The sequence below is a fragment of the Scyliorhinus torazame genome, chromosome 3 (assembly GCF_047496885.1).
Source record: "Scyliorhinus torazame isolate Kashiwa2021f chromosome 3, sScyTor2.1, whole genome shotgun sequence".
Taxonomy (NCBI): Eukaryota; Metazoa; Chordata; class Chondrichthyes; order Carcharhiniformes; family Scyliorhinidae; genus Scyliorhinus; species Scyliorhinus torazame.
In genome coordinates, this window is record NC_092709.1 from 104942599 (window position 1) to 105086777 (window position 144179).

Below are 144179 nucleotides of genomic sequence, written 5' to 3' on the forward strand. Positions count from 1 at the left end.
AAAGTGTAACTACATTATTTAAGGAAAAAGAGAGAAGCCTGGAAATTATAGCCTGCTAAGTCTAACATCTGTTGTGGGGAAGTTATTGGAATCTGTAATGAAGGGCAGAACAACTGAGCACTTAGAGGAATCTGAACTGATTAGAGAGAGCCAACGTGCATTGGTTTAGGGTAGGCCATGTCTAACAAACGTGAATGATTTTTTTTGAGAAATAATTAAAATAGTGGATAGGGGCATATCGATGGTGTAGTTTATGTGGACTTCTAGAAGATATTCGCTAAAGTTTAAGAGACTGTTAACTACAAGTAAAGTTGATGAAATTGAAGGCAAACTAATTGACCAGGTTGGGGAATTAATTAAGTGGTAGAAAACAGAGAGTCGTGATAATGAGCATTTACTCCGATTGAAAGAACGTGACTGGTCGTCTCACAAAGATTTGTGTTCGGGCCACAACTTTTCACTGCATTTATTAAGGACTTGAGTAACGCAGTAAGCTGTCATATATCCAAGTATATTTTAAAACTTTATTCACAGGATGTGGGCATCATTGGCTCAGCCAACTTTTATTGCCCATCCCTAACTGCTCTTGAGAAGGTGCTGGTGAGCCGCCTTCTTGAACCGCTGCAGCCCGTGTGGTGTAGGTTCCACCCATTGTGCCATTAGGAAGGGAGTTCCAAGATTTTGACCCAGCAACAGTGAAGGAATGGATGATATAGTTCCAAGTCAGGATGTTGAGTGACTTGCAGGTGGTTGTTTCCCCATGCGCCTGCTCCCCTTGCCCTTCCAGGTGGTAGAGGTTGCAAGGTGCTGTCAAAGGAACCTTGGTGAGTTGCTGCAGTGCATCTTGTAGATGGTACACTATGCTTTGGTGGTGGAGGGAGTGAATGCTTAAGGTGGTGGATGGCTCGCTAATCAAGCAGGATGCTTTGTTCTGAGTGATGTTGCACCTGAGTATTGTTGGAACTGCACTAATCCAGACAAGTGGAGAGTATTCCATCACACTCCTGACTTGTGCCATGTAGATGTTTGACAGACTTTGGGAGTCAGGAGGTGAGTTACTGTCCACAGAATTCCCATCCTCTGACCTGCTCTTGTAGTCACAGTGGGCGCGATTCTCTGCCCCGACGGCAGAGTGTCAGCGCCGGTGTCAAAATGGGAGTGTTTCACTCCGCGGTCGGGGCCCGTTCTGGGACCCCATTCTGCGCCGTACAAGGGGGCTAGCAGGGGCGCGGCAGGAAGCGCGGGGGCATGACCTCAGAGCAGCGTCGGAGACGCGGTGACACGCAATTGCGTGGCGCCGCGTCGCCTTATGTGCACAGGCCGCCGATGGAGCAACATGGCACCACGCCGAACAGCGCCCCGGTTCACCGACCACGACCTGGAGACGCTCCTGGACACCCTCGAGGAGAGGAGGGGGCGTCTGTACCCTGGACCCGGCCAGAGGGTCCCACCCAACGTGTCCCGGCGTCTGTGGAGGGAGGTGGGCGCGGCCGTCAGTGCCAGCGCATTGACACCCAGGACTGGCGAGCAGTGTCGCAGAAAGCTCAACGACCTACTGAGGGCAGCCAGCGTGAGTACCCAGCAATGTGCCCATGGTACCAACCCCCCTACCCCCCACATGTGTGACACCCACCTCCTCCCTCAGGGGGATGGTACAACCACAGCCGTGACCCGCATGGCTGCAGCCACCCGTGCAAGCCGCATTGCCCATGTGCCCTGAGCACCCATGCCAACATAGATCCAACCGCATGTATCGGACCGCCTAACAATGCTGTCATTCACCCCCCCCGCCCCCCCCAGGAGAAGAGCGCCCATAACCAACGAGAGCGTGCCCGAACCGGAGGGGGCGAACCTGACTTGCAGCCCCTCACCGTGCACGAGCAGAGGGCAGTGGACATAGCTGGTGCACCCGAGGTCCTGAGATTGCCCTTGTCGAGATCGGGTGCGTGCCACCAAGTGAAAAACACCCTGCCTGGCCCCCTTCCCCTTAGCCCTCCCCCTCAGCCCTTTCCCCTCAGCACACTCTCCTGAGCCCTTTCCCCTCAGCACTCTCCCCTCAGCCCTTTCCCCTCAGCACTCTCCCCTCAGCACTCTCCCCTCAGCCCTTTCCCCTCAGCACTCTCCCCTCAGCCCTTTCCCCTCAGCACTCTCCCCTCAGCCCTTTCCCCTCAGCACTCTCCCCTCAGCACTCTCCCCTCAGCCCTTTCCCCTCAGCACTCTCCCCTCAGCACTCTCCCCACAGCCCTCTCCCCTCAGCCTTTTCCCCTCAGCACTCTCCCCTCAGCCCTTTCCCCTCAGCACTCTCCCCTCAGCCCTTTCCCCTCAGCACTCTCCCCTCAGCCCTTTCCCCTCAGCACTCTCCCCTCAGCCCTTTCCCCTCAGCACTCTCCCCTCAGCACTCTCCCCTCAGCCTTTTCCCCTCACCATTCTCCCCTGAGCCCTTTCCTCTCAACACTCTCCCCTCAGCCCTTTCCCCTCAGCACTCTCCCCTCAGCACTCTCCCCTCAGCCTTTTCCTCTCAACACTCTCCCCTGAGCCCTTTCCTCTCAACACTCTCCCCTCAGCCCTTTCCCCTCAGCACTCTCCCCACAACACTCCCCCCTTACCCCATACCGTGACCCATACCCCCCTCCACCTGCCTAACCATGATGGTGTATTGAGTGTCGCAGGGCTACACGGTGACTGACCTGGAGCACCTGGCAGACACCGCCCACATCCAGCACCTGGACGGCCAGCCGACGCAGATCAACCGGGCGCATCAGGCTTACACCGCCCCCGGCCAGCACCTGGGCGGCCAGCCACAGGGACTCTAGCAGCGATGGGGAGGGCAGCTCCAACAACAGCCTTCCGGCCCAGTCCAGTGACGATATGACGACCCAGGACACCAGCACACAGGGGACAGACAGGCACGACACAGGACACAAGTACACGGGACAGACAGGCACGACACAACAACACAGGACACAAGCACACAGGGGACAGACAGGCATGACACAACAACACAGGACACAAGCACACAGGGGACAGACAGGCACGACACAGGACACAAGCACACAGGGGACAGAGAGGCACGACACAGGACACAAGCACACAGGGGACAGACAGGCACGACACAATGACACAGGACACAAGCACACAGGGGACAGACGGGCACGACACAACGACACAGGACACAAGCACACAGGGGACAGACAGGCACGACACAACGACACAGGACACAAGCACACAGGGGACAGACAGGCATGACACAACAACACAGGACACAAGCACACAGGGGACAGACAGGCACGACACAACGAGACAGGCCACAAGCACACAGGGGACAGACAGGCACGACACAATGACACAGGCCACAAGCACACAGGGGACAGACAGGCACGACACAGGACACAAGCACAGAGGGCACAGACAGACATGAACGAACAAAACACGACACCACTACGGAGGGGATGGACATACAGTACATGGCATCCCAAGGGACCCCCGACCGCAGGTCCGATGAAGACACTGAGGTTGCGTCACAGCTGTCCCCTGGACCCTCCGCCACCGCAGATACTCTCACCTCGGTTGGCCATTTTAGTGGTGAGGCTTCTGGGACACTAACTGGTGCGCACCACACAGCCGCTCCGGTACAGCAGGTGGAGGTAGGAGCAGCCCAGGGGCTGGACGGTCGGAGGGAAGCCCCGCCCCGGCAAACACCTGCCACCCAGACAGGTCCCGGGTTCTTGGAGTTCCCTCATCCACCCATAGGCCTGATGCAGTCAGGGACCCAGTGGCGTGAGAATGTGACCGCCGGTTTCCAGCCCCTGCAGACGCAAGTGCAGGAGTGCATCCGCGTCCAGGAGCAGTAAATGGTGCTGGTCATGAGTGCCACACAGGCCAACACCGCACGGGTGGCGTCCACGGTGGAGACAATGGTGGCGATGGTGTCGGGCATGGGACTGAGTTTGCAAGGCCTGGGGCTATCTGTGCAGGCGGCCTCCGTGGCCCAGGACGGGGCTGCCATCTACCAGGCAGCCATGAGCCAGGGCCAGCTGAATATCGCAGAGGCGCTCAACAACCTGGCGCGGTCTCAGCATGCCATGGCCCAGTCCCAGCAGGCCATCCCTGAGAGCATCAGCGCCATTGCCCGGGTGATGGACGGTGTTGTAGCCAGACAGGGATGGCGAACTCCCTGAGCTCCATGGCTGCGAACGTCCAGACCCTGGTTAATACCAGTGCGGGCCTCCAGGACTGGTAGCACCAAGTGATGGTGGTGCCCTGGGTGCTGGATCCGCTCGCACCCCCATCGCATGGAGAGCCCCTGGGGCCACCGGGGACCCTGAGGGAGGAGTAGGTGCTGGGGCCCTTTCCGGCTCCCCTGCTGGGCGGGTGCCGGAACCCCGCACCACCACGCCCCCCCCCCCCCCCTCCCTCGCTACCATCCCTGGTGCATCTGGCGGGCAGCAGGCAGAACAGGGTGGCACCCCAATTGCCCGAGGTGCAGCCTGTCCCATCCAGGCCGGGACACCCCAGGAAACAGCCGCCAAAGGGGACCCTAATCACAGGGCAGGAATCACAGGAGTCCACCTCCAGTCCTGCTGTACCATCTGAGGGATCACCGAGACGTAATCGTAGGGCCCATAAGGCCAGGAAGGTAGACACTGATGAGTAAGTTGGCACGGGTGCAGGCCACAGAATAGTTAAATGGGCTAGTACAGGATGTCTGTTATTAAACACATTCCACACCGATGTGAGCTGCCTCTGTACTCTGTCCGATGCATGCGGGGGTGGGGCGGGGACTGTGTGCCAGTGTGTGTGAGGGGTGCTGCGATAGAAGTTGAGCTTCGGTGCGTGTGACGTGCGGCCCCGTGCCCCCACCCCCTCCCCACGGTTCTCCCATGCCAACCCGCCCCCAGCCATATGCGGCCGACCCTCTCCGACGGGTACTGGAGGGCCCCCCCAGAGCGGTCCAGGCACCTGAAGCGCATCTTCAGCAGCCCACAGCACCTCTCGATCACACCCCTGGTCGCTGCATGGGCAACATTGTAGCGTTGCTCCGCGTCGGTCTGTGGCCTCCGTACAGGCGTCATCAGCCTCGACCGCAACGGATAACCCCTGTCGCCCAGCAACCAGCCCGCAGGCGGGGGGGGGGGGGGCGGGGGGGGGGGGTGTCCCTCGAACATGGCGGGGATAGAAGATTGGGGGAGTATAAAGGAGTCATGCACATTGCCAGGGTACCTGGCGCAGACGTGCAGGGTCGTCATCGGTCACAGACCACCTGCACGTTTATTGAGTACGTACCCTTCCTGTTCATGCACATGGCCCTTTCATCCGATGTGGGCTGCATGGCGATGTGCACTCCATCAATCGCCCCCTGCACCACAGGTATCCATGCAACAGCGGCGAAACCTGCTGCGCGGGCTCCCTGGTGGGCGTGGTCCACAGGAACTGTATGTACTGGTCCGCGATGTCGTACAGGGCATCGGTGACGGCCCGGAAGCACCTGTGCACCGATGGCTGGGAGATGCCGGACAGTCGGCGACTGGAACGACCCCATCGCGAAGACGTTGAGGGCGACCGTCACCTTGACGGGAACCGGGAGGGCATGTCCCCCCCCCCCCCCCGGTCCCACGTGGTGCCAGGTGTGCCATCAGGTGGCAGATGTGGGCGTCGGTCTCCCGGCTCATCCGGAATCTCCTCCTGCACACGCTGTCCAGAAGGTCCTCGAAGGACATGTGGGGCCGGTACACACATTGTCGCATTGGGCGCCTCCGTGGCCGTGGCACCCCCTCCTCCTCCTCCTCGTTATCCTCGTGCTTTGGCTCCCGCACGGCATGGTGCTCCTCCTGTGTTTCTCAGGCGTGTGGCCCTGTGGCCTGGGCAGCTTGCGCGTGCCCCACTGCAGCCCGCTGCTGTACAACAGGCTCCGCCACCTCCCTGTCACGCCCGTGCTTCAGCCCCCACTGGGCCTCATGCAGGGCAGCAGCCCCCGCCACGGTGGCCAACAACGCTGGAAGATGGCTAAACATTGTACGATCTGTAGGGGGTGGGAGTAGACAGGGTTTCAGCATTGGCATGCACCCCTCCACAACCATGTGCCATGGGCTACATGGCCAGCCCGGATGCCAGCACGCGCCCCACCCCTGCCCCCTCGGTGCCCTGAGACCTGTCGGCTGTCTCCCCTGCCAGGGCTACCGTCTGGTGGCACTGCCCTCACCGGGGAGCTGCCGTGTGTGCCGCCCTGGACCTACCCGCTGGTGGGTGCCGCCAGTTTGCTGGGAGGGTGGGGGGGTCTGGCACACACCAGGACGGTCGGGCCGCCTGCGCCGCGATAGCGAACAGGTTGGGTGGACAGCCGCTTGCCGCCATCATGGGGTCTGGCCATTGGATCCACCCTGCCATGGCGGGCCGCGCCCGCCCGCAGCCTTTGTCGCCCCCACCGCTCCTTCCCCACCCCCGGATGTGTGGGCATCCCCCACCTCCGGCAGCGGATGTGTGGGACCCCCCCCCCCCCACCCCCGCCCCCACCTCCGGCAGCGGATGTGTGGGACCACCCTGCCCCCACCTCCGGCAGCCTCCCCCACACCGCCCGCAGACACGGCCGTGCCTCTCCCCCACCCAGGCTCTCCACCACCAACGCCGTCAACCACTCCCCAGCCCCCCCCCCCCCCCCCCCCCCCCCCCGGGGGCCGCTCCACGCCGTCACCCACCTCCTCCTGCAGTGTCAGCCAGATCGCAGGACTTCGGCCCGGAGAATCCCTGCTCCATTGGAGAATTGCCGCTATGGCCGTTTTCGACGATTCTCCGTGCGGCCGGGCGCCTTGCGCGGGCGCCTGTTTTGGCACGCATCGGAGAATGGCGCCCCAGCGTCGGAGCAACGATTCTCCGACCCGGCGGGAGGTCGGAGAATCCTGCCCACATTTATATGGCTGGTTCAGTTCAGTTTCTGGTCAATGGTAACCCCCAGCATGTTTTTAAAATTAATTTCTGTGAATGTGGGCGTCGCTGGTTAGGCCAGCATTTATTGCCCATCCCTAGATGCCCTTCAGAAGGTGATGGTGAGTTGCTTTTGTGACCCGCTGCAGTCCCTAAAGTATAGGTACACCCACAATGCTGTTAGGGAGGGAGTTCCAGGATTTTGACCCAGCGACAGAGAAGGAACGGCGATATATTTCTAAGTCGGGGTGGTGAGTGACTTGGAGGGGAACCTCCAGGTGGTGGTGTTCCCAGGTATCTGCTGCTCTTTTCCATCTAGATGCTCGTGAGTTTGGAAGATACTGCCCAAGGAACCTTGGCTAGTACTGCATCTTGTAGATGGTACACACGGCTACCACTGTCCGTTGGTGGTGGAGGATTTGAATGTTTGTGGAAGGAGTAGCAATCAAGCGGGCTGCTTTGTCCTGGATGGTGTCGAGTTGTTTTAGTGTTGTTGGAGCTGCACTCATCCAGGCAAGTGGAGGGTATTCCTGACTTGTACCTTGTAGATGGTGGACAGGCTTCGGGGGATCAGGAGGTGAGTTACTTGTCGTAGGATTCCTAGCCTTTGACCGGCTCTGGTAGCCACAGTATTAATATGGCTGGTCCAGTTCTGTTTCTGAACAATGGTAACTCCCAGGACTTTGGGAGGGATTCAGCAATGGTAATGCCATTGAATGTCATGGGGCGATAGTTAGATCCTCTCCTGTACGAGATGGTCATTGCCTGGCACTTGTGTGGTGCAAATGTGACTTGCCACTTGTCAGCCCAAGCCTAGATATTGTCCAGATCTTGCTGCATTTGGACATGGACTGCTTCATTATCTGAGGAGTCACGAATGGCTCTGCACATTGTGCAGTCATCTGTGAACATCCCCACTTCTGACCTTATGATGGAAGGGAGGCCATTGATTAAGCGCTGAAGATAGTTGGGCCCAGGACGCTACCCTGAGGAACTCCTGCAGTCTTGTCCTGGAGCTGAGATGACAGCCACCACAGCCATCTTCCTTTGTGCCAGGTATGACTACAACCAGCGGAGAGTTTCCCCCTGATTCCCACTGACTCCAGTTTTGCTAGGGCTCCTTGATGCCATACTGGGCCAAATGCTGCCTTGATGTCAGGGGCAGTCACTCTTGCCTCGCATCTGGCATTCAGCTCTTTTGTCTATGTTTGAACCACGGCTGTAATGAGATCAGGGGCTGAGTGACCCTGGCAGAACCCAAACTGAGCATCCGTGACCAGCTTATTGCTGAATAAGTGCCGCTTGATAGCACTGTTGATCATTTTGTCCATCACTTTGCTAATGATGGAGAGTAGACTGATAGGGCGATAATTGGCTGCATTGGATTTGTCCTGTTTCTTGTGTACAGAACATCCTGGGCAATTTTCCACATTGCTGGGTAGATGCCAGACTTGTAGCTGTACTGGAGCAGCACATCTCTGGGTGCGGCAAGTTCTGGACCACAAGTCGTCAGTACTATTGCCGGAATAGTGTCAGGGTCCATAGCCTTTGCAGTATCCAGTGCCTTCAGCCGTTTCTTGATATCATGTGGAGTGAATCGTATTGACTAAAGACTGGCATCTATGATGCTGGGAACCTCCAGAGGAGACCGAGATAGATCATCCACTCGGCACTTCTGGAAGAAGATTGTTGCGAATGCTTCAGCCTTGTCTTTTGCACAGATGTGCTGGGCTCCTCCATCATTGAGGTAGGGGATATTTGTGGAGCCTCCTCCTCCAGTGAGTTTTTAAATTATCCACCACCATTCATCCCTGGATGCGGTAGGACTGCAGATAGGGTTTTCAGCAATTGTAATCCCTTGAATGTCAAGGGGTAATGTCAAGATTGTCTCTTGTTCGAGATGGTCATTGCCTGATACTTGTGTGACACAAATGTTACTTGCCACTTATCAGGCCTAAGCCTGGATATTGTCTGGGTCTTGCTGCATGTGGACATGGACTGTTTCAGTACCTGAGGGATCGCAAATGGTGCTGAACATTCTATCGTCATCAGCAAATATCCCTACTTCTGACCTTGTGATGGAGTGATGGTAATTACTGAAACAGCAGATGATAAAAAAATGGTGATATAGCAAATAATGCAGATGAATACATAAAACCACAAAGTGACAATGAATAAATGAGTGTGCAAAATTGTGACAGATTTATTTCAATGCAGTTAAGTATAAAATTGTCTATTTTAAATCCAAAAATGGATCTGACCGATTTTTAAATAGTGCAAGACGAGGAATATTGATTCTAAAGGGATTTTGGATGAAAAATTGGGCTTGGTAGTGGTAGCATCATTTTTTGGGATGTGACAAGTGCTGTTAGAGGTCCAAAATAGTGTTCAAGACACGTGCACCTCTCACATGAAGCACACTGGCCACCAGTGTTGGTAAAGGTGTCAGCAAACATATACTTAACGTCTTTGTGATTAATGTAGGAATTTTAAAATATATATATATTATATTATGTGTCTATTACAGAAATGTTGTTGAAAGAACTTGGGTAAACGTATCAGATTATATGTCACCTAAAGTTGTGATTCTGGGGTTAACAGCTGGGCAAGCTGTGTTGTCACTCATTTGAGGGGGTGAAGGTCTGTTTTTAGTTTCGCTTTCAGCCCTGCCCTGTGTCTGTTGTTTTTAGTTTCATTTTTAGAGTTCTGCTCTGCGTTCTGAGGAGAGGAGGTGTGTTTCTCAGATTGACTTCTGAAAGCTTCTCTCCCAAGGACTTTGTGAATAAATCTGTAAGACACTGAGTGTTAACTTTATTAATAAGTGGCATTTGACCTGTGTGCGGATTTTGCTTAATGAATTTTAGAAGTAGATGGGGAGATAAGCTCAGAGACTTTTCCTTATTTTTTTAAAGGACTGTTTAACTGTTAATTGAAAAGCTGTTTTTCCTTGGATCTCAGTGGGGTAAATTCTGTGTTCATATTAAAGTTTGTTTTATGTATCAAAGATACCTAGTTTGTCAGTGGAATCACTCCTGAAGCGAAGTAAACGTTCCTCACAGCTTAAAAATTGAAAAATTGTTGCGGTCTCGTCCAGTTTCCGAATAGAAATTGAGGTCTGTTCCGGGTACCGTAACAACTTGCAGAAAACTTCAGAGTAAGCAAAACATGACACCAGTCACCGTACAAGACTGGATTGATGTCAGTTCTGTCATTTTGGAATTGCATGCTCTCTGTTCTCTTAATCTCGTCAGCTGAACACCTATTAACCAGCAGGAAGGATCTCCTCCCCCCACCCCATTCCATCAGCCTTATTTAACGGGTTAGTTGCTGGTTGCTACAATTTCAAATAATGTTGATGCTTTTCATAGTTGTTTCGTTCGTATACAAAGATTGGTGAGGCAAGTGCTGGAAATATTTTTTGCTGACTTCAAGAAATGATTTTGCACAAACCACTGGCCCCCATACATGTGTGTCCCAATGGGCTTTCTTGTTGGAAATGAACAGGACTCCTCCGCATGTGAGCAGAAACCATGCAGAGCAGGACACGTTTCTTGAAGAGTGAGAAGGGTGGTGGAGGGAGGTCTCTCTTTGGAAAGCCAGGATGTGCAGGGAGAACATTTCTGATTTGAACCTCAGTGAGGAACTAGGGGCGAAATTCTCCCCCAACGGCGCGATGTCCGCCGACTGGCGCCAAAAACGGCGCCAATCAGACGGGCATCGCGCCGGCCCAAAGGTGCGGAATGCTCCGCATTTTTGGGGGCCGAGCCCCAACATTGAGGGGCTAGGCCGGCGCCGGAGGGATTTCCGCCCCGCCAGCTGGCGGAAATGGCGTTTGTTGCCCCGCCAGCTGGCGGAAATGGCGTTTCTTGCCCCGCCAGCTGGCGCAGAAATGCGGCGCATGCGTCACCATGGGTCAGCGGCCGCCGACAGTTTCCCACGCATGCGCAGTGGGGAGAGTCTCTTCCGCCTCCGCCATGGCGGAGGCCGTGGCGGAGGTGGAAGGGAAAGAGTGCCCCCACGGCACAGGCCCGCCCGCGGATCGGTGGGCCCCGATCGCGGGCCAGGCCACCGTGGGGGCACCCCCCGGGGTCAGATCGCCCCGCGACCCCCCCAGGACCCCGGAGCCCGCCCACGCCGCCTGGTCCCGCCGGTAAATACCAGCTTTGATTTACGCCGGCAGGACAGGCAACTTCTGGGCGGGACTTCGGCCCATCCAGGCCGGAGAATTGAGCGGGGGGTCCCGCCAACCGGCGCGGCCCGATTCCTGCCCCCGCCCAATCTCCGGTACCGGAGACTTCGGCGGGGGCGGGATTCACGGCGGCCAACGGCCATTCTCCGACCCGGCGGGGGGTCGGAGAATGACGCCCTAGGTTTGAGACATTCTCACTTCCAAAGGATCCTCATTGAAATCTGCCAAAAGCTGTAGCCACACCTCCAACCTCGGAGCAATATATGTAGTATCAAGGAGCCCTAGAAAAATGGAAGTTATTATAAATCAAGGAGAAATCTTTCCACTGATTAGAGTCAGATCTAGTACAAAGTCAATAAAGCAATTTCAACCGTACTCTCCAGTTGTCAAAACAAAACCCTCTACTGAGAAACTTAATTTATGAGATTAGGCTTTCATCTAAGCATGCAGAATAAGGCCATCCACTCATACGGAAAGAGTTCTTACACTTAGCCTCATTATTGCTTGACTGACATCTTTATGTGTTTATAATAAACTATGCTTTCTGTAATCTATTTTGTCAATGTGTCAATATTTGTTTGGGCAAGATTAAGAGGTGTGAAGTATTTGAAGCCTCTGTTATTGTTATATTAGTAGCTTTTCTGATTTAACTGTATGAACAACACTATTTTTTTAAAAAGGAAGATTTGTGAATGGTTTTTTTTCTGAGCAATTCCACACATGCCATCGTTACTATATGATTAATTGGTCCTGTATATAATATATACTGGGTTAATGGGTGTAGAAGGCCTTGGGTTGGCATGAAGGATACAAGGGGCCATGGGATGGTAAGCGGAGGAGGCATGAGTTGGCATGGGGACTTTTAGGTGCAATCAGGGTGGGTGCGAGGGGGCATGTGTTGGAATAGGATGGCAATGGGGGACATGGAAGGGACATGAAGTAAGACCTTTTGAATTTACTTTTCCACACGTCCATGAAACCAGTCTACAGTTCATAGATCATCTTGAGGGGCTGAGAATCACATACCATGGTAGAGTTGGCCTGACTCATGAATATTGCAGAGGGTTAGAAGATGCCTATCTAAGCATTGGAGCCAGTTAGGTCAGAAGTGCAGAGTTTGGGCTTGTGACCCGCACCCTTATATTGGCCAACAAGAACTAGGGTGCCAGGAATAGAGTGGGCTTCCCAAATGGCTGGAGTCGTTCTGACTCCCATGAAAATGACCTTTTCTTACTAGCATCAGGTGAATCAGGAGAAGCCTCAGATGATGACAATATTGAGTGGCTGCCCATGAATATGGGTGGGAGACTATTTATGGAGGGAGAAGATGTAAGGAAAGCACTGATAGGACCAAGCTTAGGTTTTGTCATTCAGAAGACATTTCTTCATTTGATTCTGTTCTGTTCCTGTGGGCCAAATTATAAAGGAAATCTTATTGTGCATTGATGTGAAAGCCCCTTTGATTGCTGTCACATGCTCTCTAAGTAGATTGAAAATGAAATCCAGTTGATTTGGATATTCTTGGATTGCATCTTGGAACTTTCCCTATGTTGCCTTGCTGTGATTAATAAGATTATGCATTTGACTGCACTCAGTTAAGAGCTGTCAGTAGCCTGAAAATTGCTTGTCCATAATACTCATTGGGGATCTTACCTTACAGTGATCCATGGTAGAAACTGAAGTGATCCAATACCATAATGGTTGAGGGAGGGGGTGGCCACCTTCATAGTCACCGAAAGAGGAAACATTTTATGCCGATCATTATCTTCCTGCAGAAATAATGTTTAAACGCTTCAGATTTTGCAGCTCACAGACCCCTCACTTCAGGTGATTCTGTCAGTTGCTCACTTTATCTCAGTCTAATTTACCAGGAGTTCATTACAATGCAAATCCCAGAAACTTGTAGCTTCTACATCACTGGATGTTGCTCTGACATAACATAAATAAAAAAGGCAGTGCAGTTGATATTGTGTATATGGATTTTCAAAAGGCTTTCAATACAGTATTAGGCGTATTAAATGCTCGTGGGATAAAAGGATGGCTACAAGACTGGCTCAGTGTTATAAAACAGAAAGTTGTGGTGCTTCTCAGACTGAAGGGGGGATATACAGTGGAGTTCGCAACGGTTCAGTACTACAACCATTGCTGTTTTTCTTAACCTCATGTCCATGGTTATTAATGTTTATCGGGCACAATTTTGAAATTTGCAGATGACACAAAAGGCGAAGTGCAGAAAACAGTGAGAAAGATGTTCTTAAAATTTATTCTTCCACGGGATGTAGGCGTTGCCAGCTACTCCAGCATTTATTGCCCATCGTAATGCCCATTAAGATGATAATGAGCCACCTTCTTGAACCACTGCAGGACCCATAGCGCTGTTAGGAAGGCGGATCCAGGATTTTGATCCAGCGACAGTGAAAGAACGGTGATCTGGGGCGAAATTCTCCCCCAACGGCGGGAAGTCCGTCGACTGGTGCCAAAGACGGCGCCAATCAGACGGGCATCGCGCCGGCCCAAAGGTGCGGAATGCTCCGCATCTTTGGCGGCCTAGCCCCAACATTGAGGGGCTAGGCCGACGCCGGAGGGATTTCCGCCCCGCCAGCTGACGGAAATGGCGTTTGTTGCCCCGCCAGCTGGCGCGGAAATGCGGCGCATGCGCGGGAGCGTCAGCGGCCGCTGTCAGTTTCCCAGCGCATGCGCGGGAGCGTCAGCGGCCGCTGTCAGTTTCCCGCGCATGCGCAGTGGGGAGAGTCTCGTCCGCCTCCGCCATGGTGGAGGCTGTGGCGGAGGCGGAAGGGAAAGAGTGCCCCCACGACACAGGCCCGCCCGCGGATCGGTGGGCCCCGATCGCGGGCCAGGCCACCGTGGGGGCACATCCCGGGGCCAAATCGCCCCGCGCCCCCCCCAGGATCCCAGAGCCCGCCCACGCCGCCTGGTCCCGCCGGTAAATACCAGGTTTGATTTACGTCGGCGGGACAGGCAATTCCTGGGCGGGACTTCGGCCCATCCGGGCTGGAGAATCCAGCGGGGGGTCCCGCCAACCGGCGCGGCCCGATTCCCGCCCCCCGCCCAATCTCCGGTACCGGAGACTTCGGCGGGGGCGGGATTCACGGCGGCCAACGGCCATTCTCTGACCCGGCGGGGGGTCAGAGAATGACGCCCATAGTTCCAAGTCAGGATGGTGTGTGAGGGGAACTTGCAGGTGGTGCTGTTCTAATAATAGATTCCAAAAGGACAGAGGCTAGAGGAAAAAGCACATACATGACAAGTGATATTCGACAAAGAAAAGTATGAGGAAACACATTTTGGAGCAAGATTGAGAGAAGACAGTACAGGCCAAATTGCACAATGTGTTAATGCAGGTTCATGAGCAGACAGACTTGGGGGATTTATGGAAAAACCTTTGAATGCAGGGCAAAGCTTAACAAAGCAGTTGAGAAAGCTAGACATTATAAATAGAGACATGGAGTTCAATATTCAGGAAGTTATGTTAAAACATATATAAAAATAGTTTGGGCACAGCAGGAGGATTATATTCAATTCTAAGCAGCACACTTTAGGAATGAATTGAAGGCTTTGGAGAATGTACAGGAGAGATGTTTTAAATGGTTCCAGGATTGCATTGTTACATTTACATGAATAGACCTGAGAAGCTGGGGTTTCTTCACCTTAGAATAGAGAAGGCGAAGAGGAAATTTGGAAAGGGTTATTTAAAATCATGACGAGCTCAGGTAGAATATACAAGACCGAGGGTCGCTAATCAGAGACTGCTGATTTAAGTCAAAAGAACCAGAGGTGGCATAAGGAAAATCATTTTTAACCAATGAGTGGTTAGGATTTGGAATGTATTACTTGCTGGGGTGGTGGATGCAAGTACATTAGTAGCTTTTAATTAATTAGATTGCCAGCACAGACTTAACGGGATGAATGGCCTCCTGTTATGATTCTATGAAACCAGTGAAACCAGACTTGGGGGGTGGATAGTGTGGAGTCTGGAAAAGCATGAGGGATCTCAGAGGAAGCATTATAAAGGCATACGGGGTATAAAAATATCTTACACCCTGTGGTAATACCAGGTATTGCAGTACCTGAGAGGTGGATACCCATTGGCCAGACCTAGGAGTCTACCATTGGCCAACGTATGTAGCTCCGCTCTGAGAGGCGGGGTATAAGAACCCATGCCGTCCCAGCAGCCTTCACTTTCTGTATCGGAGCTGCTGGGTAGAGTTCTAGCTGATTAAAGCCGATTAGTATGACTCTCCTTGTCTCATGAGTAATTGATTGTGCATCACACCCAAAATTCCTGGCTCAGAAATCGGCTCAGAAATCTGCTGGATTTATACACCACTAATTTACTGAAAGCAAAGAGGAAATTCACCCCCAATTCTTTGGCATTCTGACCTGTAACCGAAGGCGGGTCTTTCTCTCCCTCCACTCTCATATTGTTTGCTTGACTGCGTGCATTGCATCCTGTTTTCAAAAGCCAGACTACCTTTTTGTTGTCTGTCTTTCTCTACTTCGTTTGAGCACCTCCACAGACCCTTTCTCCTTCACAGGCCTCGCTGCCCTTCAACCCCTTTAGGGTGTGCTGCTTCCTCTTCTACTCTACTCTCCATCTGCAGAAGAGTCTCCACCTGACCGAATAATCCCCAATACATGCTTAATTGGATTGCTAAAGTACAGACTGACTGATGTTTTGGCTTCTTTGAGCCTCTTTAAAGCCAGAAGCCTCCTTACCAAAATGGCCCTGACAGCAATAAGACAAAACCCAAGCACTGAGTACACACTCCTACCTCCACACTCTTTGCTCCTTCTTCAGCTCTATATCTCACCCTGGAGAGAGAAACTGCTCACTGTGAGGTCCCCACCTGCCCATGCCGTCCATGCGCTGCCTGAAAATAGCACAAGCTGCTTAAAATAGCAGCGCATTGCCTCTTTAATTAGTTCAATTTCCCTTTCAATTGAAGTCGAGCGGGCTGCCAAGTTTTGGGCCTGCCTGCCTTTCGAAATCTCATAATGTGGCCTCATGATGTTGGCACCTCCCCCCAATGTCATCACAATCTATTTTACGACACACCGAGAGTGTTATACATCCACCCCATGTCGCAAAAATCAGCCCTTGTATTCCATATGGAATACAAGTTGTGGTTGAACGCAAGGGCCAGAATGTTGCACTTCTCCAATGAACAGGCACCCGACCCGGAAGCTCCTAAAATTGTATGAGAAGACATTGGGCACACATCCCAACGTCATCGTACACTCATGCGATATTTAGGTCAACGGGTGTCAACTGCATGCCTACTGATAATTGCGTAGCCAGTTAAGAACATAAAAAGTCCAAGTGACTGGAATTTTATGTTGCCCGTGCATAGGCAACACCAGCTGGCGGCCATCCTGTTTTTCACTTTTCTCATCCAAGGATGGGATAAAAGGGGGCCGGAGCGGGCAGCAAGGCGGCGCAGTGGTTAGCACTGCGGCCTCATGGCGCCGAGGACCCAGGTTTGATCCCGGCCCCGGGTCACTGTCCGTGTAGAGTTTGCACATCCTCCCGTGTCTGCATGGGTCTCACCCCCACAGCCCAAAGATGTGCAGGTTAGTTGGATTGGCCACACTAAATTGTCCCTTAATTGGAAACATTTTTTATAAAGGGGGCAGGAGCTCCGGCTGTGTGAGATGTTGGGAGCCCAGGTGAGAGTTTGCTGTAGCATTACTGTTGAGATTCCAGACCTTTTTCCTGGTCTTGTATGAAGTATTTGCATTGTTAACCTCATTCTGAGGACTTCTTTTGTTGGAGCATTTCTGCCCGTTGCAACCTTCTGAGCACGGGGCACTGCCATCTGCATTCCAGCAGACAGGGATTATATACTCTGCTGGTTATTCATGTAGGCCCACCTTCTCAATCTTGCCCCTCGCCTGAGGTGTGGTGATCCTCAGGTTAAATTATCACCAGTCAGCTCTCCCTGTCAAAGGGAAAAGCAGCCTATGGTCATCTGGGACTATGACAACTTTACTTTTACCTTTTACTCTGCTGGGGGGGCTCTCTTAGCAGGAAAAGAGGGGCGGAAGGGAGAGGAGGCCTAGTGTCCTCGGGCAGCATTGCAGCGAGAGACCTTTAGGGAAAGAGGTGCAGGAATGGGGCGTGCACGGCCAGCAAGGGGGGGCGGGCTCACAGAAAATGCCACTATCCTGTTGCCAGAGGATACAGAGAGCAATCTAGCTACCTCAACATGTCCGAGGTGTTATGGGCCAGGGTTTAGAGAATCCCAAAGTGTAACATGGAGTTCACCTGACCCACAACTTTTAATAGATTGTGGTCTGGGGAGCACACTGCTCACTCTACAGGTATGGTACAACAGACATGGACCAGTGGTCCAATGCAACAGGAATCTCCACCTCTCCAAGGAAACCGGGACATCATTATGCAGCATGATTGGGCTGGAGGTTGCCTTGAATTGTGTGGTGAAGGTTACAGTTGCCCTCAATTTCTATGCATCTGAAACTTTCTAAGAGCCAGTGGGGATTTGAGCAGTGTCCCAATTAGCTGCCCACACCTGTGTCAGACTTGTAATACGCTCTGTTCAGACATTCATCCATTACCGGACAGACCAGGTCAGCCAGGCTGAGCGTGCCACAGGCTTCTCAGCTATTGCCGGGTTCCCCTGTATCCAAGGTGTCAGACATTGGACCCAGTGGCCATCAAGGTGCCAGTGGGTCAGCTGAGTGTTTTTGAGGAAAAAGGGTCACCACTCCATGAATGTGCAGATAGTATGCGACCACAGGACTCAGATTCAGCAAGTCTGTGCGAGGCACTCTGTCAGCTTCAATGGTGTATACGTTCTGTGACACTCCCAAGGCTGACTGTGGTCCAGCTTGGCTGGATGTTTGGCTGCTAGGTGATAAAGGGTATCCACTGTAAAGGTAGCTCATGATGCCACTCTGGCACTCTAATACAGAGGGGGAAGAGTGATACAATCTGACTCATGCCTCCACAAGAGCGGTAGTTGAGAGGACAATAGAGCTACTGAAGATGAGGCTCCACTGCCTGGACTGTTCCAGCGGGTCCATGCAATATCCTCCAGGCACATGACGCTTATCATTGTGGCATGCTGCACTTTGCACAATCTGGCACTGGCAAGGGACCTGCTCAAGGATGGGGACACAGGCAACTCCACAACACTCAGAGGAAGACTCCACAGATGGATCTGATGAGACCCCCAGGCAGGTAGAGCATGAGAACGAGGAGGCAGCCCTGATGAACCTTCAGAAAGGCAGGGACACCAGACATTGTTTCAGTGCTCTTTGAGCTAGGCTGCCAAGGCTTGGCTTACATCTCAGTCCAAGAGCTATGCCTCCTTCACACACATTTCTGAAAAAGCAATTTCATGACCCCCAATGCCAACTCACAACCTCTGTAATAAAGTTTGCTTACCCAACCATCTATCAGAGAAAACTGATTAGGCCTGTGCCTATGAAAAACATGAAGGACGCTCAGGGAATTAAAACACAATACTTATCTTTAGCAGATTTGCAAGCAAGGAACAGAACATAAAATGGCTGGCACAGGTACTCAGAAACAAACCATTATTTTGATGAAATGAACAAAAGGATGAAAAAACATCCTGTGCTCACGGTGCCTTAAATGTAAGCTTGCAAGTTCTATGTCTTGGTGCCAACTCTCCCCTCTCTTGGCATCAGTATTGGAGGCAGATTTTCTATTCTGTTGTCCTGTCGACCCTGATGACTTTGTGGTTCTCCTCTGATCAATGGGGCCTGAGTAGGTACTATCTGGGAGGACCGCCCTGCTCACCTGGACAGGCACCGAGCAGAGAGACTAGGCATCTCATCCATCTTGCACACTGGCAATTGCCTCCTGAGGTTACAGCCTAGATGTGGGCTGGTAGTCCTGAGCATAACCTATGGAACCCCTAATTCCACTCCTGAAGCTGCCTCTCAGAGTCATCGTTCTCTCAAAGGAGGAGGCTGTATGCTGGATGATCAGGGTCAATGCAGTGCTCAAGCTTCACATGGACTCCTCCATGACAGAGGGCATGGCATGCAGACTCTCTGGGATATTCACCAGATATTCCTGTCCATCCCACTAGACAGCCAGCATCTGACGGCTGAGGGACGACTCCAGAGGTTTATCATCTGTCTCGAACACCGCATGCTCCTGGTCTCCAGCACTCCTCCAACAGCTGGCTCCCTGGGAACCGTCTGCCTCCACCAGCTCCTCATGCGAGATGTGCCATGCCCTCCCCACAGTGCACAGCCATCTGAGCTGACGAACTGAAGACCACCACTTGCTTGTATTGTTCTGGTGAATGATAACAATAGATGGCATGACATGGGTCAATCTGTGTGTGGCTCCTCCTTTGGCGTCAATGGAGGGTCCTCGGGGTCCTGGGTGCCTCTGGAGGATGGTACATTTGAGGGAGGAAGCCATTAAGTCAGTGGAATCAATCATTACAGTCAATGTGCATGCTAGGTGGGCTGGTGGAACTGGGCAGCAGCATCATGGTAGCACTGTCGTTATTGGATCACTGGGGACTCTTGTTGAGAACCTCAATTAAGATGAGAAGACCATACATTGTTTGCACTCTCCACCAGTCTCGTATCTGTCCACCTTCCTCCGAGATGCCTTCCTCTCTGTGACCCGATGACCTTGGTGCACACTCGCACTCAAGCTCGAGGGTGTCAGTCTCAAAGTTTCTAAGGATGAGCAGGTTGGGCACCCCGCCACCTGTTCATGTGTGCTCAACAAACTATGTCTGCTGTTCTGTACGGACAAAAGTGCATTCATCAGTCCATAGTCTACTTGCAGCACAATACCAACCTCGCACTCCACCCACACACACACTGCCACCACACCCTGAGAAACTGGTTGAGCTGCCTCTCAGATTTATGCACCTTACTCTGACATGCATGCAAGGAGAGTGGTCTGATCTCCCAGCCTTGACAGGGACTGGTATATGTACCTTCAGTTACTCTGAGTCTTACATCCCTGAGTGTCATGAAGGATGCTCATCCTTCAAGACTTCCACACATTGCCATGCTACCTCAGTACTCGCCCTTGCTGAGCACAGAAAATCATTTATCCTTTTGCAGCCCTGAATCTAGAGCAGCGCACCATCATGCCCACTGACCTAAGCTCCTACCTCTGTGCAGGCCGCCTTCATCTGGTGAGGTGACTTCCATCCCAAGACAGTAAGATGTCCCGCCTGGCGCACATTGCTCCCACAAGAGAGTGCAGGCACTCATCCGAGAAGCGGGGGCACCATCTTTTCCCTCCTGCCTGGCATGTTGAGCAAGTGCTGAGGCCATAACTTCACTCAATATTTATATTGTCTCATGGAAGCTCCCAGAAGCTCCTTAGGAACTCCTTCAGCGAGCTTCCTTGCATGGTCCACCTTGGGCCCACCGCCCAACCCTGCCAGCAACACTTCTCCAATGTCGCGGTGCATATTGCACTGCCAGGCTCTTACTGGCCAGTCAGTGTGAAATTGGGTTTGTTTTACATTGGTGGCTGGAAATGGAAATCGCGACGGCTTCCAGCTTGCCGATCACGCGGGCTTAACATGCGCAAAGTTCAGGCCAAAATGTTTTGTTTGTTAATGGAAGCATCACTAATAGGGACTAAACATTAGTTTCATTATCTTACACCTTTTGGTTAAAATGGACATGTCACCCATGTGTCTGCTCGAATGAAACATTTAACTTCAAAAAGCCTGACTTTGTTAATAGGACCCAAAGGCATATTACAATTCCAGAAATGAAACTGAAGTAAACTAGCCATGAGCCAAAAGCTTTTGAGTATTATCAACCACAAACGCTCAGTGAAAACAAGTGCCTTTAGCTGACCGCAGACCTACTCTCCTGAGCTTTTCTATTAAGCATCAATCAGTTCCCACTGGCCATGTAATTCCATTGCTTCAGATGCCTGTGTGCTCACGAGACACAGGACACTTTGCTTTAGTAGTCAGAGTTATGTTGAGTCTACAAGAGTGCTCTCCATATTCATCTGTTTTTTTTCAGTCGTCCCAAGATGTCTATTGCATATTTGATTTACATAATTCACAATTCCAGTAATTAATCAGGTTGAATGCAAGATCATGTACTGCAGTCTCCTGCTATGGGAGAGAAAACCTCTTGCGATTTTTCTTTTCATTACCTGATCTCCATTATGAATGATATTTTAGAATATCATGTTCGATGCTGATTCCTGAGGTGTATACACCTATTACACAATTTGTTTACTAATCTTTTGCAAAGTTTATGTTTTACTAATTTTACATAATCTCTCATTTGGGGGAAGAATTGCCATAAAATGTACTCTTTACAACTGCATGTAGCTGCATCATATATGATGTATTAATGTGAGCAGCTGCATGGAGCTGCATCATAAGTTAGACCAGCAGGAACATTCTATTTATATCCTGAATGTCTTCATATAGCGTTGTATGCCTTTATTTCCTCACAATGAATGCGTTGTTAAAGCACAGTCTGAATGGGAACTTTGCTCCAATAGTTGGAAACCTAGCTCCCTTTGAACATACAATGCCTGTGGATTTCCATCTTTTGATTGGAAAATTAAAATCACTGGTCACCTGAACTTCTCATTAATTTCACACTGGAATTTTCTCGAGATTAGCAGCACATTTGATTCTCTTCTGAGAAAGGCAAGATTATTTCAAGGTTAATAATACCAGCTTTTCTTGCTGTATTATGGAATGTAAAGACTGTTATGATTTGTTAGTGTGAGGTCAAGATTTTCAATTTCCATCACAAGACACGCATAAAGCCAGGAGAACGGCCATGCCATGCTGCTTCTTTGTGTGACCAACTCTGATTCACTGCATTCGTGGTGCTTTCATCATATGACCTCCTATCTCCAACTGCCCCACCTCCATACTCCTGCTATTCAGTGCCAAACAGGGTGATCTTTGTGGCACCTTGTCACCATCCCCCTAATAATAATAATCTTTATTAATGTCACAATAAGCTTGCATTAACACTGCAATAAAGTTACTGTGAAAATCCCCTAGTCACCACACTCCAGCATCTGTTCGGGTACACGGAGAGAGAATTCAGAATGTCCAATTCATCGAACAAGCACGTCTTTCGGGACTTGTGGGAGGAAACCGGAGCACCCAAAGGAAACCCACACAACACAGGGAGAACGCGCATACTACGCACAGACAGTGACCCAAACCGGGAATCGAACCTGGGTCCCTGGAGCTGTGAAGCAACAGTGCTACCCACTGTGCTACTGGTGGTTGCCCAACAGGCTGCCTACTCTCACCAATTGGAAAAAAACCCTCTTCCTTACCCAGTTGGAGGATTCAGCACTGTTAATAAAACAATCCTTATTTGCAATACCTCATCTGCGATAATTTTAAAACAAATAATCAGAAGTATTCAAAGAAAATGAATAAAATGCGAAACATTTAAATGCCCCTGTTGTTTTTCTCCAGGGTTGCTGGCAGCAGTGTCCAAGAGATTAATCTTCAATTCATGGGAACTCTAAGCCATCCCTGTAGCACTGGCAACCATAGGCGGGATTCTGCGCAAATCGTCGGGGCGGGAATAAAACGGCGCAAACCTTGGCGGGAACCACTCCGGTGTCGAGTCGGGGGCTAGGTGGGCACCGGAGTGAATTGCGCCGGCCGGCGGGAAGGAGCTTGGCGCCACGCCAACCGGCGGCAAACGGCCTTCGCCAGCCGGCGCGAGTTGGCGCATGAGCGGGAGCGCCAATGTCTGCTGGCGTCATCCCCGCGAATGCGCAGCGGGGGGTTCATCTCCGCGTTGGCCATCGCGGATCGGTACAAGGCTGACGTGGAGGAATAGAGTTCCCCCACGGCACAGGCCCGCCCACGGATCGGTGGGCCTCGATCGCGGGCCAGGCCACCGTGGGGGCAGCCCCCGGGGCCAGATCGCCCCGTGCCCCCTCCCCCGAGGACCCCAGAGGCTGCCCACGGAGCTGGGTCCCGCCGGTAGGGACCAACCTTGATTTACGCCGACGGGACCCTCGTTAAACGGGCGGGACCTCGGCCCATCGCAGCCCGGAGAATCCGGGTGGCCCCGGGGCCCATTGCGTCGCGCCGGTCCCCACCATTCTCTAAGGCGGGCGGCGCGATTCACACCGGGGCGATCTTTGGGGGGCCAGAGAATTCGGAAAACGGCGGAGACGGGATTCACGCCGACCCCCGGCGCTTCTCCAACCCGGCGGGGGGTCGGAAAATCCCAACCCATATGTATGTCTGAGGTAGAGTTGGAGGTCTGAATAATCCTGCATTCAGGTCTCATTTGGATGTTGTTGATGAACTGCAACTCGCTTATTGTGGTGGAGCTGGAAATCTGCTTCTCCACTGAACTAGTTGCCTGCTCACTTCTTTATAAGGTCTCAGCAGGAAAAGGCAATTCAACCCCATGAGCCTGCCCCGCCATTCAATACAATCATGACTGATCTCGGGCGAAATTCTCCCGAAACGGCGCGATGTCCGCCGACTGGCGCCCAAAACGGCGCCAATCAGACGGGCATCGCGCCGCCCCAAAGGTGCGGAATGCGCCGCATCTTTGGGGGCCGAGCCCCAACATTGAGGAGCTAGGCCGACGCCGGAGGGATTTCCGCCCCGCCAGCTGGCGGAAACGGCCTTTGTTGCCCCGCCAGCTGGCGCGGAAATGACATCCCCGGGCGACGCATGCGCGGGAGCGTCAGCGGCCGCTGACGGCATTCCCGCGCATGCGCAGTGGAGGGAGTCTCTTCCGCCTCCGCCATGGTGGAGACCGTAGCGGAGGCGGAAGGGAAAGAGTGCCCCCACGGCACAGGCCCGCCCGCGGATCGGTGGGCCCCGATCGCGGGCCAGGCCACCGTGGGGGCACCCCCCGGGGCCAGATCGCCCCGTGCGCCCCCCCAGGACCCCGGAGCCCGCCCACGCCGCCTTGTCCCGCCGTTCAAAAGGTGGTTTAATCCACGCCGGCGGGACAGGCAATTTATCGGCGGGACTTCGGCCCATCTGGGCCGGAGAATCGAGCGGGGGGGCCCGCCAACCGGCGCGGCCCGATTCCCGCCCCCGCCGAATATCCGGTACCGGAGACTTCGGCAACCGGCGGGAGCGGGATTCACGGCAGCCCCCGGCGATTCTCCAACCCGGCGGGGGGTCGGAGAATGACGCCCCTCATCTCTGCCTCATCTCCTTCCTGTACACTCCCTATAATCCTTCGTCTCGCTACTAATTAATAACCTATCTACCTCCTCCTTAAATTTGTTTAGTGGTTTGGTGTCTACTGCACTCTTGGGTAGAGAATTCCACAGATTCACAACCCTTTAAGAGCAGTAATTCCTCCTCATTCTGTTTTAAATCGTCTACCCCTTAGTCTAAAGCTATGGGGCAGGATTGTCCGAGCCTGCGCCGGGTCGGAGAATCCCCGGAAGGCCGCGCGAATCCCGCCACACCGCTCTGGTGCCGGGACGCGATTCTCCGAAGAGCGGAGAATCGGCGCCATTGGCGCCATTGGCGCCGGCGTGGTGCCGTGAGCGCGACCCCCCCGGGGGACTCTCGGCCCGGGGCCGTTCAAAAAAAAAAAAGTCCTGCCGGCGCCGTTCTAACCTAGTCTTGCCCGGCGGGACCTCGGCGTGAATTGTTCCGGGGGCGGCCTGTTGGGATGGAAGGGCGTCCGACCCTGGGGGGGCCTCCGCTGTGGCCTGGTCTGCGATCGGGGCCTACCGATCGGCGTGCCGGCCTCTTGGGCTGGGGGCCTCCTTTTGTTCCGCGCGGCCCCTGTAGTCCTGTAGCCATATTGCGTCAGGGCCGGCGCGGAGAAGGGAACCCCGCACAAGCGCGGCAATCGCGCCGGTCCCACTGCGCATGCGCGGACCTGCGGTGTCCTTCTGACGCCGGGATCGGCAGCTGGATCGGCGTGAGTCGCTCCAGTGCCGTGCTGGCCCCCTGAAGGGGTCAGAATTGCTGCTCCTGAGTCCATGTTGACGCTGCCGGGAAACGCGACAGTATTTATGACGGCGTCAACACTTAGCCTCAGGATTAGAGAATCCCGCCCATGGCCTCTTGTTCTAGATTGTCCAACAAGGGTAAGCATGCTTTCAATGTCTACCCTGTCAGTCACGTTTAGCATCTTATGTACCTCAATTAGGTCTCCTCTCATTCTTCCAAACTTGTCTTCTAAATTTGTCATTGGCAAATAGGGTTAAGGAAAATCCCAAGGCTTTTTACACGTACATAAAAAGCAAGAGGGTAGCCAAGGAAAGGGTTGGCCCACTGAAGGATAGGCAAGGGAATCTATGTGTGGAGCCAGAGGAAATGGGCGAGGTACTAAATGAATACTTTGCATCAGTATTCACCAAAAAGAAGGAACTGGTGGATGTTGAGTCTGGAGAAGGGTGTGTAGATAGCCTGTGTCACATTGAGATCCATAAAGGGGCTGTTTAGCACAGGGCTAAATCGCTGGCTTTGAAAGCAGACCAAGGCAGGCCAGCAGCATGGTTCAATTCCCGTAACAGCCTCCCTGAACAGGTGCCGTAATGTGGCGACTAGGGGCTTGTCACAGTAACTTCATTGAAGCCTACTTGTGACAATAAGCGATTTTCATTTCATTTTCATTTCATTTCATAAAGACAAGGTATTGGGCGCCTTGAAAAATATTAAGGTAGATAAGCCCCCAGAGCCTGATGGGATCTACCCCAGAATACTGAAGGAGGCTAGAGAGGAAATTGTTGAGGCCTTGACAGAAATCTTTGGATCCTCACTGTCTTCAGGTGATGTCCCGGAGGACTGGAGAATAGCCAATGTTGTTCCTTTGTTTAAGAAGGGTAACAAGAATAATCCAGGGAACTACAGGCCGGTGAGCCTTACGTCAGTGGTAGGGAAATTACTGGAGAGAATTCTTCAAGACAGGATCTACTCCCATTTGGAAGCAAATGGACGTATTAGTGAGAGGCAGCATGGTTTTGTGAACGGGAGGTCGTGTCTCACTAACTTGATAGAGTTTTTCGAAGAGGTCACAAAGATGATTGATGCAGGTAGGGCAGTGGATGTTGTCTATATGGACTTCAGTAAGGCCTTTGACAAGGTTCCTCATGGTAGACTGGCACAAAAGGTGAAGTCACACGGGATCAGGGGTGAGCTGGCAAGGTGGATACAGAACTGGCTAGGCCATAGAAGGCAGAGAGTAGCAATGGAAGGCTGCTTTTCTGTTTGGAGGGCTGTGACTAGTGGTGTTCCGCAGGGATCAGTGATGGGACCTTTGCTGTTCGTAGGATATATAAATGATTTGGAGGAAAATGTAACTGGTCTGATTAGTAAGTTTGCAGACGACACAAAGATTGGTGGAATTGCGGCTAGCGACGAGGACTGTCAGAGGATACAGCAGGATTTAGATCGTTTGGAGACTTGAGCGGAGAGATGGCAGATAGAGTTTAATCCGGACAAATGTGAGGTAATGCATTTTGGAAGGTCTAATGCAGGTAGGGAATATACAGTGAATGGTAGAACCCTCAAGAGTATTGAAAGTCAGAGAGATCGAGGTGTACAGGTCCACAGGTTACTGAAAGGGGCAACACAGGTGGAGAAGGTAGTCAAGAAGGCATACGGCATGCTTGCCTTCATTGGCCGGGGCATTGAGTATAAGAATTGACAAGTCATGTTGCAGCTGTATAGGACCTTAGTTAGGCCACACTTGGAGTATAGTGTTCAATTCTGGTCGCCACACTACCAGAAGGCTGTGGAGGCTTTAGAGAGGGTGCAGAAGAGATTTACCAGGATGTTGTCTTGTATGGAGGGCATTAGCTATGAGGAGCGGTTGAATAAACTCGGTTTGTTCTCACTGGAATGACGGAGGTTGATAGAGGTCTACAAAATTGTGAGGGGCATAGACAGAGTGGATGGTCAGAGGCTTTTTCCCAGGGTAGAGGGGTTAATTACTAGGGGGCATAGGTTTAAGTTGCGAGGGGCAAGGTTTAGAGGAGATGTATGAGGCAAGTTTTGTACACAGAGGTTACTGGGTGTCTGGAACTCGCTGCCGGAGGAGGTGGTGGAAGCAGGGACGATAGTGACATTTAAGGGGCATCTTGACAAATATGTGAATAGGATGGGAATAGAGGGATACGGACCCAGGAAGTGAAGAATATTGTCGTTTAGTCGGGCAACATGGTCGGCACGGGCTTGGAGGGCCGAAGGGCCTGTCCCTGTGCTGTACTTTTCTTTGTTTTTTGTTCTTTGTTCGAAACTACAGCGAGTATAGCCTTAAACTGCTCAATCTTTCTTTATAAGACAAGTCCTTCATATCTGGAATCAAACGAGTAAATCTTCCCTGAACCACTCTAATGCATTTACGTCCTTCCTTGAGTAAACAACGCAAAATTGTGCGCAGTGCTCCAGATGCAATCTCACCAGTGCCCTATACAGTTGCAACAGCACTTCCCTACTTTGTACTCTATTCCATTAGCAATTAATGCCAAAATTTAATTTGCCTTTCTTATTACCTTCTGCACCTGAATACTAACTTTTTGTGATTCATGCGCAAGAACATCCAGATCCCTCTGCACGGAAGCATTTTGAAGTTTCTATCCATTTAGATAATTTGCCTTTTTATACCTCTGACCAGAATTGATAACTTCACACTTATCCATATTAAATTCCATCTGCCAAATTTTGGCTCACTCACCTATCCTATCCATGTCTACTTGTAAATGTTTTATTTCCTCATTGTAACCTACTATTCCAGCTATTTTAGTGTCATCTGCTATTTTTGGCTACAGTACATTCTATCGCTGCATCTAAGTCGCAGATATAGGTTGTAAATAGTTGGGGCCCGAAGACTGAACCCTGTGGCACACCACAACTTTCCCCACACACTGCTTTCTATTGGTTAACCAGTCCCCTATCCAAACTGGATAAAAGCAAATTACTGCGGATGCTGGAATCTGAAACGAAAGAGAAAAAGCTGGGACCTGCTGAGATTTTCCATAATTTTCTCTATTCAAACTAATATATTACTCTCAACCCTGTGAGATCTTACCTTGTGTAATAACCTTTTGTGTGGCATCTCATCAAATGCTTTCTGGACGTCCAGATACACTACATCTACAGGACTCCCATTATCCACTCTGCTTGTTGTATCTTCAAAGAATTTTAGCAATTTAGTCAAACACAATTTAAAACCATGCTGATTCTGATGGATTGCTTTTTGATGTTCCAAATGTTTCGTTACTACTTCCTTAAAAATGTATTCCATCAATTTCCCAACGACAGATGTTAAACTAGCTGGTCTATAGTTTCCTCCTTTCTCCCTTTTGAACATTAGCATTTTTCCAATCCACTGGAACCTTTCCAGAATCTGGGGGATTTTGGAGTGGAGTGACCACGAGCTGCTGGCCCGGACACCGGCCATGCTGGCTGTGGCGGGGGGCCCCTGCCAGGGCCGGGGAAGGAGAGGGAGGGGACAGGCCGAGCAGCCGAGGTGACCCCCCCCCCCACAGGACTGGGGCGGTGCCTAGGCACCGACCTCCATCATGGCGGCCATCTTGCTGCACACCCACTGACGACCCACCACCGGCCCCTGGTACTACATCGTGACACCGGCCGTATGGGTGCGCCCACCCCTTGCCCACCAGTGGACCAACCAGGGCAACACCCACGGCAGCTCCCAGTGACGGCGGAGCCAGCCAATGGTACCCCTGGCAGCAGGGACGGGCACCAGGACCGAGGGCGCTTCAGGTGCCTGGACCGCTCTGGAGGTGCCCTCCAGTACGAGGCTGAGAGGGGCGCCTGCATCGTGGTGGCCTGCTGCATCCTCCAAAACATGGCACAGCAGAGGGCGATGTGCTGGAGGATGAGGAAGAAAGGAAGGGCAGGCCTCGCCCGACGAGGAGGATGCGGAGGAGGGGGATAATGAGCAAGACATGGCAGGGGAGGCTGCATGACGTCATTGCCAAGGCCAACACGCACGGGACACTCTGATCGCCTCCAGGTTCACCGACTAGGAGGGAGAGGGTGGGGAGGGAGAGGGAGGGCTTGGACAGGGGCACAGACACCACATCCAAGACCCACACCCCCTCACTTCCCACACTGTCAAACCGCCCGCTTGCACACCCCCTCCATTATACACACCTGCGGTGCTAAGAGCTGGGGGCCCTGGGTTGGCAGTAACGGGTCGGGTCCATGGGATGGGGGATGATGACAGCTCGCTCTGCGATGAGCTCCATGCTCCACATCGTTCGACAATGTGTGACTCATGCCCACAGTGGCACCTTGCACCTGGGTGATCCCTGCATGCGAGCTGGCCAGTCCATTGCACAGTCGCACCGAATCCTGGGTTGGGGACAGACAGGGTACTGGGAGGGAGGATGGGGAGCACGGTCATCCCACAGGGCCTGCATTGGTTGCCCCTCCACTCCACCCCGGTCCAGCCCACCCCCACATCCATCAGATAGAGCACTGAGGCAGGTTTTAACGGTTATTACAGGTGTTTATTGTGCAGGAATATATACACAGTCTGTGTCCTAGCCCCTATAACTGCACCCGTGCCAACTTAACGGGTATCTAACTTTCTGGTCTTACTTGCCCTATCACTACACCTAGGTGATTCCCCAAACGGTACAGCAGGAGTGGAGGCGGCCTGCTGTGACTCCTGCCCTGCGACAAGGATCCCCGTTGGCACTCGTCTCCTGGGACGACCCCGCCTGGATGGCCCGGCCGCTGCTCGGACATCCCGGGTGGCGTGGTGCTGCCCTGCTCTGCCCACTGCCCATCAAATGCACCAGGGACAGGAAGGGGGGAGTCCGAGGTGTTGCGGTGTTCCAGCACCTCCCCTGCAGGAATCACTGGAACGGGCCCCAGCACCTCCTCCTCCCTCAGGGTGCCCGATGGTCCCTGGGCTACTCCATTAGGCGGGGGTGCAAGCGGAGTCATCCCCTGAGGCCCCCCCCCACTCCCGCCACCTGGCGTTGCCAGTCCTGGAGGCCCGCTCTAGTCTCGACCAGGGTCTGTACACTCGCGGCCATGGAGCACAGGGAGTGGACCATCTCCGTCTGGGACTGCACCACATCACACTGCAATTATGTCACCACCCTGTGGGTCTGTGCCACATCAGCCAGTGACTGGGCCCCCTCCACCTGGGTCTGGGCCACGTCCTTCTGGGTCTGGGCCATCTCCCTCTGGGTCTGGGCCACCCGCCCAGTATCGGCGCCAAGCCGGCCAGCGCCTGGGCATTGCCACCAACATTCTCAGCCATGGCCTGCTCTGACTGGGCCATGCTGAGGAGCGCTGCTGCAACATTGAGGTGGCTCTGGCACACGGTTGCCTGTGAGAGGGCAGCCCTGTCCTGGGCCTCGGCCACTGACTGCACACAATGCCCCAGGCCTTGGACTTGCTGATCCATAGCCGAAACCGTCGCTCCCAATGCCTCCACCGCGGACACCACTCGTGCGGTGCCGGCCTGGGTGGCACGCAGGACCGGCACCACCCCCTGCTCCTGCACGCAGTTGGACTCCTCCACCTCCACCTGCAGGTGCTGGATGCCTGCCGTCATCCCCTCTTTTTTTTAAAATAATCATTATTGTCACAAGTAGGCTTACATTAACACTGCAATGAAGTTACTGTGAAAAGCCCCTAGTACACTGAGGGAGAATTCAGAATGTCCAAATGACCTAATAGCACGTCTTTCGGGACTTGTGGGAGGAAACCGGAGCACCCGGAGGAAAGCCTCGCAGACACGGAGAGAATGGCAGACAGACAGTGACCCAAGCCGGGAATCGAACCTGAGACCCTGGCGCTGTGAAGCTAGAGTGCTAACCACGATGCTACGGTGCTGCCCACCTTGTGGTCCCTGAGTCTCTGGCTGCATCTGCACTGTGGCTGGGACTGAATGTTCCAGGAACCCGGGACAGTCTGGGCGGCAGCAGGTTTCTGGGGCTGGCCTGCCCTCCGACCGTCCGGCCCCTCGGCTGCTCCCACCGCCACCTGCTGTACCGGATGTGATGTGTGGTGCACACCAGATAGTGTCCCAGGAGCCTCTTTACTAATGTGCCCAACCGAGGGGAGTGTCTCTGGGATGGTGGAGGGTGTAGGAGACAGCTGTGACGGAAAGTCTGTGTCCTCCTCCAACCCGAGCTCCGAGGTGCCCTGAGTCTCAGGCGGAGGGCTGGTGTTCGGGCTGCTCTGCCCATCAGTGCTCGACCGCCTGGGGGGCACCGGCTCTGGTGAGTGAGTGAGGGGTGGGGGCGTGAGGGTGGTAGGGGTGAGGAGGATGTGGGTTGAAGGGGGTGGGGGGATGTGGGGGGTGCCACATATGAGTCATAGGAATCCGCAACTAAGCATGGTCTCAGTTCCTCACCCGCCGCCGAACTCCGCCTCGGTGACTTCCCTCTCCTCTGGGCCGCAGATCACATCTAGTGCCCTGTACTCGGGCATGGTGAGGAGCCGCAGTTCTGGTGGTCCCCCTCCGGTCTTCTCCCACTCCCAGCGGTTGTGTGTGGCCTGCTCTTGCGGGGGGGAAACACAACAGCACTACCGATGTATGCAGCCCAAGGGTTGGTGGCCTCAGTGCCCAGGCCACCCGGCCATGGCGGCTGGCATGGGTGCTGGTATGTGGGGCAGGGTGGGGGTTCGACCATCCCCCAGGGAGGGGCTGGGTTGCGAGAGAGTGTGGGGGGGGCGGTTAGTGCCAGAGGCACGGAGCGACCAAATCACCCTGGCCACCCTGAGGAGGTCGTGGAGTTTCTTCCTGCACTGGCTGCCAGTCCGGGTGACGTTGTCCATGGCACTGCCCACCTCTGCCACTTGCATCCAGGCACGGCAAACGGCGGCACCTGGCGGCCTTCCTCCCGGGCCAGGATATCGGGTCATCCTTCTCTCCTCCACGGTGCCCAAGAGGGTGTCCAGCTCAGCGTCCCTGAACAGTGGTGCTGCTGTCCTTCCAGCCATCTTGTTGGCTGGGACGGTGTGGGGGGGGAATGGATCGTTTTAAGTGCGGCTGCAGCGTGTGAGTCTCATGTGCGCCAATCACGGACCCGGCGAATCCGGCACCATTTTGCAAGGAATTGGTTGTGTTCCACGTGGCCATGGTGCCAGCCCATTTGAAGTAGCAGAATCTGTGCAGCTGTTGCGTCGTTTTGTCTGTCGTAAAACGCCACTGCTTCCACGCCGGCGACGGCACTTCGAAGAATCCAGCCCAATATGTTTTGGACGCGGGTCGACCAAATATTGAGGTCCTCGCCTGTCAAGGAGCTTCAAAAGTAGGATGAGACAAAACAAGAGATGCTTATGATAGATACTGAGGCCTGGGGCGAGATTCTCCGACCCCTCGCCGGGTCGGAGAATCGCCGGGGGCTGGCGTGAATCCCGTCCCCGCCGGTTGCCAAATTCTGCGGCACCGGAGATTCGGCGGGGGCGGGAATCGCACCGCGCCGGTTGGCGGGCCCCCCCCCCCGTGATTCTCCGGCCCGGATGGGCCGAAGTCCCGCTGCTAGAATGCCTGTCCCGCCGGCGTGGATTAAACCACCTCTCTTACCGGTGGGACAAGGCGGCACGGGCGGGCTCCGGGGTCCTGGGGGGGGCGCGGGGCTATCTGGCCCCGGGGGTTGCCACCACAGTGGCCTGGCCCGCGATCGGGGCCCACCGATCCGCGGGCGGGCCTGTGCCGTGGGGGCACTCTTTTCCTTCCGCCTTCGCCACTGTCTCCACCATGGCGGAGGCGGAAGAGACTCCCTCCACAGCGCATGCGCGGGGATGCCGTGAGCGGCCGCTGACGCTCCCGTGCATGCACCGCCCGGCAATGTCATTTCCGCGCCAGCTGGCGGGGCACCAAAGGCCTTTTCCGCCAGCTGGCGGGGCGGAAATCAGTCCGGCACGGGCCTAGCCCCTCAAGGTTGGGGCTCGGCCCCCAAGATGCGGAGGATCCTGCACCTTTGGGGCGGCGCGATGTCGGACTGATTTACGCCGTTTTTGGCGCCGGTCGGCGGACATCGCGCCAAAACCGGAGAATCTCGCCCCTGATGTGTTCTGCCTCCTTCTATCTTTCCCAGTGGGGATTAGGGCAGAATCTTCCAGTCCTGACAGCAGCAGGAAATTTGGCAGGTGGGGGAATTTAATTTGAGCCCAAAAATCAGTTACCCAGCATTGGGATGAACTATAGGAATTTTGTGTTTGGAACTTTAAATGTAGGTTAAAGGCAGGTTGAGCTTCCGCTAAACAATGTTGGGAACTCCATTTGCATCTCATGCATGCTCATTGAAAGACCACCTCACCAAAATTAAGTTTGCCTGACAAGTAGGTCCCCCCCCCCCGCCATCTCCCCCCAGCGATAATTTTGAACGTTCAACTATATAAGTGGCATGTGCCTCTTCCACCACCTTGAGGTCAGCAGATGCTGCTTTTGCCTTCTTGGGAACCGCTCATAACTTCACTGATAACTGGTGTTGATTGCAACAGCTACGCCAGGGTGGGACACAGGAGGCAAGCTAAGTGGGAAAGGTGGTTGGTGTAGAGTGTCCAGGAAGGGGGAAGAGACTGTCTTAGAAGGCAGAGGGCGGGATTCTCCATCGGCGGGATGCTCCGTTTTGCCAGAGCCCAGGGGTTCCCGACGGCATGTGGCTGCCCCATGATGGGAAACCCCATTGACCGGCCGGCGTAACGGAGAATCCCGCCGGTGGGTTGAGGCAAAAATGTGGTGCAGCGGGGCAGAGAATCCAGCCCAGGGTCTGTGATGTTGATGGTGGGATCCTAGCAGGTGAAATCAGAGTCCTCCTCATAGGAGGGAACAGTCAAAAACGATCAAGAATGATTATTCTTAATTAATATCTGTTTAGCCTAAATATCCCTCCAACTCTTCTCCACCTGTGGGGATATTACTGTGGAATGTTTCTACAAAACATACCAGGGGCGTCATTCTCTGACCCCCCGCCGGGTTGGAGAATCGCCGGGGGCTGCCGTGAAGCCCGCCCCCGCCGGTTGCCGAAGTCTCCGGCACCGGATATTCGGCGGGGGCGGGAATCGGGCTGCGCCGGTTGGCGGGCCCCCCCGCTCGATTCTCTGGCCCGGATGGGCCGAAGTCCCGCCGATAAATTGCCTGTCCCGCCGGTGTGGATTAAACCACCTTTTAAACGGCGGGACAAGGCGGCGTGGCATGCTCCGGGGTCCTGGGGGGGGCGCGGGGAGATCTGGCCCCGGGGGGTGCCCCCACGGTGGCCTGGCCCGTGATCGGGGCCCACCGATCCGCGGGCGGGCCTGTGCCGTGGGGGGCACTCTTTCCCTTCCGCCTCCGCCACGGTCTCCACCATGGCGGAGGCAGAAGAGACTCTCTCCACTGCGCATGCGTGGGAAATTGTCAGCGGCCGCTGACGCTCCCGCGCATGCGCCGCCCCAAGATGTCATTTCCGCGCCAGCTGGCGGGGCAACAAAGGCCGTTTCCGCCAGCTGGCGGGGCGGAAATTCCTCCGGCGTCGGCCTAGCCCCTCAATGTTTCGGCTCGTCCCCCAAAGATGCGGAGCATTCCGCACCTTTGGGGCGGCGCGATGCCCGTCTGATTGGTGCCGTTTTGGGCGCCATTCGACGGACATTGTGCCGTTTCGGGAGAATTTCGCCCCAGGTGCTGACTCGTCTCATTTGTTGAATCTTTCCTTGAAAACCGTTTTTGAAATCAATTCTCCCAACTCCCTTTTCTTTCAATTTCGGCAGGTATCAGTTCAGGCCTGACCAGGTGCTGGATTCTCCAATAATGGGGCTATGTCCCACGCCAGCATAAAAAGACTGGCGTTTCACTCTGCACTTTCCTTAAGAAAGTCCTGAGTGATTCTCCCATCTGCAGGGGGCTAACCGGGCCCCGGAGTGCTCCACGCAGCTCTGGCTGCGAATGCGGGGCCCCGTACTTCCGGTCGGGAGTCCGCGCATGCGCACGGCAGCGGTCTGCGGCAGCCGTCCCATGCAACATGGCGGACCCAGAGCGGCACCAAAGATGTAGGCCACCCATGAGATTGCGCGCGCCCTCAGGTCCATGACGCCCGATGGCTACCCTGGCCGTCCATGAGGCCCCTCCCGGTGAACGATCCCCCCCCCCCCACCAGGGCTGGCGCGGACTGAGTCTGCAGCCGCCACCCAACGTTCTCGACGGCTGATAGGTGCTCAGAACCACGCCGTCGGGAACTCGGCCAGTTACACGCGGAGAATCGCTTGGGGGGGCCTCTGTCAATGGCCCCCTATCCGCGCCGCGTAGTTAGCGTGCGCGTGACTCTCGAGCAATTCTCTTGGGGACCGGAGAATCGCAGGAGCAACGCCGGTCCAAATTTCCAGCTTGACGACCATTCTCCGCCCCCTCCGCGCCGAAATCGGAGATCCAGCCCCAGATGTTTTGAGGGTTTAACCCCTCAAATCTCCCACATGGCGGTCTGATAGTGAAGGTGAGAGCACATGGGATCCAAGAAATGTTGGCAAACTAGATCCAGAATTGGCTGAATGGCAGAAAGCAGATGGTCGAGAGGTGTTTTTCTGACTGGAAGCCTGTGTCAAGAGGGGTCCTACAGGGATCAGTGTTGGGGCCCTTGCTGTTTGTGGTTTATATAAATGATTTAGATATGAATGTACGAGGGTTGATCAGTAAGTTTGGGAATGATATGAAAATTGATGGGGTGGTAACTAGTGAGCAGGATAGCCTTAGATTACAGGAGGACATAGATGAGCTGGTCAGATGAGCTGATCAGTGGCAAATGGAATTCAATCTGGATAAGTGTGAGGTGATGCACTTGGGCAAGACAAACAAGGCAAGGAAATACATGATAAACGGCCGGACCCTGGGAAGTAGCGAGGATCAGAGGGTGTGCATGTACACCGGTCCCTTAAGGGAGCAGAACGGGTGTACAGTGGTTAAGAAGATATATGGTATACTTGTCTTTATTAGCCGAGACATAGAATTTAAGAGCAGGGAGTCAATATCGCAGGCCATAGATGGGTACATTACCAATAACCAGAATGGGGAGATCTCACCCTCCACATTCTGGGAGGCTCTGAAGGCCCTGATCAGGGGTGAGATTATCACTTATAAAGCACGTAGAGTCAGGGAAGAGAGGGCAGCTGGGCAACAACTGGTTGACTCCATACTGGAGGTAGACCGGCAATACTCCATGGCCCGACTGTAGAGTTTCTGGCGGAGAGGAAAAAGCAACAAATGGATTTTGGCCAGCTCTCCACTGGGAGAGCAGTGCGCCAACTCCACCAGACATGGGGGACCTTCAATGAAGAACATGGAGACAAGGCTAGCCGCCTGCTGGTCCACCAGCTGAGACAGCAGGCAGCCACAAGGAAAATAGCACAGATAAGGGACAAAGGCAGACTGATAGCTGAACCGGAAAAAGGCAAAGCATTCAAGGCTTTCTACCGGGGTTGTACATTTCCGAGCCCCCTGAGGGGGACTCGAGGATGAAGCAGTTCTTCGAACAACTGTATATGCCAGTCGTGTGGGTGGGTAGAAAATGGGAGTTGGAAGCACCACTAGAACACCAACACTTTTTGTCTTCCCTTTTAACTGCCAATGGCTTGTACTGTGACTTTAACCCCATGCAGGCAGGGAAGGCGTTGGGACCAGATGGATTCCCGGCGGACTTCTACAAAACATATGCAGCAGCACTGGCCCCACACTTGAGGGAGATGTTCGCAGGCTAGCTAGCAATGCGAGCACAAACCTCAATCTCGCTGATAGCCAAGAAATACAAAGACCCGACCGAACGAATGCGGATCCTACAGACCCATCTCGCTGCTCAAAGTAGACGCCAAAATCCTGGCTAGGCGATTGGGGAACTGTGTATCAGAGGTGGTTGCAGAGGACCAGGCGGGCTTTGTCAAGGGTAGACAGCTAACATTGAACATCAGGCAACAGCTGAACGAGTGACCCCATCCGGGGAGAGAACACCAGAAGTGATCATCTCCCTGGACGCAGAAAAAGCCTTCAATGGAGTCGAGTGGAAATACCTGATAGAGGTACAACGCTCCCATGGTGAACATGCAGACCAACACTGTGGTGTTGGGTGCTCTGGTGCACAGATAAGCCAACACAGTTGTATGTGGTACAACTCTATTTTATTATAACTCTTATAATACAGTTCGTTCTGGATACTCTGCACGTGCTGTCTCCCTGAGTGTGTTTGGTAACAGATGTGTCCTGGTTCTCCTCTGCAGCTAATACTGACCACCGGGGGTCGTGTCTGTGCTTTTATATCTTTCTGTCATTGGTTGTGGTGTTGTGTGTTCTGATTTGTCTGTTGGTGTGTCTATCATGATGTGTGTGTTTGAATATCATGACAAACACCACCAGCTCCAAATACTTCCAGCTGCACAGAGGCACAAGGCAGGGATGCCCGCTGTCCCCGCTTTTGTTCACCCTGGCAATGGAGCCACTAGCGATCGCCTTCAGGTCGGCGAGTATAGAGTCTCACTCTAGGCAGATGACCTGCTCTTCTACGTCTGAAACACCCAAACCAGCATGGAATGGATCGTGAAGCCACTGAAAGAGTTTAGATCCTTCTCGGGCTACAAGCTCAACCTGAGCAAGAGTGAAAAGTTTCCGGTGAACCCGCAAGGGAGAGGGACAGAGTTGGAGGGACTGCCGTTCAAACAAGCCTGATGCAAATTCCGCTCCCTGTGGATCCACATTACCCATGACTGGACATGGTTCCATAAATGGAACCTGACAAGTCTGGTGGAGAAAGTAAAAAAGGACCTGCAGAGGTGGGATATACTCTCCCTGGCAGGGAGAGTGCAGATAATCAAGATGATTGTGCTGCCCTTGTTCCTCTTCCCCTTGGCCTTCCCAAACCTGCAATACTACCACTGAGCGGCCACAGCGGAAAGAGTGAGGGGATGGGTGAAGGAGTTAGAATCAGAATGGGTGAGGATGGAGGAGAGTTACTGTATCGGGATGTCCTATGAGTCCTAGTCATGACAGCACTCCCATCCCCGCAAACCAAACACACAAAAAGCCCAGTGGTGGTAGCCACGCTCCAGAAATGTCCACCATGGCTCCCATCTGCAACAGCCACAGGTTCTTGATACCAACAATGGACGCCACCTTTAAAAGGTGGAAACAGGACAGGGGTTCGTTAACAGTTAGTGACTTTCACATGGATGATAGACTAGCGATGCTAGAAGAATTGACAGAGAGGTTTCAACTGCCCAAAGGAAATGAGCTACGACACATACAGATCAAAAACATTCTTCCACAGGGAAACGACGCTGGGAAAAATGGGAGGAAGAACGAGACATAGAAGTAGGTGGGGACTCTGGAACGAAGTACTCAACAGGGTAAACTCCAACTCTACATGTGCAGGACTGAGCTTAACGCAACTAAAGGTGCTGCACAGATCGCACCTGACCAGAACCCGAATGAACAGATTCTTCCCACAAGCAGAGGTCAAATGTGAATGGTGCCAGGGAGGCCCGGCCAACCATACCCATATGTCTGGGCCTTCCCAAGATTTGTCTGGTTATGGATAACCTTCTTTGAGGTAATGTCCAAGGTTGTGGTGGTGAGGGTGGAGCTATACCCAAAAGTGGTGGTCTTTGGGGTCTCGGACCAGCCAGAACTCTTCATGGGGAGGCGGGAAACGCTTTGGCCTTTGCCTCCCTAATCACCTGCCAAAGAATCGTGCTCGGCTGGCGATCGGCAGCACCACCCAAAGCTGCTGATTGGCTGTCCAACTGGAGAAAATAAAATTCACCATCTGTTGGTCGGAAGTGTGGAAGCTGTTCACAAACTTGTCCAAGACCTGTTCATAGCCAGCAACTAATAAAGTGTGGGTGGCGGGGATGGGGGGCAGGGGGGGGGGAGGCATAGACAAACCACAAAAAAGTAAAGGAACGAGTGAGGGGGATGGCAGAGGAAGGGGAGCGGGAGAGAGCAGGGAGGGGGTTGCAGAAACCGTTGAGGCAGAAGGTAGGCGGCAGAGCCGTGGAGGAGGGTCCCGAAAACATGGCCAAAGGCTGCCACATCACAACACAGCTATATATACACGTGTCACACTATGTTCATGGCAACACAGTGGTTAGCACTGTAGCTTCACAGCACCAGGGTCCCAGGTTCAATTCCTGCTTGAATCACTGTCTGCGTGGAGTCTGCACGTTCTCCCCGTTCCCTGTGTCTGTGTGGGTTTCCTCCGGGTGCTCCGGTTTTCTCCCACAAGTCCCAAAAGACCTGCTGTTAGGTGAATTGGACATTCTGAATTCTCCCTCAGTGTACCCGAACAGGCGTCTGAGTGTGGTAACTAGGGGATTTTCACAGTAACTTCATTGCAGTGTTAATGTAAGCATATTGTAATCTAATGTAAGCACAATAATAAAGATTGGTATATTACTTGGGGGTATCTGCCCCAGATGGAAATTTGTAAAACTCCAACTTTGTCTTAAGTAATAACCATGTACCATAAAACATAAAAATTATTTAAAACATTTATGTAAAGAAAAATTACTTTTATCGTAGTGTAGGTTTAGAACTCTAAATAATGAAAACTGCTCGCAAAATACATAGACACCATTATTAGAGAACTTCCAAATCTGAAGTATTCAGAAGTGGGCAAGTTTGAGTTATTTTTTCTGTACTGGAGTTGACCCACTATAGAGGCTTTAGGGGTCATATTCCATTTGCTAATAATTTCAACATCCAGCTAGGCAGTAATACAGAACTAAACAGAGGCAGCAGACTGTGAGGCAGGGAAGTCCTGCTTCAGATCAGCAAGGGAGCTGTTTGTGAACAGCTTCCACATCTTGTACATGCAAGGGAGATGAGGAATTGTTAGTAGTAATGCATTTAGCAGCATTCATTTGCACAAGTATGAAAGCGTCATTGGCAGTTTTTCAATGCTGAGGTTTTACCTCTGATACTTTTGATACGCATGGTTGTAGGCTGACTTTTTGGAGCCTGTTTGGAGGTCAGATGGTGAGGCTGTCTGGAAGTTGGAATCAAGGCTTCCAGGTGACACAAAGACAGGGCTCACTTGAAGATTAACATCAAGGCCTGCCTGGAGTCATGTATTTCAGCAGTCTTTGTTCCATTTGGCCATTTAGTGTATTGGATCTAGCGTATGTTTGTCCATTGTTGGAATTGAAGATTACTGGTTTCAAACTTTCCACATTTGTTACTCAGTTGTGATGACCCCATTGCTTTCTTTTGGCTTCTGCTGTTCTTCCTGGGGATTACACTCTGCTTCAAGATTACATGAAAGCTATCTGGCTGTAACACAGGGTCTGGTATGGGAAAAGCAATGCGCTTTTCATTGCAGTGGTTTTACGAAATCAGGTACAAACATCCACAATGTGCTGTTAACATTAATTAAGCCAATGTTGTAGTCATTAGGAACCAGAGGCATCAGAGAGACTGGTGAATTGGGACAGAAAAATGTCAGTATGAACTGGAAGGGACCCAGCCTAAAATTGTCATCATGAATGGGGAGGGGGTGGGGTAGGAGTGGGAAGGGAAGGGGTAAAGCGCCAAGGTGACCTTTCTTTCAGGGGATTTATTTTGGCAGAGTAATAGGGAGAAGCAGTGTCAATATGAAGAGTGGGAGAAGAACACAAGAAAACTGCCATATGCCCCATGAGGAACATGGGAAAACAATCATTGATCTCCCTGTGGAACTCATGGAATACGAGCTCCCTGGGTAAGGGGTGGACGCCAATCACCTGGGGCTCGTTAAGGCAGAGGATAAAAGCAGGCCCAACTCAGGGCCCAGTCAGACCTATCTTCCCAGCAAGGTCTACAATGGAGTGAGATGCTGTGCTAAGCCTGTAATTGTAAATATGTAAATAAATTCACCTTCGTTCATGACAACTTCCTTATGAGTCATTATAAAAACGAAGGCTGAAGAGAGGAGAGCACTGCCTTAGTGAACTAGGGGGACGAGTACAGCATGTACTGGGAGAGGCGAGTGTCAGCAAATGCTGGGCATGGCCAGGGAGAGGGAAGATTGTCAAACCGGATGGAGAAGAGTATTTCTGTATGACCGAGACAATGAAAGAAGCGACCTCTAAAATAATTTTGCAGTCAGATTGATCAATAGAGTGACAATTTTATGTAATTCTACCAAAGCTTATATAAAAAATGAAACATGCGTAGTCTGTACTTTTCCATGCATTACACCTCCAAATTTTCATCATGCGAGCAACAGACAAGCTTCGCCATTTGTAACCTGAAATCAGCTCTAGAACCCAACCGAGACTAGCCTGAAAATTCACTTCAAGGAATAGGGAAAAATCATTGCAATCTTTCACTGCACAAATGATTAAACATTGGCGATTCCTGGAGCTAGCAACTGTTGTCATAACTTTAGATTTAGAGTTGGCTGCATTTTTAGGGAATTGGGGAGTTATACATACTTTTAAAATTGATTTTGCTGGTCAAACTTGCCAAGCTATCTGGGTAGGCATGTGCAAGCTCAGGATCAGGATTCATTTAAAACTTGGGGTGGGCCGGTATTCTTTTGCGGAAAGAGTTTTTGAAATGTTTTTTAAAATATTGTTTCTCATTCACGAGTCATTAAATCCTGTTCTTGTGAAACTCTGATCTCTCACCGTCGAAGAGGATGATCTCCTTTTAGGTGATGTCTGTGCTGAAGATTTTTGTTTGCTTAGTATTTTGGTTCCTCTTTCAACAGGGAATAAATGGTGTCAGCGGCACTGAACCCAAGTGGACCGCGCCTAAAACATAACACAACCCCAGCTGAGAGCAGCAAACACAACGCAGTCCAGTCTGTCTGGCTAAACAACTCAGTGCCTTAACTAACTGAACACTCAGCGGAACTGTATTCAAATGGGTTTCTTTAAAACAAAAGTTCCTCTTCCTTGAATAACTTCATAATATGGATATCATGATCTCTGCTATAATTTGAGGTGGTGGAGGGGGGGGGGGGGGGGGGGGGGATTAGTCAAGTTGTGAAGAGAAGAAGACAATCTCTTGATAGCCTCAAGTCCAAACATTCCCTGGTAATGTACCAGGAAGTAGAAAGGAAGTTGTTTGAGATTGCTACATACGGTTACAAATGACGATAGATGATTAAAAACAACTAACTGGAGGAGGAGGTGGCTCCAAAAACATACCCATTTTCAATGATGGGGTAGCCCAGCACATCAGTGCAAAAGACCAGGGCATTAGCGATCATCCTCAGGCAGAAGTGCCAATGAATGATCCATCTTGACCACCTCCTGAGGTCCCAGCATCGTAGATGGCAGTCATGAAGCAATTTAATACATCCCGTGCGATATCAAATGTCTGGAGGTTTTGGATACAGAAAAATCTACCGATCCTGATAATATGCTGGCTGTAGTACTGAAGACTTATGCTCCAACATAACAACAGTAGGCAAGCCATTCCACTCCAGCTACAACACAGGAATCTACCCAACAATGTAGAAAATTGGTTAAGTATGCCCTGTCCACAAAAGGCCAGAAAAATTAATCTGGTCAAAATTCGCCACATCATAAGACCAGAAGACATAGGAGCGGAAGTAAGGCCACTCGGCCCATCGAGTCCACTCCACCATTCAATCATGGCTGATTTCAACTCCATTTACCCGCTCTCTCTCCATAGCCCTTAATTCCTCGAGAAATCAAGAATTTATCAACTTCTGTCTTAAAGACACTCAACGTCCCGGCCTCCACCGCCCTCTGTGGCAATGAATTCCACAGACCCACCACTCTCTGGCTGAAGAAATTTCTTCTCATCTCTGTTCTAAAGTGACTCCCTTTTATTCTAAGGCTGTGCCCCCGGGTCCTAGTCTCCCCAGCGAATGGAAACAACTTCCCTACATCCACCCTATCTAAGCCATTCATTATCTTGTAAGTTTCTGTTAGATCTCCCCTCAACCTCCTAAACTCCAATGAATATAATCCCAGGATCCTCAGATGTTCATCGTATGTTAGGCCTACCATTCCTGGGATCATCCGTGTGAATCTCCGCTGGACCCGCTCCAGTGCCAGTATGTCCTTCCTGAGGTGTGGGGCCCAAAATTGCTCACAGTATTCTAAATGGGGCATAACTAATGTTTTATAAAGCTTCAGAAGTACATCCCTGCTTTTATATTCCAAGCCTCTTGAGATGAATGACAATATTTAAAATTTAATATAATAGAAGTTACAGTGCAGAAGGAGGCCATCGCATTTGCTTTCTTAATTACGGACTCAACCTGCAAGTTTACCTTTAGAGAATCCTGGACTAGGACTCCCAAGTCCCTTTGCACTTCAGCATTATGAATTTTGTCACCGTTTAGAAAATAGTCCATGCCTCTATTCTTTTTTCCAAAGTGCAAGACCTCGCACTTGCCCACGTTGAATTTCATCAGCCATTTCTTGGACCACTCTCCTAAACTGTCTAAATCTTTCTGCAGTCTCCCCACCTCCTCCATACTACCTGCCCCATCACCTATCTTTTTATCATCGGCAAACATAGCCAGAATGCCCCCAGTCCCGTCATCTAGATCGTTAATATATAAAGAGAACAGCTGTGGCCCCAACACTGAACTCTGCGGGACACCACTCGTCACCGGTTGCCATTCCGAAAAAGAACCTTTTATCCCAACTCTCTGTCTTCTGCCTGACAGCCTATCGTCAATCCATGTTAGTACCTTGCCTCAAATACCATGGGCCTTTGTTTTACTCAGCAGTCTCCCATGAGGCACCTTATCAAAGGCCTTTTGGAAGTCAAGGTAGATAACATCCATTGGCTCTCCTTCGTCTAAGCTATTTGTTATCTCTTTCAAGAACTCTAACAGGTTTGTCAGGCACGATCTCCCCTTACTAAATCCATGCTGACTTGTCCTAATCCAACCCTGCACTTCCAAGAATTTAGAAATATATTACTCATGTCTTCTACTGTGAAGACTGATGCAAAGTACTTATTTAGTTCCTCAGCTATTTCCTTGTCTCCCATCACTAGATTACCAGCGTCATTTTGGAGCGGCCCAATGTCAACTTTTGCCTCCCGTTTGTTTTTAATGTATTTAAAGAAACTTTTACTATCATTCCTAATGTTACTGGCTAGCCTACCTTCATATTTGATTCTCTCTTTCCTTATTTCTCTTTGTTATCCTCTGTTTGTTTTTGTAGCCTTCCCAATCTTCTGACTTCCCACTACTCTTTGCCACATTATAGGCTTTCTCTTTTGCTTTGATGCATTCCCTAACTTCCTTTGTCAGCCATGGCTGTCTAATCCCCCTTCTGATAACCTTTCTTTTCTTTGGGATGAACCTCTGTACTGTATCCTCAATTACTCCCAAAAACTCCTGCCATTGCTGTTCTACTGTCTTTCCCACTAGGCTCTGCTCCCAGTCGATTTTCATCAGTTCCTCCCTCATGCCCCTGTAGTTACCTTTATTTAACTGTAACACCTTTACATCTGATTCTACCTTCTTTCTTTCAAATTGGAGATTGAATTCTACCATATTATGATCACTGCCTCCTAAGTGCTCCCTTACTTTAAGATCTTTAATCAAGTCTGGCTCATTACATAACACTAAGTCCAGAATGGCCTGTTCCCTCGTGGGCTCCATCACAAGCTGTTCCAAAAAGCCCTCCTGTAAACATTCAATGAATTCCCTTTCCTTGGGTCCACTGGCAGCATTATTTACCCAGTCCACCTGCATATTGAAGTCCCCCATGATCACTGTGACCTTGCCTTTCTGACATGCACTTTCTATTTCGTGGTGCATTTTGTGCCCCTGGTCCTGACCACTGTTAGGAGGCCTGTACATAACTCCCATTATAGTTTTTTTGCCTTTGTGGTTCCTCAACTCTACCCACACAGACTCCACATCATCTGACCCTATGTCGTTTAGTGCTATTGATTTAATTTCATTCCTAATTAACAAGGCAACCCCGCCCCCTCTGCCCACCTCTCTGTCTTTTCGATAGGTTGTGAATCCCTGGATGTTTAAATGCCAGTCCTGAACCCCCTGCAACCATGTCTCTGTGATGCCTACCACATGATACCTGCCAGTCACAATCTGGGCCACAAGCTCATCTACCTTGTTCCATACACTGCGCGCATTTAAATATAGCACCTTTAATTCTCTATTGACCGTCCCTTTTTGTTTTCTTAGTGTGGTGGACCTTGGTTTACTGAGCCTTTCCATACACTGTGTCATATTTTGTGGGATGGGGACTATCGTAATCTCTCCTGAGTTTTGTCTTTTCGTGCTTTTTTGTATTCCTAAGCAGCTACGCTTCCCACTGATTACTTCACCACTTGGTTCCCTGACTTTCCCTTCCCCCCCCCCCCCCAATCTTTAGTTTAAAGTCCAATTGACCACCCTATTTACTCTTTTCGCCAGAACACTGGTCCCAGCTCGGTTCAGGTGGAGACCATCCCAACGGTATAGGTCCCCCCTGTCCCAAAACTGATACCAGTGTCCCATGAAAAGGAACCCCTCTTTCCCACACCACTCTTTCAGCCACGTGTTAACTTCCCTTATTCTTGCCTCCCTATGCCAATTTGCACGTGGCTCGGGCAGTAATCCGGAGATTATGACCCTTGAGGACCTGTTTTTTAATTTGAATCCTCGCTCTTTATAATCTCTAAACAGGTCCTCTTTCCTAGACTTGCCTATGTTGTTGGTACTGACATGGACCACAACAACTGGATCCTCCCCCTCCCTCTCCAGTATCCTTTCAAGCCAGTCAGAGATGTCCCGCACCCTAGCACCGCGCAGGCAACATACCATGCGGGACTCTTTATCCTGCTCACAAAGGATACTATCTATCCCCCTGATAATAGAATCCCCAACAACTACAACTTGCCTATTTACTCCCTCCTCTTGAATGGCCTGCTGAACCATGGTGCCTTGGTCAGCTGACTCAATCTACTCTCAATTATCAGCAAAATGATGGAAGTTGTCAGTGACAGACTTACCAACCTGTACATGTGCAGCAACAACCTGCACACTGATACTGCATCTGGGATCTGCCAAGGGCACTCAGCTTCAGACCTCATTACAGTCTTGGGGCAAACATGGACAAAAGAGCTGAATTCCAGAGATTGCCCTTAACATCGAGGCAGCATTTGTCCAAGTTAGCATGAGGGAGTCTTAGCAAAACTGGAATCATAAATAGCACCGAGTAGGATAGTTATGATTGTTGGAAGCCAATCTTTGACATTCAATGGCATTCCCATCACTGAAAGCTCACTATCAAAATCTTAGGGGTCACCATTGACCAGATACTGAACTGAATCAGCTATATAAATACTATGACTACAAGAGCAGGTCAGAGACTGGAAATTCTGAGGAGAGTAACTCAACTCCTGACCCCCCAAAGCCTACCTACCACCTACAGGGCACAAGTCAGGAGTGTGATGGAACATCCCCCACTTACTTGGATGAGTGCAGCTCCAACAACACTCAATAATCTCCACACCATGCAGGGCAAAGCAGCACAACTGATTGGCACTAGATCTTCAACATTCACTGCCTACTCCTCTGAGGCACAATAGCAGTTGTGTGTACCGTTTACAAGATGCACTGCAGCCACTCACCAAAGCTCCTTTGCCAGCATCTTCAAACTGCACAACCTCTACCATCTGGAAAGGGAAGGGCACATTGAAACACCATCGCCAGCAAGTTCCTTTTCAAGTCGCCCACTCCTTTGACTTTTTCCTTCCATTTTTTCAATGTTGTTGATTCAAAATCCTGGAACTCCCATCCAGTTAGGATGGTGGGTGTATTATGCAAACTGTTATGGCTCTAGAAGGTGGCTCACCACCACCATCCCAAAAGCAACTAGGGATGGGCAATAAGTTCTGGCCTAGCAATTAACACTCACATTCCAAGAATGAAGATGAAGAAGATTGTTCAGATTTTTGCAATCTTTATAAAGAATAACTTGCATTGGTAATTATTACAGCTCAGAGTGTTTCAAGCAGAATGAATTCATTTTTAAGTATCCTGTAATTTAACGTACCCATGTCCTATATTAAGCAAATTATCTGTTCATTTATAATTTTATCCCCAGTCATATGGAATGTATATTGGACCATCAAATGAAATAAGCAAGAGTAGAGTAACAAGGATTCTGTTTGACCACTGAGTGTCACTATTGGGCAGGTAGAAACACAATTGAGTTCATCCGGGACATGAAGTCCAGGAATGGTTGTGCTCAATGGCACTAAACCCAAGTAGAATAATTGGTATAACACCTTTCTCCAACCAATTCATAGTGCATTTGTTCCAGAGCTGGCTTGCTTTCTTCCTTTGCTTTTGAGCTCACCTTTAGAAAAATAAATAAACTAAGTGTAGCTGTTACAACCATTTAGAATGCATTCCAAAGATAAATTTCAAAATCACATGAAATATGCTTTGTTTGTTTAATAGTTAACTGACTGAGTATCATAAGTTGCGTCAAGTGTCAGTTACCTCAACTACAATTCTAAAGTTGGTGCTTTTTGTTATTTTGTTGATTTTATGCAAGAAAAAAAAACTTTGGTTATGCACAGTTGTTTCAAGCAATGGGTGCTTTGGGACATTTTTGTTGTCATTCCTTCACCAGTGATGGCCAGCAGATAAAAATGGATATCCGGCTTTCATGAATTCTATGAATGACGAGTCATGTTGTCAACTATGAACAAAAAAATACAAATATGTGCTGGAAGCTCTAACTTGCTACTTAGTTGTACCTCTTCAGTGAACAGTAAAATATACTTGGATAGAGCAGGGCTGTTAAGCTGTTATTCTTGGAATTCTCCATCCTTGAAATCTGAGGGCATTTTCTTGAAAAATGATTTAGATGCAATTGGATCTGCATTTCCTTCTATCGAAGTTAAATCCTGTAGTGGGGGAGCTTGGCATGCATCAAGAATCTGGAAGCTTCAGCAACATGCTTATCTGTGGGTATTTAACCCAGCATCTCACTTCTGGACTTCCTGATCAATTAGAATGAGTGAGCTTAATGTTGAGTCACAGTAGCCTATGTGAGCTGAAATGTTTAAAGGGGTCGTATGTGTTGAAATATGGTGGAGGTCTTCAGACCGAGCTAGAAACTACAGGGATGGAGACACGATGAAGCAAGGCATCACTGCACTTCGGTGTTGCATCTCTGGACATGATGTTGTGGGCTGCAGGTTGTTTCCAAAAGGGAAGAAGCCTGCCTCTGAAAAACAAGGAGGTGTGGTTGGAAGTGGCAGAAAGGTGAGCAACAGGAGTGTGATCTCTCAGTCCCAGATACAGCACTGCCAGGAATTCAATCAGGGCAGGAAAAGTGAATGGCTTGGCATATCCGACTATTTTCTGACCTGCATCTAATCCCAAACACCCTCACGTTGGCCTCTCAAGCCTTCTGCACATCATCCCAATGCACATTGCAAGTACACCATTTCTCTCTGCTGGGCACCTCCTCACTGCCCCATCTGACAAGCCACCTCTGACCCTAAACCTCACCTGTCACACGTTCCTCACACTGGCATCCACAAATGTTGTCCATCCATCTTCTCAACACATTCCGTTTCTCACATTCCGGTCTCTTCTTGCAGGAGAAGAGAATACCAGGGAGAGGAGGAAGATGAGAGGCGGCCTTACAGTCATCTCCACCACAGGGGAGGAGGAGCTGGAGATACTCCGGGTCTCCAGAATGTTTGACCATTGAAGATGAGGAGATGGAGGTCTCCCAGCTCCCTGGTGCCAGAATTAAATCTCACACAGCCATATAGCATACAACACTCACTCATGCTGGTCTGGTGTCAGCAGCCACCAAGAAATGACATTGTGCACAATGATGATTTAGTGCCCTCTTACCTTGACAGTTCTAATTTATGCCTTTCATCTCCCACAGGCTCTTTGTACACCCCTCAGGAGGACGAAGACAGCTTAGAGGAAATTGCTCACCTGAAGATGCACCATCACAGGACTCGTGCACCGCCCACCAGCTAAATACACACACCTTGGTGGGATTTCCAAGAGGGAGTTGGGTTGTCACATGGTGTCTCACACATCACAATTAATAGGAACAAATGGTGGGGGCAGGGACAAAGGTTGAGAGACCCCAATTTAGGTTCAGGGCTTGCCACGACCTGTTTAGCTGGACACAGATGCTAAACCTCAGGAACTATCAACAAAGAATCCCTGGAAAGAGTGGCCACCAACATGGAGCTCACCACCTCCTGGCTAGCAGGGAAGTGTAGAATCATGGGAGGGAAAATGGTGAAAGAGGACACGGAATGGGGACTTTGCTCAAAGCATTTCCACTTCTGACCCTTGGTCATTCCCACCCACACCATTGAGAACAATGGCTGAATCTGTCCCTGCACATTTGCAGTCTTTGGTGCCTGCCTCCTCTTCCTGCCTCCAGAACGTAGAAGCTGTTAGCCAATATTATCGAACTTGTCAGAGTTTCTTCTTCTTCTCTTCCTGGTCAGTCCCTCAACGTCGAGAAAGACTTTCTTCCACTCTGTGGAGGTGGCTTTTGCAATGGCTGAATAGTTCAATCCTGGATCCGCAGACTGTGCCACGGATTTGGCAGGTGGTGTTTGGTGAGGTGGGTGGGACGCTCTGGATTATGTGATCTCCTTCCGTTGTTTACCCCTGGCCTTCGCGGATGCTTTTCCTCCAGTTTGAGCATACTAAGGCAAGCAATTCCCATCTGTCGATGGGGATGTTACATTTATTTGGGGAGGCTTTCAGAGTGCCCTCGTAGCGTTTACCCTGCCCATCTAGTGATTGCTTGCCATTGCGGAGCTCAGAGTAGAACACTTTTTCAGGAGTCTGGTGTCTGACATGCGGACATTGTGACCCACCCATTGCAGCTGGACAAGTGTAACTAGTGCCTCAATACTGGGGATATTGGCCTGGGAGAGGACGCTTACTTGGTACGCCTATCCTGCCAGTGGATTTGCAGGATTTCACGGAGGCAACATTGGTGATACCTCGCCAGGAAGTTTTTTTTTAAAATTAAGGGGCAATTTCCAATTAAGGGGCAATTTAGCATGATCAGTCCACCTACCCTGCACATCTTTGGGTTGTGGGGGTGAGACCCACGCAGACACTGGGAGAATGTGCTAACTTCACACGGACAGCTACCCATGGTCGGGATCGAACTCGGATCCTCAGCGCCGTGAGGCAGCAGTGCTAACTATTGCATCACCGTGCCAACCCATCTCTCCAGGGAGCTGAGGTGTCTGTTGTACATTTTCATGTTTCTGTTACATACAAGAGGGCGGGGACCACAGTTTGTCTGTGGACCATGAGCTGTATTTGAAGCCTCGGTGTTTGAACTCTGTTCCTCAGGCACCCAAAGACTGCACTGGCGCATTGGAGTCGATGCTGGATTTTGTCGTCAATGTCTGCTCGCACCGAGAGGAGGCTCCCGAGGCATGGGAAATGATCCACATTGTCCAAGGACTTACTGTGGATCTTGATGGTCAGGGGGATAGTTTTGTGTGGCAAGAGCGGGCTGGTAGAAAACCTTTGTTTGAGGTGTATTTTCTCATGTGCCTCAGTGAATGCGTTGATGATGGTTTGTAGTTCGGCCTCTGAATGTGAGCACACACAGGCATTGTCTATGTACTGTAGCTCGATGACAGAGGTTGGGGTGGTCTTGGTTCTAGCCTGGAAGCGATGGAGGTTGAACAGTTTTGCACAGACATACTTTACAATCGGCTGGGATGTAGGAAGATTTTGGCTGTATATATAGCCACATTTTGTTGTGTGAAAATTATAGATAAATGATCAGTTCTGTGAGCAAATTAAGTTGAATGATAGGCAAATGAATGCTTATGAGTGAAAGTGATGTCAAATTATAACAAAATGATAGCATTTGAGAACAATTGATGTCAAATGATGGCAACATAATTGTTATTGAGAGCAGTTGATGTCAAATAAAAGCTGTTGGAAGCAAATTATGTCAAATGATATGAAAAATCACATGTAGTGCATTAGATGCTACTTACTGTGCTACAAGACCTCCTATAATTAACAGTTTATATATGTATACATAGCTGACCTCCCTTCCCATGGCACTTTCCCATGTGCTGCAGACCGTTCTCAGATTAAAGTCATGGGATTTCTGCTGTCTTCCCAACACCCCAACAGTTTATGCCTTTTTAATCAGTTTCCACCTTGTAAACCCACGTACCTTATCAGGGTAAAATTCCTCCCAGTTTGATTGACATGTGGGGGCTTTCAAGTACATTTATTGATGCAGAATATTTAACATGTTCTACGGTCTCCTCCATCAACATAATTTTGTTTACAGTTCCGTAGAATACCTTTATTTCATAAACAGAGACCTCCACCTGCTGGGTACATCCTCAACTAAAATTGTACCTGGAACAATATCCACCAACAGTGGATTTCTCTAGCAAAGCAGAGACTGTGTTTGGTTCAGATTTGGGTAGCAGTCAAGGTTATTGTGACATTGAAAATTAATGGGAGATATAGAACATAAATCTCTCCGGGGGTGGCTGGCAATGAACCTATAGTGGTGAGTCATTCCGCTTTCTCACACCCAGCGATGATAGAAAGGATCCAATTCTAGCATATTCATTGTTGTGCCAGTACATCAGTAGTTAACTTTTAACATGACAGCAGTATTGCAAGGATGGTAAATCACAGCTGGCTGACGATCAGTTCTGTGACCTAGTTTTAGTAAAAACTGGGAAACCTGGAGTCTGGATCAAGGATCACCAGATCTTTAAAAGTTTGCAGGACTGCCAGAATGATCATTCCGCAGCTGTACTTTGCAACATTATCGTGCACACAGGCTATACTTGGCATGTTTTTACATGGAATAAGTATGGAATTACTAATAATGAAATCACTGCAAAGATCCTAATAAGGATCATAAGCAACCTCAGCAATCTGCATAGCTCTGCATTTACAGGAAAATATAAACGTAAAGCACTTAGTATTAAGGAAAACAAAATTGTGGTCAAGAAGGAGAATAGGGGAAACACAAAGATAGGGTGGGAGCCAAAGGCACACTCAAAAAGTAGGTTTCTGAAAGTAGGCAGGGAGGTGGTAGAGGAAGCTGTATTAGGAGTTCTGGAGCACTATGATATAAAGGTTGGTTGTGTATATATCCACTTCTTTTGAAAGTTATTATTGAGTGTGATTTCACTCAAACAATGTTCCAGGTAATAACAACTTGCTGAATCAAAATATCTAATTTTCCCCCAGCCTTTTTTTCCAATTATCTTAAATCTGTGTCCTCTGGTTACTGACCCTCCTGCCAGTGGGAACAGTTTCTTCCTAACTGTTCTGTTAAAGTCCTCTTAATTTTGGACACCTCTTTTAAACCTCCCTTTAAACTCCTTTACTCCATGGAAAATAATCACATTTTATTTTGTATCCATACATAACTGAATTTCCTCATCCCTGTACCGTTCTCCTCAGCACTCTCTCCAAGGTCTGAAGGGGGAGAGTGAACAGCCAGAGGTCGTAGTACATATAGGTACTAACGACATAGGCAGGAAGAGTGATGAGGTCTTGCAGAAGGAGTTCAGGGAGTTACGCAATAAGCTAAACATCAGGACCTCTAGGGTTATAATCTCAGGATTACTCCCTGTTCCATGTGCCAGTGAGGCTAGAAATAGGAGGATAGTGCAGCTAAGTACACAGCTAAACTGGTGGTGTAGGAGGGAGGGTTTCAGATATCTGGAACATTGGGATCTCTTCCGGGGAAGGTGGGACCTGCACAAGAAGGACTGGCTGCATCTAAACTGGAGGGGCACCAATATCCTGGCTGGGAGGTTTGCTAGAGTCACTCGGGAGGATTTAAACTGGTATGGCAGGGGGTTGGAAACCAGAGTGTTAGTTCAGAAGGTGTAATAACTGAAAGGGAAATAGAGAACAAAAATAAGAGAACAACATCACCCTCAAGCAGAGCAAAAAAGGTGCGAAGTGTGAGAAGGGAGGTGGTCAATGCAGGACTGAGGGCATTGTACCTTAAGGGCATGTAAAAAACACAATATCACAATAATCATGGGGGACTTCAATATCATAGAATCATAGAAGTTTACAGCATGGAAACAGGCCCTTCGGCCCAACCAGTCCATGCCGCCCAGTTTTTACCATTAAGCTAGTCCCAGTTGCCCGCACTTGGCCCATAACCCTCTATACCCATCTTACCCATGTAACTATCTAAATGCTTTTTAAAAAGCACAATTGTATCCGCCTCTACTACTACCTCTGGCAGCACATTCCAGACACTCACTACCCTCTGAGTGAAGAAATTGCCCCTCTGGGCCCTTCTGAATCTCTCCCCTCTCACCTTAAACCTATGCCCTCTAGTTTTAGACACCCCTACCTTTGGGAAAAGATGTTGACTATCTACCTTATCTATGCCCCTCATTATTTTATAGACCTCTATAAGATCACCCCTAAGCCTCCTATGCTCCAGGGAAAAAAAGTCCCAGTCTATCCAGCCTCTCCTTATAACTCAAACCATCAAGTCCCGGTAACATCCTAGTAAATCATTTCTGCACTCTTTCTAGTTTAATAATATCCTTTCTATAATAGGGTGACCAGAACTGCACACAGTATTCCAAGTGTGGCCGTACCAATGTCTTGTACAACTTCAACAAGACGTCCCAACTCCTGTATTCAATGTTCTGACCAATGAAACCAAGCATGCCGAATGCCTTCTTCACCACCCTGTCCACCTGCGACTCCACCTTCAAGGAGCTATGAACCTGTACGCCTAGATCTCTTTGTTCTATAACTCTCCCCAACGCCATACCATTAACCGAGTAGGTCCTGGCCTGTTCCGATCTGCCAAAATGCATCATGCAGAGGAGTCTGCACGTTCTCCCCGTGTCTGCGTGGGTTTCCTCCGGGTGCTCCGGTTTCCTCCCACAGTCCAAAGATGTGCAGGTTAGGTGGATTGGCCATGCAAAATTGCCCTTAGTGTCCAAAATTGCCCATAGTGTTGTGTGGGGTTGCTGGGTTATGGGGATAGGGTGGGTGTGGACCTTGGGTAGGTTGCTCTTTCCAAGAGCCGGTGCAGACTCGATGGGCCGAATGGCCTCCTTCTGCACTGTAAAATCTATGATCTTAATGCGCACAGTATATGGAACAAAGTAAATGAGTTTGTTGCGCACATTGAAATTGGCCAGCACAATGTTGTGGGCATCACAGAGACGTGGCTGCAAGGGGATCAGGGCTGGGATCAAAATATACAAGGAAATATGTCCTATTGAAAGGACAAGCAGATGGGCAAAGGGGGCGGGGTTGCATTGTTAGTAAGGAATGAAGTTAAATCGATAGCAAGGAGCGATATAGGATCAGAAGGCATTGAATCTCCGTGGGTAGAGTTGAGGAATTGCAACGGTAAAAAGACCCTGATGGGAGTTATGTACAGGCTGCCTAGCAGTAGTCAGGATGTGGGGCAGAAAACAAATCAGGAGATAGAAAAGGCATGTAAAAAACGCAATATCACAATAACCATGGGGGACTTCAATATGCAGGTGGACTGGGAAATGTCAGCGATTCTGCAGGTGGATTTGGGCTCAGTCCCCTGGTCGTCATATTTGGGGTGTCAGACCTGCCGGAGCTGCAGACAGGTACGTGGTGGATGTCTTAGCCATTGCCTCACGGATCACTCACAGGCAAGTGCTGTTGGAGTAGAGGTCAGCTTCTCTACCCAATGCCTCAGTGCGGCTGGGGGATCTTAAGGAGTTTTTGCGTCTTGAGTAAATTGTGTATACATTAAGGGGCGCAGTTGAGGGGATTTATGAAAGATGGCGTCCTTTCATTCTGTTTTTTAAAGAGCTAGTCGCCATCAGCTGTTGGGGGTTTTGTTTGAGGATGTGTTTTTTATTTTATTCTTTATTCATTAAAAAATGTTCGACAAATGTTTTTTTGAATGAATGGCAGAGCAGACTCGAAGGCTGAATGGCCTCCTCCTGCTCCTATTTTCTATGTTTCTATTTGTTCAAAGGCTGAAAGAAGAGACAGAATAGATAGAACTGAGAATTACGGGAGCCCTCCTGTGTCAGGGTAGCACCCCACCCCAATTTTTCCGGACTCTTTACCAGAGTTGCTGATGGGGGCGGTGACTGATTATCGAAAATCCTGTTCCCTGCCAGTGGTGAGAGAAAGCCTGCATGCCCATCTCAAGACTAGAAATGGCCAAAGAGGTCAGCAGCAGACGAGTGGTGAGGAAGAACTAGACGCAGTGCCGGAAATGCTTCAATGACCTTTTCAGGTCTGGAAAAGTGAGACCAAAGATAGATTTAGACAACATGCCTCCTTGTCACCACTCACCAGAGTGCAAAAGAGAGGGCAATCCTGAACCATTGGGTGCTGTAGCAGTGATGACTCATAAGCATTAATCAGAACCCGAGCAATGTTGATTCAGTGCAGGCTGCAGCATATTATGTGATTGAAACGCTGTGACTGGTGGTTCCTTCTGCTTTCTTCACTGACCAACTGACCATCAGAGTAAATCCTGGCAGCAGAGAATGGCTGCCTGAAAGAGAAGATTGGAAAGTAAGATTTTTTTTCTAACAGGAAAGTGGTGAGATTTAACCGAAACATTTCTAGCTCATTTGTGGCGGGTTTTGCAGGGAGTTTCCCGCCAGCTCTACCGGCGAGTTCCACACCGCTATCAAACGACACTTAGTCACTCTGTTGAGCCCCAGGGAGTTTCTCACCGGTTTAACCCACACATAGGGCCGAATTTTCAGCCGCGCCCGCCGACCGGAAATTCCCGCCCAAGGTCAACGGATCTCCCCATCCCGTCCATGGCTAACTTGCAGGGTGGAAGAATCCAGCCCATAGAATGGTTTTCAGCACCGGGGAGCTGAACTCAGAGAGCAGGCCACCATTTTGAAAGGGCGTCTCGATATTTATATGAGCTTCCCCCCCACCCATGGACAATGTCACCCTCCACACAAGGGCATTACCCCCATCCCCCAAGTGAGGACAGCCTGCTGTGAAGTCCCTGGGGACCCCCCCCTCTTCAGGCTCCCCCACAGCCCCTTACAGGTCCCCCCTCCAGGACCGCCACCTTCCAATCTCCCAGAGGCCCCTACATACCTGCCCTGCACCCCTCCACCCTTCAAACCCCCCACCACTCTCCTTTCATGGGCCCCCTTCAGGCCCTGACCCTTGGCAGTGCCTCCTGACCACCCTTGCACTGGCACCCTGGCAATGTTCTTGCCAGCTTGGCAGTGCCACCTGGGCATCTTGCCAGTGCCAGGGTGGCAGCACCAAGGTGCCAACTGGGCAGTGCTAAGCTGCCGGAAGGCCAGGGAGCCACCCTGCCCTGTCCTTGAACACCCAGGGGCCTCCGATGGACCAAGAGACCCCTCGGGTGCTGTTCTGCTTGGCTTGGCTGTGGCCTCCCTGAGGAGGCTGATAGATCCCGGGTAAGCCCAGCTAACTAGGTTTAAAACCTACTTAGGCATGCCCTGTTTGGTCACGCCCCCTTTGGGTTTCTGATTTTTACAACTTGTGGGACTTGGGTATATCCCATGAGGTGTAAAGGCTGCCAGGAAGCCCACAGGAGGCCTCTCCCGGGATTTACTGGCCGCATTGCGCATCGCACCCTACAATTCTAGTGGCCCTTGTGGAAAAAAGCAGAAAGTCAGGGTATGATTACCCTCTGATGTCCTCAGAGTTTGGACTATATGACCAGTGGAGGAATTAAGTGTATATTTGGGCATGAATTATGTTCTACCAGGGAGGAAGCAACATATGGCCTTATCATTGTGGCTTCTTAACAAAAGTAAAATCAGAAGAAAAGTGGGCAGCACGGTAGCACAGTGGTTCGCACGGTTGCTTCACAGTGCCAGGGTCCCAGGTTCGATTCTCGGCTTGGGTCACTGTCTGTGTGGAGTTCACACGTTCTCCCCGTGTCTGCGTGGGTTCCTCCGGGTGCTCCAGTTTCTTCCCACAGTCCAAAGATGTGCAGATTAGGTGGATTGGCCATGCTAAATTGCCCTTAGTGTCCAAAAAGGTTAGGTGGGGTTACTGGGTTATGGGGATAGGGTGGCGGTGTGGGGCTTAAGTGGGGTGCTCTTTCCAAGGGCCGGTGTAGACCCGATGGGCCAAATGCCCTGCTTCTGCACTATATTCTATTCCAGTTTGGTGATGACACCACTGACATCAGTAAAAAGAGCGGTGATTCAATTCAAAATTGCTGGAGTAAGCCACTTTATCGGCACTGATGTCGTCTCGAGTGAAATAACCTTGCCTTCCGTGAAAAAGACACAAATGAAATTAGACGTGGAGCATTGTAAGAAACTTGCCTTTGGAAAGTCAGTGGATCTGCAGGTTACTTAATTAGGACATTATTGCATCTCCTGAACAGTACCTGATTTTTCTAATTAGGTTGAATTTGTGATAGAATCAGGTGATATGAATCGGAGAGGAAAAAATAAAATTACACAGACAATTTTCTCATATTCGTCTCAAAGATTAAACATCCTGCAATAAATGCAGGTACAGTTCATGAGGAGTATATGAGGCTTATAGAAGAGATTAGTGCAAAGTGTGAAATGTGTAAAAAGTATCGAAGGACTTCACCACATCCTCTTGTAAGCCTTCCAGTGACATGTGACTTTAATAAGGATCTAAAGATATGGGTCAAAGACAGGAATACCTTCATTCTGTACTTTATAGACACAGGAACCAGATTCAGGCTTTCCACAATTGTACATGGTAAGGAAAAGGATGATTATAGACAACGTCATGGAGAGCTGGATAGAGGCAGGACTTGAGGCACAAGCTAAGTTCCTAACTGATAATAGGAGAATTTGTGAATAAATTTGCTAATGATGTGTTTGGGGACATACGTGAAAATATTAACATTAAGGTCATGAATACCACATCTGAAAGTCCTTTCAGCCAGGGATTCTGAAATAAATCCCATGGGGAAAGTTGAAATGCTGCAGAAAATCTTATCAAGCTAATCAAATTACAAGTTGGCAACTGCACTGGCATTGATGGCTCATAGAAATAATTCACTTCAGATAGTTGGAGAGTACATTCCCTATCAAATGGTCAATGGGGGAAATCCAAAATTACCCTTTGGAGAAATCCAAAACTACCCTACCAGGGAGTGAGACACCCTGGGCGGGATTCTCCGTCGTCCAACACCGAAATCGGGAAAGGCGACTCGGCGAAGAATCGGTCATGAGGCCAAAAGCATGCATGGCAACCTCCACATTGTATTCCGCACGTACAGTAAACGCCCTTGGCATAGCATTAGCGGGCCTGAACCAGTATTCTCCAGTGCCTCCGTGATGTTCCGCCTCTGCCAGGAGCAATTACCGATGGCGAGGCACAAAAAGATGCCGTGGCTGCTGAGGGAGAGAGAGGGTGGCATGGGAAGTGTCCAACATCGCCATAGTGCGCTGACAGTTGTGCCACTGGCCAGTGGGCGTCTGCCAGGGCCGGGGGGAGTAGCGGGGGTGGCCAGGAGGTGGGCCAGGGGGAAGGGGTGGATGGGCATGGACCACCATTGCCGCAGCCGGCAAGGCAGCCATGCAGCTATGCAGCCGGCAAGGCAGCCATGCAGCTGTGCATGCTGCTGACTGCCCACTGTGAACCATGGGTCATATGGGTGCCACTCCCCTAGGTACCCTCTGGCCCAGCCGACCCATCAACGGGATGGGCGCGCTTCAGCGCAACCAGTGCCATCTTGTTGGCTGGGATGAGTGTGTGTGGGAAGTGGAGTGCTGATATGCGGCTGTAACTTGTCAGCCTCTCGAGTGTCAATCTCAGCCCTGCGAATCCAACACTGTTTTTCATTGGAACCGGTCGTGTTCTACATGGCGCCAGTGCTAGCCCATTAATTGTTCGGGGAATGGCGCCAATTTTGTGTCGTAGGAGTCCACCAATTCTGTCCTGGCGTCAGCACTTAGTCCCTGAAACGGAGAATCTCACATACTCATGTGTTTTGTCACATGATGATCAGGGTTAGGGCAGAACCGAGTAACAAAAGATTAAAGTGCTTCAAGGACTCCCAGGCTGCCTGCATTTTCCGCAGCCTTGAGGAGTCCATGTTCCATGTCTATACAGGATGCGTGAGGTTGTAGCCCGTCTTTGATTATTTGAGGTTGCACTTCAGTCCCACACTCGTGGGGCGGGATTCTCTGCCCCACCAGACTCGTTTTCTGGCGTGGCACGCCCCCGCCGGCAGCGGGATCCTCCGACCTGGCAGCTGGCCAATCTGATTTCCCATTGTGGCCATCACCATGGCGTCGGTAAATCTGCGGGCGTCAGTGCGCTGCCCGCGAAGCGGATAATTCCACTGATGGGGAATTCCGCTCCTGATCTTTGGCCACCCAGTGTAGAGAAAGGCAGGCAAATTGCCTGCTCTTAGGCCTGGCCAAGGTGACCATAAAGAGGTTCCAGCAGCAGGCAGTTGGGCTGCTGCCTCTTTTTCATGGCTATTCCCACCACCCTGGGTCTTCTTGGAGAGGGTGTACATTGTATCAGCTGGTACGTCTGCCGTGCACCAGAGGGAAGGGCTGGAGTACATCATCAGCTACAGAAATTGATTTAATTTTGATAAGTTCCCATTAAAGCTTTTCTTTCTGTTACTAATCCAAGCTCTAATTTAATCTGTTAATTAGTTTATCAGTTAATTGGTTTTTTTGATTTTACCCAGAAGAGTGTAAAGAAACACTTGGGCTGGGGTGCATTGTCACCCCCCCCAAATGTTATTTTAATTTAATTTGCTAAGTTTTCTTTGTAGTTTTTGTTTTGTTGCAAGGTCCTGATGATGCTCCTTTAAGGGATTGTGCATTTGATTATTTGGCTAATTGTTTTATTGCTCAAAAGAATATGTAGAGAAACGTAATGACCCAAGAGTTGAGTGGAGCGAGTTCTTACATACCTGTATGTTTTATTTCTGTGAAGAAAGTGGCTTTGGGTTCCTACCTTTACCACTGGCTATCAGGACTACAGTGTTTGAAAGAGGAAATATGGGGTGAAAAGAGTTTGTATTTCTCATAAGAAACTGTGTAGCTGTAAAATAATTCTTACATGAGGTCATTTTTTACATGATCAGTGCCTGAAACTTGATAGGTAGGTCATGCATTGCATTCTGCTTTGGCTTACTAAAGAGGTCATGACAACCCTGTCATTATAAAAACTACTTTTAAATTTACATTGGCAATAAAGGTTTTTTTTCCCTTGTACCAAATCTGATAAAATAACAAGAGTTTCCAACAAACTGATGCTAATCTCACATACATACCTTTGATTACCTGACTAGTAGAATGTTTCATACAGAATAATGTAACATCCCTTCCATTGTAAGGAAAGTGCAGGTTGCACAATATTGTGTTTGTCAAATAGCATAAGTTAAAATTGAAAACAATTCTGACACACTATTCAATACACTCATTTTGAATTAAAACTTTTAAGTGGTGCTGCAATGTATGTAAAATGCCCTTCTAACCTATGCTTACTTCATCTTTCCATTGTTCCTCTCCTGCCTCTCCACATACCTTCTTGGGGGCATTTGAAAACATGATGTCAGGTTCCATCTGTGTCAATATTTGTCATGGTTTTCATGAAAGTACATAACCTTGCCATCATGAATGCACAACCACCTTGCATACTTATCAGGCATCTTCGATACACCTCACTATCAAAGCTTTCACCTGAGTTCTCTGCAGCAGAATTCAGTTCAATCTTGCCCTTTGTGAGCTGGCACCTGCATTATCCTTGTCCCCCTGGTCTGATTGCAACCTGGTCATGCCTGATATCTCTCCACTTGCAGATCCTACCTCTAAGTGTACCTGAGCTGATGGCTGCATGTCGGAGAGTTTGCACGTTCTTCGATGTCTGCGTGGATTTCCTCCGGGTGCTACGGTTTCTTTCCTTAGTACAAAGATGTGCAGGTTAGGAGGATTGGACATGCTAAATTACTCCTTCGTGTTTAAATATGTGCAGGTTGGGTGGGAGTACGGGTTACGAGGATAGCGCGGGGGAGTGGGCCTAGGTAGAGTGATCTTTTGGAGGGTCGATGCAGACTCGATGGGCTGATTAGCCGCCTTCTGCACTGTCGGGATTCTATGAATTAAAAAGTGAATGATGGTATTTCTTCACTGTAAAATTGCTGAGTTGTTTAGAAATTATGACAAAGGACTAACAACCTAAATGGTTTACTTAGAGTTCTTCAGCAGCTCTTGCATGCTGAGTGTGTGGACTTGCTGGGAAGAACTCCCACGCTATGGACACATCAATGGGCAGCACGGTAACACAGTAGATAGCACTGTGGCTTCACAGCGCCAGGGTCCCAGGTTCGATCCCGGCCCTGGGTCGCTGTCCGTGTGGCGTTAGCACATTCTCCCCTTGTATGCATGCGCCTCACCCCCACCAACCGAAGCGATGTGCAGGGTAGGTGGATTGGCCACGCTAAATTGCCCCTTAATTGGGAAAAAAGGAATTGGGTTCTCTAAATTTATATTTAAAAACAGAAGAGCGCAGCCCCTGACAATGGGTTTAGAAGGGGCGTCACTTTTACTCACCTTGTCAGGAGTCACCAAGTACCCAAATTGTAAGTGTGTGCACTAGACTAGTGCCCCACATAAAGTTATATGTTGGGGCAGGTAGGAAATATGCATGTCTGCCTCTTTCATTACTCGACTCAAGTTCCGATTGGGGTCGGTTAAATTAGGCCTACCTCTTCAAACACCCAGGGTTGAATTCTCCGATCGTCGACACCGAAATCACACTCGGCGATCGGCCGCAGAATGCACTTTTATGCTGGAATCGGGGGCGGCGCTGTTTTTGCGATGCTCCACCCCCTCAAAAATGGCATACTCTTGAGTACGCCGCACGCTGTCGGGACATCCTCAGGACGTTACCTGAGGCCCTCCCCCGATGCTCCGCCCCTGATGGGCCGTGTCCCTGACAGTCAGGGGGGAGCCGTTCCGCTGGCAGGGGGGCTTCGACGGGGGCTGGGGGGATTGGTGGGGGGTGGCGAGGGGGTTTCAGGGGGGCAGATTTTGGCAGGCCGGGTCCACGTGTGGCCGGCGTCATGCCGTACGGGTGGCCGCTGCAGGCCACCGCCATCCGCATGTGCAGCCATGGACCCAGCCATTCTGCGGCCGTATCCGCAGGTAAAGCCGCTTTATGCTTCGTGCCTGCTAGCCCTCCACCGGGCGGAGGATCGGTGCGGGGGCGGCGCTGACTTTCTGGTCATAAGACCAGACGGATCCTGCAGGCATAGATGCAGGATCGGAGAATCCAGCCCCCAGTCTCTGCAAGCAGGGAGAACTGTACCAATTAGAAAAAGCGATCATTCACTTGCAGGGCCTTCTGGAAGACTCTTATGCAAATGGCAGCCTCCATCCCCCCCCCCCCCCCGCCTTGACATCCTCTATCAGGTGACTACCCCCATTACTTCCTCCTTTCATCTGGATAGTCATCTTCCTAGACCCGTAGCAAGCATACCCCCACCCTTCTCCATTCACAAAGATGTCTTGTCACTGTCATGTGAGAGTACCTTGAAGAAATGGGTGTTTTTAAATGGGTGTGTATATAAATATCTGGAGTGAGAGTACCTTTAAGAAATGGGTGTTTATTACTGCAGTGATGTCAGAGAGTGGGTGGAGCTGGGCTGTGTGTCAGCTTTTTACTTTCGTTTTAAGCTGTTTGCTGCAAGGTGTGTTTTAGATTTTCGGTTTCAGTGTTGGAGCTGAAGCCAGACCAAGCAGGTGTACTTGAATTGATGGTTGCTAAGATGTTTACTGTATGTTTTAAAAAGGTTAACCTGAGTTCATAGAATAAACATTGTTTTGCTTTAAAAAATACTTTTCCATTTCTGTTCTATCACATCTGTAGAGTGGGCCATGTGCTCCCCATACCACAATCTATTAAAAGTTGTGGGTCAGATGAACTCCATGATACACTTTGGAGTTCTCTAAACCCTGGCCCATAACAAATTGGGTGCTCGAGGAGGATAAAAGTCTATCTATTGGATTGGCTTAGTGACCTTAAAGACAGTGAGGGGTGAGCATATTATGGTTGCTTTTCAGGTGAGGTATTTCAGTTTAAGTAGGGAGTGTGTTGTGGACAATGGCTCTTTCAAAGGCTCAGAAGTTTTTGGGGGTGGAAACGGTCACACGCAGTACCGTACTGACAGAGACTAAAAGTAGACTGTTAGATTTGGCAAAAACATTGCAGTTAACATTACCTGACAAAATGCAAAAAGATGAGGTAATTATGGCGGTGGTGAAGCATTTAAAGTTGCCTGAGATACAGTTTGACTCATTGGAAATAGCAAAAATTCAGTTACAAATTAAACAAATGGACCATGAGAAAGAATTAAAGCAGCTTGAATACGAAAGAGAGAGAGAGGAAAAAGAAAGAGAAAGAGAGAGAGAGGAAAAAGAAAGAGAGAGAGAGCGGAAAAAGAAAGAGAAAGAGAGCGGAACGAGAGAGAGAGGAAAAAGAAAAGGAGAGAGAAGAAAGGAGAAAAAAAAGAATAGCCCTAGCAGAACAAAAAGATAGAGAAAGGGAGATACAGATCAGGGAAAAAGATGAAACATGACAGTCAGTTAAAATTGGCAGACGTAAAGGAAAACGTACAGTTGGATGATAGTGATGAGGATAGTGAGAAAGTGCGTCACAGTTGAAGGCTTGGTGGGGATCTATTTAAATATGTCCAAGCATTGCCAAGGTTTGACGAGAAGGAGGTAGAAGCCTTTTTCATTTCATTTGAGAAGGTGGCTAAACAAGTAAAATGGCCACAGGACATGTGGGTATTACTGATTCAAACAAAGCTGGTAGGTAGGGCTAGTGAGGTGTTTGCATCACTACCGGAGGAGGTATCTGGGACGTATGAGGAGATGAAAAAATTCATCTTAGGTGCATATGAACTAGTGTCTGAAACCTACAGACAAAGGTTTAGAAATTTAAGGAAAGAACCTGGTCAAACATACATGGAGTTTGAAAGGACCAAACAGAGTAATTTTGATAGGTGGATAAGAGCTTTGAAAGTAGACCAAACGTATGAAGCTCTCAGAGAAATTATACTTTTGGAGGAGTTTAAAAATTCAATTCCTGATGTAGTGAGAATTCATGTGGAAGAGCAGAGGGTTAAAACTGCAAGATTAGCAGCAGAAATGGCAGATGATTATGAATTAGTTCATAAATCAAAGCTTGGTTTCCGACATCAGTTTCAGCCTGTGAGGGATAGAAACTGGGGACATGAGAAATACTCAAGTGATAAAGGTAAAGATGATCTGATGGGAGATAATGAGAGTGTACCTCAGATTAAAAAAGAAATCCAGGAGGATGGAAAAGAAATGAAAAGTTTCAAATGTTTTCACTGTAATAAACTAGGCCATATAAAGTCACAATGTTGGTGGTGGAAGAAAAGCACTGGGAAGGTTGATGTGGTAAAACAAGATAAGACAGTGGGGTTTGTTAAAGTGGTAAAGGAAAGCCAAGTGAAGCGAAGGAGGTACAAAAGATTGTACAGCCTGATCAAGAGGTGATTGATAAGAAGGTGCCAGATCTCTTTAAAGAATTTACTTGTGTGGGGAAAGTTTACTCAGGTTCATGGTGGAAGATATAACAGGAATGTCAGAGGTAGGTTCTTTACTCAGAGAGTGGTTGGGGCATGGAACACAATCCCAGCTATGGTAGTGGAGTCGGACACTTTAGGAACTTTCAAACGGTTATTGGAGAGGCATATGGAGTGCACTAGAATGATTGGGAGTAGGTTGATTTGATCTTAGTTTCAGACTAGTTGGGCACAACATCGTGGGCCTGTACTGTGCTGTACAGTTCTATGTTCTATGTATATCAGTAGGAGCAGGTAAAGAAGTCACTATTTTAAGAGATATGGGAGCTAGTCAATCTTTAATGGTAAGAGATGAGGAGTTATGTAGTTTGGGAAGAATGTTGCCAGAAAAGGTGGTAATATGTGGAATTCAGGGTGAGAGGAGTAGTGTCCCATTATATAAGTTAAGGTTGGAAAGTCCAGTGAAGAGTGGTGAAGTGGTAGTAGGAGTAATAGAGAAACTATCTTGTCCAGGAATACAGTTTACCTTGGGTAATGATATAGCTGGATCGCAAGTGGGAGTGATGCCTACTGTGGTTGATAAGCCAGTGGAAAATCAGACAACTGAAGAGTTGAAGGACGAATATCCTGGGATTTTTCCGGATTGTGCAGTAACAAGGTCGCAAAGTCACAGGTTAAGACAAGAGGATAAATCAAAGATCGTGTTTCCGGGATCCTTAAGGGGGAGGGGGAGTAGCCCCAAGTCGTGGTCCACATAGGTACCAACGACTTAGGTAGGAAAAGGGATAGGGATGTAAGGCAGGAATTCAGGGAGCTAGGGTGGAAACTTAGATCGAGGACAAACAGAGTTATTATCTCTGGGTTGTTACCCGTGCCACGTGCTAGCGAGACGAGGAATAGGGAGAGAGAGGAGTTGAACACGTGGCTACAGGGATGGTGCAAGAGGGAGGGTTTCAGATTTCTAGATAATTGGGGCTCATTCTGGGGTCAGTGGGACCTCTACAAATGGGATGGTCTACACCTGGACCAGAGGGGTACCAATATCCTGGGGGGGAAATTTGCTAATGCTCTTTGGGAGGGTTTAAACTAGTTCAACAGGGGCTTGGGAACCTGAATTGTAGCTCCAGTATACAGGAGGTTGAGAGTAGTGAGGTCATGAGTAAGGTTTCAAAGTTGCAGGAGTGTACCGGCAGGCAGGAAGGTGGTTTAAAGTGTGTCTTCTTCAATGCCAGGAGCATCCGGAATAAGGTGGGTGAACTTGCGGCATGGGTTGGTACATGTGACTTCGATGTTGTGGCCATTTCGGGGACATGGATAGAGCACGGACAGGAATGGTTGTTGCAGGTGCCGGGGTTTAGATATTTCAGTAAGCTCAGGGAAGGTGGTAAAAGAGGGGGAGGGGTGGCATTGTTAGTCAAGGACAGTAATACGGTGGCAAAAAGGACGTTTGATGAGGACTCGTCTACTGAGGTAGTATGGGCTGAGGTTAGAAACAGGAAAGGAGAGGTCACCCTGTTAGGAGTTTTCTATAGGCCTCCGAAAAGTTCCAGAGATGTAGAGGAAAGGATTGCAAAGATGCTTCTGGATAGGAGCGAGAGCAACAGGGTAGTTGTTATGGGGGACTTTAACTTTCCAAATATTGACTGGAAACGCTATAGTTCGAGTACTTTAGATGGGTCTGTTTTTGTCCAATGTGTGCAGGAGGGTTTCCTGACACAGTATGTAGATAGGCCAACGAGAGGCGAGGCCATTTTGGATTTGGTACTGGGTAATGAACCAGGACAGGTGTTAGATTTGGAGGTAGGTGAGCACTTTGGTGACCACAATTCGATTAGGTTTACTTTAGTGATGGAAAGGGATAGGTATATACCGCAGGGCAAGAGTTATATCTGGGGGAAGGACAATTATGATGCGATGAGGCAAGACTTAGGATGCATCGGATGGAGAGGAAAACTGCAGGGGATGGGCACAATGGAAATGTGGAGCTTGTTCAAGGAACAGCTACTGCGTGTCCTTGATAAGGATGTACCTGTCAAGCAGGGAGGAAGTGGTCGAGCAAGGGAACCGTGGTTTACTAAAGCAGTCAAAACACTTGTAGGAGGCTTATGTAAAGATGAGACATGAAGGTTCAGTTAGGGCGCTCGAGAGTTACAAGTTAGCTAGGAAGGACCTAAAGAGAGAGCTAAGAAGAGCCAGGAGGGGACATGAGAAGTCTTTGGCAGGTAGGATCAAGGATAACCCTAAAGCTTTCTATAGATATGTCAGGAATAAAAGAATGACTAGGGTAAGAGTAGGGCCAGTCAAGGACAGTGGCGGGACGTTGTGCGTGGAGTCCGAGGAGATAGGAGAGGTGCTAAATGAATATTTGTCGTCAGTATTCACACAGGAAAAGATAATGTTGTCGAGGAGAATACTGAGATTCAGGCTACTAGACGAGAAGGGCTTGAGGTTCATAAGGAGGAGGTGTTAGCAATTCTGGAAAGTGTGAAAATAGATAAGTCCCCTGGGCCGGATGGGATTTATCCTAGGATTCTTTGGGAAGCTAGGGAGGAGATTGCTGAGCCTTTGGCTTTGATCTTTAAGTCATCTTTGTCTACACGAATAGTGCCAGAAGACTGGAGGATAGCAAATGTTGTCCCCTTGTTCAAGAAGGGAATTAGGGACAACCCCGGTAACTATAGACCAGTGAGCCTTACTTCTGTTGTGGGCAAAATCTTGGAAAGGTTTATAAGAGATAGGATGTATAATCATCTGGAAAGGAATAATTTGATTAGAGATAGTCAACACGGTTTTGTGAAGGGTAAGTCATGCCTCACAAACCTTATTGAGTTCTTTGAGAAGGTGACCAAACAGGTGGATGAGCGTAAAGCAGTTGATGTAGTGTATATGGATTTCAGAAAAGCGTTTGATAAAGTTCCCCACGGTAGGCTACTGCAGAAAATACGAAGGCATGAGATTCAGGGTGATTTAGCAGTTTGGATCAGAAATTGGCTAGCTGGAAGAAGACCAAGGGTGGTGGTTGATGGGAAATGTTCAGACTGGAGTCCAGTTATTAGTGGTGTACCACAAGGATCTGTTTTGGGGCCACTGCTGTTTGTCATTTTTATAAATGACCTGGAGGAGAGCGTAGAAGGATGGGTGAGTAAATTTGCAGATGACACTAAAGTCGGTGGAGTTGTGGACAGCGCGGAAGGATGTTACAAGTTCCAGAGGGACATAGTTAAGCTGCAGTGCTTGGCTGAGAGGTGGCAAATGGAATTTAATGCAGAAAGGTGTGAGTTGATTCATTTTGGAAGGAATAACAGGAAGACAGAGTACTGGGCTAATGGTAAGATTCTTGGCCATGTGGATGAGCAGAGAGATCTCGGTGTCCATGTACATAGATCCCTGAAAGTTGCCACCCAGGTTGAGAGGGTTGTTAAGAAGGAGTATGTTGTGTTAGCTTTTATTGGTAGAGGGATTGAGTTTCGGAGCCATGAGGTCATGTTGCAGCTGTACAAAACTCTGGTGCGGCCGCGTTTGGAGTATTGCGTGCAATTCTGGTCGCCGCATTATAGGAAGGATGTGGAAGCATTGGAAAGGGTGCAGAGAAGATTTACCAGAATGTTGCCTGGTATGGAGGGAAGATCTTATGAGGAAAGGCTGAGGGGCTTGAGGCTGTTTTCGTTAGAGAGAAGAAGGTTAAGAGGTGACTTAATTGAGGCATACAAGATGATCAGAGGATTGGACAGGGTGGACAGTGAGAGCCTTTTTCCTCGGATGGTGATGTCTAGCATGAGGGGACATAGCTTTAAATTGAGGGGAGATAGATATAGGACAGATGTCAGAGGTAGGTTCTTTACTCAGAGAGTAGTAAGGGCGTGGAATGCCCTGCCTGCAACAGTAGTGGACTCGCCAACACTAAGGGCATTTAAATGGTCATTGGATAGACATGTGGATGATAAGGGAATAGTGTAGATGGGCTTTAGAGTGGTTTTACAGGTCGGCGCTACTTCGAGGGCCGAAGGGTCTGTACTGCGCTGTAACGTTCTATGTTCTACGTTCTAAAGAGTGAAGATGACGTTGAAGTGCAATTATCAGAAACGATTTTTGATCAGATGATTGAAAAAGAACAAGAACAGGTGAAGGATGAGACGGATATAGTCAGTACAGGAAAATTGGCGGAGTTACAACAGAAAGATGTAAAAATAAAATGTATGTATCAGAAAGCATACACAGAAGAGAAATCTGTGTGTATACCATAGTGTTATTACCGTAAAAGTAATGTCTTGATGAGAAAATGGAGACCTTAACATATGCAGGCAGATGAGAAGTGGGCAGAAGTTCATCAAGTAGTATTGCTGGTAGGGTATAGAAAGGTGTTGCGAGTTGCACATGAGGTACCAGTGGGAGGTCATTTGGGAATAAGGAAAACTCAAGCTAAAATCCCAAAACTTTTTTATTGGCCTGGACTACATAATGATGTAATTAAATTTTGTCAATCATGTCACACATGTCAAGTGATAGGGAAACCTCAAGCAGTGATAAAACCAGCGCCCTTCATGCCCATTCCAGCATTTGAGGAACCTTTTACAAGGGTCCTAATTGATTGCGTAGGACCGCTTCCTAAAATGAAAAGTGCGAATCAATATCTTTTGACTAATGGATGTGTTAACTAGGTTTCCAGAGGCCATTCCAGTATGTAATATTACAGCTAAAAAGATTGTGGAGAAGTTACTTAAATTCTTTGCTGGATATGGACTACCCACAGAAATACAATCGGATCATGGATCAAACTTTACCTCAAGGTTATTCAAAGAAGTTATGGATAGCTTAGGAATAACACAATTTTAATCAACTGCGTACCATCCAGAATCGCAGGGAGCATTAGAAAGGTGGCATCAGACATTAAAGACAATGTTGAGGGCTTATTGTCAAGATTATCCAGAGGATTGGAATAACGGAATTCCATTCATACTGTTTGCAATTAGGGATGCACCTAATGAATCAACCAAATTCAGTCCTTTTAAACTATTTTTTGGTCATGAGGTAAGAGGACCACTTAAATTGATTAAGGAAAAATTGGTGAGTGAAAAATCGGAAATTGCATTATTGGATTATGTATCAAATTTTAGGGAACGATCAAATAGAGCAGGTGAATTGGCTAGACAACATTTAAACGGTGCACAAAAAACTTCTGGTTGCAGCTATGCCTGGGTAGGTCCCACGGTCGGCAGCTCCCGCCGAGAACGGACTTTTGGGCCCTTTTAAGGAGCTCCAGCGGCACTTGGATGATAATTCCCGGTGTGGGAAGGAAGCAGTGAGGTTCCCCAGCACTGTATGGAGTGGACCAGGAGCGGAGCGGTCAAAAAAGTGGCACTAGAGAAGAGAGGAGAACGGGTGCGATAAAGCAAGATGGCGGTGGGTGGGGACCAGGCAGCGTGGGCTTAGTGATCTCGGGAGCAGCAGGAGTTTTTGAGAAGCTACTTTGCAGAATTGAAGGCGGAGATGTTGGCCCCTATGAAGGCGTCGATTGAAAGGCTGGTGGAGACCCAGAACATGTAGGGGACGGCGATAAAGGAGGTGCAGCAGAAGGCCTCTGATAATGAGGATGAGATCCTGGGCCTGGCTGTCAAAGTGGAAGCGCACGAGGCGCTGCATAAAAAATGGCAGGAGAAGTTCGAGGCCCTGGAGAATAGGTCGAGGAGGAAGAACCTGCGGATCCTGGGTCACCATAAGGGCATGGAGGGGTCGGATGCTGGGATGTATGTGGCTACGATGCTGAGTACGCTGATGGGCACGGGAGCCTTCCCGAGGCCCCTGGAGCTCGATGGGGTGCACAGTGTCCTGGCGAGGAGGCCGAGGGCGAATGAGCTGCCGAGGGCCGTGGTGGTGAGGTTCCACCGCTTCACCGACAGGCAGCGTGACCTGCCATGGGCGAAGAAGGAGCGGAGCAATAGGTGGGAGACTGCCGAAATCCGCATCTATCAGGACTGGAGTGCAGAGCTGGCCAAGAAGTGGGCGGGGTTTAACGGGCCAAGGCGGTTCTCCACGGAAAGGGGGTGAAGCTCGGGCTGTTACAGCCGGCGCGGCTGTGGGTCACGTATCAGGACCGTCACCACTATTTTGATACGCCGGATGAGGCGTGGACCTTTATCAAAAATGAGAAGTTGGACTCAAATTAATGGTTTGTAGCATGTTATGGGGGATGCTGGGGAGTGGGATAGGGTGATGTTTTTTCATTTTGTGGGCTTGTTTGGGGGGGATTGCCCCCCGCGTTTTCTTGGAGTTGTGTGGGCCTGTGGCCCTGGGCCTTCAGGGATTGGGGTGAGGCTGCAGGTGGAAGGAGCTGCACCACAGGGGGCGGGGTTGGCCCAGGCAGGGAGCGCGGGCTTTTTCCTGCGAAAAGAGGTGGCGGGGCCCGAGGCGGGTGCAGTACTGGCTTGGTGTCCACATTGGTGTAGAGGGGGGGGACTTTGGCTACCCCACTTTAGTGGGGGGAGGGCTGGAGACTTTGAGAGGGAATCCAATAAGGGGATCGGAGACAGAGGCAGGAGTGGCCACGGTCAGCAGGAGTCAGCTGACTTACGGGAGTGCAATGGGGGGAGCAGGGGGGTTAAACAGTTGCTTGGCCGGGGGAGGGGGGAGTTTGGGGGAGGAACTGGGTTGCTGCTGCGCTGACTGAGGGGGAGTTGAAGGTAAGAGGGAGAGTCGGGGCGGGGAGCCTCCGCCTGGGGGGCTGGAGAGTGCGGGAGGCGCGGGCACGTGGCTGGCCTAAGAAAGGAGATGGCTAGTCGGCAGGGGGAGGGCAGAAGTGGTAGCGGCAATGGACACGGAGAAGGCCTTGACCGGGCGGAGTGGGAGTACCTGTGGGAGGTGTTAGGCAGATTTGGGTTCGGGAGGAGTTCATAGGGTGGGTTAAATTGCTGTACCAGGCCCCGGTGGCGAGTGTATCGACGAACCGGCTGCAGTCAGGGTATTTTAGGTTGTACCGTGGAACGAGGCAGGGGTGCCCTTTGTCCCCCCTGCTCTTTGCCCTGGCAATTGAGCCACTGGCCATGGCGTTGAGGGAGTACAAAAACTGGAGGGGGTTGGTTCGGAGGGGGGGGGGGGGGGGGGAGGAGGAGCACCGTGTCTCACTATATGTGGATGACCTGCTGCTGTACATTGCTGATCCGGTGGAGGGGATGGGGGAGGTCAGGCAGACTGTTAGGGAGTTTGGAGACTTCTCGGGATATAAGCTCAACGTGGGGAAGAGCGAGCTGTTTGTGGTGCATGCGACGGGCCAGGAAAAGAGGTTGGAGGAGCTACCACTCAAGATGGTGGAGAGGAGTTTTCGGTATTTGGGTATCCAGGTGGCTAAGATTTGGGGGGTCTTGCATAAGCTCAATCTGGCACGGCTGGTGGACCAGATGGAGGAGGACTTCAGGAGGTGGGACATGTTGCCACTCTGCCTGGCGGGTAGGGTGCAGTCCGTTAAGATGACGGTCCTCCCCAGGTTCCTGGTCGTCTTTCAGTGCCTGCCCATTCTCATCCCCAAGGCCTTCTTTAAGCGGGTAAACAGGAGCATTATGGGATTTGTGTGGGCAAATAAGACCCCAAAGGTTCTTGGAGCGCAGTCGGGGGGGTTGGGTTGGCGCTGCCGAACCTGTGCAGCTATTACTGGGCAGCGAATGTGTCTATGATTGGGAAGTGGGTAATGGAGGGAGAGGGGGCAGCGTGGAAAAGATTAGAGGCGGCATCCTGTACAGGTACTAGCCTGGGGGCACTGGTGACGGCACCATTGCTGCTTCCGCCAAGGCGGAATACCACGAGCCCGGTGGTGGCGACGACATTGAGAATTTGGGGGCAGTGGAGACGGCATACGGGGGAAGTAGAGGCCTCAGTCTGGGCTCCGATATGGGACAACCATAGGTTCGTTCCAGGTAGGATAGATGGTGGGTTCCTAAGCTGGCACTGGGCGGGAATTAAAAGGATTGGGGATTTATTCATCGATGGGACTTTTGCCAGTCTGAGGGCGCTGGAGGAAAAATTTGGGTTACCTCCTGGAAATGCCTTTAGGTATATGCAGGTTTGGGCGCTCGTGAGAAAGCAGGTAGGGGAATTCCCGCTGCTGCCTTCCCGAAGGATACAGGACAGGGTGGTTTCGGTCGTGCGGGTCGGGGAGGGTAAGATATCGGAGATATACCAGGAGCTGCAGGAGGCGGAGGAAGCCTCGGTGGAGGAGCTGAAGGGCAAGTGGGAGGAGGAGCTGGGTGAGGAGCTGGATGAGGGCCTGTGGGATGACACTCTGGGCAGGGTCAATTCCTCCTCATCTTGCACCAGGCTCAGTCTGATCCAGTTTAAAGTGGTGCACCGGGCGCATATGACTGGGGCGAGGATGAGTAGGTTTTTTGGGGTGGAGGACAGGTGTGTGAGGTGTTTGGGGAGCCCAGTAAACCACGGCCATATGTTTTGGGTATGCCTGGCGCTTACAGAATTTTGGAAGGGCTTCGCAAAGGCTATGTCCAAGGTCTTCGATACTCGGATAAAACCGAGCTGGGGGATAGCGATATTTGAGGTATCGGACGATCCGGGAGTGCAGGAGTCGAAAGAGGCCTGAGTTCTGGCCTTTGCTTCCTTGGTAGCCCGGAGGGTCGGGGAGGGTAAGATATCGGAGATGTACCAGGAGCTGCAGGAGGTGGCGGTGGCAACCGTTCCTTGACTTTCTCGCGGAACGTTAGGTGTAGGTCAGCAGCAGCAGGTACCCAGGAGGGGTGAGGGATGGGGATGGTGGGGGGCGGGCTGATTTATTTTTCTTTTTATAAGGGGCGCATGCCCCATTTTGCTTTGAGATGGGTGTTAAATTGTTACTCGTTTAGAGGGTTAAGTTGTTTTGTTTTGTTGGCATATTGCCCTGTTTTCTTTGTATTATTTTCCTTTTTGGAGTGTTTTGTAAAAATTATTGAAAAACGTTGAATAAAAACATTTTTAAAAAATTAATAAATAAAGGTGCACAAAATGTGATGAAACGGGTAGTGGACATGAAATCCAAAGTTCGTAGTTTTGCCTGTGGAGATAAAGTTTTAGTATTGTTACCAGTGGTAGGTGAACCTTTAAAAGCAAGGTTTTGTAGACCTTATCAGATTGAAAGGAAATTAAGTGAGGTGAATTATGTGGTAAGGAAGACTCACCGAGTGTGTCATGTGAATATGCTTAAAAGGTAGTTTGAAAGGGAAGGAGAGAAAAAGGAGGAGGTTTTAATGATTGTAACTCAAAGTGACGAACCAAATCCAGATGACTGTGAATTTGACATACATCAAATTAAATTGAAAACGAGGATGTTCTTAAAAATTGGGATAAATTGTTGAGTTACCTTCCAGAGGAAAAATGAACTAACCTGAAAGAGTTATTGATATCACATGGGCAAGTTTGTGGAGATAAATTGGGAAGTACTAAAATGGCTATACATGATGTAGATGTGGGAAATGCTGTTCCAATCAAACAACATGCATACAGACTTAACCCTTTAAAATTGGCACAGGTTACCAAAGAGATTGAGAGTATGCTTAAAAATGGCAGAATTGAAGTGGATTGCAGCCAATGGAACTCACCCATAGTGATGGTACCAAAACCAGACGGTACTCAACAGTTGTGTGTGGACTATAGAAAGGTTAATGCAGTTACAAGCACGGACTCTTATCCTATCCCACGTTTGGAGGATTGCATTGAGAAAGTGGGACAATCAGCTTTTATTTCCAAATTGGATTTAGTTAAAGGTTACTAGCAGGTACCTTTATCCGAAAGGGCGAAGGAGATTTCAACTTTTGTGACTCCAGATGGTATATACCAATTCAAAGTTATGCCATTTGGCATGAAAAACGCACCAGCCACATTTCAACGATTAACAAAGTTGTTTCAGGATTACCCAATTGTGCGGTGTACATTGACGATCTGGTCATTTTCAGCCAGACATGGACAGAACATTTAAAACATCTGATAGAGTTATTTGATCGACTTCAGGAGGCAGGTTTGGTAATGAACCTAGCCAAAAGTGAATTTGGAAAAACCCAAGTCACTTTCCTTGAGGAGTTTCCGATATCCTCGACACAACGGGAAATAATGCAATTTCTTGGCATGAGTGGATTTGTTCAAACATTGGTGAAAAAGCTTTATAGCGTGATTGCTCCACTGATGGACTTGCTGAAGAAACGCCAAAAATTTCAGTGGACAGCAGAGTTTCAACAGGCATTTGACTGCCTGAAAGCTGTGATAAGCAATGCTCCTGTGTTGGAGAATTACAAGGGACTCTGCGATCAGATTGAACTAAAGTATCTGACTTTAAAGAGAAATGCTGAAGGGTAGAGAAATGGACGGATCGTGCAGAGACCTTCTTGTTCAAAGAGACTGTCAATCGAGAAGGATTTCAGTTGGAGGAAGAAGAACAAAAATGGACTACATTATTGCACCTGTTTGCGTGTGGGGGGTTTTTTAAACAAAAAAGTATATTTACTTTGTGCAAACCATCTTGAAGTTGATGGTTTATTTTTTTTCTTGGGGGGAGGTGTCATGTGAGAGTACCTTTAAGAAATGGGTGTTTATAAATGGGTGTGTATATAAATATCTGTAGTGAAAGTACCTTTAAGAAATGGGTGTTTACTACTGCAGTGATGTCAGAGAGTGGGTGGAGTTGGGCTGTCTGTCAGCTTTTTACTTCCGTTTTCGGCTGTTTGCTGCAGGGTGTGTTTTAGTTTTCATTTTCAGTGTTAGAGCTGAAGCCAGACCATGCAGGTGTACTGCTGTTCTCTCTGCCATCGAAAGACTATCTCTTGATCATTTGGTGAATTCAGAATTATAAATGTTCTCAGTAGTGAATGTAAACCTAATGTGCTTCTGTTAAAAGGTGTTTCTTTTGTTTCTGGATGTTGTTTGGAAAGTTATTAAGCACTACTTAGTGTTCTATTCTTTGGGGGTTGTATTTGAATTGATGGTTGCTAAGATGTTCACTGTATGTTTTAAAAAGGTTAACCTGAGTTCATAGAATAAACATTGTTTTGCTTTAAAAAATACTTTTCCATTTCTGCTCTACCACACCTGTAGAGTGGGCCGTGTGCTCCCCATACCACAATCTATTAAAAGTTGTGGGTCAGGTGAACTCCATGATACACTTTGGGGTTCTCTAAACCCTGGCCCATAGCATCACAAACAGAATGACTTCATTGTTTAGCGCTGCTGGTACTATTAGCTGTCCCTGAAAAGAGGGAGGTGCTCTTTCCCAGAGATGGGAATAGAAGATCCTCCTGCTTGACCAAGATGGCCAGACCACAGAGGAAGCGAGAAACTGTGGGATCCTCCTGGGTCCAGTGCCACAAAAGGATGAACAAACTCTTACCATCAGCCAGTGTAAGTGGCAACATGACATTGCATCAAAGAACCTCTCTTGAGGGGATCAAGCAAAGGGACTTTGCAAGTGGGGAGAGAGGCCAGGTTGGGAAATGTGTTCTCATTATCAGTGCCACTTGGCATAAAAGGCCATTCTGTGTGACAATTGTTGGTGATAAAGCGATTGGGTACCAGTTAGAACCTGTGGCCTGCATGTGGCATGAGGATGCATGGGGTCAAGGGAGTTAGGTGTCTCTTGACATGGCAGAGTCTCCACTTTGTCATTCAGGATAAGGAGACATTCAATGCCAGGAAGATGGCCAAGACTGTAGGAGGAGTGGTTGAGCTGAGAGTGATCACACCTTTGGAGCTCAAGACCATGGCGATTGCTGGAGAACAGCGAGGCTTTCAGAAGGCAAGGTTGGACTAGCCAGTCGGCAGAGTGAGACTGCATCCAATCTGGTGAAAGGACATTGGCACATTGGATGCTCACATGAAATTGTGATTTCCTGATAGAATGAGCTGATCCTTAATGTTTTTCTTCGTGTTCTCCACTGCAGATTATCCCCAGAGACCAGGAACGTTAAAACCCATAGTGAAAACTGACGACTGTACCGCTGATGAAAATAAAGAACACCCACGGATGCACCATCATCTCCTTCTCCATCATCTACCATCAGCACAATTACGCTTATATAGGTTTCGGAGGACCTGTGTATACAAACCGAGGCATAAGCTGGTGATCACTCCACAGATACACAAGCAGCTGAGGAAGGCTGTGTCAGTCAAGATCCTTGACAGGAGGACTGGTGGGTATCAGGCCCATGCTGAGCCCCAGGCTGATGGTGGGCCTCTGGTCCCAGCCAGTTGAAATGCAGAGACAATATGCTAGAGACAATATGCTAGAGACAATGTGCTGGAGACAATGCAGAAACTTACGAGGATGGTGGAGGTGTCCAACCATGCCTTGACTTATAGAATCATAGAATCCCTACAGTGCAGAGGAGGCCATTCGAGTCTGCATCAACCCTTTTGAAAGAGCACCCTACCAAGGCCCCTGTCCTATCCCTGCAACCCTATAAACCCCATCTAACCCGCACACCTTTGGGCACTAAGGGACAATTTATCATGGCCAATCCACCTAACTTGCACACCTTTGGACTGTGGGAGGAAACCGGATCACCCAGAGGAAACCTACGCAGGCCCGGGGAGAATGTGTAAAATCCACACAGTCACCCAAGGCCAGAATTGTGGCCTACTGCCTGACGCTGTGAGGCAGTAGTATTAGCTCCAGCATGTGAGCGCATGGCTTCCTGCATGGAGAGATGGCCACCGTCATAGAGAACCATGTCTATCATATGACTCCGATGCATGAGCATCTACAGTCTGTCACCTTGGCCATGGGCTCGATACAGCATCAAATTGAGAATCTAATAAATTAATTGACCTTTCTGAACATGACATTTTATCACCTCCCAAATACATCTATATGTTATGGCGTGAGAAGTGCAACACATTGTTATCTGGTGGAACCCCCAAATGAGCATCTGGCGTAGAAGTTTAGGACCAGAATTACTTTGAGGGTAACTGGCATGAAGTTCCATCCAAAGTCATAGGGCTGTTGATCTTGATGTAGGAGCACTGGTCAATGACCACATCCCTGCATAGCCTTTGATATCTCTGACATTGTCTCTCAGATAGGTCAAAGTAGTTGCTGTACTTTCTGAACTTGTGTTGATGCACCAATACTCTTCGGCGATGATGATGGCCCTGCTTGCCTTCCTCCTGACCTCATTCCTGCTCAGCTGATACTGGTTGATGGCCTTGTGTCCTATTTTACTTTGCGGCCAGGGCCCTACTCTGGCAAATCCATTCCTCCACTGCCTGAGGTTTCAAAAAGATTAAGCACATGAGACCCATTGTGATCCACAGAATGAACTGTGTGCAGAAGCCAGACAAAGATATGAGCACCCAACTGACATGTTGCAGTTGACCAATGGGAATGCATGACTGAATTCCCATGGACCACATCCCAAACTCTTCCCATCCCACAGTGGCCTCCTCCTACAGCAACCTGATCACCTGCAAGGTGACAGTTCTTACCAGCCACATCAATGGGCACTAACATTGTGACCCTGCAGCTAGGTTGAATTGTTGGATGAAGCAGTTGTCTTTTGAGGAATGCTTGAGCTGGTGGGATCTATACGCATTGGAGCTTAGAAGAATAAGTGTTATCTTATTGAATCATACAAGATTCTAAGGGGGCTGGAATCTGAGAGGATGTTTTCCTTTGTGGAGAATCTCAAACTAGGAGGCACAATTTCAGGATAAGGCGTCTCTCATTTAAGATAGATGTGGAGATGCCGGCGTTGGACTGGGGTGAGCACAGTAAGAAGTCTTACAACACCAGGTTAAAGTCCAACAGGTTTGTTTCAAACACTAGCTTTCGGAGCACTGCTCTTTTAAGATAGAGATTAGGAGGAATTTCCTCTCTCTAGTCACTTTTTGGAATTCTATACCCCAGAGAGCAGTGGAGGGTGGGTCATTGAATATAGTTTAGGCTGAGTTAGACACATGTTTGATTTGCTAATGAGTCAACCATTATGGAGGCAGGCACGAAAGTGGAGTCAATCAGATCAGCCATGGTTTTATTGAATGGCAGGTCAGGCTTGAGGGGCTGATTGACTTCTTATTTCTCACTCTCTTATGATCTCAAGGGTAATTAGGGATGGGCAATAAATGTTGGCCTTACCCATGATGCCCAAGTCCTATAAAGACATTCTGCTTCCCAACTTAGTCAAGTTCACAGAATAAATTATTGGTTTATTTTAAATTTGAAAGTGATAATGTAATAATGAGAAGAGATTTTTTTTCGCCTAAAAGGTCCAAATCTTCTGGTATCCAGATCATTGGAGATTGGACATAAGTTGGAAGTTGGGTGTCAGGACTCTGCAGAATTCCCGACACACACACATGCTGAAATTACTCAGAAAATTTAAACTTCCTCTGGGCTAATTTCCACTGCCTGGGATTCTCCACAAAAGTCCCCAACACTGAGCTCTGTCAGAAAGTTGGGCCAGATGCGTGGACTTTCCTGCATACCTGGGAATGCTATGCTGCTTAATAACTGGTCTGACTCAGTGATTTACCCAGCATAATTGAACTGAGCACCATAATTGACCCTCAAAATCACCCTGATCCAGCTGCTCCCTCACCTGACAGGACTACCCAGCCCCTCATCACACAATGACCCCCCAACTTGACCCGACTACCTCTGCAACCCAACTCAACTACTCACTCATCTGTTCACCCACTTAACGCACTCACCCACTTAACGCACTCACCAACTCACCCATTCACCCACTCATTCATTCATCCACTTAACGCACTCACCAACTCACCCACTTAACGCACTCACCAACTCACCCATTCACCCACTCATTCATTCATCCACTTAACACACTCACCAATTCACCCACTCTTTTATTCATACACTTGCCACCCCATCTTATCCATTCACCTTTTCACCCATTCATCCATTCAACACTCACTCATTTATCCACTCATCTTTTACCACTCACCCATTCATCCATTCACTAATCCACTGACTGACTGAAAGACTTGAGACTTTGAAAATCTCACCTGAATGCTGCAGCTGCTGTTGTGCCAAGGGGGCAGGGCCTGCCTTTGTCCATTTTTTTGTGCACTTCTTGGTCTTCCCCTGGTGGTCTGCACTGACCCATCAATCCTTCATCTGGGATCGGAAGTCCCAGCTGAAAAATCGCTAAAGGGTAGAATCACAGAAACTTTTGTGGGCAGCGTCAATGTGTACAGCATCGACACTGACCGGACGACCTGAGGCAAAGTATTTAGACAGGCAATGAGCGTGAGCCATAGGATGAAAATTTTCAATCACCATGCATTTTCAGTTTCTTTGAATTTGATTTGTGATGCCATAAATGAGCCATTTCAAATGCTGCTTTCCTGGTATCACCACCAGCCTGTGTGACTTGTTCTTTAAATAGATTTTTTTTTTCCAATTAGATAGTGTTCGTTGTTTGCCAGCAAAGTGTGACTGTACCACATGAGAGAGAACTCGCTGCTGCCATGGATAAATGAACTGCTGCTCTGGAAAAATGCCAGTGTTTGTGTGAGCTGGGTGCTTCTATTCTGGGTCTTACTGAGTTTGTGTCCCACTTGTTTGGATCAGCCAGCTGTGGACTCACCTACAATTCTCAGTATTTGCATAAATCATTTAAAATACAGTTCAAGGGCAGCATGGTGGTGCAGTGGTTAGCACTGCTGCCTCACGGCACCGAGGTCCCAGGTTCGATCCCGGCTCTGGGTCACTGTCTGTGTGGAGTTTGCACATTCTCCCCATGTCCGCGTGGGTTTCACCTCCACAGCCCAAAGATGTGCAGGCTAGGTGGATTGGCCACACTAAATTGCCCCTTAATTGGAAAAAATGAATTGGGCACTCTAAATTTTAAAAATAAAAAAATAGAACACAGATCATAGAATCCCTACAGAAGGTCTGCACCAACCCTGTGACAGAGCACCCTATTCAGACCCACGCCCCAGCCCTATCCCATAACCCCACATAACCTTTTGGACACCAGTTGTTAAGCTGTAGAACATTTAAAAACAGCTAGAACATAAAATAAACAAAAAACATGGGGTACGACATAATGGCCACACTGCACCCGAAAAGCAGCTCTACACGGTGCAACGTGGCCGATAAAAGCCGGGAGGCCCCGTTCCCGAGATCTACCCGGCTCTTGCGAGATCTAACGCGATCTCGCGAGACATTGCGATGTGAATCCCGCCCATTGTGGGCGGAATCAATTTTTAGAAAATCTGCATATTAAAGCAAAACAGCTAGTCTCACTTTAATGAGCAGAATCCTGAGGTACCCGAGGCATGGGCTCAATCTCCCTCGCCTAGGACACCTCAGATGAGCGCCCTTCAGTACTGATTGCCACAAGCAGGAACCAGATAGAATGGCACTTGTGGGGGTCTCCCAGGGGATCGGAGGCCCCCAGGTGCATGCCCCTTGGGCAGGGTGGTACCCTGGCACTGCTGGTATCACCCAGGCACCCTGGCAGTGCCAGCCTGCCATATTGTGTTGTAACTGTAAAACTTCAGATACTTGCGACCAGATTACTTATTCACAGGCTTTACCTGGGGTGTCTTTATTTACAAGGAAACAAACCACAAACACAAGTTCAAAATTCAATAATATTTATTAACACAATTAACCCTTATATTGTGATGTTCTCTGTTTTGTTAATCAGGATGTCTTGAGTACGTAGTGTTGAACAAAGAACATCAAGCAAAGTAAATGAACAAAGCTAATTTATTTACACTACTTAAATAAGATTAAAACAAGTCCCAAGGTAAAAGATTATTAAATTAAACTGTACGATATCTCTAACTACAGATCTCTCAACTTTGCAACAAATCTATCTCACGCCTAAACACTTTCTCCCAGAATCCCAGGAGTCACATGATATTTATATGACTACTCCTTATCTCCATCTGGTGGTGAGAAGTATTAACATCAAATTGTTAACCCTTTGACTTCTTTAGTGTATACTACCCGTAAAGATGGATTGGTCGGCTATGGATCTAATCGCTGGAATTCCTCTGGCCCATCTTCACCAAGGTGGTTCGCGCTGGCGGTCTCTAGCTTCCTCCCTTCCTTCTGGTCTGGTCATGGTTTGGTTTGGTCTTCACTTCTCCGATCTGGTCAACGTCATCTTGCATGCCTTCGCTTCCGAGGGGTCTGGTGTGCCTGATTTTATCCCCCTCTGGCTCCGTGCCCTTTTCTCACTTCCTGTGGCCTTTTCCAATGGGGTATCGAAAAGGGCTTTTAGTGTCCAATGATCCGATTGGACTACGCAGAGGGTAGTGGGTGCCTGGAACTCGCTAGCGGAGGAGGCGGTGGAAGCAGGGACGATAGTGACATTTAAGGGGCATCTTGACAAATACATGAATAGGATGGGAATAGAGGGATACGGACCCAGGAAGTGTAGAAGATTGTAGTTTAGTCGGGCAGCATGGTCGGCACGGGCTTGGAGGGCCGAAGGGCCTGTTCCTGTGCTGTACATTTCTTTGCTCTTTGTTCTTTGATGCCCTATTGTCAGGTCGCCTGGACCCGCCCCGGGTATCCATCTTCCGTGGCCATGTTTGCACGTACCCCTTGCCAAATAAGGTAATGGTGGGAATTCTAGGTGTCCGTGAGTCTGGCTAGGCCTGGGTTCTTAACAATACGCAGTGCATTTCAATCGGATCGATTATCGCTTGATGACCAATTGACAGGGCAGGTCTGGACATGTCGTGGCAGCTTGTCTCATCTTTAGTGTATTAGGACTTGGCCAGTCCAAATTCCCATGAGGCTGTGCTGGAGCGACTGTGGGGTATTTTAAAATGTCCAATTCTTTAATTTAAAATACCCAATTTTAATCGGGTGAATTCTTTAACTTAAAATAACCAATTTTAATCGGGCCTAAATCTAGGCCTTGCTAGGTTACCACACCTGGCAGTGCCACCTGGGTGCCAGCCTGGCACCACCAAGGGGCATTGCCAGCATGCCAAGTTGGCACTGCTAAGGTGGCATTTTTTTGCATAGGTGTGATTGGGCCAGGGGTGCCCTGCGTGGGTGTTGGGGGCCGGGCTGGCCGCCAGGAACACTCTCACTGTGTGTTGGGGCTGCGGGTGGGGTCGGGGTCGCTTCAGGGGCCCCGGCGATCAGGACGCTATTTTTAAATCTCTCGCTACACTCGGGTGTTCTGGCGAGTGAGTTCCTTAGTGTACAAAATAGGGCTATGTGCGGCCTCAGCCACGCGTTCCCCGTTGAGACTGCTTATCAAATGTGAGTCACGTTTTATAGCCTTGTGTTTCTCGGCACTGGAAGCTGATTGATCATTTTCAGTCTTCAATCTACAGACTATTCGTTTCCAGACTTAATTTCAACCAAAATATTTTTTGAGCTAAAAGAAATCTCTTCTCATGATCATGGTACCATGTCTTTGTTACCTCTGAACTTGACCATTACAGTGCATTTGTGACCGGGACTCCCACTTACTATCCTATGTAAACTTGAGGCCATCCAAAATTTCCGAACTCACACAAGTAACGTTCACCCATCACCCCTATTTTCACTGATCTACATTGACTCCTGTCTAAGAAACTTTCTCATCCTTGTTTTCAAACCCCTCCATTGCCTCACGTCACCCTATCTGAGCAATCTCTTCCAAGATTGGCATTTCTCCAATTCTGGCCTTTTGAACATCCCCAATTTCAATTGCTCCACCATTGACATCTAGGCCATAAACTCTTGAATTTCCCTGATCCATTCTTATCTACCTCCCTCGCCTCCTTTAAACCACTCTTTGACACCTACCTCTTTGATCACCTTTCGGTCAATTGCTCTAATATCACCTGAAATGACTCGATGTGAAACTTAATTTCACTCCTATGAAGGGCCTTGGGGCTTTTACAATGTTGAAGACTTGATATAAGTACAAGTTGATTTTATTTCATTCAGTATGTCACTTAACCATGACATCCTGTTCATATAGATTTATCCTATTTATTTACGAATGCAGAGTGCGATATCGCGATAGTACATGCTCAAATTATATCAACCAGGCTTTCTTCACTTTCCAGAAATCCAGCAAAAATTTAGTGTGGATGCAGAGGCAGACTTACAATGAAACGCACAGTGCTGCAGTACGGAGCCCCAGCTAGTGCGGAAGTCCCATACTGAGAAATGGCTGTGTGTGCCCCCAAAAGTGTAAGTCTGCCTCTGCTGACGCGAGGAGGAGGTGCTGGCCAACAGTGACGCGAGGCCTTCAATGACGCGAGGAGCAGGTGCTGGCCAACAGCCGTCAATGTGAGTACCAGGGCGATTCTCGACCTCCAGGCCAGAGCTGTGGAGGGCAGGCGGGAAATCAATCTGAAGGTAGAGAGGCCACCAGGTCAGATAGCCAGCAGCCAGGCAGGCACCCTGAGCAAGAGCCGAAGGTGAGCAGAGCAGCAGTCAGGAGGCGAGAAGAAGACAAGGAAAGAGCCTCCATCATGTCTGGCAATTGGGGAGCAGCAGCCAGCAGGTGGGGGCAACTCGACCAGAGCTAGAGGCCAGCCAGGCAGGGCCGAGAGTGAGAGGGCTGGGCAGCAACAGGACCGGGCGGCGAGGGTGAGAGAGAGTAGAGGCCAGACCATGGAGCCAGCCTCAGTAGCCAGGCAGCCAGCCAGGAGCACATGCGGTTGTCGAGGGTTGAGGCTCGAGGCCCAGCAATTCTGAGCAAGAGCCGAGAGGTGAGCAGAGCAGCAGTTGGGAGGTGTGAAGAAGGCCAGGCAAGTGCCAGCGTCAAGGAATTGGGGAGCAGAGGCCAGCGGGAGTGGAGCGACTCGACCAGAGGCCAGCCAGGCAGCAGAGCAGAGTGAGTGGGCTGGTCTGGGCAACAACTGGACTGGGCAGCAAGGGTGAGATTTTGCGTTTCTGCGCCTTGCGCTGTGAGGGCTGAGTGTGGGTGGGGTCAGTCGGGGCGGGTGAGGCATGACATGGGGGGGTCCCCGCAAAAAGGGAGAGCACGGGGTCCCCAAAAGTGGAAGCCCGCCTCTGTGTGGATGTTTTGCATCCATCAGACCTTCCCCACACTCTTCCTGCTGAATTTCTTGGGAGCCAGCCGAATCTGGGCAATATTAAGCAGGCTCTTGGTGGTGGTTCAGGCTGCAAGAACCCATCTTGGTGGCAGCAGAAATGGCTGCTGCAGGCCTTAGGCACATTGGCGATGGTCCAGGAAACAAGCCTCCCATTCTCTCACTGAGCCTCATGGAGGAGGGCAGTAAGCGGAAGATGAGGAAAATCTGAGAAAAGAGAAGGTACACACTTTCAAGTAAAATAAATGGTCTGTTATTGTGTGCTGGAATATGTCAGCGAGAAAACTCTGAATTTGAGTTCATCTAAGGACACATCACATCCTGATGTCAGTGAATTTGCAATGAACTGTTAAGCCAGTTAAATTGAGCACACTGACGCATAAAAGCTCCTCAGGAAATTGCTTGGCTTTTCAGCCCTCACTTAATGTTTTCAAGGGTCTATAGAGAGGTTTCTAGTATTCAGATTGGTTGAAGCTTACTACATGATGAAGAGGTTATTAGACCACACAATCTCAAATATAATCAAAGGACAGTCAGTCACCTCTAATTACAGATAAACTCATTTGTTACTCATAATGTTAAAATAGTGATGCTCACTGCGGCAGGAGGGGTTTAAAGTCACACTCAACATAGTTATCTGCTCAGCATGGCTTCTGAACAAAAGACTAGTTTGAGGCTGATTTTGTTCGACTAAACCCCATCAGTGTGAAATCTTAAACACATTCTTCTTTGCTACCAATTTAAAGGTCTCTTTTTATTATTGTTTTCAACCCATTAACAGAATTGTTTGAAATGTGCACTGCATCATCGAGGAAGCAATTTCATTAGTAGAAATAAGTTTAAAACCAATCACATCATGGGCTGGATTCACCGACGGCGGGATCTTCCGTTTCGCCAGCAGCGCACTCATGCCCACGGATTTCCCAACACCATTGGGGTGCCCACAATGGGAAACTCCATTGGCCGGCTGGTGGGACGGAGGATCCCGTCCATACCTTTAACAACGGTTCTTTAATTCTCAACCAGCCAGTGAGCCATGTCACCATAGTAAATGTCAAAATTCATCATCACAGCTGTGAAGCTTGTTTTATTCTTGCATTTGACTAAGGATGCAAAAAGCATACTTTACCTATTAGGTCGTTGGCGCAACGGATTTCTTGTTCTAACTACCCTCTGCTGAAAAGAAATTTCTCCTAACCTATCAACTCACTCCTACTGATAATTTTAATTTGATTCTGCTGCCGGTTCAAATGTTTTCTCCGGCAAAGGTGAAAGGAAAAAACTTCCAGGTTCCCCAGCATCGCATTTAATCCAACAATGCGCTGGGGAATCCCTCTTGGAAATTCCCACGTAAGGGTTTGTGCAGCAATTATGTAGATAGGCCAACGAGAGGTGAGGCCATATTGGATTTGGTACTGGGTAATGAACCAGGACAGGTATTAGATTTGGAGGTAGTGAGCACTTTGGCGATAGTGACCACAATTCGATTACGTTTACTTTAGTGATGGAAAGGGGTAGGTATATACCGCAGGGCAAGAGTTATATCTGGGGGGAAAGGCAATTATGATGCGATGAGGCAAGACTTAGGATGTATCGGATGGCGAGGAAAACTGCAGGGGATGGGCACAATGGAAATGTGGAGCTTGTTCAAGGAACAGCTACTGCGTGTCCTTGATAAGTATGTACCGGTCAGGCAGGGTGGAAGTGGTCGAGCAAGGGAACTGTAGTTTACTAAAGCAGTCGAAACACTTGTCAAGAGGAAGAAGGAGGCTTATGTAAAGATGAGACATGAAGGTTCAGTTAGGGCGCTCGAGAGTTACAAGTTAGCTCGGAAGGACCTAAAGAGAGAGCTAAGAAGAGCCAGGAGGGGTCATGAGAAGTCTTTGGCAGGTAGGATCAAGGATAATCCTAAAGCTTTCTATAGATATGTCAGGAATAAACGAATGACTAGGGTAAGAGTAGGGCCAGTCAAGGACAGTAGTGGGAAGTTGTGCTTGGAGTCCGAGGAGATAGGAGAGGTTCTAAATGAATATTTTTCGTCAGTATTCACACAGGAAAAAGACAATGTTGTCGAGGAGAATACTGAGATTCAGGCTACTAGACTAGAAGGGCTTGAGGTTCATAAGGAGGAGGTGTTAGCAATTCTGGAAAGTGTGAAAATAGATAAGTCCCCTGGGCCGGATGGGATTTATTTTAGGATTCTCTGGGAAGCTAGGGAGGAGATTGCTGAGCTTTTGGCTTTGATCTTTAAGTCATCTTTGTCGACAGGAATAGTGCCAGAAGACTGGAGGATAGCAAATGTTGTCCCCTTGTTCAAGAAGGGGAGTAGAGACAACCCAGGTAACTATAGACCAGTGAGCCTTACTTCTGTTGTGGGCAAAATCTTGGAAAGGTTTATAAGAGATAGGATGTATAATCATCTGGAAAGGAATAATTTGATTAGAGATAGTCAACACGGTTTTGTGACGGGTAGGTCGTGCCTCACAAACCTTTTTGAGTTCTTTGAGAAGGTGACCAAACAGGTGGTTGTGGGTAAAGCAGTTGATGTGGTGTATATGGATTTCAGTAAAGCATTTGATAAGGTTCCCCACGGTAGGCTACTGCAGAAAATACAGAGGCATGGGACTCAGGGTGATTTAGCAGTTTGGATCAGATATTGGCTAGCTGGAAGAAGACAAAGGGTGGTGCTTGATGGGAAATGTTCAGACTGGAGTCCAGTTACTAGTGGTGTCGCACAAGGTTCTGTTTTGGGGCCACTGCTGTTTGTCATTTTTATAAATGACCTGGAGGAGGGCGTAGAAGGATGGGTGAGTAAATTTGCAGGTGACACTAAAGTCGGTGGAGTTGTGGACAGTGCGGAAGGATGTTACAAGTTACAGAGGGACATAGATAAGCTGCAGCGCTGGGATGAGAGGTGGCAAATGGAGTTGAATGCAGAAAAGTGTGAGGTGATTCATTTTGGAAGGAATAACAGGAAGACAGAGTACTGGGCTAATGGTAAGATTCTTGGCCGTGTGGATGAGCAGAGAGATCTCGGTGTCCATGTACATAGATCCCTGAAAGCTGCCACCCAGGTTGAGAGGGTTGTTAAGAAGGCGTACGGTGTGTTAGCTTTTATTGGTAGAGGGATTGAGTTTCGGAGCCACGAGGTCATGGTGCAGCTGTACAAAACACTGGTGCGGCCACATTTGGAGTATTGCGTGCAATTCTGGTCGCCGCATTATAGGGAGGATGTGGAAGCATTGGAAAGGGTGCAGAGGAGATTTAACAGAATGTTGTCTGGTATGGAGGGAAGATCTTATGAGGAAAGGCTGAGGGACTTGAGGCTGTTTTCGTTAGAGAGAAGAAAGTTAAGAGGTGACTTAATTGAGGCATACAAGATGATCAGAGGATTGGACAGGGTGGACAGTGAGAGCCTTTTTCCTCGGATGGTGATGTCTAGCACGAGGAGACGTAGTTTTAAATTGAGGGGAGATAGATATAAGACAGATGTCAGGGGTAGGTTCTTTACTCAGAGAGTAGTAAGGGCGTGGAATGCCCTGCCTGCAACAGTAGTGGACTCGTCAACACTCAGGGCATTCAAATGGTCATTGGATAGACATATGGACGATAAGGGAATAGTGCAGATGGGCTTTAGAGTGGTTTCACAGGTCGGCGCAACATCGAGGGCCGAAGGGCCTGTACTGCGCTGTAATGTTCTATGTTCTAATTACCCAGAAGTGCTAACTTCCTCTGGATAATTGCGCTGAGCTGGGATCCATCCGACAGAATCGATTTAAATTGCTAACTTTGGATAGTACTGCCAGCTTGGCCCTGATAGTTACCCTGAAAGAGTTAGAAGGAAAAAACACCAGGAGCGCCGTTCTCCCAAAAGAACTTAAGTGTGGTTTCCAGCGGGAAATGAGGTGCGAATCCTGACGGGTGGTTCGGCTCAATCCAGATTTCAATCCCCCCGCACTAAAATGTTCTTGGAGGTTGAGGTGAACTGTGCCCTGAATGTGGTGTGTGGGACCTGAAGACGGCAGCAGTTCGGCCAAAAAGAGTGCTCCAATCTCTGGCTAACATTCCATGCACCTCCTGCACCCCCCTGCCCTGTTGTCGGCGAAGATCCCCAGACCTCCTCCCCTTTGCCCCAATCGCCGGCATCAGGGCTCCCCATTGCTGGCATCAGGCCCCCCCTCCACCATTGCTGGCATCAGGGCCCCCCCCCCAATCACTGGCATCAGCACCCCCCCCCCCCCCCCCCCCCCCCCCACCAGCACGGTAGCATTGTAGATAACACAGTTGCTTTACAGCTCCAGGTTCCCAGGTTCGATTCCCCGCTTGGGTCACTGTCTGTGCGGAGTCTGCACATCCTCCCCGTGTGTGTGTGGGTTTCCTCCGGGTGCTCCGGTTTCCTCCCACAGTCCAAAGATGTGCGGGTTAGGCGGATTGGCCGTGATAAATTGCCCTTAGTGTCCAAAATTGCCCTTAGTGTTGGGTGGGGTTACTGGGGTATGGGGATAGGGTGGAGGTGTTGAACTTGGGTAGGATGCTCTTTCCAAGAGCCGGTGCAAACTCGATGGGCCGAATGGCCTCCTGCACTGTAAATTCTATGAATGATATGAATTGCTGGTACCAGCACCAACAATCTACCTTTGGCAGTGCCAACCTGGCACCCTGGCAGTGCCAACCTGGTCGTGTCAACCTGTACCCACAGTCTACCGGTCTCCCCCATTTCAACCCCTAACCGGACTCCGTTTGAAACTGAGACCATAAACAGTCATTGCGCCTCGATGTTATGAACTCTTGTTCATTCACAAGCGGTGTTCAGCAATCAATTATTGCAATTTAATGTCTACTCCACGACATCACTGCAGTTCCTCAGGGTTGTGCCCTAGGCCCAAGCATCTTCAGCTGCTTCATCACTGACCTCCCTTCCATCACAAGGTCAGAAGTGGGGATGTTTGCGGATGACTTCACAATGTTAAGCAACATTCATGACTCAGCTAATGGAGCAGGCCGTGTCCAGATGCAGCAAGACCTGGACAATATCCAGGCTTGGGCTGACAAGTGGCAAGTTACATTCGCACCACATAAGTGCCAGGCAATGACCATCTCCTACAAGAGAGGATCTAACCACAGCCCCTTGACATTCAACGGCAATATCATCGCTGAATCCCCCACAACTATCAGCCTGGAGGTTACCATTGATCTGAAACTGAAATGGACTAACCACATTAATACTGTGGCTACCACGGCAGATCAAAGGCTCGGAATCCTACTGTGGCGAGTAACTCACCTCCTGACCCCCAAAGTCAGTCTACCATCTACAAGGCACAAGTCAGGAGTGTAATGGAATACTCTCCACTTGCCTGGATGAGTGCAGCTCCAACGGCACTCAAGAAGCTCAACATGATTTGGATAAATGATTTGGAGGAAAATGTAAGTATATATAAATGATTTGGAGGAAATGTAACTGGTCTGATTAGTAAGTTTGCAGACGACACAAAGGTTGGTGGAATTGCGGATAGCGATGAGGACTGTCAGAGGATACAGCAGGATTTAGATCGTTTGGAGACTTGGGCGGAGAGATGGCGATGGACTTTAATCCGGACAAATGTGAGGTAATGCATTTTGGAAGGTCTAATGCAGGTAGGGAATATACAGTGAATGGTAGAAACCTCAAGAGTATTGACAGTCAGAGAGATCTTTGTGTACAGGTCCAGAGGTCACTGAAAGGGGCAACACAGGTGGAGAAGGTAGTCAAGAAGGCATATGGCATGCTTGCCTTCATTGGCCGGGGCATTAAGTATAAAAATTGGCTAGTCATGTTGCAGCTGTATAGAACCTTATTTAGGCCACACTTGGAGTATAGTGTTCAATTTTGGTCGCCACACTACCAGAAGGATGCGGAAGCTTTAGAGAGGGTGCAGAAGAGATTTACCAGAATGTTGCCTGGTGTGGAGGGCATTAGCTATGAGGAAACGTTGAATAAACTTGATTTGTTCTCACTGGAACGAAGGAGGTTGAGGGGCGACCTGACAGAAGTCTACAAAATTATGAGGGGCATAGACAGAGTGGATAGTCATAGAATTTTTCCCAGGGTAGAGGGGTCAATTACTAGGGTCATAGGTTTAAGGTGTGAGGGGTAAGGTTTAGAGGAGATGTACGAGGTAAGTTTTTACACAGAGGGTAGTGGGTGCCTGGAACTCGCTGCTGGAGGAGGTGGTGGAAGCAGGGACGACAGTAACGTTTAAGGGGCATCTTGACAAATACATGAATAGGATGGGATTAGACCCCGGAATGGGAATACGGACCCCGGAAATATAGAAGATTTTAGTTTAGATGGACAGCATGGTCGGGGAAGGCTTGGAAGTCCGAAGGGCCTGTTCCTGTGCTGCACTTTTCTTTGTTCTTTGTTCTTTGTTGACACCATCCAAGACAAAGCAGCCCGCTTGATTGCTCGCCATTCTACATACAACTAAACCCTCCATCACCGATGCATCTACAAGATGTACTGCAATAACTCACCAAGGTTCCTTAGACAACACCTTCCAAACCCACAACCACTACCATCTTGAAGGACAAGAGAAGCAGATACCTGGCAACCCCACCACCTGGAGGTTCCCCGCCAAGTCACTCACCACCCTGACTTGGAAATGTTTTTGCCGTTCCTTCATTGTCACTGGGGCAACATCCTGGAACTCCCTCCCCAACAGCATAGTGGGTTTACCTACACCTCAAGGAATGCGGCAGTTCAAGAAGGCAACTCACCACCATCTTCTGAAGGGCAACTAGGGAAGGGCAATAAATACTGGCCTAACCAGCGACGCCCATATCCCGTAAATGAATTTAAAAAACCATTAAAACACGGACACTCGCAATCAGTATTACACACGGGTAATATATATTCATTTGTCTGGATTTTAGCAAAGTGGTAATCATGCTCAGTTTGCTGTTTTGGCCTGAATTTTTCACACCTATTTCTTGCCGAGTCTTAAACTATGCATCCATCGGAGAGCTCTGACGTGTCGGGGAAGACGAGGCATGTCCCTTTTTACAGCACTCGCTGCCATATGGTGTTAGTGAATGGGCAAATTTCTGAGTGGTCGAATGAGTCAATGGGTAAGTTCGCAGATTGAAAAGGGGCAAGTGGGTCAGGTGGCATATGGGTAGCGGGGCAGGTGGGTAGGGTTGAGGTGGTTGTGGATGTCTAGTGGGTAGGGTGGCCAGTGGGCAGATTGCTAGCCAGGGGAGTTGTAGGTAGGTAGGGTGGCTGTTGAATCAGGTGGAAGATGGGTAGCTAGCTGGCGGGTAAGGCTCTAGGTGAGGAGGGTGCTGGGTGAGCAGGGTGGTGGCTGGGTTGGGTAACGAGGGATTAGGGGAGGTAGGGTTTGGATAAGTAGTCAGACTGAAGCCAGTCAGGTAGGTCGTGGGAGGTGTTCAGATGATGGGGGTAGGGGATGGTTAGGTCAAGTCAGGGAGGTAATCAGGGTATCAAGATTGGAGTCAGGTTGGTCAGTATGAGTATTTGGATGGTCTTCTGCAGTTACGCAGTCGTTAGACTATAATTTTCCTGTCTAACTTATCCAGTGTAACTATTCAAGTAAGTCCAAAATAACTGTCCGACCATAACTCAGATTGGGAGAGATTCCCGATGGGTTACGGGGAGAAGAGGAATTTCCCGCCAGAAATTCAAACTTCCAGGCATTTCCAGTGACATTCAGCAGGCCTTGGTTCATTCATCCAGTCTCTGATGGTGAAGAGATCAGAAGATCTGGTCTGCATTGTTTGTGGAAGGTTTTTTACATTCCTTCTTGGGATATGGGAGTTGCTGACTAGGCCAGCATTTATTGCTCATCCCTAATTGCCCTTGAGAAGGTGGCGGTGAGCCGCCTTCTTGAACCACTGCAGTCTATATGGTATAGGTACATCCACAGTGCTGTTAGGGAGGGTGCTCCAGGATTTTGACCCAGCGACAGTGAAGGAACAGCGATATATTTCCTACTCGGGATGCTGTGTGAGTTGGAGGAAAACTTGCAGATGGTGCCATTCCATTGTGTCTACTACCTTTGCTCTACTAAATGGTAGAGGATATGGATTTGTAAAGTACAGTGGAACAGGTCTTGGTGAGTTGCTGCAATGCATCCTGTAGATGGTATACCCTGTGCCACTGTGTGCCAGTGATGGCATGAATGACTGTTTAAGTTGCTGGAGAAGGGTGCCAATCAAGCAGGCTGCTTTGTCCTGGATGATGCTGAGCTACTTGAGTGTTGTTGACACAACACTCACCCAGGCAAATGGAAATTATTCCATCAGACCCCTGACCTGTGCCTTGTAGGTATCGGATAGGTTTTGGGGAGTCCGAAGGTGAGTGACTTTGCTTAGAATTCCTAGCCTCTGACCTGTTCTTGTAGCCACAGTATTTAAATAGCTGGTCAAATTCAGTTTCTGGTTAATGGTGTCATGAGAATGTCGCTTTAAGAAATGGTTAGCTGCTCATGTTACTGCAGTGATGTCAGAGTGTGGGTGGAGCTGAGCTCTGGTTCTGCTTTTTAGTTTCACTTTGAGAAAAGCTTGGGTGTGTCTGTCTTTTTGGTTTTGTTTTTCAGTGTGTTGCAACAGAAGTCAACCAAAGCAGCTGTATTGTTGAGCTCTCTGCCATGAAGGACTATCTCTTAATCATTTGGTGAATTCAGAATTATAAATGTTTTCAGTCTTGAATGTAAACCCTGATGTGCTCCTGTTTAAAGGTTTGTTAAGTCTTTTGGATGTAAAAAGGACAGCTTAAAGGATTACTTAATGTTGTATTCTTTGGGGGTTATCTTTGAATTAATGGGTGCTAAGATATTCACTGTTTGTTTTAAAAAGGTTAACTTGAATTCATAGAATAAACATTGTTTTGCTTTAAAAAAGAACTTTTCCATTTCTGAAGTACCACCCTTGTAGAGTGGGCCGTGTGCTCCCCATACCACAATCTATTAATAGTCATGGGTCAGGTGAACTCCATAAAAGACTTTGGGGTTCTCTAAACCCTGACCCATAACAATTGGGGGCTGGAGGGGGATAAAAGTTTATCTATTGGATTGGCTTAGTGAACTTAAAGACAGTGAGGGGTGAGCACATTGTGGTTGCTTTTCAGGTGTGGTATTTTCGTTTAAGTAGGGTGTGTGTTGTGGACAATGACTCTTTCAGAGGCTCAGAGGTTTTTGGGGGTGGAGACGGACACACGCAGTACCTTACGGACCAGACTAAAAGCAGACTGTTAGATTTGGCAAAAACATTGCAGTTAACATTACCTGACAAAATGCGAAAAGATGAGGTAATTATGGCGGTGGCTAAGCATTTAAAGTTGCCTGCGATACAGTTTGACTCATTGGAAATGGCAAAACGTCAGTTACAACTTAAACAAATGGAACATGAGAAAGAATTAAAGCAGATTGAATACGAAAGAGATAGAGAGGAAAAAGAAAGAGAAAGGGCGATACAGATCAGGGAAAAAGATAAAGAGAGAGAGTTTGAACTTCAGAAAATGGCCATGAAACATGACAGTCAGTTCAAATTGGCAGGCATAAAGGGAAACGTACAGTTGAATGATAGTGATGAGGATAGTGAGAAAGAGCGCCTCAGTCGAAGGCATGGTGGGGATCTATTTAAATATGTCCAAGCATTGCCAAGGTTTGACGAGAAGGTGGTAGAAGCCTTTTTCATTTCATTTGAGAAGATAGCTCAACAAATGAAATGGCCACAGGACATGTGGGTATTACTGATTCAAACAAAGCTGGTAGGTAGGGCTAGTGAAGTGTTTGCATCACTATCAGAGAAGGTATACATCGACGATCTGGTAATTTTCAGCCAGACATGGAAAGACCATTTAAAACATCTGATGGAGTTATTCAATCGACTTCAGAAGGCGGGTTGGGTGACAAACCTAGCCAAAAGAGAATTTGGAAAAGCCCGAATCACTTTCCTTCAGGAGTTTCTGATACCCTCAAGACAAAAGGAAATAATGCGATTTCTTGGCATGAGTGGATTTGATCGAACATTTGTGGAAAAGCTTTGTAGTGTGATTGCTCCACTGATGGACTTGCTGAAGAAACGTCAAAAACTTCAATGGACAGTGGACTTTCAACATGCATTTGACTACCTGAAAGCTGTGATAACCAATGCTCCTGTGTTGGGGAATGGCAAGGGACTCTGTGATCAGATTGAACTAAAGTATCTGACTTTAAAGAGAAATGCTGAGGCATAGAGAAATGGACGGATCGTGCAGAGACCTTCTTTTTCAAAGAGACTGTCAATCATGAAGGATTTCAGTTGGAGGAAGAAGAACGAGAAACAAATGGACTATATTATTATACCTGTTTGCGTGTTTTTTTTTAAACGAAAAAGTATATTTACTGTGTACATTTCTTAAAGAATAGTGAAAAGGTGAAAAATGAAACCATCTTGAAGTTGATGGTTTATTTATTTTTCTTGGGGGAGGTGTCATGAGGATGTCGCTTTAAGAAATGGTTAGCTGCTCGTGTTACTGCAGTGATGTCAGAGTGTGGGTGGAGCTGAGCTCTGGTTCTGCTTTTTAGTTTCACTTTGAGGAATGCTTGGGTGTGTCTGTCTTTTTGGTTTCGTTTTTCAGTGTGTTGCAGATGAAGTCAGACAAAGCAGCTGTACTGCTGTTCTCTACCATAAAGGACTATCTCTTAATCATTTGGTGAATTCAGAATTACAAATGTTTTCAGTATTGAATGTAAACCCTGATGTGCTCCTGTTTAAAGGTTTGTTCAGTCTTTTGGATGTAAAAAGGACAGCTTAAAGGATTACTTAGTGTTGTATTCTTTGGGGGTTATCTTTGAATTAATGGTTGCTAAGGTATTCACTGTTTGTTTTAAAAATGGTTAACTTGAGTTCATAGAATAATCATTGCTTTGCTTTAAAAAATAACTTTTCCATTTCTGAATTACCACCCTTGTAGAGTGGGCCGTGTGCTCCCCATACCACAATCTATTAATAGTTGTGGGTCAGGTGAACTCCATGATACTGTTATGGGTGAGGCGTTTTCAGAACCCCAAAATGTATCATGGAGTTCAATCAACCTCTCCCTTTAATGGATTTGTTGCTTTTCCGAGCACACGGCTTGTTCCCTAGGTGTGGAATTACAATTATGGACACGTGGGTTTTTAAACACAAAACACTGTTTATTCCATGAACTCAACTCAACATCTTAAATAAACATTGGATCTCTTAACACCCCTTACTTCAAAGATAACTCAGAAAATATTGCAACAGTAAATAACTCCTTAAACTGTTCCTTCAAACTTCTAAGAGACTTAGCACCTTTAAACAGTATCACATCAGGTTAAAGGATATATATATTTTCTGTAGAATGGCAGAGATATATTAGATTGGTTGATTTCAGCTCCAGCATCTTGCTTTCTTCTTGCAGCTCTCTGGACACACACAGACACACACCAACTGCTTTTTCCAACTGGCTTTCTCCCTTCAAGCAACTCACAGCAAACCAGAACTTCTCAAGCTGCTGTCTCAAACTGGCTTTCTTCTTTTAATCAGCTCACAGCAAAACAGCCAGGCACTTTTAAACTGCTCTCAGCAAAACCAGCAATGCACTTTTCAAACTGCAAAAAACAAACTGCAAAACTGAGCTGAGCTCCACCCACTCTATGACAACACTGTTTTCTTAAAGATACATTGCTTAAACATACAGTTCTTAAAGGCACTCTCGCATGACAATACACTTTGGGATTCTCTAAACTCTGACCCATAACAATGGTAACACCCTTGATGTTGATAATGAGGGATTTATCAACGACAGTACCATTGAATGTCAAGGCTAAATGATTAGATTTTCTTTTGTTAAAGATAGGTATTGCTGATTTTTATCAATTACAAACAGAAAGACACCACTCAGCTACAGTAATCTATGTGTAACACTTAATGAATTCCCCCCTTAACTGTTCCAATTCAAAAACAAAATCCCATAAACCAAAAACTCATTTTTGAGAGCATAGCCCAGCACTCGGCATTCTCACTTGAATAAGACTGGCTTTCCCTGAGATTCTGACCCTGTCTCACCAGCAGGTTTAAACTCTTCCGGAAAGCAAACTATATATTTTAAGTCACTAAGCAGGTAGCGATAATCAAATGTTTTTTTTACTGGAACAGATATTTAAAATGAAAAAAAAAGAGAGGCAGGCCAAAACACTTACTTTCTCTGTCTGTAGTCCACAGCAGTCAAAACTGAAAGCGAAAGCAAAACAAACCTCACAGCCACCGCTTAGCTACCCACGAAATGACATCACTGAAGCCATGTGATAAGAGACACAAGGGCCACTTAAAGGGACACTTCCATGACACCTCCCCCCAAGAAAAAAAAATCATCAACTTCAAAGATGGTTTCATTGTTCACCTTTTCACTTGCCCATTCCTAACACTTGACAGTAAACATACCTACATTTTAAAACATCAAAACAGGCAAACATGTCTAATAATACAGTCCATATTAGTTCTTTGTTTTCCACCATCGAACCTGCTTCTCTTCATCACATTCGTGACAAAGTATCGGCTATCACATTTTCTAATCCAGCCGCATGTAAAAGTTTTAAATCAAATGGCTGTAATAATAAACTCCATCGAAACAGAAAAAAAAGAGATAGTTATTTCTGGGCATTTGTGTGGCATAAATGTTACTTTCCACTTATCAACCCAAGCATGACTGTAGTCCAGGTCTTGCTGCATATGGACAGGGAGTGCTTCAGATCTGAGTAATTTCAAATGGTGCTGAACATTGTGAAATTATCAGCAATGATCGTCACTTCTGACCTTATGACAGAGGAAAAGTCACTGATGGAGCAGCTGAAGATGATTGGGCCTAATACACTAGCCTGAGGATTCCTGCAGCACTGTCCTGGGACTGAATTAATTGACCTCCAACAACCTCAACCATCTTTCATTGTGTCAGGTATGACTCAAACCAGTGGAGAGTTGCCCCGATTCCCATTGACATAGATTTTGCCAGGGATCCTTAGTGCCACACTCAGTCAAGGGCAGTCACTCTTGAGTTAGGTTCTTCTGTCCATGTCTGAACCAAGGCTGTGATGAGGCCAAGAGCTGAGTGGCCCTGGTGAAACCCAAACTGATTGTCAGTGAGTAGGTTATTGCTAAGCAAGTGCCACTTGATAGCACCGTCAAAAATGCCTTGCATCACTTTGCTGCCGATCAAGAGTAGCTGATGGGCTGTCATTGTCCAGATGGAATTTGCCTTGTTTTTTGTGGACTGGGTAATTTTCCACATTGTTGGGTAGATGCCAGTGTTGTAGCTGGGCTGGAACAGCTTGGCTAGGGGTGCGGCCCGTCCTGGAGCACAGGTCTTTAGAACTACAACTGGAATGTTTACAGGGCCCATATACTTTGCAGTATCTAGGGGACTGTACGAAAATTGGGAGAGCTCTCTCACAGACTAGACAAGCAACAACCTGACATAGTCACACACACGGATCGTACCTTACAGATAATATAATGTCCTAGGCACCACTATCACCATCCTGGGGTATGTCCTGTCTCACCGACTGGTCAGAACCAGCAGAGATGGCAGCACAATGGCATACAGTTGGGAAGATGTTGCCCTGGGAGTCCTCAACATCAACTCCAGGTTCAGTTAAGTCTCATGGCATCACATCAATCATGGGTGAGGAAACTGCCAGCTAATAACCATTTACCTACCCCCCCCCCCCCCCACCCTCAGCTGATATATCAGTACTCCTCCATGTTGAACATCATTTGGAGGAAGCACTGAGGTTGGCAAGGGCACAGAATGTTCTCTGGGTAGGGGTCTTCAATGGTGGGGGTTTTCAATGTCCATCACCAAGAGTGGCTCGATAGCACCATTGGCCGAGGCCTAAACGACATAGCTGCTGCACTGCGTCTGTGGCAGCTGGTGAGGGAACCAGCAAGAGGGGAAAACATACTTGACCTCGTCCTCACCAACCTGTCCGCTATAGGTGAATCTGTCTGGGACTGTATTGGTGGGAGTGACCATCACACAGTCCTTGAGACAAAGTCCCATCTTCACATTGAGGATATCCTTCATTGTTTCACATAGCGCTACCACTGTGCTAGATGGGATAGATTTTAAACAGATCTGCCAACTCAAGACATGACATCGATGATGCATCAGCAGTCACAGAATTGTACTCGACCGCAATCTGTGACCTTGTGGCCCAGCATATCCGCCACCCTACCATTACCAGCTAGCCAGGGGATCAACTCTGGCTCAACAAAGAGTGCAGGAGGGCATGCAAAGAACAACACCAGGCATACCTAAAATTGAGTTGTCAACCTGGTGATGCTGCAACATAGGACTACTTGCATGCCAAACAGCATAAGCAACTAAGAGTTAAGTAATTACACAACAAATGGATCAGATCTAAGCTCTGCAATGCTGTGAATGGTGATGGACAATTAAGCAACTCACTGGAGAAGGCGGAGGCTCCACCCTTATCCCCGACCTCAATGATGGAGGAGCTCAGCACATTATTGTAAAAGATGAGACTGAAACAAAGATGAGACTGAAACATTTGAAACAATCTTCAGCCAGAAGTGCAGAATGGATGATCCATCTCGGCCACCTCCAGAGGTCTCTACCGTCACAGGTGTCAATCGTCAGCCAATTTGATTCACTCCACGTAATATCAAGAAAGACTGAAAACACTGGATACTGCAAAGACTATGGGCCTGACAATATTCCAGCAATAGTACTGGAGAATTCCGCTCCAAAACTTCATGCAGCCCTTGCCAAGGTGCTCCTGTACACCTACAACACTGATGTTTCCCCAGTAATGTGGAAAATTGATCAGGTATGTCCTGTACACTGTTGCTGTCTTTAATTTGGCTCTGTTCAATTACGTTTGCTCAAGAGTCGCCAGGTATCTTTCGACACCGCCACAAGGTTCAGAACCGAATACTGATCAAAGACTCGATACACCAGATAGTAAGTGATGCACGATCAATTACACTCAAGATGAAGTGATTTCATAACTGAAGGCTTTAATCTACTAGAACTTGTTCCCCAGCAGCTTCGGTAGAGAAAGTGAAGGCTGCTGGGATGGCACCGTTTCTTATACTCCGCCTGTCAGGGCGGAGCTACGTAACAACAGCCAATGGTAGACTCCTGGGTCTAACCAATGGTCATCAGCCTCTTAGGTACCGCAATACCTGGTACTAACACAGTAAGCTCAAAAGCAATGCTCATTTATTTACACTACTCATGCATAAAACTCTACAACCTAAACTATCACCATTACTAAAGCCTATACATAGCTTCGGGTGCCCACTCAGTCAGAGGAACAATGGCCATTGCTCGGTTCTGCGGCTGTTGGGTTGAACTGTTTACAGGATAGCAACTAGGAGCGTCTATCTCGTAGCGTGCGTTGACTTGGAACTTACTTGGTCTGACGTAGCTGCTCGGCTGGTCTCTCTCTTCGCTGAGAGCCAAGGCCAAAGAAGAAAGATTCTCCCTTGGGGAATACCTTTTATACCTAAAAGGGCTTCCCGCGCTTTTGGGTGGGCCTTGAACTTGGCCTCAATTAATTGGGCCTTGCCCAATCATTCTTATCGATCTTCCTCCAATAGAGGGGTGGGTTCCCTGGTTGCTGGGCGTGTCCTAGGTGGCCGTTGGTTTGCTTTGTTTGAGTCTCCTCTGGCGCCGGGGTATCTGCCTCAACATTGTTTATCTAAATGTTTAGCTTATTAATATGTAGATGGCTTAGCAGTTTCTGTCCTGTCTGAGAGCCAAGGCTCTAATCAACAGACAGACCTTGCACCTGCTTGTCTCTCAGCATTGTCCAATTTTCCCTGCATTCTTTGCAAGTGCCCATTTTGTAATCGGGACGTGGCCATCCCAGATGGCTACACACCCTCCTTGTGATCCTCAATGCAAAGCGTCTACTACTGCGTCGTCTTCATCCTCTGACCAAATGGGGCACCCATACTTAGGCTCTACTCTGCCCTATCCTATGAAACACAATTTTACCTAAATCATTTTAAAAACATAAATTATTATAAACCGCTACGGGGCGCTATGACAATGCATGCATTACATAAAAATGAAAAAACTGGAACCTCTAACTATTCTCAATAAACTATCCTCATTCAAACTATCCAAAAATCTATAATATCTTAAACTGTACAAAAGAGCAGCACACAAATTTCTCTGGCCTGGCAGTCAGGCACAGAGGTTTACATCTCTTTATTCCACAGAATACATAAAGAAAAATGGATGCACTTTAATCCGTCCCAAGGGGTTCGGGGATCTGGTGAAATCCGAAAATGGGGGACCTAAACCTGTATACCGGGGTTCGAGAGCGATATGCTCACTTTCGCCATTTCCTAACTCTAAAGGTTTGCACGACATTGCAAAGTATCGCCAGCACTAAGAGTGCTTCGACTATATATGAGAGTGAGTACCAGGTGATAAACTTATCACAACAGGTCGGGGCTAGTTATCTCGGGGTTCTGTGTATTGCAGGGGTGGAAATCATTTACGGTTTGTGTGGTAGGGGTCAGGGGGGTAGCGTCCGCGTGCAACTGAAGGGATCCCGCTAAGATTCCATGTGAACATGAAGGCTGTCTTCATCTTTGTCGGTCTTCTTCTTTGTCTTCCTCTGGGGTTCCTGAGGTTCCGGAGTTCTGTGAACACAAGCATAATTTCTGTTATTATCTTGCTTAAGATCTCGTATGTCCGTCTGTCTGTCCTTTATTGGCAATTTCCCTTTATAATTGGTCACCATCTGTGACTCCCTCATTTTTAAAACCAAATATTTGGACAAGAAATCCGAGAAAAATACTGACATACTGCGAGCCGTCTCGCAGCCTGTGTGATTTACCATCCCAGTGTTTGAGGATGTAAATAGTATACGGAGGCAACCTAAGGGTTGCCAAAACCAAACAAAAGAATTTTGAACGTAACAAGCCAAAATGAGGCGCATATGGGTAAGAAATGGGTGGAATCCCCGGGTAGGAGGGTGATCAATGCCGTATGTGCTCTACCCGAGCGTAGTTGAGCAGAGGGGAGGTCCTCAGGCATGGCGGGGACCAATGCTGTTTCTCCACTGCCTGAGCAACCGGCAAGAATGGGTAAGAATGTGGTTGTCGTGGGGGCTTCCTCTCGAATCAGGAGGGTAGCTATGAGTCATGTTCTGTCGACAAACTAGTTCCTCTGACCTATTGCCTGGGGACAAACTTGTTCCATTAACAGGTATTGGGCGTCAAAGGAGTGGTGACGTGGGGCCGTGAAAACTTTCGAGTTTATGAACAACACTTAACGTTAACACTAGCGAACAAACATACAACAAACATGGTGCATGTTCCATCAGAAAGGACACCGTATATCTCCATCGGTTCCTTTTTTCTCCATCATCTGGACACCTCACTGCTCAATAGCGAACAGGGTCACAAAGGGATTTGTTTGGTGGGAGTCAGACTCTTCTTCTCCCGGCTGCCAAACTCTTGACTGTAGTAACCATGTTAAAGCTGCTTGGGGCGAATTGGGGTCCATCTCATCATTCCGGATGAGCCTGAACGAATTGTCTCGGTGCCAGAATTGTGTGTCGAGGTTGGAGCTACTATGCCTCAATCCGTAATCGTCGGGCAGTGGGTCTGGGTCAGGGACTTTGATATATGTAACCTCGAAGGAGTCAGTGGAATCATGCTCGGATTTGCTGGGAGTGGGGCCTGGTACAGGGGTATAATCATAACGTGGTGTGCTGTGGCTATCGTTATCATGATCGCTATCACTGTCGCTGCTGGTTGAGGGAAGGGAGAGGCGGAGTCATGCCTCTGGGGGTGGAGTTGAAGTCGTGTCTGAGGACGGGCTGGACTGGTTGGGGAGGGTAGGAAAACGTCATCAATGGGCGGGGCGTGACCATCTGCTGCTGCGAGCAGGATGTGGTGTGTGTGGTTATTCTGCGAGCCATAAGCCTTGAGCTGGTTTATATGAAACCACGCAGACTTACCATTGGGATAGGTTATTTTGTATACTGAGTGGCTGACTTTGTCCGAAATGGAGTATGGTCCGGAAAATTTTGGGGAAAGGAATGAACTAGGGTTGTAAAGGGAAAGCATAACTTGTTGCCCTACTGTAAACTCAGTTGCGTGTACTATTTTGTCGAAACAAGCCTTGCTCTGTTTCTTCCTGGTTCCAAGTCTTACAGCTGCTGCGAGTTGGGCTGCCTTTATGTTCTCTAACAATTGTTTAACCGCAATTTCACGCGTGAGGGCTGTAACTGCGGGGCTGGCCAAATCCAGTCCTAATAAATATTCAGTGCCTTCTAGGGGCGTCCGGTCATGAGGGTGTGGGAGGTGTATCCTGTGGGCGTGGATACCGTGTTTCTTGTCCTATTCATCCGCTCTACAATACCACTTGACTGGGGATGGTATGCAATGTGAAACTTTTGTCGAATGCTGAAAATCGTGAGGACGTTTTTCATTACATTTCCTGTGAAATGGGAGCCTTTATCGGACTCTATACTGCGGGGGAGGCCCCACCTTGTAAAGATGTGGTGTGTTAATATTTTAGCCGTTGTCTTGGCCGTATTAGTTCGTGATGGAAATGCTTCCACCCATTTTGTGAAGGTGTCTATGACCACCAACACATACTTGTAACCATTTCTGCATGGGGTAGGGGTCCTATATAATCAATCTGGAGATTTGTCCAAGGTCCATTAACGGGGCGGGTATGACTAAGTTGAGCCTGTTTCGCATATCTGTCCGGATTGTTCTGGGCACAGATCAAGCAATTCTCTATGTAGTGCGTTACATCGGTTTTTAAATCAGGCCAGCAGCAGAGCGGTCTGAGGTGGGCTAGGGTTGGTTCAATTCCTTGGTGTCCATGATTGTCATGGAACTGACAAATGATCTGGTTCCTGTCCTGGCTGGGAACTATATTAATGCCATCCTTTAAAATCACACCGTCATGTGTGGTATTTGCATTCTTGTATTTATCATACGGGGCTGGGAAGGTTCCCTTTAAAACTTCCCTGAGTTTCTCGTCCTCTTTCTGTGCCTTCGCTAAATCCTGAATGTTGGTCTGTGAGACCTGAGCTGCGTGTACTGGGGTGCTTTCGGGGGTGGGGGGGGGGTTCCAAAAAAACCATGCCTGGAGCCTGCCTTCGCTAGGGCATCTGCTTTAACGTTACCAAGGGGGAAGTACGGAGATCACTGCGAACCTTAATTATTCCCTATTTCCTATCCTTCGCTGTGTCTAAGATATGGCGGAGTAATGGGGCTGAGGGTAGAGGTTTACCGTCCGCGGAAACAAATCCTCTTGTTTCCCACAGGGGTAGGAATTCCGTCAAACTGTTGCATGCATACATGCTGTCTGAATAGATGTCTGCTGGGGTCGGGAATGAGTCGGGGTGGTCTACAATGTATGCAATCGCTGCCAGGACTGCTGCCTGCGAGCCTAAGTGTCCTGGCAACTTTAATGCAATCTCATCTAGGGCGCATCCTCTGCGTAAATACCGCAACCGGTAATTCTCTTTCCATTTCACACTGGAAGAGCTATCCACATAAATCTTCAGGGGTGCGCACGTGTCTGTGGGCTGGGGTCTCTGGCGCACGGCTGAAAGGGTTCGGTCGGTACTTGCAACTTCAATAGCGTAAGGGGGAAGTGGATCTGGGACATGTACTATCTGCTTTCCTGGGAGGTGTTTTAGGAGTAAATGGGCCTGTGTTCTGTTTTATGGTTATGATCTCACACTCATGAGGGGTTCCTGCATATTGCAAATTATCGGCAAGGAAGATGTGGGTTTTGGTTCTTTTTACTGTGATGTAAAAGAAGGGTCCAACGGGTTGCACGGATTTGGCTGACTATGCCATCGTTAAGTCGGCCATCTAACAATAGCTGTGTCGGGGTGTGTTCTGTGAGGATGGTGATGGGGTTGAGTCCTGTAAGGTAGGCAAAGTATTGTACTGCCCAAAAAACTGCGAGCAGGTGCCTTTCACAGGCAGAAAATTCTTGCTCTATGGGGTCTAACACGTGTGAGGCGTATGCCACGGGGCGTAATTAGTCGTGGCGTTCCTGGAGGAGCACGGCCGAAAGGGTTCGGTCGGTGATTGCTACTGCGATAGTGTATGAGGGAAGTGGATCTGGGACCTGTCGTGCGGGGGCTGTGCTGAGTGCTCTTTTTGCATCTGTATCCTGTGGAAGCCATTCCCAAGGTGTCTTCTTCTTGAGTAAATCACTTTGGGCCTTCTTGGGGTTGACTTTGCAATCAATTTTGTTTAGGAGTGCTAGGAGTTCGGCGAGAAGCAAAATGTGCTCTCCCTTTGTGTCTGTCTGTAGTAACAAGTTGTCTACATACTGGACCAATCGGGGCGGGGGAATTTTGCTAATCCATTTGCCAGCTGGCGGTGGAAAATGGAGGGGGAGTTGTGGAAGCCTTGTGGGAGGCACGTCCACGTGTATTGCTGCCCTTGGAATGTAAAGGCAAATTTGTACTGGCACGCTTTAGCCAATGGAATGGACCAAAAGCTGTTACTAATGTCCAAAACCGAAAAGAATTTTGACTGGAGTCGCTGTTTGAGCATGGTCTCGGGACTCGTGGCTACGGTGGGGGCTGCTGCTGGGGTTGCTTTGTTCAGTTCCCGGTAATCAATGGTCTGTCGCCATTATCCATCCGGTTTCCTGACGGGCCAAATTGGTGCGTTGTTTGTGGAGGCTACTGATCTAGTACGCCTTGATCCAACAAACTCTCTACTACCTTGGAGATTTCTCCCTCTGCTTCCTGGGGAAATCCGTACTGCTTCTGGGGTTTAGGGCCGGGTCCTGTAATGTTCACAAAGCCAGCCAATTTGCCACAGTCATGCTTGTGCTGTGCGAATGCTGCTTTATGTTCCTGCTGGACTGCCCTAACCTGTTTGTCTGCACTAATGGTTCGAGGGTCGAACCAGAAGTCTCCTACTGAGCTGATCCTGTTTACGTACTTTCCTACTGTGAGCGTGGCGGGGGCTCGTGCTGCCTTCGCCATTTTCCAAACACACTTGCTAACTGGGTCAAAAGAAAGGTTATGGGAGCTCATGAAATCGATCTCAAGGATATGTTCTGCTGTCTGGGGCAGATCAACCAAAATTACGGGGTGCTTAGTCATGATGTTCCCTATTTGTATTGCTACAGGGGCTGTGACGTGTCCCTGTTATAAGTGGCCTGTAAAACCGCTGAGTGTGATGGTGTCTGTTGTGGGCCACGTCTCTCGCTGAAACATCGTGGAGGAATTGAGTGTGGTGCGGGACCCCCCTGTGTCCCAAAGAAATTCTACGGGGTGGCCCCGGACTTGTCCCAAAGGGTGTCGCAGACCCAAGTTGGGGGGCCCGAACACTTTCAGTCGGTGCAATTCATGTCTGCATTCTCTGAACGGGTGATAACGCTATGGATCGGCTTTGCCGTATTCCTGTTTAGGGTGCCTGTCTGTTGGCTTCTCTGCTGCTTTTGGGGTGCGTTGCATTCTCGTGCAAAGTGTCCTAACTGGCCACAGTTGTAACATTTCTGAGCTTTGGGCTGGCATGGGCTGTTCCTGCCCTCATTTACCCATGCAGGGTTCTGGTGCGCTTTAACTGGGTTCATCTCTGCCTGCTCTTCATCAGGTGTTATAAATGCGGTTTTGCCTGCAATTGATTGCTTCCAAGCGCGGGACAATCTCTTCAAAACCCATTTTTCATTGTGGGCCTCATATGAGGGGTCATAATTTGCGCAAGCTTTTCGTCCTGCGTCTGTGGCGTGGGAGACTAGAGTTCGGGTCCATTTGGCCATATTATCTGGGGACAAATGGGCGCGGGCTAACTCTCCGAAAACTGCGGTGAAGTGTATCCACAAGCGTCCAGCAAACGCTGTGGGGTGCTCTCTTCTTTTGCCGACACTTATTTAGGCCTTATACAGGGTCTCCTCTGTTAAAGCCGATCGCATCAAGGATCACTGTGCGCATCTCTTGGAGTGTGCCTCCTCCTACATTCTGTGGGTCGGGAAGGGCTGCCAGGACTGAAGGCTTAAAACTGTGAGCTTCACTTGCCCCTTTTCGTCCAGGCCGCACATGGTAGCCTGCTGTTTAACTTTAGTGAAAAATTGGTGGGGGTCTGAAGTGGGAAGGAATGGTGTAATTTTTTCACATGCGTTCCGTAATTGGGTCACGGTTAACGGGGTTGTGTAAAGGAAATCTGCTTCTCCTTCTGCTGTGGACCCGCGGTGTGTGGTTACAGGGTTCATGGGGGTGTGTTCTGCCTGTTCGGTTGGGGGTTGGGACGCTTTCCTTTTCTGGGTTTTTTTCCAACGTACATGTCCCATGTACGTATCTATGGGCAGTCTGGTTCAATCCCTGCCAGTCGGGGCCGTTTTCTTGATCTAATTGTGGTCCAAATGTGCTTTGAACCCATTTTGAACAGAAAGCAGAGATTGCAATTCTGCAATTTGCTTCCGGCACTTTGCGTGGTCGACAGAGAACAGAACAAAGAACAAAGAAAAGTACAGCACAGGGACAGGCCCTTCGGCCCTCCAAGCCCGTGCTGACCATGTTGCCCGACTAAACTACAATCTTCTACACGTCCTGGGTCCGTATACCTCTGTTCCCATCGTATTCATGTATTTGTCAAGATGCCCCTTAAATGTCACTATCGTCCCTGCTTCCACCATCTCCTCCAGTAGCTACCCTCTGTGTAAAAAACTTGCCTCGTACATCTACCCTAAACCTTGCCCCTCGCACCTTAAACCTATGCCCCCTAGTAATTGACCCCTCTACCATGGGGAAAAGCCTCTGACTATCCACTCTGTCTATGCCCCTCATAATTTTGTATACCTCTATCAGGTCGCCCCTCAACCTCCGTCGTTCCAGTGAGAACAAACCGAGTTTATTCAACCACTCCTCATAGCTAATGCCCTCCATACCAGGCAACATTCTGGTAAATCTCTTCTGCACCCTCTCTAAAGCCTCCACATCCTTCTGGTAGTGTGGCGACCAGAATTGAACACGATACTCCAAGTGTGGCCTAACTAAGGTTCTATACAGCTGCAACATGACTTGCCAATTCTTATACTCAATGCCCAGGCCAATGAAGGTAAGCATGCCGTATGCCTTCTTGACTACCTTCTCCACCTGCGTTGCCCCTTTCAGTGACCTGTGGACCTGTACACCTAGATCTCTCTGACTTTCGATACTCTTGAGGGTTCTACCATTCACTGTATATTCCCTAACTGATTAGACCCTCCAAAATGCATTACCTCACATTTGTCCAGATTAAACTCCATCTGCCATCTCTCCGCCCAAGTCTCCAAACAATCTAAATCCTGCTGTATCCTCTGACAGTCCTCATCGCAATCCTTAATTCCACCAATCTTTGTGTCGTCTGCAAACTTACTAATCAGACCAGTTACATTTTCCTCCAAATCATTTATATATACTACAAACAGCAAAGGTCCCAGCACTGATCCCTGCGGAACACCACTAGTCACACCCCTCCAATTAGAAAAGCATCCTTCCATTGCTACTCACTGCCTTCTATGACCTAGCCAGTTCTGTATCCACCTTGCCAGCTCATCCCCGATCCTGTGTGACTTCACCTTTTGTACTAGTCTACCATGAGGCACCTTGTCAAAGGCCTTACTGAAGTCCATATAGACAACATCGACTGCCCTTCCTGCATCAATCATCTTTGTGACCTCTTCGAAAAACTCTTATCAAGTTAGTGAGACACGACCTCCCCTTCACAAACCATGCTGCCTCTCACTAATACGTCCATTTGCTTCCAAATGGGAGTAGATCCTGTCTCGAAGAATTCTCTCCAGCAATTTCCCTACTATTGACGTAAGGCTCACTGGCCTGTAGTTCCCTGGATTATCCTTGTTACCCTTCTTAAACAGAGGAACAACATTGGCTATTCTCCAGTCCTCCGGGACATCACCTGAAGACAGTGAGGATCCAAAGATTTCTGTCAAGGCCTCAGCAATTTCCTCTCTAGCTTCCTTCAGTATTCTGGGGTAGATCCCATCAGGCCCTGGGGACTTATCTACCTTAATATTTTTCAAGACGCCCAACACCTCGTCTTTTTGTATCTTAATGTGACCCAGACTATCTACACACCCTTCTCCAGACTCAACATCCAGACCCAATTCCTTCTCTTTGGTGAATACTGATGCAAAGTATTCATTTAGTACCTCGCCCATTTCCTCTGGCTCCACACATAGATTCCCTTGCCTATCCTTCAGTGGGCCAACCCTTTCCCTGGCTACCCTCTTGCTTTTTATGTACGTGTAAAAAGCCTTGGGATTTTCCTTAACCCTATTTGCCAATGACTTTTCGTGACCCCTTTTAGCCCTCCTGACTCCTTGCTTAAGTTCCTTCCTACTTTCCTTATATTCCACACAGGCTTCGTCTGTTCCCAACCTTTTAGCTCTGACAAATGCCTCCTTTTTCTTTTTGACGAGGCCTACAATATCTCTCGTTATCCAAGGTTCCCGAAAATTGCCGTATTTCTCCTTCTTCCTCACAGGAACATGCCGGTCCTGAATTTCTTTCAACTGACACTTGAAAGCCTCCCACATGTCAGATGTTGATTTACCCTCAAATATCCACCCCCAATCTAGGTTCTTCAGTTCCCGCCTAATAATGAGCCTTCCCCCAATTTCGCACATTCACCCTAGGACCACTCTTATCCTTGTCCACCAACACTTTAAAACTTACTGAATTGTGGTCACTGTTCCCGAAATGCTCCCCTACTGAAACTTCTACCACCTGGCCGGGCTCATCCCCCAATACCAGGTCCACTACAGCCCCTTCCCTAGTTGGACTGTCTACATATTGTTTTAAGAAGCCCTCCTGGATGCTCCTTATAAACCCTACCCCGTCTAAGCCCCTGGCACTAAGTGAGTCCCAGTCAATATTAGGGAAGTTGAAGTCTCCCATCACAACAACCCTGTTGTTTTTACTCTTTTCCAAAATCTGTCTACCTATCTGCTCCTCTATCTCCCGCTGGCTGTTGGGAGGCCTGTAGTAAACCCCCAACATTGTGACTGCACCCTTCTTATTCCTGATCTCTACCCATATAGTCTCACTGTCCTCTGAGGTGTCCTCCCGTAGTACAGCTGTGATATTCTCCCTAACCAGTAGCTCAACTCTGCCACCCCTTTTATATCCCCCCCTACCCGGCCTGAAACATCTAAATCCTGGAACGTTTAGCTGCCAATCCTGCCCTTCCCTCAACCAGGTCTCTGTAATGGCAACAACATCATAGTTCCAAGTACTAATCCAAGCTCTAATTTCATCTGCCTTACCCGTAATACTTCTTGCATTAAAACATATGCACTTCAGGCCACCAGACCCGCTGTGTTCAGCAACTTCACCCTGTCTGCTCTGCCTCAGAGCCATAATGGCCCTATTCCCTAGTTCTCCCTCAATGCTCTCACCTTCTGACCTATTGCTCCCGTGCCCACCCCGCTGCCATACTAGTTTAAACCCTTCCGTGTGACACTAGCAAACCTCGCGACCAGGATATTTATGCCTCTCCAGTTTAGATGCAACCTGTCCTTATATAGGTCACATCTGTCCCGGAAGAGCTCCCAGTGTTCCAGATAACATAAACCCTCCCTCCTACACCAGCTGTTTAGCCATGTGTTTAGCTGCTCTATCTTCCTATTTCTAGCCTCACTGGCACGTGGCACAGGGAGTAATCCCGAGATTACAACCCGAGAGGTCCTGTCTTGTAACTTTCTGCCTAGCTCCCTGAACTCCTGCTGCAGGACCTCATGCCCCTTCTGCCTATGTCGTTAGTACCAATATGTACAACGAGCTCTGCCTGTTTGCCCTCCCCCTTCAGGATGCCCTCTACCCGTTCGGAGACATCCTGGACCCTGGCACCAGGGAGGCAATTTACCATCCTGGAGTCTCTTTCACGTCCACAGAAGCGCCTATCTGTGCCCCTGACGATAGAGTCCCCTATGACTATTGCACTTCTGCGCTTTGACTCTCCCTTCTGAACATCAGAGCCAGCCGTGGTGCCACTGCTCTGGCTGCTGCTGTTTTCCCCTGATAGGCTATCCCCCCCCGACAGTATCCAAAGGGGTATACCTGTTCGAGAGGGGGACAACCACAGAGGATTCCTGCACTGACTGCCTACCCTTTCTGGTGGTCACCCATTTCTCTGCCTGCACCTTGGGTGTGACCATATTTATATAACTGCTATCTATAACGCTTTCCGCCACCTGCATACTCCTAAGTGCATCCAACTGCCGCTCTAACCAAACCATGCGGTCTGTGAGGAGCTCCAGTTGGGTGCACTTTCTGCAGATGAAGCCATCCGGGACGCTGGATGCCTCCCGGACCTGCCACATCTCACAGTCAGAGCACTGCACCCCTCTAATTGACATTGCGTCAATTAATTAGTAAATTAAATTTAAAAGTTAGAAAAAATAAGTTACTGTTAACTATATGTTTCCTTTCGAGTTGGGTTTAGGGTCAAGGGAAATGCCGATTCGGGGGAACCACAGATTTGAGCCAGGGAGGTGGGATGGAAGTTTTCGGAAGTGGGAAGAGAAGGGTATTAAGAAGCTAAAAGATTTGTTTCTTCGGGGTCGGTTTGCAGGATTGAGGGAGCTGAAAGCGAATTATGGGCTAGAGCAGGGAGAAGTGTTTAGGTACATGCAGGTTCGGGATTTTGCCAGGAAGGAGATACAGAGCTCCCCAGAGGAACGGGCCTCCACATTGCTGGAGGAAGTGTTGACGACAAGGGGACTGGAGAAGGGGGCAGTGTCAGCGGTGTATGGAGCTATTCTGGAAGAGGATAAGGCACCACTGGAAGGGATCAAAGTAAAGTGGGAGGAAGAGCTGGGAGAGGTTATAGAGGAGGGGATCTGGTGTGAGGTGCTCCGGAGAGTGAATGCCTCCACCTCATGTGCGAGGTTGGGGCTGATACACGAGGGCGAGGATGAGCCGATTCTTTGAAGGAGTAGAGGATGTGTGTGAGCGTTGCGGGGGGGGGGGGGGGGGGGGGAGCCCGGGGGGGGGGGGGGGGGAGCCCGTGGGGGGAGCCCGGGGGGGGGGGGGGGGGGAGCCCGTGAATCACGTTCATATGTTTTGGTCCTGTCCAAAGCTAGGGGAGTATTGGAAGGAGGTGTTTAGGGTAATTTCCAAGATGGTGCGTGTGAAACTGGACCCGGGTCCCCAGGAGGCCATATTCGGGGTGTCGGACCAGCCAGGGTTGGAAACGGGAGTGGAGGCAGATATCATAGCCTTCGCCTCGTTGATCGCCCGAAGGCAGATCCTGCTGGGATGGAGAGCAGTCTCTCCACCCAGTGCCCTGTCATGGCGGTGGGACCTGTTGGAATACTTGACCCTTGAGAAGGTTAAGTTCGAACTGAGGGGAAGCTCGGAGGGGTTCTACAAGCCGTGGGCACTATTTATTATGCACTTTCAAGAACTGGATAACATCGAACATTAGTTGGGGGGGGGATGGGGGTGGGTGGGGTGGGGGGGAGGGGGGGCTGTGTAGATTAAGGGTGACTATGAAATCCCTGATTCCTTTTTGTCATTTGTTTATGTAAACATGCGGGCTGATGTTTGGGGGTTGGTGGGCGGATGGGATCGTTGTTATTATGGGGATTGACATATTTTGCTGATTATTGTTTATTGTTGATGGGTGTAAATGCGGGAGAAAATGTGAAAAAGGAGAATAAAAATATTTATTTTTTTAAAATACCTATATGTTTCCTAGCACTAGATTTCTACTATAAATGTGAAAGCTAAATACAGTACTCTCCGATTTCTGGCTTAGATACCCCTCTAAATTATAATTAAGTAATTATGTTTAATTAGTTTACCAATGCTTAATTTTTTAAATTTAATGTAGATTCCCAACCAGCCAATCAAGTCACAGCTTTTCTGTGATGTCACTTCAGCCCCCCCCCCCCCCCCCCCCCCCCACACACACACACACAATTTAAAAAGGTAATAAAAGTAAAAATGAGTAAAAATCACTTACTTATTTCCTGAGGGTCTCAGATGCTCTCAGGTTCTCTCCCTTTCCTGATTACCTCACTGCACCAAATTACCAAGTTCCAAATTCCCACTCTGGATGTGTCTCACTCAGGCTGTATCTCTTTTACCTGCGCAACGCTCCATTGGCTTTGTTCCATTGTGGATGTATGGAGTGCTCGTAGGGCTGCTTTTAAATTATTGCACTGTTTCTTCAATTTCTCGACTTGCTGTTCTGTCCCTTGTCTTACCAAGACCGCACGTTGCGTGTCCTGGAAAGCATTATCATATTGCGTCTGAAAACTGTTCAAATGCGCGAGACAAGACTGATGTGCCCACTTGGCCTCATCCACCTCTCAGTCCCTTGCTGCTAACTGCTCTTTTAAATCTCTATCCTCCTTCTCTACCTCACTCACATCTACCCCACTGCTTCTGTCTCTCTCCTCTATCTCTCAATGGAGCATCCTAAAGACCTCCTCTGTGCCTCGCAATTGTTCCAAACAGGACACGATTGCCATCGGCTTGCGAGCTTTCCCTAAGCTCTTCTTGTGGATCTCTGACAGGTTCTCCCACCAAGTAGATCCTATACTCCTGGGACCTGTTTCCTCATTATCGCAGAATTCACTCCAAAGGAGCCATCCTTTCCCTTTGAGATATTTCCTGATCTCACCTTCCCAAACGGGACACTGTCCCACTCTACTGGTCACTGCAACCTCGAATTCCTGGGGGTTCATAAGGCGTTCCATTGCCTTCAGTGCCATTTTCTCTATCTAGGTTCTCTACTGAATTTGGAACAGGGGGTGATAAAGTGGTGATGTAAACACGGGTACGGCTTATGCTAATTTCCAGCCTACAAATCTCCCAACAGTTTTACGCAACAAAATCTCTCAGGTTTACCTTATATCCCTGTTAGTACGCATGCATTATCACACTTTCGAATCTCAGAGGCTTGATCAGTACTGTCCTTACACTTGTGGTTTTTCTGTTTCCAATTGGATTCTCAATTCAAATTTGGGTTCTCTCGGAGTGGTTAGGCCACTTCTAAATTGAGTCCCGGCGGAGTCGCCAGTAAATGTTGCTCTCTTTGGTGTTGTTACTTAATTTGGCTCTGTTTAATTACGTTTGCTCAAGAGTCGCCAGGTATCTTTCGACACCGCCACAAGGTTCAGAACCGAATACTGATCAAAGATTTGATACACCAGTTAGTAAGTTCAAAAGCAATGCTCATTTATTTACACACAGTCAAATCTACTCATGCATAAAACTCTACAACCTAAACTATCACTATTACTAAAGCCTCTACTTAGCTTCGGGTGCCCACTCAGTCAGAGGAACAATGGCCGTTGCTCGGTTCTGAGGCTGCTGGGTTGAGCTGTTTACAGGGTAGCAATTGGAGCGTCTATCTCGTAGCGTGCGTTGACTTGGAACTTACTTGGTCTGGTGCAGCTGCTAGGCTGGTCTCTCTCTTCGCTGAGAGCCAAGGCCAAAGAAGAAAGAATCTCCCTTGGGGAATACCTTTTATACCTAAAAGGGCTTCGCGTGCTTTTGGGTGGGCCTTGAACTTGGCCTCAATTAATTGGGCCTTTCCCAATCATTCTTATCGATCTTCCTCCAATAGAGGGGTGGGTTCCCTGGTTACTGGGCATGTCCTAGGTGGCCATTGGTTTGCTTTGTTTGAGTCTCCTCTGGCGCCGGGCTGTCTGCCTTAACATTGTTTATCTAAATGTTTCCCTTTTGTCCCCGGTGATGGCTCATTAGTATGCAGTTTATGTCCTGTCTGAGAGCCAAGGCTCTAATCAACAGACAGACCTTGCACCTGCTTGTTTCTCAGTATTGTCCAATTTTCCCTGCATTCTTTGCAAGTGTCCATTTTGTAATCGAGACGTAGCCATCACCGATGGCTACAACACAAAAAGGTCAAATCCAATCCAGCCAGTTACCGCCCCATCAATCTACTCTTGATCATAAGTAAAGTGATGGAAAGGGTCAACAGTGATATCAAGCAGCACTTGCTTAGCAATAACCTTTTCATCAGCTCCTGACCACATTACAGCCTTTGTTCAAATATTGACAGAAGAGCTGAACTCCAGAGGTAAGGTGAGAATGATTGCCTTTGACATCACGGCCAGCATTTGACCGAGTGCGACATCAAGAATCTCTAGCTAAAATTGAGTCAATGGGAATCGGCATACAACTCTCCGCTGGTTGGAGTCATACCTGACACAAAGGAAGATTGTTGTATGAGTTCAATCATCTCAGTTCCAGGACATCACTGCAGGAGTTCCTCAGGGTAGTGTCCGAAGCCCAACCATCTTCAGCTGCTTCATCAATTAACTTCCTTCCTTTGATCATAAGATCAGAAGTGGGGACAACATTCAGCACCATTCCAGACTCCTCAGACTTTGAAACAGTCCATGTCCAAGTGCAGCAAGACCTGGACAATGTCCAGTCTTGGGCTGAAAAGTGGCAAGTAATATTCGGGGCACACAAGTGCCAGGCAATAGGCATCTCCAACAACAGAGAAACAAACCATGAATAGGGCAAATTTGATTTTCTCCAACCTGAGAAAATTGTACAAGTCTCCCAACAATGCTGTAACCCCGGTGGCATAGCCGGCCACCAATTCAAAAGAATCCGTCGCCAGACAGCAGAGTGGCGAAGGGCATGACATCGCCCCCCCACCTTCCCCTCCAGCTGAGCCAATACCTCAAAGATTGCCACCATAGGGTCCGGCTTCTACTCAATCCTTACGATCCTCGATAGGTTCCTAAACACTGCCTTCCAAAAGTTCTCCAACTCCTCACACCCCCAGTTCACCCTCCCACACCTCTTGCACCCGTCCACTATCTCTGGGAAAAACCCGCTCATCTGGGCCCTGAGCCTTATGCACCACCTTAAATTGTAAAAGACTCATCCTTGCACAGGAGGAGGTTAAGTTCATTTGGCGTTTAACTACACACCACAGTCTCCATCCTATCTCCCTCCCCAACTACTCCTCCCACTTCCTTTTCACAAAAGCCTTGCCCTGCTCTCCCAACCAACCATATATGTCCCCAATCCTACCATCCCACCCTTCATCCGGGAGCAACGTTTTCTCCAAAAGCGTATACTCTGGTACCTGAGGGAATGGAGGCAGCTCCTTGCGCGCAAAGTCCCACACCTGCCAATACCTAAACTCCACCCCCCCTCCCCCCATTGGTAGCTCACAATTCTCCCGCAGTTCCTCTAACCAGCAAACTTCCCCTCCACAAATATGTCCCTGATCCGAACTAACCCTTCCTCCCTCCATCTCTTATACATTCCCCCCATTGTAAACCTATGATTCCCACACAGTGGAGTCACCACCGACATGTGCCCCAGTTTAAAGCACCTCCTCAGCTGGTTCCAAACTTTCATGGACGATTCCACCACTGGACTACTTGTGTACTTGCTCAGGGCGAACGGCAGCGGGGCCATCACAAATGCTTCAGGCTCGACTCCTCGCACATCTCCTCCTCTAACCTGACCCATTCTGCCCCCCCCCCGCCCACCAATGCCTCACCTTTTCCACATTCGTTGTCCAATAGTAATGCAACAAATTTGGGAGCACCAGTCCCTCTTCCCGCCCCTGCCTTTGCAACAGAGTTCCAGTAACCCTCGGCCCTCTCCCTGCCCACACAAACTCTAAAATTAACGCATCTACCTTCTGACAAAAGGCCTTGGGGCGGAAAATCTGGAGTGACTGAAACACAAATGGGTCTCTTGCCAGTATGTTCATCTTTACCACCTGTACCTTCCCCGCCAACGTCAGGTGCAGAGTATTCCACTGTTCAAGGTTCCACCTATGCATTGTGGTCTACTTATGCGTTACCTGGCTCCCCAAATGCCGCAACTTCTCCCGTGCCACCTTAAATGGCAGAGCCCCCAGATTGGCCCTGCCCCAAAGCATTTGCCACGAAGACCTCGCTTTTACCAACATTCAATTTATAGCCCAAGAAGGACCCAAATTTCTCCAGTAAACCCATGATTCTGCCAATGCTTTCATGGGTCAGTCACGAACAACAACAGGTCATCGGCATGCAGCAACACCGGTGCTCCCTGCATCCCCCTCTCAATCCCCGCCACTCAGCTGAGGCCCAAAGTGCCATCGCCAAGAGCTCAAATGCCAGCATGAATAGCAGCAGGAACAGCAGATAGCCCTGCCTCGTTCCCCAATACAACCCAAAATACCCCGATTTGTCTCATTCGTTTGCGCACTTGCATTGGGGGATGTAAACAACAACCGAACCCACGTTACAAACCTCAGCCCAAACCCAAACCTCTCTCGGATTTCGAACAAATACCTTCACCCTACCTGTTCAAAGGCCTCTGCGTCCATTGACACAATCACCTCCGGCACTCAACCCCTCCCCCCGACAAGGTCATAATTACGTTTCGCAACCTCCTAATGTTACTAGAGCTGCCTCCCCTTCACAAACCCCGTTTGGTTCCCTGAGACCACCTCCGGCCCACTCCCCTCCAACCTTCTCACTGATACCTTTGCGAGGATTTTCACGTCCATGTTCAGCGGCGAGATGGACCTATAGAACACATGCTCCAGTGGATCCTTCCCCATTTTCGGGATCAGCAAAAATCGACACCTGCGCCAACTTGCTGGCAGTTTCCCCTTCTCCACCTCTTCATTGAACACACTCAGAAGGTGGGGGGTCAACTCCGTCGCAAACTGCTTATAAAATTCCGCCGGGATGACGTCCGCCCCTGGCGCCTTGCCGACTGCATCATGCACTCCATCACCTCTTTTAGCCCTAATGGTTTCGCCAACACCTGCCTCTTCACCTTCTCCAACTCCGGGAAGTCCAGCCCATCTAGGAACTCCGCCATATCAGCCTCTCCACCCCTCCCCTCCCACCACGGCTTGGTCACACACAGCCCCTCAAAGGAGGCCTTGAACACCAAATTTATCATCTCTGGATCCAATACAACGTCCCCCCACCTTCCGCCCTCACCTGCAGGATTCCCCCAACATACAGCTCACATTCTCCCCATCCTGATACTGTACCCCAAACACCCGCTAGAGCTGGCCCACCGCCCTTCCCGTCATCATTCAGTCAAGCTGCCCCTCAACTTATTTCTTGCCGCCAGAAACTCCTTTATGGGGGCCACAGAGTACCTCCTATCTACCTCAACTATCTCATCCAACAATCGCCGTTTCTCCTCCCTCCTTGTCCTTTCCTTATTGACCTTGAAAAAGATAATTTCCCCCAGAACCACCGCTTTCAAAGCCTCCCAGAACATGGCTGCCAATACCTCCCCATTCTGGTTGAGCTCAACATAATTCTTAATCACCTTCCCTCCCTCCATACACCCCCCCCCCCCCCCCCCCCCCACAACTCCTCTTCCAGGTCATTCACCTTCTAGCCCCCGTAAACCTAGCTTTCTTATTCAGCGTTATGGCGACCCTCCTCGACTTTAAGTCAAACCCAGAGTGAAACACTTGCTCCACCCATCCCTTCCTTAGCTTCATCTGATCTTTCACTGGAGACGCGGCTCCTGCAGGAAAATCACCTCGGTTCTCAAACTTTTCAAGAGCGCGAACACCGGGCACACTTAGCCCGCGGACATTCATGTCACGATTCTCACCGGAGGCTTGTGCCTCCCCTCCCCCTAGAGTCTGCCATCATCACCCTTGGGCTCCGCCCCCCCCATCCTCACTCTGAATCGAGCCCAACCAAGATGGCTCCCCACGTGTCCACTCACCCTACATAACGACCTTGCCACCTCCCCTCCCTCCACCCCCTCCCGCCATTGCCCCTCCCCACCACACTGACTAACCACCGCAGCCCCGCCCCCCATTTCACTTCCGTTCACTAGCATTTCTATTCGCATGGCGACTCCCACCCGAAAGCCCGAACCCAAAGACCCACCTTCACCACTCCCTCAACCGATTTCCCTCCTCTGCTGCAACCTCCTGTTGCTTCCCTCCTGTCCTCCCCCTGGCCCCTCCCCCAGTACCCCGCAACCCAATGCGAGAATATGGCCCCAATACAGAACATTCTCGAACTGCCCCTGCCGCCTCACCCCAACCCACAATTGCCCCTCATGCACTGTACAGAGCAGTGCAATAGAATTAAACTTATACCCCAACACCGAAGGGCCGCCCTCCGAAAAAAGCAGCTATTTAACTTCAATACAAAAATACAAAAAGGGGGGATGCAACCATCCCCATAAAAACCTTTCCTGATCGGCAAACAAAAATATGTAACAACATTTAACAAGAGACAGAAATCCCATCCACGTTCCTCTTTCAGCTCTCCCTCAGCTTATGTTCCTCAGTAAAGTCAGTTGTCTCCGCCGACGTCCCAAAATAATATTTCCGGCCCTCGAAATTGCCCCAAAGTCTGGCTGAGTACAACACTCCAAACCAAATCGGGTGCCGGTACAACACTGTCTTGGCTGTGTTGAATCCTGCCCGTCTCTTGGCTAGCTCCGCACAATGTTCTGATAAATCCAGATTTGGGGCGGCATTCTCCCAGCCCCGGCGCCGGTCGTGGGCCGCTCTACGCAGCCGGGCCGCCAATTCTCTGGCCCGGATGGGCCGAGCGGCTGCTTTAAAAAGGCAGAGTCCCGCCAGCGCCGTCCACACCTGGTCGCAGCCGGCGTGAATTCTGCGCGCCGGGTCGGGGGGCGGCCTGGGGGGGATGGGGGCTCTGATCCCGGGGGGGTGCCTCCGATTGGGCCTGGCCCGCGATCGGGGCCCGCCTCTCGCTCCCCGTGCCTATTTTCTTACGCGCCGGCCCCTGAACTCCCGCACCATGTTGTGTCGGGGCCGGCACTTTGAGGGAGGCCACCGCGCATGCGCGGGTTGGCGTGGTGCACAGTTCGCGCCGGAATGGGAGGCCCCGTGCTGGCCCCCCTGTAGGGGCCAGAGTCGGTACTCCCAGCAACGGCGTTTCCGACAGCGTGGACACTCTGCCACCGAATGGGAGAATCCCGCCCCTGGTTTCCTTCCCAAATGCAATCCTGTTGCGCTCTGGGCCATCTCAGGATCTTTTCCCAGTCCTGGAACTTGTGCATACGCACAATCACCGCCCGCAGCAGCTCCCCAGCTCTTGGCTTCTGCCTCAGGAACCTATGGGACAGATTTGCCTCTGGGGCCTTGTCCAGCACATTCTCATCTACCAACCTTGCCAGCATTCTTACGACATAGCCCATTGTACTCGTTCCCTCCACTCCCTCCGGTAGTCCCACAATATGAAGATTTTGCCACCTGGACCTGGCCCTTTTCCCCTTGTCCTCCACCTTTGTTTGCAGCATCTTGCATATGCCCCTTGGATAGCCAATTCCACTTCCAGCGACATAATCCAGTTGCGCTAGTCAGACACCACCATCTCCACTTTTTGGGGCGGCACGGTGGCACAATTATTAGCACTGCTGCCTCACAGCGCCAGGGACCTGGGTTCGATTCCGACCTCAGGTAATTGTATGGAGTTTACACATTCTCCCCGTGTCTGCGTGGGTTCCTCCGGGTGCTCCGGTTTCCTTCCACAGTCCAAAGATGTGCAGGTTAAGAGGATTGGACATGCTAAATTGCCCCTTAGGGAGGTGGTTAGGACTATGTAGGGTGGTCTATCGAAGTGTCGGTACAGACTAAATGGGCCGAATGGTCTCTTTCTGCACTGTAGAGATTTTATGATCCTATGAATTGCAGAACTTTATAGCACAGAGTAAGGCTCTGCGTCTGCTGGCTGTTTGCTGGAGCAATTCAGAATGAATCTACTGCCCTCCTCTTTGCATCTTTTTCTACTTAAAGTATTAACCTGGCGGCACGGCGCCGAGGACCCGGGTTCAGTCCTGGACCCAGGTCACTGTCTGTGTGGAGTTTACACATTCTCCCCGTGTCTGCTTGGGTCTCACCCCCACAACCCAAAAAGATGTGCAGGGTAGGTGAATTGGCCACACTAACTTGCCCCGTAATTGGAGGGAAAAACAGAATTGGGTACCCTAAATTTTAAAAAAAATATTTTTAAAAATAAATTATTAACCTAATTATCCCTTAAAAGATACATTAGTTTGTGCCTCAACTATTTGTTGCGGCAAAGGATTTCTTGCTCTAATTACCCTCTTCTTAAATAAATATTTTGTAACCTATTCGCTCGCTCTGACTGATAATTTTAATTTGATTGTTCCACCCTTCATTGGCTCTCCAGCCAGGCGAAGTAGCGTTTCCATACTTCCTTTACAATTTAAAAAAAACCTCTGTTCTAATGCTACAGAATCCTATTGTCCAAATGTTAGTCAGTAAAACAGTTTCCCATCCCTGAGATAGTTGTTGTTCACTTTTGGGCATGTTATCTATCCTTCTTATGATGACGTCTGTAGTCAACCAAGAGATGCGTCATCGAGAGGTGGGGCTGTCATCAGTTTGTAGGGCGTAGAGTGTGTTCCAGTAGGACTATAAGATTTCAAGAGTGTGTGGGGTTTTATTTTGAAGTCCTGTGTCAATGGAAGTGCTTTGGCGTTCTTTCTGCAGGATGTTTTCCCTGAAGACATCAGGAGGTTCAATGTGCGCGAGCACTGGAACCCACTCCAGCTATATTGGTTTCAATGTGCGTGGCTAGGATTTGGAATGCACTGACGAGAGTCTGATGAAGTATATTCAATCGTGATTTTTAAAATGAAATTGGAATCTGAAGAAAAAAAATTGCACAGCTGCAGGTAAAAAGCAGAGGAGTGGCACTGGTGAGGTGCACGGCAGGGAGCTGCTACAGACATGATAGGCTGACTCGACTCCTTCTGTGCTGCTAACCATTCTCTGATTTATATGTGCGCAACTTTTTCATCAGTGCTGTCATGAGCGGGTTTCACAATGTCTTTCCCACAGCTCAGAATGGCGCGAACTCATGCCCGATCCCAAGCTTGGAAGCTAATTAATTATGCACAGGTGAGTTGCTCTCTGAATCATCTTGCAGGTATGCAGTTGATTTACCTGCCCTCAATTGGCTGGCAGGGTCGAAGGTCTGGACACCATGGGCTGGATTCTCCGATCCCCAATGCCAAAATCACGTTCGGCGAGGAGGCTAAGAATGACGCCAAAATTGGGGGGGGGGGCCGTTTTCACGTTGCTCCGCCCCCTAAAACCTTATCCACGGCCTCAGGCCATTGCCTGAGTACCGCCCCGCGATGCTCCCGCTCCGACCGGCCAAGTTCCCGACGGCATGAGGCACGTGGTCACACCCATCGTGCACTTAGCATGGCGACTGCGGACTCAGTCCGGCGCCGCCACAGTCGGGGAGGGCCGATCCACGGGCGAAGGGGGGGCTTCATTTGGGGATGGGGGAACTTGGGCAGGCGCGAGTGGCCGATGGGGGGTTCTATTTTTGCGGTCCGGGTCTGCGGTCTGAGTTGTCTAAGAAGCACGGGGCGGCCGCTACAGGCCGCCAGCGTGTGCATGCACGCCCACGGACCCGGCAATGCTCCATGCCGTATCGGCAGCTAGAGCTGGGAGCTCTAAGCTGCCTGGCTGCTAGCCCCCCCGGAGCAGGGAATTGGTGGTTTCGCTCCATTTTACCTGGCGTAAACCACCACCATTTCCACACCAGCGTGGGGATCTTAGTCTCCCAAACGGGGAATCCGGCCCAAAATTTAGATGCCACTTGAACACAAACATCTCACTCTCTCCAGCCCACCTGTCTCTAGGAGATGGTTAGAGATTTCTGGCAACCAGAAGAAGAAGGCGGCACCCCACTTCATCCACAAAGCCCTCAAGGCCTTGATCAGAGGTGTGCGGGCATTTCCTTATTCCCAGAATGCATGCCACATCATCCCTCCGTCCGAGAACGTCTTAGAAAAAAGGCCTAAGCTGGCAACCATCCAGTGCAGGAAGAGGATGAATGACCTCATCCACAACACCAGGGAAAGTCATCCTCCAACTCCCTTCAATATCATAGTCCCATCATGGCATCATGTACTTAAAGGGCTACTCTATTCAGGGATTTCACACAGTCCAGTACCACGGGAACTCGTACTCCACGAGTTCCTCAGAGAGATCAACAGAGTGATCCTTCGTGGGGGTCATCATATCACTCCCCAGATCCTCCCTCTTGCTCCTGTGACCATGAGGCCTCCACCGCTTCGCTTACGGCCTTGAGTCCACTGCCAGTGGAGTCAGATCTGGGTGTGAAGCGGGTGGGGGAACTTTGCTTCCTCGCTGAGTGTCGAAGGGCCACTGCTGGAGATTCTACCCCAGCATCGATTTACGCTGCAGGTCTGTCACCTCGGTCTCCACCTAAAGCCTCAGTCTTCATCCTCTTGGGCCTACCATGGATTGAGTCCCCTGCCCAGTGGTAGATTCCAAGGGCATTCTGAGCCTCACCCCCTCCGGAGTAGTCTGTACAGTTGAGGGCTCCCTGCTCCGAAGATGGTTCACATCCTTTTTTACAGTCCTCTCCCGGGTCTGACTTTGTCTAACATGGGGCCAGTCTGCTCAACTATCACACCCGGCATCCAAGTGGACCCGTCTCCAAAACAGCTAATTTAGAAGGTATCTCCTGGCCTGAAAGTCCTATTGGTTCGTCGGGTGTCATAATTTATCAGCCTCTTGTTTTGACTCCACTTTCGCCAGTTTGGTGTCGAGCGAGCCGGTTGTCTGTTTCTTCATACAGTTTTGGACCGCCCATTCAGCCAAGGCATTAGAAGACAGGTGGTAGGGCGCTGTCCGAGTGTGCTTCATCCCATTGGACTTTGCTAACACATGGAACTCTCCGCTGTTGAAGCGGGTTCCGTGGTCAGACATGAGGGCCTCCAGTATCCCATGAGTGCACAATGACTGTCGGAGTTTCTCTGTGGTCGTGCTGGAAGTTCTGGAGGGCTTCCAATGTATGTCCATCCAGTTAAAATGGCCGTCGTCCAAGATCAAAAACCATAAATGGCCCGGCAAAGTCCAGGTGTACCCGTACCCAAGGCCATCCTTCCCATCCCCACGATGTAGTGAGGCCAACGCGAGAGCTTCTGATTCTCTGGCATGACGAGCACTGTTTCACCAAACGTTCAATATTGGAATCAAGCCCGGGCTACCTTGCGAATATCTTTATGTTGGAGACTCCAGGGTGACCACTGTGGAGCTCCTTTAAGATCATGTGCTGGCCAGGGTGAGGGACAACCACTCAGGCTTCCCACAGGATGATACCATCTTCCACACTGAATTCTTGAGGTTTGTACAGGAAGGGCTTCAGGTCAGTCACAGGGTGTCCTTGGATTCAGCCGCTTAGGATCACGTGGCATAGCTTTGCCAGAGTGGGTCTTTCTGAGTCCACGTCTGGATCTGCCTGGCGGACACGGGCAGGATGCCCATAAAATTCAGCGTCTTGATGACATCATCCATTCTTGGTGGGGAGGGATGAGTTTGTGGGTAATGGTAGGCAGCTCAGGGCATCAACATTGTGCATTCCCAGGTGGTACTCAAAGGAGTATTCGTATGCCACCAACAAGAGAGCTCTGAATCCGAGCCGAGGCGATGGGTGCGATCGCCTTGTCCTTTAAAAAGCCCAATAGGGCATTTTATCATAAATTATCGGCCATAGATGTATGGATGGAATTTTATTTCACTCCGAATATCACGGTCAGACCCTCTTTTTTGATTTGTGCACAGGACTTCTCTGTGCTTAGCCGGGGTTTGCGACGCACATGCATTCGGTCGCTCGGCGCCATCGTCCCACTGATGGGAGAGGACTACCCCTATACCGTCGGGAGAGGTGTTGCATGTTTGTATCAGAGGCCTTGTGGAGGCGTGGTGCGCCAAGATGTTGGATGACGGCAGCTCTTGCTTCACTTTCATAAATGCTTTGTCCTGTGGCGCCTATTACGGCCACTTCTGGGTTTTTTTAGCAATGCGTGTAGGAGTGCCAGTACGGTGGTCAGGTTGGAAATACATTTCCCAGAATGATTGACGAGACATAGGAAACAACTTCAATTTCATCGTGTTCTGTGGGGTAGGTGCTCCTTTTATGGCCCTCACTTTGTCCTCTACATGGTGTAGGCCGTCTTTGTCAATGCAGTAGCCGAGGTATGTCAGCTTGCCCAATTGAAACACGCACTTTTCCTGCTTGAGGCAGCTACCTGTGTCCGACAATCATTGCAGGACTGTCTCCAAGTTTGCCAGGTGTTCTTTGTCAATGGTTCCTGTGACTAACACATCATCTAGGTACACTGCCACCCTAAGCAGCCCTTGAAGGATATTTTCCAATACGCGCTGAAAAATGACACATGCAGATGAGACACCAAAAGGCAGGTGGGTGTATTCACACAACCACTTACGGGTGTTGATGGTGATGAACTCCCTGGATGCCGTACTGAGCTTTGGTTGGAGGTACTCATAGCTCATATCCAGCTTGGAAACGTGTGGCCTCCAGCCAGCTTTGCGTAGACATCTTCGATACATGGCATGGGGTACTGGTCAAGGTGGGAAGCTCAGTTGACAGTCAATTTATAGTCACCACGAAGGCAGAAAGAATTGTCATGTTGTAGTACCGGAACCACTGGCGCAGCCCATTCCGCAAACTGTACTGGACGTATTATGCCAAAGCGCTCCCGAGTCCCAATTTCGGTCTCTACTTTGGTGAGCAAGGCATAGGAGACTGGTCGTGGCCTGAAATATTTAGGTTGGGCCTCCGGATACATGAATGTTTTTTCTCTTGCTCCTTTGATATTGCCAAGGCCCTTCTGAAACACCTCGGGATATTTCCCGATGACTTCATATAGGCCATGGATTTGCATCCTGAAGATCTGCTGCCAGTCCACTTGGAGATTTTGCAGCCAGTCTCTACTCAGAAGACTGGGCCCTGGTCTTTGCACAACTATTAGGAGAAATTGGATCATCTGTTTCCCATGGGCGACTGGGGTCACAGTGGTTTCTATGATTATTAGAGGCTCTCCCGTGTACATGGCCATCCTGGCCCCAGTGTCCCGTAGGTTCAGGGGCGTGATCCTTGCTCGGTATCCTATAAAATGTAAAATCTCAATTAACATTTTCTTTTTAAAAAATGTATGATGAAGGATAGAAATTCAAACAGCGACCACTCCAGCGCCAAATTTAGCGTATGCTCATTCGGTACCTTCCTCCAATCATATCTACTCTGGCGGGGTACCATCCATCGCCTAGTGGCCTGGCTGAAAGGGCAGTTAGAGTCTTAGATGTTTACAACATGGAAACAGGCCCTTTGGCCCAGCTTGTCCATGCCGCCCAGTTTGTATCACTAAGCTAGTCCCAATTACAAGCATTTGGCCCATATTCCTCCATGCCCACCCTGCCCACGTAACTGTCTAACTGACTTTTAAAGGAAAAGATTGTACCGGCCTCTACCACTGCCTCTGGCAGCCCGTTCCAGATGCTCACCACCCTCTGTGAAAAAATGTCCCCTCTGATCTCTTTTGTATCTCTCCCCTCTCACCTTAAACCTATGCCCTCTAGTTCTAGTCTCCTCTACCCTTGGGAAAAGATATTGACTATCGACCTTATCTATGCTCCTCATTATTTTATAGATCTCTATAAGATCACCCCTAAGCCTTCTACGCTCCAGGGAAAAAGTCCCAGTCTACCCAGCTGATGTGTTAGGCAGGTTGGTTCGATGCGGACTGCACTCGATGCAGGGAAGGTAGAAACAGACATCTAACACAGGAGAAGATCCAACACTGTTTTATTCAACTAGATGAACTGCTGTACATATTCAGCTGTGGGTCGACGCTATACTGATCTGACTAGTGACCTTGTAGTAGCCTGACCAGACTTACTAGGTTTGTGCTTGCTAGCTCGTGGACTCTGACTGTCTCAGTAGCTGGGTCCCGAGAGAGCGGGAAACCTAGTGCCCTCTGGCTTGATAGTGGTAGTGTCCTGTCTGGTGATTGGCTGCACTGTGTTGCGTGCTTACTGGTCATCCTGTGTGTCAATCACTGCCTGTTTGCATCTCATTATATACATGAGTGGATATTATGACATCTCCCCTTTTTTTTGAGTTAAATAAATACTGAGGTATGTATTTATATATATATGCCTGACTATATACAAACGGTGATTGAACAAACGTATATACATGGGAAGGTGTTGGTAGTGCAGATACATGGCAAACTAAGCAATATTTACAAGAGTTAAGTCGATGGATTCAGTCACAAAAATTTACAAAAGTTAAGTCTATAGATTCGATTTTTGTGGCGGGCGACGAATTCTTGTCGATCGCCGCAGAGGTGGATCAGGAGCCGCCTGCTCGTGGAGAGGTGGGATCGCTGTCATTGCGGTGGTCGCGTGGGCTGGCAGGATCGCTGGCAGATCGGTGGCCTCGTGGCAGGGTACGTCCGGAGGAAGCATAACAGCCAGCAGAGCACTGCGGTCAGGTGGTGGGCGTGGAACTCTTCGCAATGCCCGTCTGTTGCGCCGTAGCAGGGAGCCATCAACCATGCGAACAATGAAAGACCTCGGGCCAATTTGTTTGACAACAACAGCTGTGGCTGACCAACTGCCCTCAGGCAACCCGACGCGAACATGATCGGCTGGAGCTAGCTCAGGTAAATCTGTGGCATGAGCATCATATGTAGCCTTCTGTTGGGCACGGGACTGCTGCACTTTTTGTAGTACCGTGAGGTGGTCAAGGTCTGGAATATGGATGGCTGGAACTGTGATCCTCAGAGTGCGATTCATGAGCATCTGTGCTGGGGACAACCCAGTGGACTGTGGGGTTGCCCTGTATGCCAGAATTGCCAGGTTGAAGTCGGAGCCTGAGTCTGCAGCTTTGCACAGCAACCACTTTACAATATGGGCCCCTTTCTTGGCCTTACCGTTTGATTGCAGGTAGTAGGGACTGGAGGTAACGTGACGGAAGTTGTAGGACTGTGCAAAATCAGACCATTCTTGGCTGTAAAGGCATGGACCGTTGTCGCTCATTACCGTGAGCGGTATCCCATGCCTGGCGAACGTTTCTTTGCAGGCTTTGATGACCGCCTTCGACGTGAGGTCAGACAGTTTCACCATTTCTGGGTAACGGAAGAAGTAGTTACAGGAGTACGTAGTCACGCCCCTTGGTGTGAAAAAGGTCTTCACCTACTTTGGACCACGGAGAGGTCACGATCTCGTGCTGTTGCAGTGTTTCCTTGGGTTGAGCCGGTTGAAACTTCTGACAGGTGAGGCAGTTGACGACCATGTTGGCAATATCCTGGTTAATGCCCGGCCAGTAAACCGCTTCCTGAGCTCTGCGTCGGCATTTCTCGACTCCAAGGTGACCCTCATGGAGTTGACCCAGCACCATAGCCTGCATGCTTTGAGGAATAACGATCCTGTCGAGTTTCAGAAGGATTCCCTCCACAACCGTCAGCTCGTCTTTAACATTAAAGAATTGGGGACATTGTCCCTTCTGCCAGCCATGGGTAAGGTGCTGCATCACACGCTGCAGTAAAGGATCCTTGGCCGTTTCCTCACGAATTTGGACCACACATTCGTCAGAGGCTGGGAGGTTGGTGGCACACAATTGCACTTGCGCTTCTATGTGGCAGATGAAGTCACCTTGTTCACATGGTGTGGTGATGGACTGGGATAGGGCATCTGCAATGATCAGCTCTTTGCCTGGCGTGTAGACAAGTTCAAAGTCATAGCGGCGGAGTCGAAGAAGAATTCGCTGTAACCAAGGTGTCATGTCATTTAAATCCTTCTGGATTATGTGGACTAGAGGCCTGTGGTCCGTTTCCACCGTGAATTTTGGCAGGCCGTAAACGTAGTCATGAAACTTGACTATTCCTGCCAGGAGACCCAGATACTCCTTTTCGATCTGGGCATAACGTTGCTCAGTGGGCGTCATGGCCCTGGAGGCATATGCTACTGGAGCCCAGGACGAGGAGTCATCTCGCTGGAGTAGCACCGCCCCAATGCCGTCCTGGCTTGCATCAGTTGATATCTTGGTTTCCTTTGTTGGGTCGAAGAACGCTAGAACTGGGGCTGTAGTGAGCTTTGCCTTCAGCTCACGCCATTCCGCTTCATGTGTGGGCAGCCACTGGAATTCCGTTGACTTCTTGACGAGATGGCGGAGGGCCGTGGTGTGGGATGCCATATTGCGAATAAATTTCCCGAGAACATTGACCATCCCGAGGAAGCGGAGGACCGCCTTCTTGTCCTCCAGGGTCTTCATGGCGTTGATTGCCAAGACCTTGTCGGCGTCTGGCCGCACACCCTGCCACGAGATGTGGTCGCCTAGAAACTTTATATCAAATTGACCAAATGAGCACTTGGCCCTGTTGAGCTGGAGACCATGTTCATGAATTCGCTGGAAGACCTGCTTGAGGCGAGTGATGTGTTCCTGGGGCGTTGTGGACCTGATGATCACGTCGTCCACATATACTCGTACCCGCTCGATGCCCTCCATCATCTGCTCCATGATGCGATGAAACACTTCGGAGGCAGATATGATACTGAAAGGCATGCGGTTGTAACATTAGTGGCCGAACGGGGTGTTGAACGTGCACAGCTTGCGACTGGATGCGTCCAGTTGTATTTGCCAAAAGCCCTGGGAGGCGTCCAGCTTAGTGAAGAATTTGGCATGAGCCATCTCACTGGCTAACTCTTCACACTTCGGGATTGGGTAGTGCTCCTGCATAATGTTGCAGTTTAGATCCTTGGGATCAATGCAAATGCGGAGCTCCCCTGATGGCTTCTTTACGCATACCATGGAGCTGACCCAGTCTGTTGGCTCCATGACCTTCGAGATGATGCCTTGGTCTTGGAGGTCCTGTAGTTGCTTTTTCAAAGATCCTTGAGGGGCGCCGGCACCCGGCGTGGTGCATGGATTACAGGGGTGGCGTTCGGTTTGAGCAGTATTTTGTATCGGTACGGGAGCGTGCCCATTCCATCGAATACATTGTGGATTTGCAAATTTCCGTCGGGCGAGGCGGTCGCCAGTGACGATGACATGGTGTGGACTCGCTGAACCAGTGGAGCGGATCTGCAGAGGGCTGCTCAGTGGCCAAGCTTGCCACACTGGAGACATCAGCGTCCTCTTGCTGGACATTGCCGTTTTAAGTGGGCGGAGCCACAACTCGGACACGTCATGACGCTGACGTCAGCGCGATCCGTGCGCCATCGCGCATGCACAGTGCGGTCGGTCGATGTACGCACCTGCGCAGTCGGGTTTTCGGTCTCGTCGTCCACTCGGTCATGGCGCGCATGCGCAGTGATCCACGAAAAGCGCGCGAAACGGCCACTCTCCTCGATGCTCAGGCCCTGCATCTGTGCAATGGCCTGCACCCTTTCTGCCTCATGGGAGGCCAGCTTTGCAGTTTCTGCCGCCCTGATGTGGGAGTAACGATTCTTGGCATGCTCATGGACAATGCACGTCTCGATAGCGACAGACATGGTCAGCTGTTTGATTTTAAAGAGCTGCTGCCGCAGGGAGTCGGAGTGGACCCCGAAAATGATCTGATCCCGGATCATGGAATCAGCCGTCGAGTCATAGTTACATGACTGCACTAGGATGCGGAGATGCGTCAAGAAGGACTCAAAAGGTTTATCATTACCCTGAAGCCTCTGCTGGAAGATGTACCGATCAAAGCTCTCATTCACCTCAATGTTGCAGTGGCTGTCGAACTTCAGCAGGACTATTTTGAATTTTGTTTTGTCTTCGCCATCGGCGAATGTAAGCAAATTGTAGATATGGATGGCATGGTCCCCCGCAGTGAGAGAAATAGCGCGATCTTCCTGGCATCCGATGCTGCCTCGGGGTCGGAGGCCTCGATGTACAAGAGGAACTTTTGCTTGAAGATTTTCCAGTTGCCGCCGAGGTTGCCGGAGTTGCGGAGGAGGCTGGATGTTTTCCATTTCGCTGGATGGCTGCTTGCTGGTCAATGCTGATTCACTCGAGGTAGGTCCGTCAAGATCAATATCACTCTGGTACCATGATGTGTTAGGCAGGTTGGTTCGATGTGGACTGCACTCGATGCAGGGAAGTTAGAAACAGACGTCTAACACAGGAGAAGATCCAACACTGTTTTATTCAACTAGATGAACTGCTGTACATATTCAGCTGTGGGTCGACACTATACTGATCTGACTAGTGACCTTATAGTAGCCTGACCAGACTTACTAGCTACCGCATGGTGTTTGTGCTTGCTAGCTCGTGGACTCTGATTATCTCAGTAGCTGGGCCCCGAGAGAGCGGAAAACCTAGTGCCCTCTGGCTTGATAGTGGTAGTGTCCTGTCTGGTGATTGGCTGTGCTGTGTTGTCTGCTTACTGGTCATCCTATGTGTTAATCACTGCCTGTCTGCATCTCATTATACACATGAGTGGATATTATGACACCCACCTCTCCTTATCTAACTCAGACCATCAAGTCCTGGTAGCATCCTCGTAAATCTCTTCTACACTCTCTCTAGTTTAACAATATGCTTCCTATCATAGGATGACCAGAACTGTACACAGTATTCCATGTGTGGTCTCACCAATGTCTTGTACAACTTCAACAAGACGTCCCAATTCCTGTATTCAATATTCCGACCAATAAAAGCTAGCATGCTGAATGCCTTCTTCACCACCCCGTCCACCTGCGACTCCACCTTCAAGGAGCTATGAACCTGTACCCCTAGATCTCTTTGTTCTGTAACTCTCCCCAACTCCCTGCCATTTAACTGAGTGGGTCCTGCCCTGATTTGATCTACCAAAATGCATCACCTCACATTTATCCAAATTAAACTCTACCTGCCATTCATCGGTTCAAACATTCAAAACCGGAATGAAGAAACAGTCTGCTCGTTCACTGGATACAAAATTGGCCTGGTTCCTCTTTGATTATAGAACCACATTACACACAACGACGGGCATCGCAACCGCGGAATTGTTCATGAGACGACAACTTTAGCCTGCTGTTTCCCAACTTGGGGGGGAAGGTGGAGTCAAAGCATAAGACCCAAAAAAGGAATTACGACACCAGAAGACCCGAAAAGGCCTTCAGAACAGTAGATGTCATCTATGTGTCAAAACTTGGGCATTCCCCCGGTGTTTGCGTGGGTTTTACCCCCACAACCCAAAGATGTGCAGGCTAGGTGGATTGGCCACGCTAAATTGCTCCGTAATTGGAAAAAATGAATTGGGTACTCTAAATATAGTTTTTAAAAAATTGTAGATGGATCCCAGGAATCATGCTGGAAAAGACTGGTCCGGTTTCTTACAAAGTCAAAGACCAAGGGAACGCCATGAAAAAACACCTAGATAGCCTGAGAAGCAGTGAACTCACTAACTCACTGCAGCGGAGACAGTTTCAGCAGAGATGACGTCCTCGATGTCCATTGCGACTACCTCTGGAAAGGGGACTCAGCCTATGAGGGACCTGAGAGTCATTCCCCTGATGATAAATATCCGGAGTCTGAAATGGAGGCGAAGGTAATTGATCCTCCGCCAGGCGTCAGCATCGAAGATGAGCCTCCGTCTATGATCCTTTGGCGCTCAACAATAATGCAACAATCCCCAGTCTGCTTCATGCCCTCTGATGCGGCTCCATCTGCCGCCGCCTCGAGGCTGTGAGCCAAGCACCGAAAGAGGCCTCACCATTGCAGGAGTGAGGAGGTTGATTCAGATCGACAGGGTGGGGGGGGGGGGGGGGGGGCATGTGATAACCCCCCCATAAGGACCACGTGGGATCGCCGATTGACCTCCCCGTGGACTTTGTAAAATGCGAGTTCCTGTGGTGAGCGGGCGAAGGCTCACCCAGCTGGAGCTCATTAGCAGGACCTTTAAATGTAGCTCCCTGACCAACAGTTCCCAATAGTCCGGGGCTGGGACGTTTGTTTTGTGTGCCGCGGTAGTGGCATTATTTTCAGTTTAAAATAAACCAGTATGGCCTTTCATTCCGCACCTTCTGGAATTATTAAAGTTGTTTTATGGGAAGAAGGAAGCTTTGTGGGACGTGATCCTTTCCCGTTTCATTCGGGAGGACAATGCCAAGAGCTGCACGGGTACTGTCAGCTCTCTGTACTCACCCTTAAGGCAGAAAAAGAAGAAAAACTGGAATCGAACAAAAGATAAGTCAAACCCATCACATATTAAAAAGAAAGTTGCCGAGATAAATCTCTGCATCTGTCACGTTGCAACGGGCCTGTAGTTTGTCCAGTTAAATTTGGTCAAAAATGTATTATTTTGTTTTTTATTTTTATTTTTTAGATCGCTCTGTCAAGCTGCCTGAACATTTGAAAAAACAGCAAATAGTAGAATTGGCATTTACATTATATCCACCCTCCGGATCCAGCTTGGGTTTTCGGGCCAAGTCAACATGGTTGCGGCCAGTAGTGGAGGGAAAAGAAGGACAAAAATATCTATGTAAGTGGAAAAAAAAGCTCTAATTTATTAACCAGAGCTCCTCTATATACAGCTTTAACTGTACCAACTTTCCAGTCAAAGGTGACAACATCCACTTGGCATTTGCAGTGTCACTGTGGAAGGCATTTTCATGAAGTGATGCGAAATAAGGAGTCAGACCAATAATATAGAAATCTTTTAAATGAAAAATTCATACAAGACAAATAAAAGCTTTTCATCCTGATTTTTGGAGCACCACATGAACAGGAGGAGCAAGACTCGAATCCCCCCACACTGGGCGGAAATAAAATATTTTCTTGAAGGAGGCAGAAAAGCAAAGCTCTATTAGGTTGTCCTGTGATTCTAGCTACTGATACAGAATGTAAGGGTTAATATTGCTGGAGGAATCTCCCAAATCAAATGGCAGGACAGGCTCGAGTAGCTGACTGGCCTATGTTTAACCCACTGCTTTTCTTGTGTAGAGGTGAAATATCTGAGCCCACTTGAGCAAAGGGCTGAATTTTAACTTCCAAATACAAGTGGATTCAGGTTGTGTTAGAGGATAAAATGCAAGAAATCTGAAACAGGAATCCAACCGGCCATGAACCTACCCAACTCCAGACTTAGTTAACAATGTCATGGTAATCAATTCACTCGCAGGAAATGGGTACAATAAGGCTGCCTGCCCTCTTTTTAACAATCATTTTAACTCCTGTTAGCTGGGTATCTCCGGCCTCAGGAAACTCATCAACTTAGTGGGATTGAATTGCGTGGTAAATGCCATGAGTGCTTCTGGCCCAAGAGTAGAAGAAGTGTTTCCTCCAGGCCCAAGAAGCTAACCAGTAAACCCCAGCACCCGTAATGTGATTATTACTATAGGATCCCCTCTCCCCTTCCCCTAACCTGCGACCACTTCTGATACTTCTCCCATCACCACCATCGGAAGCTCCCAGAATACCGTGCAGTTTTCCCCATCCCCAACACAATCTGGACCCCATGGAGTTCAAGTCTCAGGAATCCTCCACAATCAGGACCATTCCCCGATCCAACCTGACGATTTGGTGCCCGGGACCCCACTCCACAATCAAGACACCCCTGCCATTGTCTTCAATTCCCCCAATCAACTCTGCTTCTCTAGCCACTGATTCCATTAATCTACCTGGGGCTGAACCAAAATATTTGCAACCTTGGTATCACATCTGACCTTGAGATGAGCTTTGGAGTTTCCAAGGTGTCACTAAATATTGCCTGTTTCTACCACTGCCTCAGCTTTTCTGCAACTGAAATTCTCATCTTTGCCCATGTTGCTCCCAGACTGGACTATTCCAATGCGCTCCTGGCTGTCATCTCGCAATGTCGACCCCACCATAAACTTGAAAGCCACCAAAAGAAAATACTGCTGCCTCTATCCTCACACCAGCCAAGTCCCTTTCACTCATTACCCCAGGGCACATTGACCTACACGAGCTCCCCATTACGAAACGCATCAATTTTAAAATTCTCATCTATATTTTCAAATCCCTCCAATGGCCCCACTCCTCCCTCCCTCTGTAATCTCCTCCAGTCCCACAACACACTGAGAAACCAGGACTCATCCAATTCTGATTTCAATTGCTCCAGTTGTATCTTTAGCTACATAGATTCTAAGCTCAGGAAATCCCTATCTGAATCTCTCCGCCTCTGTATCCTGTTTTAACTTTCAAGGCACTCCTTAAAACCTACTTCTTTAATCATACTTTTACTCCAATGTTTCTTATGTGACTCCAATTTTGTTTTTTAATGCCCATGTGAAGCACCTCAGGCCATTTATAACCTTAAAAGTGCCATATAGGTGCAAATTGTTGTTGCTGAATATAATACTAGCTCCAATAGAGGGCCAGCGAGAACACTCTTGACCACTGCTACTCAAAAATCAGGGGCGCCTACCGTTCCATTCCCCGACTGCACTTTGGGAAATTAGACCATAAGACGGTGCTCCTTCTCCCAGCATACAAGCAGAAACTCAAACGGGAGAATCCAGCTAAGAAGGTTGTGCAGTGCTGGTCCGAGGAGACAGAAGAGCTCTTACGTGACTGCTTAGAGACAGTGGACTGGTCCATATTTAAGAACTCAGCGACCAACTTAAATGAGTATGCCACCACCGTCACAGACTTCATCAGCAAATGTGTGGACGACTGCATGCCAAAGAAAGCGGTACGTATGTTCCCCAACCAGAAACCACGGCTCAATCGCGAGATTGACTCCCTACTGAAGGACAGATCTGAGGTGGTCAAGTCAGACAACCCTGACCTATACAAGAAATCCAGGTACGACCTCCGCAAAGCCATCCGAGATGCCAAGAGAGAATATCAAAACAAGCTAGAGTCACAGACAGACTCTCGACGGTTGTGGCAAGGACTAAACAACATAATGGGCTACAAAGCGAAGCCGAACAGTATCTCTGGCAGCAGCGCACCCCTCCCCGATGAACTCAATGCATTCTATGCTCGGTTCGAGCAGGTTACCAACAATCCGCTGTCGAGTGCCCCAGCAGCCAATAACTCACCCATACCCACCATCATAGCTTCCGAAGTCAGATCAGCCTTCCTGAAAGTGAACCCTCGGAAGGCGACGGGCCCGGACCGGATCCCTGGTTGTGCACTCAGAGCCTGCGCAGACCAGCTGGCAGAGGTATTCGCGGACATCTTTAACCTGTCCCTACTCCACTCCGAGGTCCCCACCTGCTTCAAGAAGACCACCATCATATCGGTGCCAAAGAAGAACCAGGCAACATGCCTCAATGACTACCGTCCGGTGGCCCTGACTTCAGTCGTAATGAAGTGCTTCAAGAGGTTGATCATGAAGCGCATCACCTCCATACTCCCAGAACGCCTTGATCCACTGCAATTCGCATACCGCTGCAACCGGTCCACAGCAGATGCCATTTCCCTGGCCCTACATCATCCCTAGAGCATCTTGACAACAAGGACTCCTACATCAGACTCCTATTTATTGACTACAGCTCCGCCTTCAACACCATAATCCCAGCCAAGCTCATATCAAAGCTCCAAAACCTAGGACTTGGCTCCCCACTCTGCAACTGGATCCTCGATTTTCTGACCAACAGACCACAATCAGTAAGAATGAACAGCAACACCTCCTCCAAAATAGCAAGGCTGCGTACTTAGCCCCCTACTCTACTCCCTGTACACACACGACTGCGTGGCAAAATTTGGTTCCAACTCCATCTCCAGGTTTGCTGACGATATGACCATAGTGGGCCGGATCTCGAATAACGACGAGTCCGAATACAGGAGGGAGATAGCGAACCTAGTGGAGTGGTGCAGCGACAACAATCTCTCCCTCAATGCCAGCTGGGCATTGATTTCAGGAAGCAAAGTACTGTACACACCCCTGTCAGCATCAACGGGGCCGAGGTGGAGATGGTTAGCAGTTTCAAATTCCATGGGGCGCACACCTCCAAAACTCTGTCCTGGTCCACCCACGTCGACGCTACCACCAAGAAAGCACAACAGCGCCTATACTTCCTCAGGAAACAAGGGAAATTCGGCATGTCCACATTAACCCTTACCAACTTTTAGATGGACCATAGAAAGCATCCTCTGGCTGCATCACAGCCTGGTATGGTAACTGCTTGGCCCAGGACCGCAAGAAACTTCAGAGAGTCGTGAACACCGCCCTGTCCATCACACGAACCTGCCTCCCATCCATTGACTCCATCTATATGTCCCGCTGCCTGGGGAAAGGGGGCAGCATACTCAAAGACCCCCTCCAGGTCCGGGCGCTCCCAAGGACGGCCCCTAAATACGTCTCAGGTCAGAGGGCAAGGAATGCAGCAGGCCGCCTCTGCATCTGATGTGCTGTCAGGGATCTCACCTAGACTGATCGTTCGAGCACATAAGATGAGAAAGTTAGGCACCAGTGCAGCACATAGGTTAGAGATAGGTGTCAGGTACATCCATATATATGGTCCCCATTAAACACCCTTTCACCAACATTCCAACCTGCCTCAATCACCTATCTGAAGGGTATAAGGGCTGGGCTGGGTGTAGAGGATGTGCCGAGTGGGGGTGTGGGAGATTGGTAGTGGGGTTTGTTGGTGGGTGGCTGTTGGAGGTTCAGGGGAGGTGCAGTGAAGGGAGGAGGGACAGGTGAGGTGCAGTGAAGGGAGGAGGGACAGGTGAGGTGTAGTGAAGGGAAGAGGGACAGGGGAGAATGTGAGCGGCTATAGGGAAGGGGGCGCCACTTGGAATGGGGTGGGGGTATGGAGAGGTGGGACAGGGCGACAGAACTGCCGGTGGCCAGGCCTCTTAGTTGGCTAATTATTAGGTGATGAGGTTGTCCCATGTATGGCGGCCCTGGAGCACATGTTGTGTGGCCTGCTGTGCCAGCCCGGGCTACACATCCGGTTATGCCTGGCCATCCTCCTTGTCAGATGAGGCCTGGCATTCTTCATCCTCCTTCAGCATGTCCCCCCTCTGCTGCGCGATGTTGTGCAGGATGCAGCAAGCCAGCATGATGTTACAGACCCTCTTGGGGCTATATTGGACCTCCCCACTGAAACGGTCCAGGCATCAGAAGCGCATCTTGAGGACGTCAATGTACCGCTCAATGACATTCCTGGTTACTGCAAGGGTGACGTTATAGCCGATCTCCTGGTCATGTTGGGGCCTCCGGACAGGTGGCATTAGCCAAGACCTCAACAGGTAATCCTCATTACTCAAGAGCCAACACCTCACCGAGGGGGGAGCCTTGAAGGTGCCAGGATCTGACGGGTTCGCCAGGATGTATGTGCCGTGCGCGCTGCCTCGGTATGGGACGCAGACATGCATGATATGCAGGTGTTGATCAGATACCAACTGCAAATTGAGAGAGTGGAACCCCTTCCTATTAATTAAGGGAATCCCTTGATGGGCCGGTGCTTGTAGAGGGCAAGGGTGCCATCAATCACCCCCTGGACTAGGGGCATGTCAGTGCTGGCAGCAAATTCTACTGCCCGGGTGCATAGGGCAACCGTCACAACCCGGATGCACCTGTGTGCGAACATCTGTGAGATCGCAGACAGGTCCTGCTAGTCCCCTGGAAAGATGCAGAGGCATAAAGGTTCAGGGTAACCATCGTCTTGATAGCCACCGGGAGCTTCCGGTCTCCATGCATCCGTAACGGCAGCTGTAGCCAGATATATAGTGAGCATAGCTAACTGTACTCTGAAATTCATTCTCTGCAGGGAATCAGAAAGAGAAGACATGTTAGCAAGATGAGTATTCCCTTGCCTATCCAATTTCAACAGGCTACATGATGACCCTGAGTTGCACTTCAGCTCCACCTTCCACATATTCCTCCCCACCCCCACCCTTCAGCTGCTCCCTTCCACACTTCTGTCACCATCAGTGAGTGGCACCGGGCCTGTGATGTGGGGAACCTCTATCCTCACCACCTGTCCCTGTCAACAGAGATACCGGTGGTTGCTGCAACCTGCATCAGCGATAGGCTCTGTGGCCCCTGTCCTATTTCTCCAGTGCTGACACACAGTGACCCTCTGCACCGCATAACCAGATGCCACCTTGCTATCAGGATAACAAATGGCCCACACCAAGAGGATTCCCCCACATTACCCATCCCCATAGCGACCCCGATAATAGAAGGAGCCCCACAGGGACCCCTGTGATAGGGGGACCCCCTCACAGGAGCCCCTGTAATAGGGAGACCCCCTCACAGGAGGCCCTGTATTAGGGGGAACCCCGCACAGGAGCCCCTATAATAGGGGGACCCCCTCACAGGAGCCCCTGTAATAGGGAGACCCCCTCACAGGAGCCCCTGTAATAGGGAGACCCCCTCACAGGAGCCCCTGCAATAGGGGGACCCCCTCACAGGAGCCCCTGTAATAGGGAGACCCCCTCACAGGAGCCCCTGCAATAGGGGGAGCCCCGCACAGGAGGCCCTGTATTAGGGGGAACCCCGCACAGGAGCCCCTATAATAGGGGGACCCCCTCACAGGAGCCCCTGTAATAGGGAGACCCCCTCACAGGAGCCCCTGCAATAGGGGGAGCCCCGCACAGGAGCCCCTGTGATAGGAAGACCCCTCCAGCGACCCCTCTAATAGAGGGACCCCCTGCCTAAAGGAACCCCCTCCACAGGATCCCTCCCTCACAGATAGCCTCAGCGCCCCCCCCCCCCCCACCCTCCCCCCCACCCCTCACCCCAGAAAAGGGACCCCTGTCTGGAAGTTAGGGAGCAGTCCAGACAGGGGCAGGGGGAAGTATTATAGATGTGATACTTACCTTGCAGCCCCACATGTCCATTCCTGGAAGGAAAGCGGTTGTGTCTGCGTCTGGTTCCCACAGATCTGCAGGCCATTCATAGCTTTCTAGTGGTCTGTTATTGATAGCTCACAAAAAACATCTATAGCTTTGATCCATTCATAGCCTATCAAGCTTTGTCAGAGGGAGGTCATGCCGAACAAATTTGATTAGATTTTTTGAGCATGTGGCCAGGTGTGTAGTTGAGGGTAGTGCAGTTGAAGTAGTTTACATGAATTTCCGCAAAACCTTTGACAAGGTTACACATAGAATCCTTACAGTGCAGAAGGAGGCCATTCGGCCCATCCAGTCTGCACCGACCCTTGGAAAGAACACCCTACTTAAGCCCATGCCTCCACCCTATCCCAGTAAAAGGGGTAATTTAGCATGGCCAATCCACCTAACTTGCACAAATTTGGACTGTGGGAGGAAACCAGAGTACCCAGAGGAAACCCACGCAAACACGGGGTGAAAGTGCAAACTCCACAAAGTCACCCGAGGCCAGAATTGAACCCGGATTTCTGGAGCTGTGAAGCAACAGTGCTAACCACTGTGCCACCCACATGTGAGGCTTGTAAAGAAGGCAAATGCACATTGGATTAGATTGGATTTGTTTATTGTCATGTGTACCAAGGTACAGTGAAAAATATTTTTCTGCGAGCAGCTCAACAGATCATTAAGTGCATGAAATGAAAAGGAAATAAAAGAAAATACATAATAGGGCACCAGAAGGTACACAATGTAACTACATAAGCACCGGCATCGGATGAAGCGTACAGAGTTGTAGTGTTAATGAGGTCAGTCCATAAGAGGGTTGTTTAGGAGTCTGAGAACAGCGGGGAAGAAGCTGTTTTTGAGTCTGTTTGTGCGTGTTCTCAGACTTCTGTATCTCCTGCCCGATGGGAGAAGTTGGAAGAGTGAGTAAGCCGGGTGGGAGGGGTCTTTGATTATGCTTCCCGCTTTCCCCAGGCAGCGGGAGGTGTAGATGAAGTCAATGGATGGGAGGCAGGTTCGTGTGATGGACTGGGCTGTGTTCACGACTCTCTGAAGTTTCTTGCGGTCCTGGGCCGAGCAGTTGCCATACCAGGCTGTGATGCAGCCAGATAGGATGCTTTCTATGGTGCATCTGTAAAAGTTGGTAAGGGTTAATGTGGACATGCCGAATTTCCTTAGTTTCCTGAGGAAGTATAGGCGCTGTTGTGCTTTCTTGGCGGTAGTGTCGACATGGGTGGACCAGGCCAGATTTTTGGTGATGTGCATCCCTAAGAATTTGAAACTGCTAACCATCTCCACCTCGGCCCCGTTGATGCTGACAGGGGTGTGTACAGCACTTTGCTTCCTGAAGTCAATGATCAGCTCTTTAGTTTTGATGGCATTGAGGGAGAGATTGTTGTCGCTGCACCACTGCACTAGGTTCTTTATCTCCCTCCTGTATTTTGACTCGTCGTTATTCGAGATCCGGCCCACTATGGTTGTATCGTCAGCAAACTTGTAGATGGAGTTGGAACCAAATTTTGCCGTGGGATACAGGGTAACTTGATAAGGTGGATTCAAAATTGGAGACAGAGGGTGATGACAGATGGCTGCTTTAGTGACTGGAAGCCAGTGTCCCATGGCGTACCTCAGGGATCTTTTCTGGGTCCCCAATTGTTTCTCATTCATATAAATGACACAGATGATCATGTGGGGGTAGGATCAGTAAGTTTGCAGATGACACAACGATTGGCCAGGTGGTTAACAGTGAAGTTGAGTGTCTTGTGTGACAGGAAGATATAGACGGGATGGTCAAATGGGCAGAAAAGTGGCAAATGGAATTTAACCCTGAAAAGTATGAGGTGATCCACTTTGGGAGGAGTAATTTGACAAGCAAGTATTCAATGAATGGCCTCACACTGGGAAGTTCCGAGGAACAAAAGGACCTTGGCTTCTTTGTCCTTAGATATCTGAAAGCAGAAGGGCAGGTTGGTTGGGTGGTGAAAAATGCATATAGGACATTTGCCTTTATCAATCAAGGCAGGGAGGTCATGTTGGAATTCTAAAGAACTTTGGTGAGGCCATAGATGGAGTACTATGTGCAATTCTGGTCACCACATTATATGAAGGATGTGATTGCACTAGAGAGGGTTGCAGAGGCGATTTCCCAGGATATTACCTGGGATGGAACACTTAAGTTATGAAGAGAGGTTGGATAAGCTTGGGTTGTTTTTGCTGGAGGAGAGAAGACTGAGAGATGACTTGATCAAGGTGTACAAAATTATGAGGGGCATGGACAGAGGTGATAGGGAGAAACAGTTCCTCTTAGTTGAAGGATCAGTTATGCGGAGACACAGGTTCAAGGTGAGGGGCTGGAGGTTTAGGGAAGGTTTGAGAAAAACTTGTTTACCCAGAGGGTGGTGACGGTCTGGAACGCACTGCCTGGGAGGGTGGTAGAGGCGGGTTGCCTCACATCCTTTTAAAAGCACCTAAATGAGCACTTGGCACGTCATAACATTCCCACGTGCTGGCAAGTGGGATTGGGTGGGCCGGTCATGTGTCTTTCATGCATCGGTGCAGACTCAATAGGCCAAGGGGCCTCTTCTGCACTATTATTTTGTGATGCAGTGGCCTAAGTGGTGAAATCCCAATGTTCGTAAACATTGACCACATCAAAGAGAGGTAAGTGATTCGAATGCAGCTAGTGCTTGGAATGCACTTACAACTCTTCAAACACTAAAGCACAAATTCATAAAATGTAGCCTCCTAAATAGGTATTTGTGAACTTTAAAATAAATTCAAAATGATGAGTTTGTTGAAAAATACCCTAAACTGTTACCATCTTTCTCATTTTTATTTTGTAAATATGAGTACTGATTTTCAAAAGAAATCTAGCAAATTATTATGTCTTTTTGCCTTCCAATTAAATTTACAGTAATTTCCAAAAACACGGGTCATCAAATTGATCCAAAACATATCAAGTAACTGCTGTAGTTTATGAAGTTACGGGCAGCATGGTGGCCTAGTGGTTAGCATAGCTGCCTCATGGCGCTGAGGTCCCAGGTTCAATCCCGGCTCTGGGTCACTGTCCGTGTGGAGTTTGTACATTCCCCCCGTGTCTGCGTGGGTTTTGCCCCCACAACACAAAGATGTGCAGAGTAGGTAGATTGGCCACGCTAAATTGCCCCTTAATTGGAAAAAATAATTGGGTAATCTAAATTTAAAAAACACGTTTATGAAGTTAATCCACATGAATGTGATTTGCTGTGTAAATTAAGCATCAGGTTAAATCCTTTGTTTTAAATAATAGTTTGATGTGCTGTTTATTCAATAGGTAATTGCCGATTGATTGAGATCACTGTTTTGTATGTGCTGTAGACTGTTTCCTGAAGAGCTCTTTTTCTCTAATTGCTTTTGCATCATGGATTCTTTCACAGCAAATTAACATAAGGCTGCGAGCTATGTTTTTTAAAATTCCTATACAAAGCAGCAGCAGCAGAAGTCTTCATTGGAAAAAACCCATTAACTTACTGTCAACTTTACGTTTTGAATTGTAATTTTTCTCATATACAACAATGCACTAAAATTGCAATTTAGTTGGCAAGAGGCTGAAGGAACCTGGAGTACATGGCTGCATTTGCTGGATATGTGCCGACAGCTGTGTTGTACACTACAGCTTGCATTTAATCAAAACTCAGTGGAGAATAGGACCTTTATTTTTCATTCAATCTCACAGCGCAGAGAAAAAAAACCTCGAGGCCCATCATGTGTGTGCCAGCTCTTTGAAAGAGCTGTCAATTCGTTCCACTCCCTTGTTCTTTCCCCGTTGCCCAGCAGTATACTTTCTCTCGTGATAATACATGGCCAGTGTCCTTCCGGTTTCAATTTTTTGCTCTCAACCTGGTCACTTTTCATGCTGCCAGTATTTTACACGTTTATAAAGGGGGATATCAAATTGAAATGATTGTTTTTTATTCACTCAGGCGAGGTGGAGCAGGTGTCAGTGCTGTGGGACTGGCCCCCTGGAGCAGAAGGCCTGGGGAGTTTTTAACTCTAGTGCTTTATTAGCATTTCTCAAAAGCGGCGTCACTGTTGGCAGGCTGCAGTCAAAATCATTAGGGGTCAGACTGCAGATCGGAATTCACCGAAACGGCCTCCAGCAAAGTCCTTAAAGTTGGCTGAGGGACAGGCGGTGGGGGTGGGTGTGGGGGGAGGTTACAATCAATGATCATATGGGTGGGGAAGCTGAGGGAGCCAAGGTCTAAGGTAGCCTTGCGGGGCCAGGAGGAGCTCCTTCAAGTAACGTTTCAAAACAAATGAAAACTCTCTTATCTGACTCTCCTGTGACCAGGCTTTGTGCTGGCCTCAGCTTTTGCTGGCGGCTTGCAGCCTGTGCGGGACTGAATTGGGCCTGATGCTAAAATGGCACAGCCTCCCAATGTCGCAATTGGCTAAGCACTTTGGTATATGTTTTTACTTCTCTGATAAACTTATAACTATTTGTGATTAATGAGAACCTTTAGAAACTTCAAACAAAATTGGGCAATCTGCATATTTTGCAACAACCCCCCTCTTTAAATTGTGCACTCATCAGTTTAATCTTGGCAACAATACATAAGCCTTAATTTTAACATCAGGTGGCAATCAGGCAGAAAAGGAACAAGGTCAGAGTCCTGGGACAGGAGTTTCCCTGTGGGCTTCAGAACTCCGCCATCAGACTCGAGTGGGGGTCCAGAAGCCTATACTGTGTGCAAAATGGTCACTTACCACTCGCTGTGTAAAAACCTCTTCCTCACATGCCCCTTGTCTCTTAACCCAAACCTGTGTTTCCTAATCTTTTTGTGATCAACTAATGGGAAAGTTTTTGTTTGTCTATCTTGTCTCATCCCATCATAATTTTGCACAGCTCTATAAAATTTGCCATCAATTTCCTTTGCTCCAAGGAGAAAGCCCCAGTTTCTCCAACCTCACCTTGTTCTCTCGGCCCATTCTAGTAAATCTCCTTTTCACCCTCTCAAGAAGCTGTACATCTATCCTA